This window comes from Dipodomys merriami, unplaced genomic scaffold, assembly GCF_024711535.1.
Source record: "Dipodomys merriami isolate MVZ:Mamm:240054 unplaced genomic scaffold, mDipMer1.0.p SCAF_82, whole genome shotgun sequence".
NCBI lineage: Eukaryota > Metazoa > Chordata > Mammalia > Rodentia > Heteromyidae > Dipodomys > Dipodomys merriami.
In genome coordinates this window covers 5,930,001-6,037,344 of record NW_027206424.1, presented here as the reverse complement: position 1 = coordinate 6,037,344, position 107,344 = coordinate 5,930,001, and the positions used below count along the sequence as shown (strand labels likewise).

At 58.5% G+C, this 107,344-nt stretch overlaps 8 protein-coding genes across 18 annotated transcripts in view; 6 read left to right on the top strand and 2 right to left on the bottom strand.

Moving 5' to 3' along the window:
- The window catches only part of Echs1 (enoyl-CoA hydratase, short chain 1), an 8,803-nt gene extending 1,266 nt beyond the window's left edge, over positions 1–7,537 (top strand). Inside the window, exons 2-8 of the mRNA XM_070011419.1 lie at positions 416–613; positions 1,239–1,366; positions 1,744–1,843; positions 3,181–3,285; positions 3,661–3,780; positions 5,183–5,250; positions 7,108–7,537. Of these exons, the coding sequence (XP_069867520.1) occupies positions 416–613; positions 1,239–1,366; positions 1,744–1,843; positions 3,181–3,285; positions 3,661–3,780; positions 5,183–5,250; positions 7,108–7,173 (785 nt within the window). The 3' untranslated portion in view covers positions 7,174–7,537. The remainder of the gene's footprint in view (positions 1–415; positions 614–1,238; positions 1,367–1,743; positions 1,844–3,180; positions 3,286–3,660; positions 3,781–5,182; positions 5,251–7,107) is intronic.
- A 2,374-nt stretch (positions 7,538–9,911) lies between these two features.
- Positions 9,912–14,352, top strand: Fuom (fucose mutarotase). Of its 4 annotated transcripts, none has more exons than XM_070011423.1 (6): positions 9,912–10,029; positions 11,391–11,459; positions 11,618–11,688; positions 13,214–13,312; positions 13,812–13,885; positions 14,174–14,352. In XM_070011423.1, exons 1-6 carry the CDS (start codon positions 9,945–9,947, stop codon positions 14,232–14,234), a joined length of 459 nt encoding a protein of 152 aa, XP_069867524.1. In that variant the 5' UTR covers positions 9,912–9,944; the 3' UTR covers positions 14,235–14,352. The 4 variants fall into 4 exon arrangements, with proteins under 4 accessions (XP_069867524.1, XP_069867522.1, XP_069867523.1 ...); XM_070011421.1 differs by having other exon boundaries at positions 14,063–14,352; XM_070011422.1 differs by having other exon boundaries at positions 9,914–10,029; positions 14,110–14,352.
- A 3,730-nt stretch (positions 14,353–18,082) lies between these two features.
- Positions 18,083–22,760, bottom strand: Prap1 (proline rich acidic protein 1). The gene is made up of 5 exons (XM_070011474.1): positions 22,667–22,760; positions 22,005–22,071; positions 20,715–20,764; positions 18,463–18,566; positions 18,083–18,368 (listed from the first exon to the last, which is right to left on the bottom strand). The coding sequence occupies exons 1-5, from the start codon at positions 22,669–22,671 to the stop codon at positions 18,259–18,261; spliced, it is 336 nt and encodes a 111-aa protein (XP_069867575.1). The 5' UTR covers positions 22,672–22,760; the 3' UTR covers positions 18,083–18,258.
- A 5,858-nt stretch (positions 22,761–28,618) lies between these two features.
- Caly (calcyon neuron specific vesicular protein) lies at positions 28,619–40,260 on the top strand. Of its 4 annotated transcripts, none has more exons than XM_070011473.1 (6): positions 28,619–29,018; positions 36,576–36,732; positions 37,574–37,687; positions 38,841–38,954; positions 39,569–39,909; positions 40,083–40,260. In XM_070011473.1, the coding sequence occupies exons 2-5, from the start codon at positions 36,598–36,600 to the stop codon at positions 39,890–39,892; spliced, it is 687 nt and encodes a 228-aa protein (XP_069867574.1). In that variant the 5' UTR covers positions 28,619–29,018; positions 36,576–36,597; the 3' UTR covers positions 39,893–39,909; positions 40,083–40,260. The 4 variants fall into 4 exon arrangements, with proteins under 4 accessions (XP_069867574.1, XP_069867571.1, XP_069867570.1 ...); XM_070011469.1 differs by lacking the exon at positions 28,619–29,018 and adding an exon at positions 29,907–30,341 and having other exon boundaries at positions 40,120–40,260; XM_070011471.1 differs by lacking the exon at positions 28,619–29,018 and adding an exon at positions 30,237–30,341.
- Positions 40,261–45,124: 4,864 nt separating this feature from the next.
- On the bottom strand, positions 45,125–51,819 carry Znf511 (zinc finger protein 511). Of its 2 annotated transcripts, XM_070011383.1 has the most exons (6): positions 51,667–51,819; positions 51,322–51,395; positions 50,951–51,152; positions 50,754–50,878; positions 47,929–48,051; positions 45,125–47,288 (listed from the first exon to the last, which is right to left on the bottom strand). In XM_070011383.1, exons 1-6 carry the CDS (start codon positions 51,817–51,819, stop codon positions 47,210–47,212), a joined length of 756 nt encoding a protein of 251 aa, XP_069867484.1. In that variant the 3' UTR covers positions 45,125–47,209. The 2 variants fall into 2 exon arrangements, with proteins under 2 accessions (XP_069867484.1, XP_069867485.1); XM_070011384.1 differs by lacking the exons at positions 45,125–47,288; positions 47,929–48,051 and adding an exon at positions 48,663–49,122.
- Positions 51,820–77,851, top strand: Tubgcp2 (tubulin gamma complex component 2). Of its 4 annotated transcripts, none has more exons than XM_070011381.1 (18): positions 51,820–51,921; positions 56,128–56,285; positions 57,197–57,325; positions 59,069–59,248; positions 62,339–62,498; positions 63,101–63,308; positions 63,523–63,722; positions 64,381–64,570; positions 67,233–67,378; positions 68,310–68,490; positions 71,724–71,904; positions 73,173–73,345; positions 73,464–73,592; positions 74,187–74,307; positions 74,725–74,868; positions 75,718–75,825; positions 76,782–76,945; positions 77,564–77,851. In XM_070011381.1, exons 2-18 carry the CDS (start codon positions 56,136–56,138, stop codon positions 77,706–77,708), a joined length of 2,709 nt encoding a protein of 902 aa, XP_069867482.1. In that variant the 5' UTR covers positions 51,820–51,921; positions 56,128–56,135; the 3' UTR covers positions 77,709–77,851. The 4 variants fall into 4 exon arrangements, with proteins under 4 accessions (XP_069867482.1, XP_069867483.1, XP_069867481.1 ...); XM_070011382.1 differs by lacking the exon at positions 51,820–51,921 and adding an exon at positions 53,558–53,579; XM_070011380.1 differs by lacking the exon at positions 51,820–51,921 and having other exon boundaries at positions 55,969–56,285; positions 75,730–75,825.
- A 2,004-nt stretch (positions 77,852–79,855) lies between these two features.
- Adam8 (ADAM metallopeptidase domain 8) lies at positions 79,856–91,601 on the top strand. The gene is made up of 24 exons (XM_070011354.1): positions 79,856–79,941; positions 80,831–80,934; positions 81,937–82,013; positions 82,142–82,220; positions 82,295–82,371; positions 82,855–83,047; positions 83,280–83,342; positions 83,421–83,489; positions 83,652–83,818; positions 83,992–84,073; positions 84,209–84,357; positions 84,434–84,611; positions 84,857–84,946; positions 85,031–85,220; positions 85,301–85,382; positions 85,622–85,787; positions 86,205–86,282; positions 86,569–86,653; positions 87,514–87,613; positions 88,198–88,360; positions 88,794–88,859; positions 89,069–89,119; positions 90,325–90,399; positions 90,757–91,601. Exons 1-24 carry the CDS (start codon positions 79,896–79,898, stop codon positions 90,808–90,810), a joined length of 2,484 nt encoding a protein of 827 aa, XP_069867455.1. The 5' UTR covers positions 79,856–79,895; the 3' UTR covers positions 90,811–91,601.
- Positions 91,602–92,092: 491 nt separating this feature from the next.
- Positions 92,093–100,802, top strand: LOC138819871 (sperm flagellar protein 1-like). Its single transcript, XM_070011475.1, has 7 exons — positions 92,093–92,143; positions 94,842–94,984; positions 95,672–95,822; positions 96,931–96,997; positions 97,282–97,387; positions 97,684–97,783; positions 100,277–100,802. The coding sequence occupies exons 1-7, from the start codon at positions 92,138–92,140 to the stop codon at positions 100,409–100,411; spliced, it is 708 nt and encodes a 235-aa protein (XP_069867576.1). The 5' UTR covers positions 92,093–92,137; the 3' UTR covers positions 100,412–100,802.
- The last annotated feature ends 6,542 nt before the right edge of the window (positions 100,803–107,344 follow it).

The following is a 107,344-nucleotide window of genomic DNA, read 5'->3' as shown; positions in this document are numbered from 1 at the left end:
CCCCCAGACACACACAGGTACTCTGCCAGTGAACCACACACACACACACGGGTACTCACGCTGCCAGTCACCCAACACCCCCCACACACTCGCTGTGCCAGGCTCTCCAAGTCTACAGGGTCAGCTGGATGCCACTCTAGGTTTTAGCTGGCATCTCATATGACCTGTTTGTTACCTCTGTTCTCCCACCACACTACCACCCAGCATAGTCAGGGTGATGTTCATGACCTCACATGACCTCTCGCCATGTTCTGGGACAAGCTGGCCTATGGCACAGAGAGAGAGGGTGGTGGTTTTAACATGCAGATGTGAAAGCAGTGAGTGAGGTAGGAGATACAGGACAAAGCCACAGGGTTAAGGTAGCACCCTGGGCCTCTGACGCCTGTGTGATATCATTTTTGCCTTTTTGTCCTAGGGGCCAACTTTGAGTACATCGTTACAGAGAAAAGGGGTAGGAATAGCAGTGTGGGACTCATCCGGCTGAACCGCCCCAAGGCGCTCAACGCCCTCTGCAATGGCCTGATCGAGGAGCTCAACCAGGCCCTGGAGGCCTTTGAGGAGGACCCAGAGGTGGGCGCCATTGTGCTCACTGGCAGTGATAAGGCATTTGCTGGTACGCTGGATGCCGGGGTGCGGGTGTGGGAGACAAGCCCATGGGCCATGGGGAGTAGTGAGAGGTGCCTCTGGCCAGGCCCTGACGGCCCGCACTTGTAACCCTAGCTACCCAGGAGGCTGAGATCGAGGATCATGACTCCAAGAGCCGACTTGAGCAGGAAAAGTCCCTAAGACTGTTATCGCCATTTATTCACAGAGAAAGCCTGACGTGGTTGCTCAAGTGGTAGATTGATGGCCTTGAGCTAAAGGCGCTTAGGGACAGCAACCAGGCTCAGAGTTCAAGGCTAGGACTCATTTTAAAAATGGTAGTGTGTGGCTGAGGACTTATTCTCATGTAAAGTGAGCTTCTTGGAAGAACAGCTGAATGCTCGTTTGTTCCAAAGCAACTCAGGTGCTTACTGGTAGCTTACATGACTGACAAGTCCTGCTTCTCTGTCCACCTGACATCTGTCACCTGCCTGTGCTTGGCCCCTTTACATGACCTCATTCAAGCAGCCATCTTACAGTGTTGCCTGCTTCCCCCTAAGCCCTATACACGATCCACTTGAGAGCTGCCTGTAGATTTGGGTCTGTAGGACTGCTGGACTCTGCTCTCTGGTAGCTGGAACCTCCTCTGCCTTTAGCTGGAGCTGATATCAAGGAAATGCAGAATCAGACATTCCAGGACTGTTACTCCAGCAAGTTCCTGAGCCACTGGGACCACCTCACCCGCGTGAAGAAGCCAGTCATTGCTGCTGTCAATGGTTTTGCTGTGAGTGTCCCCTTCAGGGTCTCCTGTGGGTTGTGGAAGGTATTACACTATGATAAAGTGGGCCCACAGAGCCCTTCCTGTCCCAGTGGCTGCTTTGAAGTCATCACAGCAGAGCTCGGTATTTGCCTTAGAATATTTATTTATCTGTTGTGGGGCTTGAACTCTGGGCCTGGGCGCTGTCCCCCAGCTCTTCAGCTCAAGGTGAGTGCTCTACCACTTGAGCCACAGTGCCACTTCGGTTTTCTGGTGGTTCACTTTATTCTTCTAGATTCATCTTTATTGTACCCAGTTTCATTTTAATGGAAAAGTTTGTAAGAATAATGCTTCTGCCTGGGCTCCTATGTAAAACCTACCTGCTGCCAACCTTTGTTCTGCAGCTTGGTGGGGGCTGTGAGCTTGCAATGATGTGTGACATCATCTACGCTGGTGAAAAAGCCCAGTTTGGACAACCAGAAATCCTGCTGGGAACCATCCCAGGTGAGAGCGTGGCTGCTCCAGTGCACACCCCTCGGGTCCTTTGGGGCCATGGCTTGCATCCAGCCCGAGGCCCAGATGGGTGGTTCGGGCACTGACCACAGTGCTCCCTCTGCAGACACACACGAGGAAGAGAAGGCTCAGGACCGCACTGGAATGCCAGGCGGTGTCCAGCTCCCATGATCCCATGGACCCCGTGTCTGATGTGTCACACCGCAGGGGTGCTGGCTTATAGCCACACCGGTTTTCTCCTATCCATGGTTCCAGCAGAGCCCTGTCAGGCAGAAATGGGAGAGTTATATGGGACTCTAGCCTGTCCACCCCTACATCACTGGCCACAGTGGGTCACACAGCCTCACTGAGCTTGGCACAGCAGGGAGTCAAGGAAAGTCCTGGGAAAGAACAATGCTGTCTACAGCTGGGCTCTTCCTTGCTGGGCCTGGCAGGCCGGTAGCCCAGTTCCTTGGTGGGGAGCCGTGCTCAGAGGACCTCTGCTGCCGCACATCACATGCAGAAAGCTTGGCACACAGGTTCAGAACCTGCCCCAGAGAGAGCAGGAATGCCTGGGACTGGAACGCTGTGGGGGGAGAGAGGCATCTGCAGGCCCCACTGAGACGAGGACCTTAGTCCTAAAGTACCTTCTTGCTGGCTGCCTTGGTTCTGCTCGCCTGCCAACTGGGCATGTCTTAGCTTTATCTTTGGTTCCTGTGAGCTTGCCAACAGCACATTCTCTCTCTCTTTTACTCTCTCCCTCTCCCTTTCCCTCCTCCTTCTCCCTCTTACTCTCTCCCTTTCTCTCTTTCCCTCTCCCTCTCACCCTCTTTCTCCCCCTTTTTCTCTCTCTTTCTCCCTCCTTTTTTTTCTCTCTCTCTAGGGAGAGATCTACCTCTTTACTGACATGTAAACTCAGAGCTTTGTGCTTAGTAGACAGGCACTCTACCACTTGGATTATCTGTCTAGCCCATTTGGGTTTGGTTTTTGAGGCCCTGCTTTTTGCCTGGGCCATCCTGGACTGCTCTCCTCCCTAGGCTTCCCACGACAGGCATGCACCACTACACCCAGCTTCCTCTGTGGCGAGCAGATCTTACAAACTTTTTGCCTCGCTTTCAGTTGCTTGGAAACTTTGCCTGGGCTGGCCTCAAACTGTAATCCTGATCTTGGCCTCCCCCAGGTTTCACAGGTATGAGTCCCTATGCCTGGCTACCGTTTCTTCTCTTTCTTCAGGGCTTTGCGCGTGCTGAATAAGTGCATGCTCTGTGACTAAGTTACTTCCCATCCCTGGTTTTCTTCTCAGCCTCCCTTGACACAGGGTAGCTGTGACCACAGCCTTCTTCCCGCAGGTGCTGGAGGCACCCAGAGACTCACCCGTGCAGTTGGAAAGTCCCTGGCAATGGAGATGGTCCTTACTGGTGATCGGGTCTCAGCCCAGGATGCAAAGCAAGCAGGTGGCACATCTGCCCGTGGGAGTCAGGTGGAGCCTCGGGGACTGCATCAGCTGCCCCTGGCGGCCTTGGCTCTGTGCTCACAAACACAGTACTAAGACAGAATAACTGCAAGTGTCCCGGTTAGAGAGCAATAAGGCCCTACCCCTCCCCACACCCCAGCGTGGGCAGTGGGGGTCACTGGGACCTTCACACGCCTCAGTGACCTCAGCCCTCGTTCTCCCACCTCTGGCCTTGGTGTATCAGAGGCAGCGGCTGTGGAGAAGCAGCCCCCACCCCCGCCCAGATGTCCTTGTCCTTGTTTAGCGCTCAGAGTTCGGGCCGTTGGAGAAATGGAGCTGGCACTACGCTGCATGTTACTCTCATTTTCTGTTTTAGGTTTGGTAAGCAAGGTTTTTCCTGTTGAAACACTAGTTGAAGAGGCCATCCAGTGTGCAGAAAAAATTGCCAGCAATTCCAAAATTATAACAGCCATGGCCAAAGAATCTGTGAATGCAGGTAGGGGAAAAGCGGGGAGGGTCCCCAGTCAGAGTCTGTCTGTCTGTACTGAAGACAGTCGTGAGGCCTTGAATGTCTGCACCTTGGCCTGTCTGGGGCATAAATGGGAGTATTCTCAAGATTGTGATTTCTGCCTTCGAGTTCCAGGTCTTAGTCAAATGTCGAATATCCTTTTGTACTAGGGCCCCAAACTGGGCCAGGCCTGCCGGGGGACGGCAGTGTAGTGGAGGGGGCGCCACCCCGAAAGCCACGCTGTTCTCTAGTTTGTGGCAAAGCAGGTCTCCCAGGACCTGGATTGTAGTTTCTCTTCTTACCAGGCTGTGATGTATGTAGAGAGTCTGCAGTGTGGGGCCCCAAGTGGCACAGCTCACAAGAAGCATTTACAGGCGCCATCTGCTGTCTCTAAGGGTGAAGCTTGTTTGATCTCTCTCAGAGCTGCTGAGCCTCGCTGTAATGGTTTATTCAGCATTTAGCATCCCACTGTGATGCTGCTCTGTGTTGCCTGTAGAGGAAGCGAGACCCAGGCTGGGCTGCAGGCCGCACAGCCCTGTGACCCTGTCCCCCTCAAGAGGGATGCCAGCCCGGTGGCCGCTAGCCTTGGTGGATGCTCTGACCTGTGGGCACCAGCCATGTGATATCCACAGGGAAACACCCCTGCATGACCCAGGCTCCGGCGGGCTCACGTCTTAGGTGTTGGGAAAGCACTGCCATGTGCCCTCCAATAGAGAAAGGCCTAGGATAAGGCCCGAGGAGATGACACTTGGTTCAGTCTGGCCATTCTCTTCTGGTTTTTATCCTGTTCTATTTTCTGTGCTTTTGTTTTCATCAGCCAGCTATTTTTTTTTTTTTTTTTTTTTTTGGTTGGGCCTGGGGCTTAAACTCTGGGCCTGGGCACTGTCCCTCAGCTCTTCAGCTCAAGGCGAGTGCTCTACTGCTTGAGCCGCAACGCCACTTCTGGTTTTCTAGTGGTTTATTGGAGATAAGAGTCTCACAGACTTTCCTGCCCAGGCTGGCTTTGAACTGCGATCCTCAGATCTCAGCCTGCTGAGTAGCTAGGATGACAGGCAGGAGCCACCGGCGTCCGGCCAGCTCCTATTCTTATAACTGGGCAGATTTTGCCATTTTGCCTTTATCAAGCTCTGGGCATTTCTCCCCCTGTGAATACCCTGAGCCACTGCCAGCATCATTTTGGAAGACTGGGAAAGTATTTTGTTCATGTGGCCTTCTCTGATGAGGCCACGCGTTTGAAAGTGAAGAGAAGTGTCCAGCAAGGGGGCCTTTGCAGAGGAAGCCAGACCTCGGCATGCCACCAGGGGTCGGGGGCAGCAAGAAGGTCCACCACTGTGATCTCTGCTTCTGAGAGTCTGAATCCCAGTTTGTGAGTGTAAGGTTTCTCTTTCAGCTTTTGAAATGACACTAACAGAGGGAAACAAATTGGAGAAGAAACTCTTCTATTCAACCTTCGCTACTGTGAGTGAACAAGATTCTGCTTGAAATTCGAGTATTCCAGTTCTGGGAGAATAGAAAGCTTTTCGGGTCATTTTGTATTGCAAAAATACCCTGTGCTGGGCTGGGAAGGTGGTTCAGTGGTAGAGTGCTTGCCTTGCATGCATGAGGCCCTGGGTTCGATTCCTCAGCACCACATAAGCAAAAAGAAAAAAGCCGGAAGTGGTGCTGTGGCTCAAGTGGTAGAGTGCTAACCTTGAGCTGAAGAGCTGAGGGACAGCGCCCAGGCCCAGAGTTCAGGCCCCACGACTGGACCAAAACCAAAACAAAAAACAGAACAAAAATGCCCTGTGCTTGTACTCTTAAGCCAGCTGCTCCTTTCTTTAAAGTGCAGTTCATAGCTGGGTACAGTGGTGGGCTTACAGTCCTTGTACTTGAGGGCTGAGGGGAGAGGATTGCTTGAGCTCAGGAGTTGAGGATCAGTGAGCAACTTGAGACACTCTCGAAAACAAGAAGACATATTCATTTTACCTGTATTTTCCCTGAATCACTCCATTTATTCAGAATGTGGTTCAAATGTATAGCATAATGCTGTAATTTGGTAATATGGTGGTTCTTTTTTTTTTTTTTTTCAGTCTTGGGGTTTGAACTCCGACTGGGCACTGTCCCTGAGCTTCTTTTGCTCAAGGCTAGCACTTTACCACTTGACCGCTTGAGCCACAGCACTATTTCCAGCTTTTTCTGTTAATGTGGTACTGAGGAATCAAACCCAGGGCTTCATGCATGCTAGGCAAGCGCTCTACCACTGAGCCATATTCCCAGCCCCCTCATTTCTTTCTTTCTTTTGGGCAAGCCTAGGGATGGAACTCAAGGCCTGCGTGCTAGGCAGGCATTCCACCACTTGAGCACACCGACCCCTCCATTTTTTATTTTTGAGGAAGAGTCGCTCTTTATGCATGGGCTGGCCGGGCTCCAATCTTCTATTTGTGCCTCTCTCAGCTGTGCTCCCCAGGAAACCACACCCAGCCTCTGTGCTTCCCCGTAGCTAAGATAGTAACAGGCACATACCACCACACCCACCACTGATTGAAGAGGAGTCTCACCAACTTGGTGTGTGTGTGTCAGTACTGGGCTTGAACTCAGAACCTGGGGACTATCCTTAAGCTTTTTTGTTCAAGGGCTAGAACTGTACTTTTTTGGGGGGAGGGGGGCGTTGGTCGTGGGGCTTGAACTCTGGGCTTGGGCGCTGTCCCTCTAGCTCAAAGCTAGTGCTCTACCACTTGAGCCATAGCGCCACCTCCAGCTTTTTCTATATATATGGTGCTGAGGAATCAACCCAGGGCTTCATGCATGCCAAGCAAGCACTCTACCACTGAGCCACCTTCCCAGCCCCACACTACCATTTGAGTCAAAACTCCCCTTTCTCATTTTATGCTTTCAAGTAGTATTTTCTATGATTCTTGCCAGTAACTTAAAGGAACTTGTCTCCTAGTTGGCTGTTATAATTAACTTCTTTTATTATTAGAAAATCATACTGCCCAGGTGTGTTAAAAAGAAGCTTAAACACAGTTTTGGGCTCTTGGGTGTGCTCACAGTGCAGTTTGTGCTTAAGCCACAGAAGGGGCATGTGCAGAGCAGAGTTCTAACTCTGCCTCTTGACTCGGAGTCTCTACTGGTGCTGGTGTGTGTGGTTACTGAGGGACCGTCACCCCCATCTTTAGCCCTAGCCTGCGTGCGGATTCCTGTCCTGGGCGGTGGGCAGGCCCCTGCACAGTCGTCTCCCCAGGGCCGGGGCAGCAGCAAGAGCAGCCCTCGGGCAGGTGGTGGGGCTCTACAGAAAGATGTGAATGTCACCTCTGCTCTTCTTCCTTCTTCTGCCAGGATGACCGGCGGGAAGGCATGGCTGCCTTTGTGGAGAAGAGGAAGGCCAACTTCAGAGACCACTGAGAGCCAGAAAGTGCAGCCTGCCTGTTTAGAAGCAAACAAATCATCCCCCTAAAGGGCAGTGTGGCCACTGTAGCCTCCCAGCCAGGGGGCGGGGCCGTGGCCTCTGCTCAAGCCCTTGTGTAGCCAGCTGCGTTGATGCCGAAGGGAAGGTTGATCATGTTGGGTCTGATCAGAGTACTTTCTTGCAAATCAAATCCGCTGAGGAGCCTTGGAGGTGTTTTCACAAGGGACCGGTGTTTGCAGCCATGGTCTCTGGGCACTGAGTCGGGCGGGAAGCAGCTGCATCTGTGCATTGACTGTTCAGGGGAGGGGCTCTGCCAGCTGATTTTGAACAGGATTGTCTGATTAAAGTGACTGCTTCAGAGCTGTTAGGCCCTCTTGAATCCTCTAGGAGGAGGCTGAAATCTGAGGACCGAAGGTTTGAAGCCATCCCCAGTTAACCAGCAAAAAGCCAGAAGTAGAAGCATGGCTCAAGTGGTAGCGTGCCAGCTGTAAGTGAGAAAGCTGATCAAGAGCATGAGGCCTTGAGTTCCACCCAGTGCTGATGCGCACAAATGATGTTCTCATTATAAATGATCCTGACGTAGCCTCCTCATACCGTGTTCCCACAGCAGCCGGCAGCTGTGAGGTGGCTCTCTGCCATGCCCAGTGCACGCGTGCTCCCCACGTCCCGTCCCAGGCCCACTTCTGCAGTGGTCCTTTCTATTCTGCCATGTGCTTGTCTGGTCTCTGGTTGGTTTTGGTAGTACTACAATTTGAAATTGGTCACCCAGCCATTTACTAGGCAAGTGCTTTACCAGGTGAGCCACGCCCCCAACCCTGTAGACTGTGAGTAGTCTTAATCGTGTTTCACCATCTTAACCAGGTCTAGGAGCCTCTGCCATGCAACAGCACTTCCTGTCAGTGCCAGGCCAGGGAGGGCTTCAAGGTCCACGGGGGATTGCTTCCCCCTGAGACAAGAATACGTAATCACTAGTCTAGGCTAGAACCAAACCTGAGATACCCTGGAGCCCTCAGTGCTCAAGTCACCTGTGGCTCCCAAGGCACAGAGAAGCCCCAGCGAGGAAGTGCCCAGTTAGGATCATGCACAGTGATTCGGTGCTCGCTGCCATTTGTTGCTTGAGTTTGGGAGACCAAACAAGTGGCAGGAGAGATACCCTGAGGTTCTTAGGGTGGATTCAGATGGCAGGAGCTTAGTCCTGGCCCTAGGTTGCTGTGTAGTAGGAGTAGGTCTGAGGAACACTAATGCTATTCAAACTCAGTTCTGCAGCAAGTGTCAGGAGCATCCACGCAGGTCCTGGAGCCTGGGCTAACCCTAGGATAAGGTAAAGGGTGCTGTGAGTCCAGACCTCCCAAGCCACACGGCAGCCATGGACTCACTGAAAACCGCCACTACCTGCACCCCATCAGTATGTGCCCTCCTTAAAGTGACTGCTGCGCTGACATCAAGCCGGAGAGAGGCAACATACAACAGAACTTAGGGTTTGTGACAAAGCCACAGAGACTAGTGTGGTCTCCCACTGCAAAGGCTCAGACAAAGCAAAGAACACGTGATCTGACCTGGGAGCCGCTCAGGACCAGTCTCCCCGGGTGAAGCCTACACACACCCACCTGTGACTGTCAGATGGCATTTACAGGCATTTACACACCCACTCGGTGTGTGCAGTCTGCATTATCTTTTGGCTTTGGGCCGGCACGGGCCAAGAGCATGCAGACCCCGGCCTGGCAGACCTGAGCTGAGGAGGGAATGGCCACCCACTGAGAGCTGGCCTTTGCCAAGCTCTGATGGCCGCTTGTGTTCAGCTGCAGCGCAGCTCTCTTGCTGTGGCACTTGCCTGCCAGGGGTCAGCTCTGCGTCTGCCAGGCTTGCCTGTCTTCTCTGGAAGTCAGCACGGGCAGGAGGATCTGCTGAGTTCTCAGTTCCCCCTCACACAGGCCGAGGACCTTGTGCACACGCTTCTTTACAGCACTTGGCAGGGCAGGATGGGGCCCCTCAGGCAGGTGCAGCCTCAGCTGAATATACAGGGCGAGCACAGGACAAGGAAACTACTGACCAGAGTCGAGTAAGCGAGCAGAGGAGGTTTCCAAAGATCCTGGTGCCCAGCGGAGCAAACAATTTGAAGAACCCGTTAGTAACTTTGTGTGTGCACTGGGCGTCTGCCTCTGTCATTTGATTTTGAGTGGGTTTTGAGACACCTACTGGATGCTAGCTGTCCTGTCAGCCATCGCTGACCACAGGAAAGGGCTCCACAGCAGACCTCCCTGAGGGCATCGCAGACAGCCTCTGCCAGCCTCCTGCCTGCCCGCCCACGTCTAAACCTGGGCTTGTCCCTGCCCCCGCTTCAGATGTGTGGGGAGGCTACCAGGAGGGGAGGAAGACCCCATCCTGCATTGAGCTAATTGGCCACTGGCTCCACTTGGGTTTGGGCTTCTATTTACTTTGGAAGCTGAAGCCCTCCTTGTCTTAGTTCAGTACTAAATGAGGAAGCTGAGGCAGGAGCCCTTCCTGTGCAGCCCCCAGCCATCCTCCAGGCCTGCTGCCCTGTCTGGGACGGGGTGGGGGGAGGGGCCGTGGGCCTCCCAGGGCCGTGTCTGGGTGGGGGAGGAGGGGGGGCAAGTGCACGGACACCTTCACAGGTGTGGCCTGCCCACGCCAATGGTAGACTTCCACGGGGCTCCGACAATTACCTGTCAGCCCTTGGCCCCGCCCTCTCAGGGGGCCGTCCCCCAGCCCCGCCCCAGTCCTTCAGAGCCTAGTGGAGCCGGCAGCCATGGTGGCACTCAAGGGCATCCCCGGGGCGCTGTCCCCGGAGCTCCTGTTTGCACTGGCACGGATGGGGCATGGGGATGAGATTGGTGAGTGCAGGGGTGGGAAGAGGACCCTGGGGCAGAAGCACAGTCCAAAATGGTGCTCTTGTTCAAAACGGAAGAGGAGGCGGGTCCAACCTAGCTAGCCGCCCGCCCTTGGAGCAGGAAGCCTGTAATTATGGCCAGCCCAGGCCCTGGTCCACCGCATTCTGTGTTTGCCCACCAGCCACAAGGTGGCTGTTGATGTAGGCTGAGGCTTTGTCCTGGCAAATTCTGCCCCTCCACCTAGGTGTCCTGGGACAATGGCTGGCACAGAAAGCTGGGCCTATGGCTAGGTGCCCTCTCAGCTCCAGACTGTAAGGTCGTCTGGGAAGGCACGCAGATTCCTCTCTCCTCTCATTTGTCTGCCCAGTACCTGTGCCACCTAGGTAACTGGCATACCTGGAGATCACATCCCGGGCAGCCCCCCTCCATCTTCCCCACACACACACACACACCAGGGGAGGGTCACAGGCCCCAAGGTCACATCCGCCTCCAGTGTGGCCACACCCTCCCTCACCTGTCCCCCTCCCCCTCCCCTTCCCTACTTAAACCCAGGCCGGCCCTCAGCCCACCCCTTAGGCCACGTGGTCTTACCTTTCCTGGCCAGGGCAAGCCACGGGTAAAATAAACGCCTCTTCCTGCCTGAACAGCACGTGGTGTTCTCTTTACCGGCTACCTATTAAATACCTAACACAGACCACCTCTTGGTGTTAGGTTTTTAAAAAGAGGTAGCTGTGTAAGAACCACATCATGCATGTGGTATTCAGGTAAGGGGTTGTTTATTCATCGTTCCGGCTGGCACCAGGCCATGTTGGCCCGCCACGTGGCTGGGAAAAGACCTGGGAAAGAGCTGGGAAAGAGAGCATCGGGGCCTGGGCTAGGCCTTATCTAGGATAGGGGGGGAGAAAGGTGTGGCCACATCGAATCCAGATGTGACCTCAGCGGATGCAGTTGTGACCTCTTCCAGGTGTGCCAGTTGCCTAGGTAACACAGGTACTGGGCGGAGACTTTGCTGCGAGGAGGGTGGAGTCTGCTCGCCATCCAGGAGCGACCTTACACTTAGAATGCGCCTAAAGGGCCCCGCAGCCAGTGGCTGACTGCAACTAAGAGGGGTGCTGGTTTCCCCCTTTGGGGGCCACTGGCCCTGGGGCAGGCTGGGCTACAGGAGACTCGGTGAGACTGTTCACTGTTCCTGTCCCAGGCAAGGGGTTCACCCTCCTTCCCTGTCTTTCCTACCCGCTGGCTCTGAAAGGGGACCACAGCCCACGCACACCGACAGCCCACCCCTACTGCCAGGTGTGTGGCCACCTGGGGGGCGGGCTGCAGAGAAGGTGTGCCACTGACCGGGCCTGGCCCTCTGTCTTCAGTTCTTGCAGATGTTAACTTCCCCACCTCCTCCATCTGTCAGTGTGGGCCTGTGGAGATCCGAGCAGACGGTGAGCAAGGCTGGGCTCAGGTTGGCACTGGCCTTTTTCCTATGACTTCTTCTCTGTCCTCATCCCCAACAGCTCTTTGGCCTCTCACTGAGTCCTAAGACTCAGAAGAGTGGCAGGCTGTGGGGAGGCAGAGGTCTGACCCCAGCTTTGATCTCTAGGCCTGGGCATCCCGGTCCTCCTGGAAGCTGTGCTGAAGCTGCTGCCTCTGGACACCTATGTGGAAAGCCCGGTGAGGTTCTGGAACCTGCACCCCACAGACAGGTTCTGCAGAACCCCACAGGCAGGGCTCTAGAACCTCACAGGCAGGCTCCCCAGAACCCCACAGGCAGGGCCCCAGAACCCCACAAGCAGGGCTCTAGAACCCCACAAGCAGGGCTCTAGAACCTCACAGGCAGGCTCCCTAGAACCCCACAGGCAGGGCCCCAGAACCCCACAAGCAGGGCTCTAGACCCCCACAAGCAGGGCTCCAGAACCTCACAGGCAGGCTCTAGAACCTCACAGGCAAGCTCCCCAGAACCACACAAGCAGGGCTCTAGAACCCCACAGGCAGGCTCTAGAACCTCACAGGCAAGCTCCCCAGAACCACACAAGCAGGGCTCTAGAACCCCACAGGCAGGCTCTAGAACCTCACAGGCAGGGCTCTAGAACCTCACAGGCAGGACCCCAGAGCCTCACAGGCAGGACTCTAGAACCTCACAGGCAGGCTCCCCAGAACCCCACAGGCAGGACCCCAGGACCTCACAGGCAGGCTCTAGAATCTCACAGGCAGGCTCCAGAACCCCACAGGCAGGGCTCCCCAGAACCCCACAGGCAGGCCTCCCCAGAACCCCACAAGCAGGGCTCCAGAACCTCACAGGCAGGCTCCCCAGAACCCCACAGGCAGGGCCCCAGAACCCCACAAGCAGGGCTCCAGAACTTCACAGGCAGGCTCTAGAACCTCACAGGCAAGCTCCCCCAGAACCACACAAGCAGGGCTCTAGAACCCCACAGGCAGGCTCCCCAGAACCCCACAAGCAGGGCTCTAGAACCTCACAGGCAGGCCCCAGAGCCTCACAGGCAGGCTCCCCAGAACCCCACAGGCAGGGCCCCAGAACCTCACAGGCAGGCTCCCCAGAACCCCACAGGCAGGGCCCCAGAACCCCACAAGCAGGGCTCCAGAACCTCACAGGCAGGCTCTAGAACCTCACAGGCAGGCTCTAGAACCTCACAGGCAAGCTCCCCAGAACCACACAAACAGGGCTCTAGAACCCCACAGGCAGGCTCTAGAACCTCACAGGCAGGCTCCCCAGAACCCCACAAGCAGGGCTCTAGAACCCCACAAGCAGGGCTCCAGAACCTCACAGGCAGGCTCTAGAACCTCACAGGCAAGCTCCCCAGAACCACACAAGCAGGGCTCTAGAACCCCACAGGCAGGCTCTAGAACCTCACAGGCAGGGCTCTAGAACCTCACAGGCAGGGTTCTAGAACCTCACAGGCAGGACCCCAGAGCCTCACAGGCAGGACTCTAGAACCTCACAGGCAGGCTCCCCAGAACCCCACAGGCAGGGCTCCCCAGAACCCCACAAGCAGGGCTCCAGAACCTCACAGGCAGGCTCCCCAGAACCCCACAGGCAGGCTCCAGAACCTCACAGGCAGGGCAGGGCCTCTGACCACTTGCTTGGGGGGAGGGTGCACATGACCCCATAGGGGCCCCTCCCTGCCTCAGGAGAGCTCTGGAGCTATCCAGCGCTGATGTGCTGACCCCTGTCTCCTAGGTTGCTGTCATGGAACTTGTGCCAAGCGACAAGCAGAGGGGCCTGAAGACTCCAGTGTGGGAAGATTATGAGCTCCTCCTGCTCAGGGCTGGATGCACTGTGAGCTTGCAGGCTGGAATGCTGGGGGGGGGGGGGGGAGGGCGGGGCAGGAAGCTTCTGTCTCCAGAAGGCTCAGAAAGAGTAAAACAAGGGAGAGGAGCCCCGGGACTGCCAGGTATCTGCTCACAGGCAGAAGTGGGCCTGGGCCACCTCCTATTCCCCAGGGCTGCCCACCTCCTCCAGGATCCTGGGTTGAACCAGGGGGCCTTGCTTCCCTCCCTCTGGCCCCAGGGTAGTTTGGAGGGACTGGGGGGTGAGAGGTAGTTGAGTGACCCCTGGCAGGAGATGCCAGGCCCAGGAGACACCTTTCAACCACAGGACCCTGAACAGGGACATGATAGATGCCCGCGCACTCACCAGGTCTGAGTCACAGGTTGGCGACTTTGAGAGCCCTGTACCCAAGAGTGAGGCCTAGAGGGCCCCTCCTCCCCCACCTGCCGGGGACTCAGCCTGTCCAGCCTGTCCAGGGTCCTCCCAACTGTGTGGTTTTATCTTCCAGAAAGCCTTGATGGCAATAGAGAGGTTTGAGTTTTATGAACGAGCAAAGAAGGCTTTTGCGGTTGTTGCAACTGGGTGAGTTGGCTGTGTGCCGCTGGCTTGGGTACTCCACTCTGGAAGCCCCCCTCTGTCCCCCATTCCACTCTGCTTAGAGGAGACTTGGGGTCCTATGAAAAGCAGGAAGGACTTGGACTTGGACTGTGGGGTCCTTGTGTCCCTGAGTGGCTGGTGTCTGGATCTCTGTCCCCAAAGGGCAGGGCCAGGGTCTCAGCACGCTGGCCAGCACAGTCCTCCTGCAGGGAGACGGCCTTCTACGGAAACATCATCCTCAAGAAGGGGACGCTGACCCCCACCCCGATGTAGGCCTGGCGGTGGCCACTGTGCACCCAGAAGTGACAACACCCGACCGGTGACTTCCCCGTGATTCACCAGGCCGTGGACCCCACCCAGGGCCGCAGGAACTGGCAAGCCTTGGACGCCCCTCACCGCCCAGACAGATTCTCTCCATGTGAAAAAATGATGTTAAAATGAGTCACTTCCAACCTTCTCTCACCCAGGCCTGTTTTATGCTCCCCAAATCCTGATGAATCCCTAGGGATTCATTCCCTCATGGGAAGTGAAGCATGGGTCTGTGGTGTGCTGGATCTTGGAAACGGATGAGGACCTGGGAGCTGGTCAGAGGGTTGGAGCTCAGCAAAGACCTGGGAAGTGGGCAGGAGGCTGTGGCTGGGAAGGACCTGGGTGCTGGGCAGAGGGCTGGGGCTGGGGTCAGGTGGGGTGCACTGGATACTGGCGGCTTGAGTGTGGGGAGAGCTCGTGTTGGCCGGGGTTGCTCCTCATCCTCAAGCAGGAGAGCAGGTACGGGCCCGGCACGATGCTTGGGGAGGAAGGGTTGCTGGAATTTGCAGATGACATTGGGTGCCAGTCCCCCTGCTGTAGGACCACAGGCCTGAGTGTGCCTTCCCCTCTGGTTTTTTGTTTGTGTGTATGTGGATATGTGTGTGTCAGTCCCAGAGCTTGAACTCAGGGCCTAAGCACTGTCCCTGAGGTTTTTGTTTCTCAGTTTTGTTTTTTCCCTTAAAGCTAGCGTTCTCCCACTTATACTACCGCTCCACATCGGGCTTTTTTGTGGTTAACTGGAGAAATGAGTCTCATCGATTTTCCTGCCTGGTCTGGCAGGAACCAAGATCCTCAGAGCTCAGGCTCGTGTGTAACTAGGATTACATGCACGAGCCACCAGTGCCCGGTGTCCCCGTGTGTGGCAGATTGAGTGCCCACTGCAGATGCATAAATGGCCACGACTATCCAGGGGTGAGGTCAGATGCTTCTTGTTTGAAGCCTCTGTCGTCCTGTGACATAAAGGGTGTGAGGTCAGCCTGGTGCTTGGCTCCAGGCAGAAGATCAGCGAGCTTCAAGGGTGGCTTGCAGGTGGGTGGCCGAGGAGGGTCAGGAATGGCATTGCCACACCGGAAGGTGCTTGGAGTGGGTCTTGAGGCCCTGTCCAGAGGCAAAGGCCTTTCCAGGCTCCTGTCCCTCTCCCTGTCTTCAACCATGGAAGAAAATGGAAGAGAGATGGAGCTGGTACTTTGGAAGGCTTTTAGTCTTCTAGGAGGCAGGGAGGGGAGGGCATGTGAGTAAAAAATTTTTAAAAAGCTGGGAGTTTGGGTGGCCAAGGGCTTGCTCGGAGCGGGGCGGGGGGGGGGGGGACGAGGGGGGTAGTGGGGGGAGAGGGAGAAACACAGGCTACCAAGCCATACGCCAGCATCACAAGGAAGCCATGACAGATTTGCTGCGGGGCCTGCGGGGCCTGGCAAGGCGTTGTGGCATGTGGTCCTTCCTGTCTGCTCCTCCTCACGGCAGGACGGCTTCCCCTGCTCGCTCTGCAGTGGTGACCCTGGCCTCCCCCTGCCCGTGACCCCGGCCTCCCCCTGCCCACGGCCCCAGCCTCCCCCTGCCCACGACCCCGGCCTCCCCCTGCCCACGACCCCGGCCTCCCCCGCTCGCTCTGCAGCGGTGACCCTGGCCTCCCCCGCTTGCTCTGCAGCGGTGACCCCGGCCTCCCCCTGCCCACGACCCCGGCCTCCCCCTGCCCACGACCCCGGCCTCCCCCTGCCCACGACCCCGGCCTCCCCCGCTCGCTCTGCAGCGGTGACCCCGGCCTCCCCCGCTTGCTCTGCAGCGGTGACCCTGGCCTCCCCCTGCCCACGACCCCGGCCTCCCCCTGCCCACGACCCCAGCCTCCCCCTGCCCACGACCCCGGCCTCCCCCTGCCCACGGCCCCAGCCTCTCCCGCTCGCTCTGCAGCGGTGACCCTGGCCTCCCCCTGCCCACGACCCCGGCCTCTCCCGCTCGCTCTGCATTCGTGACCCACTGGCCCATGGCCAGCTTCTGACCCAACAACCACCGTTGCCACACTTGGCCTTTGGACAGCTTTGTTGAGTTTGGCACATCGTCAGGTGTGCACATGGTACACACAGTGTGCACCTGTGAGCTCGCCCTGCAGGAGCAGGGGTCTGCCGTCTAACACCGGCTTCCTTGGCACAGCTAGGATTTTAGGTGAACTGAGTCAAGCAGCACTTGGCTTTCGGACAGTTGCTATGGGATTTGTACATGTTGTGTGTGCCAGTAATGTCATTTCTGAGTGGCAGCCTTCACAGACCAGTCTGTCTGGACGTGTGCTCCTGTTGCTTTGGGGCCATGCCTAGGAAAAGGGCTAGGCCATATGGTAGTCTCCATGGGCTTAGTTGGCCCAGGGTGGTGGTATACGCTTGTAGTCACAACAGTAGGGAGGTAGAGGCAGGGAGACTGCAAGTTCAGGACTAGCGTCGGCTGCATAGCAAGACCCTGACTCAAAAGAGAAAAGAGAAGGGAGGCAAAAGGAATAAAGGAAAAGGAAAGAAAAAAAGACCTTTAGACTGTTCAGCTTTGCTAATGCATATTCCCACCAGCGGGGGGGGGGGGAGGGGGCCTGGCCTGGCTCCTCTCCCCTAACACCGGTGCAGTCTTCATCCCAGCCTGTCTGTCTGTCTGTCTGACCGACCCCATCTGGCTCTGAGCTCAAGGCGCTGGCTCCTGACCACAGCTGTGTGAATCACTCTAGTAAGTGCTCCTTGGCTGTCCCTGACCCGGTATGGGTGACTTGGAGGGAGGGTGACGTTAACGTTGATGTAGACTTGGATTGGGAAATGCCTAGATTAGTACATCACGCCTCTGGGTGTGTTTCTAAGGGAGTTTCTGGAGGGTTAAGGGAAGAAAACTTGCCCTGGGGAGGAGCTGGCCATCCCACGGGCTGGGGTCCAGGTGGGTGAAGTGAAGGAAAGAAGAAAGCCCGCACCCCCCATTCCTTTCCCTGCTTCCAGCCGTCAGGCCGGAGGTTACTGACCACCGCCTCCCTGCCAGGATGGACAAAGGCCTCGGAAACGGAGCCACGTTGTTCCTGTGGGAGAATCTGTCACGGTGTCAAAGTCCGGTTAACACTGGGAGACGGAGCCTCGGTGCCCAGGGACTGGGCTGCCTGAGGCCTGGCAGGATGCCTATCTATGCCCTGCCTGGGCTGGGGCAGGGGTATGTTGCCTCGCCTGCCCACACACGCTAGCAGGACAGCAGGTGCGGTGTACCACATGACCGTGAGCGTGACCTCACGGGGGCACCGGCCCCTAGTTTATGTGGCTTGAAGCCAGGGTGTGCAGGAGTCTTCACAACTGCCGCTTGAGTGGGGGGCGAGGGGTGTGCTGGAGAATGCAGGGCACGTGCCATCACAGGGACAAACCGGGCAGCCACGGCCGGCTGGCACAGCAGAATGGGGAGCTGATGGCCTCTGCTGGGTGCTCGCTCTGCCGTGGCTCTGTCCCGAAGGCCGGGCCACAGCCCTCGCTGCCCCTGTCGGAGCACAGTCCAGGCACCCGTCCAGGCACCCGTGTGCACGTGACTCCCGTGGCCTGGCTTGTGCTAGGTGACCCTGAGCAGGCGGCCTTGCATCTCAGAGAGCGAGGAGCCCTGAAAACGGCCAGATGTCCCCGCTGGACGTGTGTGCCTGTCCACTTGACCCCCACGGCCACAGTCCCCATCCCTTCTAGCCCCTTCCATGAGAGGTGGCTGCCGTTCTTGCTGAGGCTGGTCCCACGCTGACTGCCCAACCCAGCCCCACAGGCTGCCGTGAGCCCGGGGGTCAGTGGAGCCCGGGTGCCCTTCGGGGGCGAAAGCAGCCCTCCTCCCGGCAGAGCCGGCTGGGCCTGAGCCACTGGTCTAGTAGATGGTCACGGGCTGCGCATCTGTTTGCAGGTGTTTATTTTTCTGGCCGGGAAGGATCATCGATCAACCCCGTGGCCTCGGCCGTGGGCAGGGACAGGAGGGTGGTTAGTGCCTTTGGAGCTCCCCGCCACCAGGGTGGCAGGTGTGGCCTAGGTCCTCCAGACAACACTGTCCTATGACTGGGACTCGTCCCCTCCCTAGACGTCCGACAGGGGGTGGTACAGGCTGTCAAGATCAGGCTCGGGACCTCGCTGGGGGCGGCGAAGAGGGCCCAGAGTGTCCCTGATCTCCACCCAGGCCTTGGCATCTGCAGACAGGTAAATGCAGGTATGGCCTCAGTTTCCTCCCAGCCCCTTCCCTCCCCCCTTCCCCCTGGTCCCTCTGGGGTGGCCTCAACCCACCCAGGCCTGGCAGCGGCTCCTCTGCCAGCGTCCCGATGGGCTCAGGGTGCAGTCTCCCCAGCGGGTCATCCTCGTGAGTCTCCATGGCTTGGGCGCCCCAGGCCCTGCAACACAGCTGGTCAGGTCCATGTGCAGGTGGGGAGTGGACTAGGCAGCCCCAGGGGGTGCCCCCTGTCCCAGGAAGTCAGTCCAGCCTGCCAGCCAACACCTGCCCCGTCCCAGACAGGCCTTCCCGGAGCTCTGCCCCTGGGGCGCGAGACCGGCTGGGGCTTGAACTCTGGGCCTGGTGCTGCTCCTCAGCTCTTCCGCTCAAGGCGAGCGCTCTGCCACTTGAACCACAGCGCCACTTCTGGTTTTCTGGTGATTTCTTGGAGCTAGTCTCAGGGACTTTCCTGCCTGGGCTGGCTTTGAACTGTGATCCTCAGCTCTCAGTCTCCTGAGTAACTAGGATGACCGGTGTGAGCCACCGGTGCCGGCTTCACAGCAGGATTCTTAAGGACAAGAACCTGTGCTGTGGGGCTGGGAAGGTGGCTCAGGGGTAGAGCGCTTGCCTTGCATGCATGAGGCCCTGGGTTCGATTCCTCAGCACCACATAAGCAGAAAAAGCCGGGAGTGGTGCTGTGGCTCAAGTGGTAGAGCACTAGCCTTGAGCTGAAGAGCTGAGGGACAGTGCCCAGGCCCAGAGTTCAGGCCCACAACTGACAAAAAACAAAAAAACAAAACAAAAAAACAAAACAAAAGAAAAGAACCTGTGCTGTGCCCAGATGGCCCACCAGCGGCTGCCAAGGAGATGGAGTGGGGGGCGGGGCCGGGACCCAGGTGACTGCTCCTGGGCTGGAGGGGGAGGGGATAGGGGAGGGGCCGGGACCCAGGTGACTGCTCCTGGGCTGGAGGGGGAGGGGAGGGGCAGGGACCCAGGTGACTGCTCCTGGGCTGGAGGGGGAGGGGATAGGGGAGGGGCCGGGACCCAGGTGACTGCTCCTGGGCTGGAGGGGGAGGGGAGGGGCAGGGACCCAGGTGACTGCTCCTGGGCTGGAGGGGGAGGGGATAGGGGAGGGGCCGGGACCCAGGTGACTGCTCCTGGGCTGGAGGGGGAGGGGATAGGGGAGGGGCCGGGACCCAGGTGACTGCTCCTGGGCTGGAGGGGGAGGGGATAGGGGAGGGGCCGGGACCCAGGTGACTGCTCCTGGGCTGGAGGGGGAGGAGATAGGGGAGGGGCCGGGACCCAGGTGACTCTGCTCCTGGGCTGGAGGGGGAGGGGATAGGGGAGGGGCCGGGACCCAGGTGACTGCTCCTGGGCTGGAGGGGGAGGGGATAGGGGAGGGGCCGGGACCCAGGTGACTGCTCCTGGGCTGGAGGGGGAGGGGGAGGGGCCGGGACCCAGGTGACTCTGCTCCTGGGCTGGAGGGGGAGGGGATAGGGGAGGGGCCGGGACCCAGGTGACTCTGCTCCTGGGCTGGAGGGGGAGGGGATAGGGGAGGGGCCGGGACCCAGGTGACTGCTCCTGGGCTGGAGGGGGAGGGGATAGGGGAGGGGCCGGGACCCAGGTGACTGCTCCTGGGCTGGAGGGGGAGGGGGAGGGGCCGGGACCCAGGTGACTGCTCCTGGGCTGGAGGGGGAGGGGGAGGGGCCGGGACCCAGGTGACTGCTCCTGGGCTGGAGGGGGAGGGGGAGGGGCCGGGACCCAGGTGACTCTGCTCCTGGGCTGGAGGGGGAGGGGATAGGGGAGGGGCCGGGACCCAGGTGACTGCTCCTGGGCTGGAGGGGGAGGGGATAGGGGAGGGGCCGGGACCCAGGTGACTGCTCCTGGGCTGGAGGGGGAGGGGGAGGGGCCGGGACCCAGGTGACTGCTCCTGGGCTGGAGGGGGAGGGGGAGGGGCCGGGACCCAGGTGACTCTGCTCCTGGGCTGGAGGGGGAGGGGATAGGGGAGGGGCCGGGACCCAGGTGACTGCTCCTGGGCTGGAGGGGGAGGAGATAGGGGAGGGGCCGGGACCCAGGTGACTCTGCTCCTGGGCTGGAGGGGGAGGGGATAGGGGAGGGGCCGGGACCCAGGTGACTGCTCCTGGGCTGGAGGGGGAGGGGGAGGGGCCGGGACCCAGGTGACTCTGCTCCTGGGCTGGTCTCAGGCATCCAGGGTCCAAGCATCAGCACCCCCCCCCAAACTCCTAGGCGGGGCTGCTCTCCCACACCCAGGGCCCGCTGCAGATACCTGACGCTTTGGAGGAGGAGCAGAAAGGTCTGAGGCACTTACTTCTGCGTGTCTGGCTGGGCTGCCCCGAGGGTGCCTCTGGTCTTGGAGTCCTGGACGGTGAGGCACAGGTGTGAGTCCACCCGCAGGAGCATGGGTTAGAGGTCACCCAGGGAGGGACAGCTCCCAAGCTCACCCCGGGCTAAGGGTCGGGCTTTGGCTCCACCTGTGCACATCCGGGAGGGTAAGGAGCACCTTGCGCAGCATGGTGTGTGGGGCGAAGCCCGGAGGCTGCACGGGGGAGGCCGCCCAGCTCCCCGGCACAGCCCTGAGCTCTGCACCCTACTGAGCCCTGAGCACTAGTCTGGCTGCCCTGGGCGGAGCCCGCACCCTGGGGAACAAAGCAGACAGGGTGAAAGCAAAGGGAACACTGGGGAAGGACAGCTCGGGAGGCCCGTGGAGGCCGCGGAGGCCATGGGGGCCGTGGAGGACTGTGGAGGGCCGTGGACGGCCGTGGAGGGCCGTGGACGGCCGTGGAGGCCGTGGAGGGCCGTGGACGGCTGTGGAGGGCCGTGGACGGCCGTGGAGGCCGTGGAGGGCCGTGGACGGCTGTGGAGGGCCGTGGAGGCCGTGGAGGGCCGTGGAGGCCGTGGAGGGCCATGGACGGCTGCGGAGGGCCGTGGACGGCCGTGGAGGCCGTGGACGGCTGTGGAGGGCTGTGGAGGGCCGTGGAGGGCCGTGGACGGCCGTGGAGGCCGTGGACGGCTGTGGAGGGCTGTGGAGGGCCGTGGAGGCTATGGAGGGCCGTGGACGGCTGTGGAGGCCTGTGGGGGGCCGTGGACGGCTGTGGAGGGCCGTGGACGGCTGTGGAGGGCCGTGGACGGCTGTGGAGGGCCGTGGACGGCCGTGGAGGCCTGTGGGGGGCCGTGGACGGCTGTGGACGGCTGTGGAGGGCCGTGGGGGCTGTGGAGGGCCGTGGAGGCCTGTGGAGGCCTGTGGAGGCCTGTGGGGGGCCGTGGAGGCCGTGGAGGGATGGCTGACCTCTGTGTCCTCACCCCTCCCAGGCTTACCCTGAGGAGCTGACTGTGACAGGCCCTTCCCCGTCCAGCACAGCCTCTCAGCACAGGGCAGCGGAGGCCCAGCACACAGCCTCTGCTCCCCGGGGCCCCTGGAGGCCACGTCCCCTCCCTGGGGCCACCTGGGTGTCACGGAGGCCACATCCCCTCCCTGCCTGTCAGACCCAGTGAAGGGCATCTGCTTCTCATCCTGCAGTCTCACTTATATCTGTGCCCCAGCAAGCTGACCCCAGGGGGCGGCGGCCTTCCCCGCACCCCCAGGGAGAGGCCAGCGTACCTGGGGTGGTGGGCCTGCAGCAGCTTCCCACAACAGCATGGCCGCCAGACCGGTGACCAGGAGGAGTCTACAGGATTGGGGCGGGCATGAGGGAGTGAGCCGCTTCCCTGCCCACCTTCCCATCACCCCTACCCCGGGGAGGACCTGGGTGGACACGGCGGTGCCGTCCCACAGAGGGGAGGGCCCAAGGGGACCCGTCACCCCCACCCACAGGACGGCCCCCCTCAGGTAGGGGTCAGAGGGGGGTGGGGTGCCCCGGGGGCCTGGGACGGAGCCCTGGAGGGAGTGGTTGGGCTGTCGGGTCCCCAGAGGCGAGTTCCTGTGCTGGGCAAGGCCTGAAGGACCCCCTTTGGGGACCGTCCCCTGCTGTCTGAGGTGCCTCCCTGCGGGCCTCCAGCCCCCCCAGCCTCCGGGCTCCCACCCCTCCTCTTTCTGGCCTCGCCCCGTCCCAGGGCTCCCTCCGTGATGGTCCGCTGGGTCAGAGGCTCGAGGGGGTGGGCTCGCGGCTGTGCAGGGCTGCTCTTGCATTTGGGGGGTGGGATGCACAGAAGATGGTCTACCGAAGAGGCGCCTCCCCCTGCCCTGCTCCAGACCCTCCCCTGGGTGGGAACGGGAGCCGTCTCAGACCCACAGCCAGGGGACCCTGACCGTGGGGGTGTCACCTCATGGCTGGGCAGCGGGGCCTCCACGCAGGGCTGCGCGTCCCGGAGCACAGGATCCGGCTTCGGCCTCCCACGCAGGCTGCTGAAGTTTTATCACCCCCACATGGGTGTGTCTGGCCGAGGGCAGGGCCAGCAGTCGCCAACCTGGCACCCAGCCCAGGCCCCGAGCTGCCTCCCAGGTTCCAGCCTGGCCACCCCCGCCTGTCCAGTCTGCCAGTCCTGCCACCCTCCCCCTCCCCTTCCCTCTCCCCCCCTCATCCCTTGCTGTCCCCCCTCCCCTTCTCCCTCTCCCCTCCCCAACCCTCCTTCTGTCCCCTTCCATCTGCCAATCGTGCCTAGAAGTGAGAGACATCCTGGGAAAGAACAGCCGCACCCGCTCCCCACAGTTCCTCTGGGACAGGCCCAGAGCCCTGACCAGCGGAGAGGCGGGTTGGCAGGCAGAGCCATGGCAGAACTGTGGGCAGGGACAGACCAGAGAATCACCAACCCACCGAGAAGACATTCCACTGAGTGTCGGCAGAACTGTGGGCAGAGAATCACCAACCCACCGTGAAGACATTCCACTGAGTGTCGGCAGAACTGTGGGCAGGGACAGACCAGAGAATAACCAACCCACCGTGAAGACATTCCACTGAATGTCAGCAGACTGCCCTAGGGGCAGAGATGAGCCCAGTGGGAAATGCAGAATGCGCATCCCTGGGCATTTCCAGCTCATACTCTTCACTCACTACTATTGACAACCCCATTAAAACATTTATTTTCAACCCCAAATTACAAGCCTTGCAAAGAAACAACGTGACCAATATGAAGGAAGAATAAACCAGATACTAGAGACTATTTCTTAGTGGGTCCAGTTAGCAATATTAAAGGAAACCATGTTTAAAGAATTACTGTAGGGGCTGGGAAGGTGGCTCATGTCTGTAATCCTAGCTACCCAGGAGGCTGAGATCTGAGGACCCTGGTTCAAAGCCAGCCCAGGTAGAACTCTTATCTCCAATTAATCACTAGAAAACAGGAAGTGGTGCTGTGGCTCAAGTGGTAGAGCACTCGTCTTCAGCTGAAGAGTTCATGGACATTGCCCAGGTCCAGAGTTCAAGCCCCACGACCGACCAAAAAAAAAAAATACTGTAAAGAGAAAGCTGGGTGCTTGTGGCTTATTGCCAGTCCTCCAGCTATGCAGGAGGCTGAGACCTAGAGGACTGTGGTTCAAAGCCAGTCACAACAGAAAAGTTCTAGAAACTATCTCCAACTAACCCGCAAAAAGGGAGAATGGAAGCATGGCTCAAGTGTTTCATGGAAAATCACTGACAGCAGGCACCTTCCCCCTGACAGCCACATCTTAGAGCTGTCCATCCTGATCCTTACAGTGCCAGCCGGGAGCAGGACCAGTGGGGACAGAGCCCCCGAGTTCAAACCCCTACAGGTGAGGGGGTAAAGAAAGAGGGCAAGTATGCTGAAATAGCGTTCTGTGCATGTGTGGACACAGAGCCAGGAGAGCTGAGAGGGCTGGGAGGGGGTGAGAGAAAATGAGGGGGGGAGGTGTGGGGGGGAGGTGCAGGGGGGAGGTGTGGGGGGAGGTACAGGGGGGAGGTGCAGGGGGGGTGGAGGGGGGAGGTGTGGGGGGGTGCAGGGGGGAGGTGTGGGGGGGTGCAGGGGGAGAGGTGTGGGGGGGAGGTGTGGGGGGGAGGTACAGGGGGGAGGTGCAGGGGGGTGGAGGGGGAGGTGCAGGGGGGAGGTGTGGGGGGAGGAGTGGGGGGGAGGTACAGGGGGGAGGTGCAGGGGGGTGGAGGGGGAGGTGCAGGGGGGAGGTGTGGGGGGAGGAGTGGGGGGGAGGTACAGGGGGGAGGTGCAGGGGGGTGGAGGGGGAGGTGCAGGGGGGAGGTGTGGGGGGAGGAGTGGGGAGGAGGTACAGGGGGGAGGTGCAGGGGGGGTGGAGGGGGGAGGTACAGGGGGGAGGTGCAGGGGGGTGGAGGGGGGAGGTGCAGGGGGGAGGTGTGGGGGGAGGAGTGGGGGGGAGGTGCAGGGGGGGAGGTGCAGGGGGGTGGAGGGGGAGGTGCAGGGGGGAGGTGTGGGGAGGAGGTACAGGGGGGAGGTGCAGGGGGGGGTGGAGGGGGGAGGTGTGGGGGGGTGCAGGGGGGAGGTGTGGGGGGGTGCAGGGGGAGAGGTGTGGGGGGAGGTGTGGGGGGGAGGTACAGGGGGGAGGTGCAGGGGGGTGGAGGGGGGAGGTGCAGGGGGGAGGTGTGGGGGGAGGAGTGGGGGGGAGGTACAGGGGGGAGGTGCAGGGGGGTGGAGGGGGAGGTGCAGGGGGGAGGTGTGGGGGGGAGGTGTGGGGGGGTGCAGGGGGGAGGTGCAGGGGGGGTGCAGAGGGGGAGGTGCAGGGGGGGAGGTGGAGGGGGGGGTGGAGGGGGAGGTGCAGGGGGGAGGTGTGGGGGGGAGGAGTGGGGGGGAGGTACAGGGGGGAGGTGCAGGGGGGGTGGAGGGGGGAGGTGCAGGGGGGGTGGAGGGGGGAGGTGTGGGGGGGTGCAGGGGGGAGGTGCAGGGGGGGTGCAGAGGGGGAGGTGCAGGGGGGGAGGTGGAGGGGGGGGTGGAGGGGGAAGGTGCGGGGGGGGTGGAGGTGCAGGGGGGGTGCAGAGGGGGGGTGCAGGGGGGGAGGTGGAGGGGGGGGTGGAGGGGGAAGGTGCGGGGGGGTGGAGGTGCAGGGGGGGTGCAGAGGGGGGGTGCAGGGGGGGAGGTGGAGGGGGTGGTAGTGGAGGGGGGTGGTGGAGGGGGAAGGTGCAGGGGGGGATGGAGGGGGGAGGTGCAGGCAGGGAGGTGCAGGGGGGTGCAGGGGTGGTGGTGGAGGGGGAAGGTGCAGGGGGGGTTACGGGGGGTAGAGGGGGGGAGGTGGAGGGGGGGGAGATGCAGGGGGGGAGGTGCAGGGGGGGAGGTGCAGGGGGGGTGCAGGGGCACACTGTATTTTTTGTTGTTTTTATTGTTGTTTTTGTTGGTCATGAGGCTTGAACTCTGGACCTGGGCGCTGTCCCTCAGCTCTTCAGCTCAAGGCTGGCGCTTTACCACAGGAGCCATAGCGCCACTTCTGGTTTTCTGGTGGAGTACTGGAGATAAGAGTCTCATGGACTTTCCTGCCTGGGCTGGCTTTGAACTCGATCCTCAGATCTCAGCCTCCTGAGTAGCTAGGATTACAGGTGTGAGCCACCAGCACCTGGCTTGCACACTGAATTCTTGTAATGGAAATATCACAATGAAACTCCCTTGCTCAATTAACATATACTAATAAAACATCTTTATTTTTGGTCATGGGGCTTGAATTCGGGGCCTGGGTGCTGTCCCTGAGGTTTTTTTGTTCAAGGCTAGAGCTCTACCACTTTGAGCCACAGCACCACATCCAGTTTTTAGGTGGTCCATGGCTTTTCTGGCCCAAGCTGACTTTGAACACTGATCATCAGATCTCAGCCTCCTAAGTAACTGGGATTATAGGCATCAGCCACCAGCACCCAGCTTTAAAAACAAAAAAAAAGAAGAAGAAAGAAACCATGGGGCTGGGAAGGTGGCTCAGTGGTAGAGCGCTTGCCTTGCATGCCTGAGGCCTGGGTTTGATTCCTCAGCACCACATAAGCAGAAAAAAGCTGGAAGTGGCGCTGTGGCTCAAGTGGTAGAGTACTAGCCTTGAGCTGAAGAGCTGAGGGACAGCGCCCAGGCCCAGAGTTCAGGCCCCAGGACTGGCAAAAGAAAAAAAAAAAAAAAAAAAAACCCAACAATCTTACTTTAAAAAAAAAAAGAGGCAGCCAGGTGTGGAGGTGGGGGGGAGGTGTGGAGGTGTGGGGGTGTGGAGGTGTGGGGAGGTGTGGAGGTGTGGAGGTGAGGGGAGGTGTGGAGGTGTGGAGGTGGGGAGGTGTGGAGGTGTGGGGGTGTGGGGGTGTGGAGGTGTGGAGGTGTGGAGGTGAGGGGAGGTGTGGATGTGTGGAGGTGGGGGGGAGGTGTGGAGGTGTGGAGGTGTGGAGGTGTGGAGGTGTGGAGGTGTGGAGGTGAGGGGAGGTGTGGATGTGTGGAGGTGGGGGAGGTGTGGAGGTGTGGAGGTGTGGAGGTGTGGAGGTGTGGAGGTGTGGAGGTGAGGGGAGGTGTGGATGTGTGGAGGTGTGGAGGTGTGGAGGTCTGGAGGTCTGGAGGTCTGGAGGTGTGGAGGAGGTGTGAAGAAGCAGGGCCATGCTGTCCTAGGGTCCTCTGCTTCCTGTTTTTGGCAGTGGTGGGGCTTGAACTCAAGGCCTGGGTGCTGCCCCTGAGCTCTTTTCGCTCAAGGCCAGTGCTGTGCCACGTTGAGCCACAGCACCACTTCCTCTCTGCGTTCCCTTCTTGCTGAGCAGAAATCTGCTTCAATCTGCTTCAATCTGCCTACACAGCCCGCTCCCGGCCGCCTTCCTGAGCCTCCACACAGCCCGCTCCCGGCCGCCTTCCTGAGCCTCCACTCTGCCCGCTCCCGGCCGCCTTCCTGAGCCTCCACTCTGCCCCGTACACATGGGGAGGTTCTCTGCAGGAACCCTCCTCCACGGGAGCAGAGTGAGGCGCTCTGCTGGACACCTGTGGGGGGGTGACTGGGGACAGCAGAGTGAGGCGCTCTGCTGGACACCTGTGGGGGTGGTGACTGGGTCGGGGTGTCGCCACGTGCTGGGGCTCCTGTCCCTGTGCCAGTCTTCGGTGGGATGAGTGCGTTGTAAAACAAAAGTAGTCATGGGAAGAATGGAGAGCGGCAGCACAGGCACTGGGAGACTGCTTCAAAATTATGACGGATTTTGGTGGCACCAGATATCAGCTCTAGAGACAAATAAACTTTATATATATATATATATATATATATGTGTGTGTGTGTGTGTATATATATATATAATTTTTTTTGTGCCAGTTGTGGGGCCTGAACTCTGGGCCTGGTGCTGTCCCTGAGCTGCTTTTGCTCAAGGCTAGCGCTCTACCACTGAGCCACAGCACCACTTCTAGCATTTTGTGCTTATGTGGTGCTGAGGAATCGAACTCAGGGCCTCATGCATGCAAGGCAAGCGCTCTACCACTGAGCCACCTTCCCAGACCAACTTTATAATTTTTTAAGAATTAAAGGAAGATAGACTAAATAATTCGAATATACAATTTATTAAAAGAACCCAGCTGGTGGTACAGTCCCCAAGTTGAAGAGGATCACTCGTGCTAGCAGTTATAGCATACCTGGGGAAAATAGTTGAGACTCTGTCTCCTAAACAACAACAACAGGGCTGGGAAGGTGGCTCAGTGGTAGAGCGCTGGCCTTGAGCTGAAGAGCTGAGGGACAGCGCCCAGGCCCGGAGTTCAGGCCCCACGACCGGACCCAAAAAATAAAATAAAATAAACAGAAAGAAATGTACTCATTACCTTGCCCATGTAATTGTAACCCCTCCGTATGGTATTCTCACAATAAAAAACTTATTAATTAAAAAATAAAAATAAAATAAAAAAAGAAATGTGCCAATTGCTTTATTATGTAACCCTCTGTACATTAGCTTAACAATAAAATTAAATGTAAATTAAAAAATTAACAAACTAAGAGTTAGGATACTGGGTTCAATCCTCAGCAGAAAGAAACATCTAGGAATCTATAGGAAATCCAAGGCAAACTTATTTGCTGATTTATTTTTCTGTTGTTTTGTTGAGACAGAGTCTGGCTTCCAGGATGGCCTGGAAGTCCCAATCCTGCCTCAGCGTCCTGAGTGCTGGAGTTACAGGAGTGTGCTAACACACCCAGCAAGCATCGCGGTTACAGGAGTGTGCTAACACTCCCAGCAAGCATCGCGGTTACAGGAGTGTGCTAACACACCCAACAAGCATCATGGATACAGGAGTGTGCTAACACACCCAGCAAGCATCGCGGTTACAGGAGTGTGCTAACACACCCAGCAAGCATCATGGTTACAGGAGTGTGCTACCACACCCAGCAAGCATCACCGTTACAGGAGTGTGCTACCACACCCAGCAAGCATCGCGGTTACAGGAGTGTGCTAACACACCCAGCAAGCATCACCGTTACAGGAGTGTGCTACCACACCCAGCAAGCATCGCGGTTACAGGAGTGTGCTAACACACCCAGCAAGCATCGCGGTTACAGGAGTGTGCTAACACACCCAGCAAGCATCACCGTTACAGGAGTGTGCTAACACACCCAGCAAGCATCGCGGTTACAGGAGTGTGCTACCACACCCAGCAAGCATCATGGTTACAGGAGTGTGCTAACACACCCAGCAAGCATCGCGGTTACAGGAGTGTGCTAACACACCCAGCAAGCATCGCGGTTACTGCAGGAGGTGTGGACTCGTGAGAGGGGCGTGTGACACAGGTGTGTAGCTGTGTGTGGCATGTGTGCGTGTGATGTGTGAGCTATGTGTGTCTGTGTGCACGTGTGATATGTGAGCTATGTGTGTGGCATGTGTGCGCATGTGATGTGAGCCATGGTGTGGTGTGTGTGCACGTGAGCTATGTGTGTGGCATGTGTGTGCATGTGATGTGAACTATGGGTGTGTTTCTGTGTGCACCTGTGATGTGAGCCGTGTGTGGTATATGTGTGATGTGAGCCGTGTGTGTGGTATGTGTGTGTGATGTGTCAGCCATGTGTGTCTGTGTGTGATGTGTCAGCCATGTGTGTCTGTGTGTGATGTCAGCCGTGTGTGTGTGTGTGATGTCAGGCATGTGTGTCTGTGTGATGTCAGCCATGTGTGTCTGTGTGTGATGTCAGCCATGTGTGTCTGTGTGTGATGTGTCAGCCATGTGTGTCTGTGTGATGTGTCAGCCATGTGTGTCTGTGTGTGTGTCAGCCATGTGTATCTGTGTGTGATGTCAGCCATGTGTGTGTGTGTGATGTCAGCCATGTGTGTATCTGTGTGTGATGTGTCAGCCATGTGTGTCTGTGTGTGATGTGTCAGCCATGTGTCTGTGTGTGTGTGTGTGATGTGTCAGCCATGTGTGTGTGTGTGATGTGTCAGCCATGTGTGTGTGTGTTGTGTGTGTGTGATGTGTCAGCCATGTGTGTCTGTGTGTGATGTATCAGCCATGTGTCTGTGTGTCTGTGTGTGATGTGTCAGCCATGTGTGTCTGTGTGTGATGTGTCAGCCATGTGTGTCTGTGTGTGATGTCAGTCATCTGTGTCTGTGTGATGTCAGCCATGTGTGTCTGTGTGTGATGTCAGTCATCTGTGTCTGTGTGATGTCAGCCATGTGTGTCTGTGTGTCTGTGTGTCTGTGTGTGATGTCAGCCATGTGTTTCTGTGTGTCTGTGTGTGATGTGTCAGCCATGTGTGTCTGTGTGTCTGTGATGTGTCAGTCATGTGTGTCTGTGTGTGATGTGTCAGCCATGTGTGTCTGTGTATCTGTCGGGTCTGTGTGATGTGTCAGCCATGTGTGTCTGTGTGTCTGTGTGATGTCAGCCATGTGTGTGTGTGTGATGTGTCAGCCATGTGTGTCTGTGTGTCTGTCGGGTCTGTAGGCCGCAGAGCCGCACGGTCCCTCCTCTTCCTCCCCCTGCCTCTCCTCCTCCGTCTCCATGGCGACCGCAGCCTCGGTCTGGCTCCAGCCCCGCGCCCCGCCCCGCCCCGAAGCATCTGGAACCCTGTCCTCCGCATCCCGTCCTCCGCGTCGGCCCGTGTCCCGCGGCAGCTGCGCACCCCGTGAGCCACCCACGTTTGTCCCGACGGGTTGGGGCGAGGGGACCGGGCTGTGCGGGGTGCGGGTGCGGGGCTGCCAGGGCTCCGCGTGCGGGGGGGGGGGGGGCGGCCCGAGCCTCCCCGCGTGGGCCTCCGCCCCAGGCCTCCGGCGCGTCCAGCCCTCGCGGACCGGGGCCCGGGCCCCCGTGGGCTCCACGCCCGGGAGGGCGGAGGGGGCGCGGGGATGGCCGGGCCGGGCCGCGGGCCAGGGCGCGTGGCCGCGCGGGGTCGCCCCTCCCCCGGCCGGTCGCCCGGAAGCCAGGCTCCCGCCCACCGCATCCCGGGACCGGGCGGGGGCGCGGCGGGGGCTGCGGGGCGCGGGAGCTGCGGGGGGCTGCGGGGCGGGGGCTGCGGGGGGCTGCGGGGTGCGGGGCGGGGGCTGCGGGGGGCTGCGGGGCGGGGGCTGCGGGGGGCTGCGGGGCGGGGGCTGCGGGGTGCGGGGCGGGGGCTGCGGGGCGGGGGCTGCGGGGTGCGGGGCGGGGGCTGCTGGGCGGGGGGCGGGGGCTGCGGGGTGCGGGGCGGGGGCTGCGGGGTGCGGGGCGGGGGCTGCGGGGGGCGGCGGGGCGCGGCGGGGGGCGGGGCAGGGGCTGCGGGGGGGGGCGGCGGGGCGCTGCGGGACAAGGGCATGTGGGGCGGGGCGCGGCGGGGCAGGGCGTGCGGGCGTGTGGGGCGCGGCGGGGCAGGGCGTGCGGGCGTGTGGGGCGGGGCGGGGCTGGGCGGGGCGTGCGGGCGTGCGGGGCGGGGCGGGGCTGGGCGGGGCGTGCGGGCGTGCGGGGCGGGGCGTGCGGGGGCGGGGCTGGGCGGGGCGTGCGGGCGTGCGGGGCGGGGCGTGCGGGGCCGGGGCGGGGCTGGGCGGGGCGTGCGGGCATCTCGAGAGCTGGGCCGCGAGCCCGCCTTCCTGCTGCCCCGCGGGGTGGCGGGGCCTGGCCGGGCCCGGGGTGCGGGGATGTGACCCGGCGCCGAGCCCCTGCACCATGCTACCCGGGCCGAAACCCGGCGCCGAGGCGCCTCAGCTCGGCCCAGGCCCCGCTTCGCGGCCCTTCTCTGTTGCCATGGGAGCCCTGCACTCGGCGCTCTGCCTCTGTTGCCATGGGAACCCTGCACTCGGCGCTCTGCCTCTGTTGCCATGGGAGCCCTGCACTCGGCGCTCTGCCTCTGTTGCCATGGGAGCCCTGCACTCGGCGCTCTGTCTCTGTTGCCATGGGAACCCTGCACTCGGCGCTCTGCCTCTGTTGCCATGGGAACCATTCGGCGCTCTGCCTCTGTTGCCATGGGAACCATTTGGCGCTCTGCCTCTGTTGCCATGGGAGCCCCCTTGCCACCAGGGGGAACCCGGAGATCTTTTCGGAGCGTGAGCCGGGCGGAGTCCTCGCGGCCGAGCGCACGGCCCGGGGGCCGGGGCTGGGTTCCCCCAGCCCACGTCCGGGACGGGCCCGCACGCCTGTCCCTGATGGCTGCGTTGCCGCCCTTCCCGGCCCCTTCCCGGCCTCCCGGGCGCGCCTCCCTCCCCTTAGCCGGCTGTATTGTTTTCTGTGGCTTCCAGTCCGTGCGAACCCGCCACACACACTGATGCTGTGTGCGCGTCCCCTGCCTGCGTCCAGGGCTGGGACCAGGCCGGGACCAGCCTCCCAAGTGCAGTGGCCAGAGGCCAGAGGCCGGGTCACCCGGGTCACGGGGTCACCCCTCCAGGCCCTGTCTGGGATGGGAGGGAGATTGAGGAACTACCTCCTCCTCCCCCTCCTCCTCCCCCTCCTCCCCCTCCTCCTCCTCCTCCTCCTCCCCCTCCTCCCCCTCCTCCCCCTCCTCCTCCACCCCCTCCTCCCCCTCCCCCTCCTCCTCCCCCTCCTCCCCCTCCTCCTCCTCCACCCCCTCCTCCCCCTCCTCCTCCTCCTCCCCCTCCTCCCCCTCCTCCTCCTCCACCCCCTCCTCCCCCTCCTCCTCCTCCTCCCCCTCCTCCCCCTCCTCCCCCTCCTCCTCCACCCCCTCCTCCCCCTCCCCCTCCTCCTCCCCCTCCTCCCCCTCCTCCTCCTCCACCCCCTCCTCCCCCTCCCCCTCCTCCTCCCCCTCCTCCCCCTCCTCCTCCACCCCCTCCTCCTCCTCCACCCCCTCCTCCTCCCCCTCCTCCCCCTCCTCCTCCCCCTCCTCCTCCCCCTCCTCCCCCTCCTCCCCCTCCTCCTCCCCCTCCTCCCCCCTCCTCCTCCCCCTCCTCCTCCTCCCCCTCCTCCCCCTCCTCCTCCCCCTCCTCCCCCTCCTCCTCCCCCTCCTCCCCCTCCTCCTCCTCCTCCTCCCCATCCTCCTACCCCTCCTCCCCCTCCTCTCCCCCTCCTCCTCCTCCTCCTCCTCCTCCTCCTCCTCCTCCTCCTCTCCTTTTCAGTCCTGGGGCTTGAACTCAGGATCTGGTCACTGTTCCTGAACTTCGTTTGCTCAAGGCCAGCACTTTTTCTTGTATGTGGTACTGAGAAGCCAAACCCAGGGCTTCATGCTTGCTAGGCAAGCACTCTGCCACTGAGCCACCTTCCCAGCCCAAGCTGGCTCTTCTTACAAGGACACAGGCATTGGATTAGGGCCCATCCCAATCCAATAGGACCTCACTGTAACTTGACTGCATCTGCACAGATGGTATTTCAGTAGGTTTTTCTTGCAGGAACTAGGGGTTACAACTGGTAGAACTTCTAGTTCCAACTAGGATGCCATTCAACCCACAGCAACTTTTTGCCACTTGTGCATTACTGTGTGCACGCGCGCACACCAGTCCTGAGGCTTGAACTCAGGGCCTGGGCCCTGTCCCTGTCCCTGTGCTTTTTTACTCAAGGCTAGGACTCTCACTTGAGCCACACTCTACTTTTTTTTTTTTGCTGGTTATTTGGAGATAAGAGTCTTACAGACTTTCCTGCCTGGGCTGGCTTTGAACCGTGATCCTCAGAGCTCAGCTTCTTGAGTAGTTAGAATTATATGTGTGAGCCATAGGTGCCTGGCTCAGAGGTGGTTTTTATTTACACACATTGAAGACTGTGTTTGGGTAAGCACAGTTCTTCATTTCAGTGTTGTCATTTAATCAGTATTTCCTCTTATCAGTAATATTTCATTGTCTTGCTCCACCTGCGGTCAGAAAGATATTCTGAGTTGCTGTGCTGTCTTGATTTTCCATGTTTATGCCCCTGGCGCAGGTTCCACAGTGTGTGTGGCGGGAGGCGGTGCCAGCCTGGGGTGGACACTGGCTCACTATCCGTCCATCTTCCAGCTTGCGGTGATATCTGTCTTGGGAAGTGGAGGGCATGAGCCGGCGCCTTCTCTGCCGAGTCTCAGCACCATCTTCCATTGCTGCTACAGGCAGACAGACAACAGAACAGGGCAGGTGGATCTCTTCTCTGTTCCTGTCCCTCTACTCCACATAAAAGTTCAGTGCTTGTGAAGTTTATTTAGAAAAAAAAAAGTTGGAAGCCAGATGCTATAACCCTAGTTACTCAGGAGGCTGAGATCTGAGGACTTAGGTTCAAAACTGTAACCACTCTGTATATCACCTTTAAATAGCAGTAAAGAAATATTTGATTAAGTAAAAAAGTTTAAAATATGGTAAGAAAAAAGAAATCAAATATTATATACATATATGTCCAACATATAGGAATACCACTGCTTTCTGAGAATCTTTTTCTCAGTGGCCTCACCGGTCTTGCTTTCTGTCCTTATAATGTATCTGTAGGAGTCTTTGTATTTCCTACATAAGAGCAGACTCATCCGCTTAATCTTTGTTTTTTTTGGGTCCAGTCGTGTGGCCTGAACTCTGGGCCTGGGCGCCGTCCCTCAGCTCTTCAGCTCAAGGCTATTGCTCTACCACTTGAGCCACACACCACTTCCGGCCTTTTTTTTTGTTTATGTGGTGCTGAGGAATCGAACCCAGGGCCTCAGGCATGCAAGGCAAGCACTCTACCACTGAGCCACCTTCCCAGCCCCGGCATTGCTTAATCTTGTCCCAGCCTCAGCTCTCTGCCCAGCTACACTGGAGAGACTGTTTTCTAGAACTGTTCAAGGACATTTGCATCTCCTTCCTGGTCTCAAAGTCAAAAGACCCAGAACAGTAAGTGTGACTACTGTGTCTCTGTGGCCAGCTTCAGATCAAGGAACTGTTTTGCTCTTAACATGCAAATAGGTTCTTAAGCCAGTAAAGTATCATTGTCTCTTGTCATATACCTTTCCATGTCTATTGAGATTGATCAGGTGATTTCTTTATTCTGTCAATGGTAAAATATTGATTGCTTTTCAAGTGTTAAACCACATTGTGTGTTCAGAACATACCAAACCTCCCATTCTATCCTTTTTATGTTTGCTGGACTTTCATCTGGGCCCAGATGGACCCTTGGCTTCCTCTCCCCTGTGTCCTGGGCTGTGGGGTGGTGAGGTGTGGGGAGCAGGTGACGGTTCTCTCATTCTTTCTCTGAGTTTCCTATCATGTTTACAGCATTTCCTCCTTCAGAGTGAGGTTGCCTGTCTTTGAAGTTCTTTGTGAGAGGGTTTTAATGACAAATTCAATTTCTTTTTCTTTTTTATTGTGCCAGTCCTGGGGCCTGAACTCAGAGCCTGGGTGCTGTCTCTAAGCTTCTTTTATATATTTTAATAAGTTTTTTTTTGTTTTTTTTTGGGTCCGGTCGTGGGGCCTTGAACTCTGGGCCTGGGCGCTGTCCCTGAGCTCTTCAGCTCAAGGCTAGCGCTCTACCACTTGAGCCACAGCGCCACTTCCGGCTTTTTCTTTTTGCTTACGTGGTGCTGAGGAATCGAACCCAGGGCCTTGAGCATGCAAGGCAAGCGCTCTACCACTGAGCCACCTTCCCAGCCCCAATAAGTTTTTTTTGTAAAATAATAAGTTTTTTTGTAAAAGTACTGTACAGAGGGGTTACAATCACATGAGCAAGGGAATGAGTACTTTCTTATCAAGCATTGTTGCCTCCTCCTTTGTTTTCTCCTACCCTCCCTTCCCTCCCACCTCCACAACTACATTCTCCCTCCTCGCTCTCTCTCTGAGTTTCTGTTGCTCAAGCTAGGGCTCCACCACTTGAGCCACGGCTCCACTTCTGGCTTTCTTTTGGTAGTTTATTGGCAATAAGAGTCTCCCAGTCTTTCCTGACCGGGCTGGCTTTGAACCTTGATCCTCAGATCTCAGCCTCTCGAGTAGCTAGGATGACAGGTGTGACCACCAGTGCCTGGCAAAAGTTCAATTTCTTAACTGACCCAGGGTCTTTCTTTTGGTTGAATGTTCTTTATTTTCTACTTTATCCGTCCGTCAGCTTGGAGACCATTTTCACCTTTTCTCTCAGAGGTGATCCTTGAGGTGAAAGCAAGCCTTGCCTTACCATGGTGGGCCCTGCGCCGCCTTCCTCCAGGCACACGGGGGCGCCATCCTGAAAGCTCTCCCTAGGGGCCGTCAGCTTTAGGGGCCTGGTCCTTCTTGCCCGGTGAGGGTTTGGGTTGACCTGGACGCCCCGTCCAAGTAGTTCTCATTCCCTTTCTGCTCCTCTGGCTGCATTTGAATATCAAAAGAGAACAAGTGGCATCCTGTTGACGTTAATTAGCCTAGGGCAGTTGTAGTAGCATTTTCACACAGGCGTACAGTGCATCCCGATCAGCCTCCTCCTCTGCCATGCTCCAGTTTGCCTCTTAAAACACTTCCACCAAGTTTCATGGTTCTGCTTGCTTGTGTGTGTGTGTGTTTCTGTTTTCACAGATGTAAATGTACTTATCTTTATTCACCTCTTCATTAGCCACCCCCCTCCTGTGGACCCACCCCACAAGGAGCCTGTTTTACTTTCCCGTTCGAATGGCATTTTGGTGTGGGTAGGTCCCACATTGCATGTGGCATGGGATATGCTTACACTAAGAAAGTAAGTGCTAATTAGCTAACTGAAATTCAAGTTTATCTGGGCTTCTGGTATTTTCTTTGCTGAATCTGGCAGCCCAACACACCTGACTGCTACCTGACTCCTGTTAGTGGAATGGCTCTCCTCTGCGCGTCTAACAACAAGCACTCCTGCACTGCTGAGGGGCCCTGAGCGTCAGGAAAGGACCAGAAACCTTTGACTGCCATCCACAGCCCTCCCTGGCGCTGGTGTGAGGAGCATCAGAACCAGCCTGGGGTCCTCACTCCGAGTCTGCTTGTGTGGTTGTCCATAGCATTGCCTGTGAGCGGTGATTCTGTCTCTGTCTCAGGACCAGGACAAGTTGGCGAAGCATGGTGAAGCTGGGCTGTAGCTTCTCGGGAAAACCAGGCAAAGACCCTGGAGACCAGGGTGGGGCTGCCATGGACAGTGTTCCTCTCATCAGTCCGCTGGACGTCAGCCAGCTTCAGCCACCATTTGCTGACCAGGTGAGTGGCTCAGGTGTGCCCAGGGGACCCTCTTCAGCTTGCTGGAGAACGAAGGGTTGTGAGTGAGATTTGTGTACCTGTGGCCCTGGCCACCTTGGCCAGGGCCAAGCTGTGTAGAAACTCCAGCTGACCCAAGTCGAGGCCGACCTCCTTGGTCAGGAGTCTCCCATCCAAAACTCCTTCCACCGTCCGAAACAGCACACAGTCACAGGAGGCCTCAGCCCAGGAAGCAGTCGGGTATGGCTAGCAGGCCCTGTTCACACACTTCCTCTGCTGGGCAGAGCTCTGGTGAGATGGAGTTCCTGGGATGACCAGCAGAGGGCAGGCCTACAGCAGAAACTGATGAGAGGCGTGAACTGCACTCGAGGCCGGCGCAGGCCAGGCTTCCAGGAGCTCTGGGCGTGAGCCGTGCCACTGTCGGGGAGCGACTCCCACGCATGGCCAGCTGCCAGCTGGGGGCAGAAGTCTGGTGGGCTTCAGGTGCTTTTACTACAACCGTGGACACTGGGCAGCTCTAGCCTTTTCCTCCGGGGAGCAGACACAGAACACCCATGCCCGTGCGTCCGGCAGACAGGACAGACTCCTGGAGAAGTCAGGTTGTGAGCTGCTGACAGGGAAGCTGGCGGTGGGAGAGCCACGGCCTCCCCGGTGCCGTGGCCCCCGCCACGCTTGCAAACCGCCTCCTCTTAGCTGCAGCTGTAGCCACAGGAGCTCTGTGATGACCCCACAGATTGTCTCATCAATGGGGCTGCCGTGCATGGCCCCAAGCTCCCCCCTCCCAGCTCAGGGCTCTCCTGGGTTTTGCCTGATGCCTGGCAAGGCCTGGTCAACCTTTCCTCAGGCGGTCATCAAGACACAGACAGAATACCAGCTGTCCTCTCCGGACCAGTCAAAGAAGTTCACAGACTTGGAGGGTCAGAAGCTGGCCTGCAGCCACTCAGAGGAGGGACGCAAGGTAACCACACTCATCTCTGTAAGGAGTCAGGGCAGGGCTGGGAATGTGGCTCAGTGGTAGAGTGCTTGCCTAGCATGCATGAAGTCCTGGGTTCAATTCCTCAGAACCACATACACAGAAAAAGCCGTATGTTTTTTTTTTGAGGAAGTTTTTCTTTTTTTGGGGGGCGGGGAAGCAAAGCTCAGGAACAGTGCCCGGGTTCTGAGTTCAAGCCCCAGGACTGTCAAAAAAAAAAAAAAGTCAGGCCAAGGGCACAGGTGGCAAGGTAGCACATGCTGGGGAGCGTGCACCCAGGCCCGTTGTCTGGAGACCCGTGGGTCTCAGGGAGAACCGCTGGATGGCACCATTCCGCCGGCCTCACCTGTCTGTGAGGGCTCAGCCGGAGCCCTCCTGGGAAGCCTGTGTCTCTGGCAGGGTACCTTCAGCAACTTGGAGGCTTTCTATGTAGCATGGCTTTTCCTGAAGAAATGGCAAATGTCTTCTTCTAATCTTTTAGCATTACTAATGATGGCTTCAGAACTTACTTTGAGCTGGGTACCCGTGGCTCACATCTGTAATCCTAACTACTTAGGAGGCTGAGATCTGAGGGTTGTGGTTCAAAGACAGCCTGGACAGAAAAGTCTGTGAGACTTATCTCCACTAAACGACCAGAAACCAGAAGTGGAGCTGTGTCTCAAAGTGGTAGACATCGTCTGGGCCCTGAGTTCAAGCCCCACGCGGAACACACACACACACACACACACACACACACACACACACACACACACACACACACACACACACACACACACACACACACACACACACACACACACGAGACAGAGAACACACCCTTCTTTTGTTGCACTAAGTCTGCCATTTCCTTGATGGAGAGCGCCCCTCTAGCCTCACCACACCTCCCGTGAGTCCCTCCAGGGAACATCCAGCACTCCCCAACCAGCCTAGCTGCCCGCTTCCGCGGGCACCGTGTGGGCAGGAAAGCCTCACGAAAATACCCTTCCATTAGCAGCCGGGGCAAACACCAGCCGCGGTGTACTGGCTCCCAGGGCTCCGAGGAGGCGCCTAGCCGGTGCCTAGCCTTCATCCTGAGAGGCCCGAGGCCGCGGGGAGCTGGGCTAGGGTGGACTCGCCTCGTCTCCTTTCTCCCCTCTAGCTGCCGACCGCGAGAATGATCGCCTTTGCCATGGCTCTCATGGGCTGTGTGCTGATCATGTATAAGGCCGTCTGGTACGACCAGTTCACCTGCCCAGATGGCTTCCTGCTTCGGGTAAGGCCCCGCAGGGCGCAGGCCGGGCAGGACCGCCGGGTGGTCCCGCTGCCACCCGGGGCGGCACCCCCCAGCAGTGGGTCTGGGCCAGCGCAGGGGAGTGGTGCTTCTCTCCACCTGGGAGGTCCTGTCGGTGACCCGGTTGCTGTGACCCTCCTCCCAGTCCTGTCTCTTCCCAGGTTTTGAGGAAAGCTTGGTTTATCAGGAAGTTTTACTGTAGTTAACAAGGTGGAGGCAGGAGGCTCAGGCCCTGTCCGCAGGGGCCTCTGGCAGCCTCCTGGGAATGGCCTCCTCTGGCTGGGCGGCTTTCTTCACCCTCCCTTTCCTTTGGATTTGTTGAAGGGTTTTGATGTAGTGTGGACAGTGACCTTTTCTGCATGTTAAGCGAATACTTTGCTCCATTTTTTGTATCGGAGCTTTATTAATGATGGTTTGAATTTAATGTGTTTTTGCTGAAGTCAGAGCCCACAGTGGTGCTGGCGACGGCTGCTCACCCTGGGCTCACCCAGCTGGCAGCGGGGCGGCTCCTCCCCATCCCCCTCCCCCGCACCATGCTGTCTGCTCAACACGGTACCTCCACCGCCAGCCCCACCCCCGACCCGTCCTTCCTGCAGCACAAAATCTGCACCCCCCTGACGCTGGAGATGTACTACACGGAGATGGACCCTGAACGCCACCGCAGCATCCTGGCCGCCATCGGGGCCTACCCGCTGAGCCGCAAGCATGCGGCCGAGATGCCCTGGGCAGAGAGCTACCGCTCCGGCAAGGAGGAGCGTAAGGGCTCTGCCCTGGTGGGGGTACCAGGAGCGCCGGGGGCACTGGGGCCGGTGAAGGCAGCCGTGGTCGCCAGGACGGAGCCGCCCGGAAAGCCCTCGGCCGAGGCAGAGGAGGAGGCCCCCAGGGCGGTGAGCAGCGTGCCGGCCCCTGCCACCCAGTGACAGCCCAGCCAAGGCAGGTAGGTTGGCTCACTGGACAGCTCTGCGGGTCTCTCTGTGAGCTCTGCTCCCTGGGACCCCTGCCCACTGTCCTGGGCTGGCCACCCCAGCATGGGGTACTCGGGCTCGGGGGGGCGCGGGCCCTGCCGCCTAGCTCTCCTGCCCACCAGGGAAGTGGGATCTTAACCACCAGGCGCTGCCCCGTGGATCACCCAGGCCCGTCTTCACAGAGTGCCCTGCCCGCGCCCGCGCCCGCGCCTCGCCACCCAGCGCTGTCCCCCCTCGTGTTGTCCCTGCTTCTGGCCCTGGTGAAGCCCCGTCCCCAGGGGCCTCTGGCTCCGTTGCTTTTCTGTAAGTAAAATTCAAGTCTACCCAAGTCCTCCTTACTCTTGCCCGCCGCCGGCCGCCCGCGGCCCTTTCTCCTGAGCCCTGTGGCATTGTCAGAACGCTTCCAGGCCCAGACCTGAGGGCTGGAGAGAGGCCCTTGCTCCCTGCAGGCCCAGCCTGTCACCACAGGGCCTCTGTGCGAGTCCCTGGTTTTGAGGGCCACAATGGAACAACCACTGGGGGTCCTCTCTGGTGGTTTTCCAACCCCTTGCTTCGTCCCTCCCCCTGGTCCCGGTGCTGGTCCCAGGCCTTCCTGTTGGACAGAAGTGTCCCACTCCTTGGCTCGTGTCCTCACGAGTCGCTTGAAGACATGAATGACTTAGGATCGAGTGGATGTTGCCCTGAGGAGGGACATGGGGACTTGCAGGGCCGTGGCCTCCCCTCCTCCTGCCCCCGGGCCCTGCTGGTGGGTCCTGCCTCCCATCATCCCCCAGCTTCCCCTTCAGACCCAGACACGAGGTGGACCCGCAGGAGCCAGGCCCCTCCCAGGTTCTTGGCTCCCACTCCATGACCGCGGTAGCCCGCCACTGGCTTTGCCGGACTCCGGCTCTGTCCCCATCTGGGTGGTCTGTCCCCAGGCTTCCCCCCACCCCTGCCTGAGCACTCCAGCACCTGCTCCCTAACTACTGCCATCTTGTGTCCGGGCACCCTGCCTGGTGGGAGACAAGCTCAGACCGGTACCGCAGTGGGCCCTCAAGAGCCAGGACAGCCTGGGCTGTAAGCAGCGTCAGGCAGGAGGGCCGGCCTCCCTGCGTGGAACAGAGGACTCGGGGCCTCAAAGGCTGTGAGGCCCACACCGGAGGCTCCAGGCCCGGGGGAGCCCTCCATCTCAGTGTGGATGAGAGCCAGCGCCAGCTCCACGGCGTCCGCGGCGTCCTGGCCAGCAGGGGCCTCTGCCGGGAGATCGGAGCGCTGGGCTGCCTGTGGCAGCCAGGCACACAGAAAGGACACCTTGTCCGTGTGTGGGCGCATGGACAGAACACACAAGTCTCCAAGGGTCACAGTGAGGCTCCCCCCACACAGGCCTGCCCTGCTGCCCAGTCTCTCTTCTATGATGGAGAAGTTCCCATCTTCCTGAGTGTGTTTGCTCAGCCTTAGACCCTGACACCAGCAGCTGGAGCCAGCCCGCTAGCCTTCCACCTTCCCGGCGGCCCCTCCTGTGCAGCCCGGGGGCCAGGGCAGAGGAGCCGGGGCCTGTCAGCAGCCCCTGCGGCTGGACCCCCTCCACCTCTGGACTTCAGTCCTGTGTGACCCCTCGTTTGACCTCCAGGTGTCGTCTGCAAGCATGACTTGTGACAAGGGAGTGTGGTAGGCTGACTCAAGAACCTGGCCTTTCTTTCAGAGATTTTTTTTTTTTTGTTTTTTGGGTTGGTCCTGGGGCCTGAACTCTGGGCCTGCGCGCTGTCCCTCAGCTCTTCAGCTCAAGGCTAGTGCTCTACCATTTGAGCCACAGCGCCACTTCCGGCTTTTTCTGCTTATGTGGTGCTGAGGAATTGAACCCAGGGCCTCGTGCATGCAAGGCAAGCGCTCTACCACTGAGCCACCTTCCCAGCCCTCTTTCAGAGATTCTGTGACACAGCTTTCTCTTCCGTCGTCTCGGAAACTTTGAGACGGTGTTGGCCCAGCATGCTGGAATGGGCCCTCCTTGAAGCCCACCACCTACCCAGCAAGGCCAGGTTGCTGTGGGTCCGTGAGGCCAGGCAGTGTCCACCAGCACTTGGGCTCAGATGGACAGTCACTAGCCAGCTGTGCTGTGGGGAATAAGCGTCCTGGGGCCTGCTCTCTGAGCTGCTGCTTGAAGGAGCCCAGCCTGGGATGCTCTTGTGAGTGGTGTGACTCACCCAGGTCGGGGCTGGGACCCTCATGCCACAGAGCTGAGCCTGTGAAGGGCTGCACCCCACAGTCTGAGGCCTCGGAACCCCAGTAACCAGGCCTCCCCTAGGAGGCTGGCCCAGCCCACACTCCACCCCGTCCACAGGCTCCTCTGGGCCAGTGCAGACCCGTGCCTGGACCTTTCTGGAAGATACAGGACAGCCTTCTGGCCCACCCCAACTGTCCATGGTAACGTTAGCTGACTCACAGGGGTCCCGGGAAATCCTGCAGGGCGATACGAGGCCTCCCTGCTGGAGAGCCAGGCGGGAAAGGGGTCTTCACAGTTCAGTGCCAGCGTCGCCCACAGGACCTTCCTCTGCACCTCACTGAAGGCTGCTCCAAAGGCCCCAGGGCCCACGGTCACATGGGTGGTGTGGACCTGATGGCCAGCCTTGGCTCTGCAGGTACCTAGTGACCTACAGCCTGGTAAGATGTCTATCTCCCCGAATCCCAGGGTCCACAAGCCCCTGCTCTGAATGAGCAGCAACAGGAGGGCAGGGCTTGTCGGGAGCTTGTGGAGCAGCTGCTGCGGGCAGACCTGGTGGTTACTGTCCCCACAGCCCCGTGGTGCTCACAGCGGCCTCAGCTCAGTTTGCCTATGTCTGACCCTGCCTGCGAACTCACCAGGACAAGTTACCAGTGCAGTGCCCACACTGCCAACCGGCCAGATGTCGACCTGCAGAGTTCTCTCCCGGGGACCCTGGGGGAGGGTGGGGGTTCCAACTCAGGACCCACCAAGGTGGGAGGCGGCCTCTGTAAGCACAGCAGGCCTGGCTCCTCTTATCTCTCATCACACGAAATTCTCCCTATTTAACCACAAATGTCCAACCCCCGGAGAGCTGATGAAGTGCAGTCTTCCATGGTGGCTACAGAACACATCTTCCTTGGCTCTCTCTCACCTTTCTTTGGCATGTGAGACTCCTGGAGTTTGGGGCTGGCTCTGGCCCACCAAGGCCTGTGTGTGTGCATTTGCACATGTGCACACGTGTACATGTGGGCTTCCTGTGCCTGCAGGGATGAGGTTAGGCTGCCACCAGTCCTAAGATCTGAATTCCTGACAACTTACGCAACCAGATGGAAGGCAGGTATGAAAACCGAGCTGAGCAGTTTAGACCATAGAGCAGGAGGCCACCATTTAACAGCTTCCACAAAACAGAAACCAGCCAATCAAAAATAGCTTAACCAAAGCCATAAGGCCCTCTCCTGACCACGCCTGCCACGCTGCCTCTTTTGCTATTTCAGTTGCCCACTGGCTCTTATACCAGCAGCCTAACAAATGCTTTTTTCTCCTGTCCTCTTGGTAAAGTCTTTCACGAGCCCTATATCAAATATCCATAATACCTCTTAACACTAATTCTAGCTTCTCTGGCCTTTAAAAAACTCCAGAAATGAGATTCAAAAGTCAAGTGTTAGCTGGGTGCCAATGGCTTCTGCCTGTGACCCCAGCTACTCAGGAGGCTGAGATCTGAGGGTCACAACTTGAAACCAGATCAAGCAGGAAGTCTGTGAGACACATACCTCCAATTAACCACCATAAAGCCACAGTGTAGCTGTGGCTCAAGGGCTGTGGAGCACTACCCGTGCGTGAAAAGAGCACAGCTGAGTTCAAGCCCATGACCTGCACACACACGGCAAGTGCCAGCTCTGAATTCCAGATCCCAGTAGAAAGCAACGAGATAGGCCCCTGGCTGTATGTGATGTCCATCAACCACTCTTGGTGGCTTTGTTTTGGTTCCTGTAGTGGTTGGGAGAACCCCATGGGCTGGTGACCCCCATCCTCCCCACTCCTCCCCCCAGCCAGGCCCAGCATGTCTGCGGGGATACCAGCGTCTACCAGGACCCTGAGGGAGGTCTGCTGCTCCCTGCATATGAGGACAGACTGCTCTCTGTCTTCCTCTATAGCTCAACACTGGGACAGCCTGAAAGACTCAAGAAAAAAAGTCACAACGATGTTAGGCAGGGGTTGGGGATTTAGCTCAGTGAGGAGCACTTACCTGGCAAGTGCAAGGCCCTGAGCTCTATCCTCAGCTCTGGGGAAAAAGAGTTAGGCCCTTTGCTTACTCAGAAACGTGTTAAGCATTCACAATTCTATGACAGGAAACAGTTTGGATAATCTGCAGGCCAGCAAGGCCACGCACCTGGAAGCATGGGAGCCTGAGCAGGTAGAAGAGGTGTGGTGGTAGCGGTCAGGGTCTTCTGAGAGCCTCCTGGGGAGGGCTGGCCTAGCAGATGCTGTCCTAGAGCCCCCTTCAGCGTGCCCGCCCGCCAGGGCTGGAACAGGACCCGACCCGCTGGAGGGAGGAGCCGTCTCGCGGGGGCGCTGCACTCTTGTGCATGAAAGCCCGGCAGCTCTGGCCCTGCCAGGGAGGCCCAGGCTGCTTCAACAGGCCATCCTGAAACAAGAATCTGGTTGAAACTCTGGAAATGAGTTCAACAGCCCAAATAAAGATGTCAATCAAAAGCCTTGCTAGCCAAATGCCAGGCTGTATATAATCCTATCTACTCAGGAGGCTGAGATTTGACAATCAAAGGTTTAAAAGCCAGCCTGGGCATGAAAGTCCATGAGACTCCATCTCCCATTAACCACCAAAGAGCTGGAAATGGAGCTGTGGCTTAAGTGGTGAGTGCTAGCCTTGAGCAAAAAAGCACAGAGTTAGTACCCAGGCCCTCAGTTAAATCCCTAGGGGTGTGTGTGTGTGTGTGTGTGTGCGTGCACACACACACACACACACACACACACACACACACAGGCAAACAGCTAATAAAACAGGACAAGTTGAAAACAGGTTGGCATCAGGGGCTGAAGACAAAGCAGAGTATGAAGATCAAACAATCCAAGACATGGAAAAAACACTAAGCTAAGAATGGAATTTATAAGAACTCTTGGACTTTGTCAAAAGATCAAACTTATGAATCATGAGTCAAAAGATCAAACTTATGAATCATCAGTGTAGACAAGGAAGAGGAGACACAAACTAAAGGTCCTGAAAAACTATTAAAATAATAACAGAACTTTCTCCACCTTCAGAGAGAGGATCATGCAGGTGGAGGTTGACAGAACACCAAACAGGCAAAGGCAGCAGAAAAAACAACCCTCAGACACAGTACAGTTAAAACACTCAGTACAAAGATCAAAGATCCTGAGAGGAGGAGGCAAGTTACATACAGCAAGGTGCATGTTGGGACAACAAGGAAGTCATGGAAGGACACAATCCAAATTTTGAACCAAGATTGGTGTACCCAGTGAAGCTGTCCTTCCTAATTGAGGGAGATATAAAATCCTTCCACAGTCAGCTAAAGGTAAAGCTAGGTGCTGATGGCTCACACCTGTAATCCTGGCTACTCAGGAGGCTGAGGTCTGAGGAACACGGTTCAAAGCCAGCCCGGGCAGGAAAGCCTGTGAGACTCATCTCCAATTAAGCACCAAAGAAGCAGGAAGTGGGGAGCTGTGGCTTAAGTATGAAAGTGCTAATTTTGAGAGAGAGAAAAGCTCAGGTACAGTGCCCAGGTCCCGGCAGCCTACCCCAAAAATTGTGCCAGTTAATTGCAGATGTGAATTTCTGCCAACAAATCCCGGCAGTAGGTTGTTGGGCAGGAAGGAATGCCGAGGTAGCTCCCTGTGTGGTCACAGAATTCTCCTCCCAGAAGCTCCTTCCCCAGCTCCCACTGACAAAAGGCCACAGAGCACCCTCAGTGGAGTCTAGAAAAGGGTCTCTCGTAGGTCCTCATTTCTGCCACGACTGAAGGGAGCTGTCTAGGCTTTCTGGGTGGGAAGCTAGGCCTGGACTCCGGGACGGGAGGTCCCCAGGGATGATACCCACTCTGCATGTCTGGTGGGATGCGCTGCAGGGACGCGGGCTAGAGCGATTTCTCATGCTGACAGCTAGCCTCAGAACTGCACTACATGGAGAGAGAAGGTGGACCTGCCAGGACCAGGCCTTCCGAGGGGACATGGAGACAGCCCCACTTCTGCATGTTGGCTCACCAGGCCTGCCCAGCACGTCAGTGCACATTTCCCACGCAGACCGAGTCACGGGGTCTCTCCACACTTGGTGCTGACAAGTTCACTTTTCACACTTGAGAACTTGGTTTTCAGAGCTTGACGCACACTGGCTGTGCTTGGAATCTGAGGCTGTATTTTAGATTACCTGAAGGCTTTTTTGTTTTTTTGGTAAGTCCTGGCGCCTAAACTCTGGGCCTGGGCGCTGTCCCTCAGCTCTTCAGCTCAAGGTGAGCGCTCTACCACTTGAACCACAGCGCCACTTCCAGCTTTTTCTGCTTATGTGGTGCTGAGGAATCGAACCCAGGGCCTCACGCATGCAAGGCAAGCGCTCTACCACTGAGCCCCCTTCCCAGCCCTATCTGAAGGCTCTGAGTGCGGCTTTGCCTCTGTACTAGAAGCGAAGGGTGAACCCCAGCTGCCCACGGCCAGACTCAAAGCCCAGAAAGAGTAAGTTATGAGGTAAGGTCTCCTGCGGACCCCGAGGCCCTGCCTTTACTCAGGCTGAGCTGCTTTCTCCTAGACATGCTATCTTTCTCTCCATCTAGCCCAGCTTCCAGACTCGCAGCTCTGCATTCACATCACACCACCACAGCGAAGGCTTCTGTGGGCTTCTGCTGCCGTCCTCCTCTCAGTGGGCTGCCTTCCACACACTTCTGGCTCTGTGGTCGGCGGGACGTGCTGGCCGGTAAGACTGTGAGGAACATGAAGGTGTCTCTCCTGGTGCCGGTGGGCCAGGACTCAGTCAAAGCAACTACACTGGGCCAGCTGCACTCCTCTACTGGACACCAGGACTTTATAACTCTCTCTGAAGGAGAGCCTCTCAAGCGAGGTGGGCCATCCCCCAACCTATTCCTTACAGTGCGTCCCAGTCTTTTCTGGAGCCGGCAGGTCCCTCCCTGCTGCTTAGAGTCCCAGATGCTGCTTCACAGACAAGGGTGGCAAAGGGCGCCAGGGAGCCATACTGGAAGCCAGAGGAAGATCCCAGTGGATGCAGATTCCTGCACAAGGCCCCGTCTCCCTACTGTCTGCTCAGACACTGGTCCTCTCCTCTTATGGATTTAGGGGTGTTCATTTTTTTTCTTGGAGCTTTTGAACCCTCGAGATGCACCCTGGCCAAAACAGATGGTAGAGGGCACTCTGGAACAAAGAACACATTTTATGGTTTTTTCTTGGACAAAGCAACCAACCCACAACAGCCCCTTGTCATGTTTCCTTTGTGTCTCAGAATGCTATCCATTTCTTTTCCCTTTGTGAAACACAGAAGTGGGGTCTGCTTATGGGGCAGTTCCCACCTCGGACCTCCTTCCCAGGGGCCCCATGCGCACGACTCGCTTTCTAGGGGGAGCTCGGCCGAAGCCTGACTTCCATCCTCTGAAACTTCATCACCGTCACCCAGGCCACGCACGCGTGCATGTAGCAGCCCGAGACTTCCACCAGGGACCCACACACCCATCTTCCTGCCAATCTGCGTTCTTTGGCAACTTTTCCTGCTTGTTAACATTTTTCCCAAAGTTACACTTGAGAACAACTTTAACTCCACCCTAGGACACTGTGGCCAGGTAGAGACTGAAGTGGGCACAGAAGGCCCTTCCCACCCTGCAGGCATGGCCCCAGAGTGAAGCCTGCGTCGTAGGCCTCAGGTCCAAAGCACAGGTAAAAGGAACCCCAGGACCAGCTGTCAACTCCAGGGAGGCCGGTGTTCAAGCCAGTGCTTAACTCCCTCGTGAAGAACGTGGACATGAGTTAGAGCACAGACTGAGGAGACATCCACACTGACCTCTGACTGTAGGTTCTTCTACAGGGGCCCAGTGCAGTGGGTTCGGAGCTGAGTTCCATGGTGTCATCTGAACAGACTTCCATAGGGTCCCCAGGGTGGGGGCCTTCGGCTGACAGGCCTGGGCTGTGAGGGCAGAGGAGTGAGCATCAGCTCCACATAATTTCTGTAGTCCCAGATTCCTTCAGAGAAGTTTTTTTGTTGGTCATGGGGCTTGAACTCTAGGCCAGGGCACTGTCCCTCAGCTCTTTGGCTCAAGGTGAGTGCTCTACCACTTGAGCCACTGCACCACTTCCGGCCTTTTCTGCTTACGTGGTGCTGAGAAATTGAACTCAGGGCCTCAGGCATGCAAGGCAAGCACTCTACCACTGAGTCATCTTCCCAGTTCATAAAATGGTTTGATTCCTCAGCACTACATAAGCTGGAAATGGTGCTGTAGCTCAAGTGGTAGAGTGCTAGCCTTGAGCTGAAGAGCTGAGGGACAGCGACCAGGCCCAGAGTTCAGGCTCCAGGAACGAGCAAAAAAAAAAAAAAAAAAAAAAAGAATATTACCATTTTTTGGCCCAAGCTGGCTATTAACTCTGATCTCCCAGAAGCTAGGATCGCAAGCGTGAGCCACAGTGCTCAGCTCTGAAAACGATGTTTCTGAGGTGCCATGTGAAAACGCCTATAGGAGGTGTCAAAGTATCTTTTTAGGAAGATACTAAAACTAACTGCAGCTATAAATCAGCCTCCTCCATAATAGCAGTGTTTGATCCAGCATATGAACAAGAAAAGAATCATCTAATACTCAGCTTCTTTTTCTTTTCTTTTTGTGCTGGTCCTGGGGCTTGAACTCAGGGCTGGGCACTATCCCTGAGCTTCTTTTGCTCAAGGCTAGCACTCTTATCACTTGAGCCACAGTGCCATTTCTGCCTTTTTCTGTGTACTTTTTCTGCGTGGTACTGGGGAATTGAACTCAGGGCTTTATGCATGTAGGGCAAGCACTCTACCACTAAGCCACATTTCCAGCCAATTATTTTTTTGACTAGGGTTTGAACTCAGGGTCTCATGCTTACTTGGCTAATGTTCTACAAATTGGGCCATGCCTCCTACAGAGCCATTTGCTGGTTATTTTGGAGATAGGTACATACCACCAAATGCAGACATTTCTGTTGAGATTTAGTCTCAAGAATATTATGGATGGAACAGAACACACTGTGTGAAAGGAAATGTACTCATTACCTGACTCATATAATTGTAATCCCTTGATATACCACCTTTATAATAACAATATTTCTTAAATCAAATATTTCATTAAAAAAGAATATTATGGATGGACATTGTGATGAAGGATGGCTTGAACCACCATCCTCCAGATCTCAGCCTTAGCTCAGCCTGCAGATCTCAGCCTGCAGATCTCAGCCTTAGCTCAGCCTTAGTTCAGCCTCTAGTGCCCAGCTAGCAATGGAATTTTGAGACAGTTATGAAGGTTTAAATGAAGGAATCATTTTCAAAGGAGGCAACGACTGTTAGGGATAGGAACCAGTGGGAGGAGTATGGGCAAACAGGGAAGATGAAAGGGTGAGTTTGGTTCGTTTGCATGTATGATAATAGAAATATAATTAAGGCTTCCTTCTCTTGTATAGTTAATTTATCCTAACTTAATTTTAAAAAGAGGCAAAGAAATTCCTGGAGTTCTCTCTCCATGGTGCACCCTTAGCAGTTATGTCAGTGGAAGGCTTTGTTTTGTTCCCTGCTACTGAGAGGCTGAGATTTGGAGATGGAGGTCTCAGGCCACAGGGCAAAAAGCACATGAGATTCTACCTTGCAGAGAAAGCTTGGCTTGGTGGGCATATGTGTCATCCAAGCTACAAGAGTAGCTCCCTGGGCTGGGAAGGTGGCTCAGTGGTAGAGCGCTTGCCTTGCATGCATGAGGCCCTGGGTTCGATTCCTCATCACCACATAAGCAAAAAGAAAAAAGCCAGAAGTGGCGCTGTGGCTCAAGTGGTAGAGCGCTAGCCTTGAGCTGAAGAGCTGAGGGACAGCGCCCAGGCCCAGAGTTCAGGCCCCATGACCGGACCCTCCTCCCTCCCCCCAAAAAAAGAGTAGTTCAGGGAGAAAGTGAGCCCTGCTTCAAAAACAGTCAGTACAAAAGAGGGCTGGAGGCATGGCTCAGCAGCAAAGTGCCTTCCTGACAAGGGCAAGGCCCTAAGTTCAAACCCAGTGCTGCCTAAAAACATCAACCAACAGTAGGCAAACAGGAAAGATGAAAAGCCAGAGTCTTCTGGGAGAAGAGAAAGGGGGAACTCAGCGTGGGACAAATCCCCCGTGATAGCTTTAGAAAGCTGAGTCCTAAGCCGGGCGCTGGTGGCTCACGCCTGTAATCCTAGCTACTCAGGAGGCTGAGATCTGAGGATCGCGGTTCAAAGCCAGCCCGGGCAGGAGAGACCGTGAGACTCCTATCTCAATTAAACCACCAGAAAACCGGAAGTGGCACTGTAGCTCAAGTGGTAGAGGGCTGGCCTTGAGCTGAAGAGCTGAGGGACAGCGCCCAGGCCCAGAGTTCAAGCCCCACGACCGACAAAAAAAAAAAAAAAAAAAAGAAAAAAGAAAGCTGAGTCAGCCACTGTGACCAGCTGGGGGCACAGGGGAAAATAGGGCCACCCTCCTTGGCCCCCTTTTTTTCCCTCCTATGTTGTCCGTTCTGAGGAAAAGAACACACACACTGTGTGTATAGCTTCTGTGGGTACTAAACCCCTATTCCCAGTGACTTGGTACCCTGCACCAGCACCTGTCAGCACAACAATGCCATATTACCAGGTCACTACGGCCGGGCCCTTACCTACCTGCTGCTTTTCTTGGGCTTGTCAAATCGGAAGTCCGCAGGGTACAGGTGGAGCCTCACCATGTGGTCCTTCCGGTCTTGGCTGGTCTTGAACTTCTCCGGGCAGCCTTCGACCAAGCACTGGTACTAGAGAAGACAGGCGTGCGTCACGGCCCCCGGCCCCCGCGCCCGGAGCCGGGCGGCGCGGCCCTCACGCACCATGGCCCGCCTCTGCGCCAGGATCTGGAAGAGCGGGTCGTGCCACTCCAGCAGGTGCGCCTCCAGCAGGTGCGCCGAGGGGAGGGCGCGGCGGCAGCGCGAGCAGACGTTGCGGTGCAGCATCTGGTAGTGGTGCTGGTAGTCCTCCAGGGCCGCGAACACGCGGCCGCAGCCCGCCGCCTGGCAGGTGAACTCGGGCACCCTAGGAGAGAAGGCGCTCCGGCAGGGGCGGCCCGGCCCCCGGAGGTTTTCGGCGCCGCCCGGGCTGTGGGCCGCGAGCGCAGGCCTCCGCCCCGGCCTCCCGACGGCCGGCCTCAGAATCCGCCCTCCGCGGAGTCAGAAGGAAAGGGCTCCGGGGCCTGGCCGCTCACCTGGACTTCTCAGGCGGCGCTGCCACCTGTGTGAGTACGTCCTGCAGGTAGAGGTGTCGCTGCACGTCCCCGTCCTGCAGAGAGAGGGCACCGGGTGGGCCGCCCGGGCAGGCCCCGCCCCCGGGCAGGCCCCGCCCCGGCGCCAGTGGCCACACAGGGCCTGGCCCCGCCCCCCTGCACAGGCCCCGCCCCCAGGAGCAGACCCCCCCCCCCCCCCGCCTCCCGCCGCTAGCCGCTAGCGGCCGCCCGGCCCCGCCTCCGGACGCAGGCCCCGCCTCCCGCCGCTAGCGGCCGCCCGGCGCAGGCCCCGCCCCGCCCGCCTGCGCAGGCTCCTCCCGCACACACCTCGAAGAATTCGTGGTCCCGCGGGAAGCGCACCGGGCGCGCCGCGAAGCGGAAGGGCGCCTTCCCGGCTGCCGGGTCCCTCTCCACGGGCAGCGGTTCGGAAGCTCCCGGCGCCCCGGCCAGGCGGGCGCTCAGCGCCGGGGGCAGCAGCATCGCCCTGAGCGCCGGCGCCGCAGCCGGCCTGCGTCGGCCACCGTCGGGGGCGGGGCCGGACGTGACGCACACTTCCTGTGGCGGCGGGGCGTGCCGCCGGCGGTAAGTCGGGAATGGCTGGGGGCCGGGCCCGTCTCCCGGCCGCCCGGAGGCCCCGCGCCCCGCCGGCTCTCGAGGCGGGGTCGGAGGCGCTGCCCGGCCTCCCAGGGCCGCGTCGAGGGCGGCGGGGCGGACGCCCGTGGGCGGGGCGGGGCGGGGCGGGGCCGGGCCTGCGTCCGGAGGCGGGGCGGGGCGGGGCGGGGCGGGGCCGGGCCTGCGTCCGGAGGCGGGGCGGGGCGGGGCGGGGCGGGGCCTGCGTCCGGAGGCGGGGCGGGGCGGGGCGGGGCGGGGCGGGGCCGGGCCTGCGTCCGGAGGCGGGGCGGGGCGGGGCGGGGCGGGGCGGGGCCGGGCCTGCGTCCGGAGGCGGGGCGGGGCGGGGCGGGGCGGGGCGGGGCGGGCCTGCGTCCGGAGGCGGGGCGGGGCGGGGCGGGGCGGGGCCGGGCCTGCGTCCGGAGGCGGGGCGGGGCGGGGCGGGGCCGGGCCTGCGTCCGGAGGCGGGGCGGGGCGGGGCGGGGCGGTGCGGGGCGGGCCGGGCCGGGCCGGGCCTGCCTGAGGCGCCGCGGGAAGGAGAAGCGCGGGAAGGAGAAGCGCTCGCTGCGAGCAGAAGCAGCCCAAGCCAGCGCCCGGCCGCGCCCGGCGGGGAGAAGGGAGGAAAGCCCGCCTGCCCCGGTGTAGGGGAGTGAGGGTTTCCGCCGGGTCCGCGGGGCGCCCGCCCGCGGCTCCCCCCCCCCCGCCCCCCGCCCGCGGCTCCCCCCCCCCCGCCCCCCGCCCGCGGCTCCCCCTCCCGCCCCCCGCCCGCGGCTCCCCCCCCGTCGCCCGCCCGCGGCTCCCCCCCCGCCCCCCCGCCCGCGGCTCCCCCCCCCGCCCCCCGCCCGCGGCTCCCCCCCCCGTCGCCCGCCCGCGGCTCCCCCCCCGCCCCCCGCCCGCGGCTCCCCCCCCCCCGTCGCCCGCCCGCGGCTCCCCCCCCCGCCGCCCGCCCGCGGCTCCCCCCCGCCCCCCGCCCGCGGCTCCCCCCCCGCCCCCCGCCCGCGGCTCCCCCCCGCCGCCCGCCCGCGGCTCCCCCCCCGCCGCCCGCCCGCGGCTCCCCCCCCCGCCGCCCGCCCGCGGCTCCCCCCCCGCCGCCCGCCCGCGGCTCCCCCCCCCCGCCCGCCCGCGGCTCCCCCCCCGCCCCCCGCCCGCGGCTCCCCCCCCGCCCGCCCGCGGCTCCCCCCCCCCGCCCGCCCGCGGCTCCCCCCCCCGCCCCCCGCCCGCGGCTCCCCCCCGTCGCCCGCCCGCGGCTCCCCCCCTCGCCCGCCCGCGGCTCCCCCCCCCGCCGCCCGCCCGCGGCTCCCCCCCCCCCCGCCGCCCGCGGCTCCCCCCCCCCCGCCGCCCGCGGCTCTCCCCCCCCCCGCCCCCCGCCCGCGGCTCCCCCCCCCCCCCGCCGCCCGCCCGCGGCTCCCCCCCCCGCCGCCCGCCCGCGGCTCCCCCCCCTCGCCCGCCCGCGGCTCCCCCCCCCCAGCCGCCCGCCCGCGGTTCTCCCCCTGCGGCTCCCCCCCCCCCCGTGACACCAGTGTGCCCCTTTGCAGAGCACCCCTTCCCACGGAACGGTGGCCGTGGGTCACAGCAGCGCCAGTTGGACCCCGGGAACAGGGCGGGCGCGCTGTGTGGCCCCGCAGCACGCTGTGAGATGGGGTTTAGCTCTGTTTAATCTCCCCTCGGGTGACCACCCACATCCCAGAGCTAGCAGGCCCAGGCAGCCCACTGGAGTCTTCCTCCCACTCCACCTGGCTCTGCTCTTGGGACCGTTTATGATGCTGGGCATTTGAGCCCCAGCTCAGGCTTTCATTCTTGGAGAAACCTGCCTTGACCAAGGTCCAAAAATCTGTTTCCATTACACAAGCTTAGAGTGTAGCTTTCTTCTCAAGACAGAGTTCTAAGTTAATATTAACACACACACTTTTTTTTTTTTTTTTGCCAGTCCTGGGGCTTGAACTCAGGGCCTGGGCGCTGCCCTACGCTGCTTTTGCTCAAGGCTAGTGCTGTATCACCTGAACCACGGTGCCCCTTCTGGCTTTTTCTCTTTATGGGTACTGAGGAGTCAAACCCAGGGCTTCATGCATGCTAGGCGAGCACTCTACCACTAAGCCACGTTCCCAGCCCAATGTATTTGGTATATCTGTAACTTAGCTTACTGGGAGTATTTGTGCAGTCTCCTGTTCTTGGCAGTGTTTGCCACCTTGTCTCTGCTGAAGGTGTTATCACAGTGGTTCTTAACCTCTTCTGAGACTTTGAGAATTTGTTGTAAGACCAGCTGCTCGGAGCATTCACATAGATAAATGCCTGACCTTTTGGGATTCCCAAATTAAGAACCTTTGCATATAGCTTCTTCAGGCTCATTTTGAAATCTAAAGCACATACTCCAATATGTTTGTTTCAGTGCCCTTTATTAGCACTCCTGATGCTAATGGCTAACTGCGCGGTTAGCAGTGAGAGAGTGGGAGTCTGCAGCAGGCTGCCGCCCATCAAGGCAGTGGTATAGCAGTCTGCTGTCCACCAGGATGCTGGCATATAAATCCCCAGGCTAACTCCTGTCTTCTGGGACATTAGTTTCCATATGTTTTTGATCCAGTGGTAAGACCCTGATGCAGGGAGTTGCAGAGCAGACTAAGCTATAATGAAGCTACCTAGTTCCAGTTGCAGAAATCTTACCCAAAGCACTTTGTACATAGGTTCTTTTTTGGGGGGGGGGTCCGGTCGTGGGGCCTGGGCCTGGGCGCTGTCCCTCTGCTCTTCAGCTCAAGGCTAGCGCTCTATCATTTGAGCCATGGCGCCACTTCCAGCTTTTTTCTTTTTGCTTATATGGTGCTGAGGAATTGAACCCAGGGCCTCATGCATGCAAAGCAAGCGCTCTACCACTGAGCCACCTTCCCAGCCCCAATATTCTAGGTTCTTTAATGCAAAAAGCACACAGTTGGAGGTGTGAATGGAACTTCCCCTGAGCAACTTGGCATTTAAGGTTTAGGCTTTGCTCACAAGTGGGAACTGGTTTATATCTGTGAAGGGCAGTAACCTTGGCCAGTGCACACCTCATGGAGGTGTTGTACACTCAAAAGGGCAGGGTTATTTTGCCAGCTGGGGCCAGGAAGTCTTGTCTGTCAGCCCAGAGGAACCACAGTGCTGCCCTCTGGTGGCACTGGGCCGTGGGGTTGGAGTCGCCCAGGAAGGAAGAGCTGGTTTATGGGCCCATGTGACAACCTGGGCCAGGCTGGTGCAGCTTCCTGAGTGGTGGAGTGGACTGGAGGCAGGAGCCATTACTGTGGGTACCGGAGGGGCAGGACATGTGAACACAGTGAGAGTCCCAAGGGAGACAGAGTAGGCAGAGCAGGTGGCTCTGTGAAGGTAGCCTGGGCCAGGTCATGGATTTGTCAGGGCCTGAAATGGGTCACATTTGTCTACTGAAAGAATTTTTTGGCAGCTTACACATCTAAATTCTAGCTACCCAGAAGGCTGAGAGGCTCACAGTTTGAAATTAGCCAGGGCAGAACAGTCTGTGGGACTCCATCACTAGTTGACTAGCAAAAAACACCTGGCACTGTGGAGGCCGAGATCTGAGGATCGTGGTTTGAAGCCAGCCCAGGCAGGAAACTCCGAGAGACTCCAATAAACTACTCAAAAAAAAGCTGGAAATGGTCCTGTGGCTCAAGTGGTAGAGCGCTTTCCTTGAACAAAAAGTTCTGGGACAGTGCCCAGGCCCAGAGTTCAAGCTCCAGAACCAGCACAACAAAAACAAAAAAGCAGCTGGCAGTGTGACTGAAGTAATAGAGCACCAGCTATGTGGGAGAAAATGGAGCAAGAACTTGATGCCTGAGTTTAAGCCCCGGTGCTGGCACAGCACAACAACAACAAAAATTTTTGTAGATTTTTAGACTTTTTTTTTTTTTTTTAATTAAGAACAGCTTTCTTGGGCTGGGAAGGTGGCTCAGTGGTAGAGTGCTTGCCTTGCATGCATGAGGCCCTGGGTTCGATTCCTTAGTACTACATAAGCAGAAAAAGCTGGAAGTAGTGCTGTGGCTCACGTGGTAGAGCGCTAGCCTTGAGCTGAAGAGCTGAGGGACAGCGCCCAGGCTCAGGGTTCAGGCCCCACAACCGATAAAAAAACAAAACAAAACAAAACAAAAAAACAACTTTCTTTAGGAGGTGAGGAAATAATGCCATGTTGGTGTCTCACAGTTAAAGCCATGAGTGAATTTCGGATCCACCATGATGTCAACGAGCTGCTCAGCTTGCTGCGCATCCATGGAGGAGATGGGGCCGAGGTCTACATCGACCTGCTGCAGAAGAACCGGACCCCATATGTCACAACCACTGTTTCTGCTCACAGTGCCAAGGTGGGTACCATCCTTGGATCAGGGACTGGGGGGGCCCATGTTGGTGGCCCGTCAACAGTGCTGGTGATGGAACCAGTAGCATTGCTGGATTCTCCTGGCTCTGAGAGGCAGCTCCAGCCACTCAGCCCTTTGTACCTGTTGGTCACTGCAGGCCTGGGAAGGCCTGGCTTTGAGCCTTGACTTTATGCTTTCCCTCTGTTTAAATATGAAAAAAATGGACTTTTTCAGATCTTTAGAAAAAGATAGCTGTGAGTTTGAAATCCACCCTGAAAATAAACATTTTCAATCTATTTAAATGGCATGATGATGGCTTCAGGATAGCTAGAAAAGATGACTGAGCAGAGTGAAATTCAGAGCACACCCTCACTTAGTTTATCATCAGAGCTTTTTTTGGTGGGGGGGTGTCAGTCGTGGGGCCTAAACTTTGGTCCTGGGCGCTGTCCCTCAGCTCTTCAGCTCAAGGTTAGCTCCCTACCACTTGAGTCACAACGCCACTTCCAGCTTTCTCTGCTTATATGGTGCAGGAATTGAACCCGGGGCCTCATGCATGTGAAGCAAGCGCTCTACCATTGAGCCACCTTCCTAGCCCCTCATCAGGGCTATTATAAGTCCCTGAGTGGAACATCGCCCTGATCTGGAACATACAGAAACTACCAGAAGGATTAGGATTCAGGGTGTAAAGAATTAGAGTTGTAAGTGTTAGTATCTACTTCTGGGCCTACAAAGCATAAAATGAGAGAAACTAGAGGAAATATGGTGGATTTGAAGGAGCATGTATTAGTTTCTAGAAGTTTGTATTTTAGCTCCATCATATAGTTGTAATTTTGGGTCTTCTGTTTAATTTTCTTGAACTTTTTTCCTAAGTGCTTGCTAGTTATTGTCATTAAGTCATTTGTGTTTGTCCTTTTGAGGTTAAAATTGCAGAATTTTCTCGAACTCCTGAGGACTTTCTCAAGAAATACGATGAGCTGAAGTCTAAAAATACAAGGAATCTGGACCCGCTTGTGTACCTCTTGTCAAAGCTCACGGAAGACAAGGAAGTAAGCCTCCCGCACCAGGCTTGGCACTGCGCCCTCTGCAGTCCCAGGGGGTTCTCCTCTTGGAGCCCTGGGGATTGCCTCACACACTGCACACACTCACTACCTGCACGCCCCTCAGGTGTTTTACCACCAGCCACACTCCTATCCCATATGTATGTGTTTGTATGTTTTTTCTTTTTTATTTATTTAGTTTTTAATTTTATTATAAAGGGGATATACAGAAGGGTTACAGTTACATAAGTCAGGTGCCAAATACGTTTCTTTTTGAGCAAGGTCACCTCTTCCTTGCTCTCCACCAGTTTTTCCTTCACATCCCCACCCACAAGTTGTATAGCTTATGTATACATATATATATATATATATATATATGTTTGTGTGTATATATATATGCACATATATATATACAGATATATATATATATATACATACACATATACAGACATGTATGTATATATAAGCTATAAAGATATATATGCATACATTTATACAGACATATCTATGTATGTATGTTTTTTGGGTCCGGTCGTGGGGCCTGAACTCTGGGCCTGGGCACTGTCCCTCAGCTCTTCAGCTCAAGGCTAGCGCTCTACCACTTGAGCCACAGCGCCACTTCCGGCTTTTTTTCTTTTTGCTTATGTGGTGCTGAGGAATCGAACCCAGGGCCTCATGCATGCAAGGCAAGCGCTCTACCACTGAGCCACCTTCCCAGCCCATTTTTTTTTCCTATGTATGTATGTATATATACATATATACATATATATAAAAGTCAGGGTCTTGTGTTTTTGTCCAGGCTGTCTTGACTAAGATGGCCCTGTTCTATGCTCTCATAGTTTGATAACAGGCATGTACCACCATGCCTTGCTTTAGGGTCTGCCCAGTCTGATTTTAAACTGTAATCCTCTTGATCTCTAACTCCAAAGTAGATGGGAATACAGGTATATGCCATCATACTTGGCCACATAAACTGTTTTAGGGAACACTTTATATCTAAACCACAACAGTTAATAAGAATGAGCAGGGGATGGGAAGGTGGCTCAGTGGTAGAAAGCTTGCCTTGCATGCCTGAGGCCCTGGGTTCAATTCCTCAGCACCACATAAGCAAAAAGAAAAAAGGCGGAAGTGGCGCTGTGGCTCAAGTGGTAGAGCGCTAGCCTTGAGCTGAAGAGCTGAGGGACAGCACCCAGGCCCAGAGTTCAGGCCCCACGACCGGACCCCCCCCCCCCCCAAAAAAAAAAAAAGAATGAGCAGTAGTGACTAGTGGTTCAGATCAGGTATAACCAGGAGAAACAAAAAATTCAAGTAGTACCTGGGGAGGGGCGCTTTTGCTTTTTACCTGATTCCCTAGTCCCCTCCCCCTCCCCACCTCCAAGGTGTCAATAACTTGCTGAGATTGAGCATGACATGTTAAATCACCCATCGTGGATGGAGGGGTGTGTCTGGGGCACGTAGGCCACCAGTGCCAGGATAGGTGAGGGAAGTCTTTCAGCCAGGAACCACAGGTAGAGTAGGGGAAGGTTTCTCTACCGGGGGCAGAGTTAGGACTGACTCAGGATGTGAAGTGTCCTTTCCTTGGTGCTTTGGAGGCATGGTGGGTGCATGTGAGCTTCTGGAGACTGGACCACAGCTGAAGGCCAGGGGGAGCCTTCTACCTCCACAAGTGAGTGTGTAGGTTAAGTGTAGGCTAAGGTAGACCAGTATGCAAACACTGACCTAGTTTTAATGTGTAGTTCTGCATGTTTTCAGACACTGCAGTATTTGCAACAGAATGCAAAAGAAAGAGCTGAGCTTGCAGCTTCTGCTGTGGTCAGCAGTGCCACCAGCAGCTTCAGTGTCCCTGCCTTAGCTTCCAAGATGTCCACGCAGGAGCTGGAGGAGCTGAGGAAGCAGCTTGGCAGCGTGGCCACTGCGTCCTCGCTGCAGCAGGTACCGTGTCTGACCCAGCGCGTAGGTGAGGCGTCGAGAGCAGTGCTGAGCACCAACCGCGTGGGCTTCTCTGTTGCTTATTAAGAATGAATGTTAGCTGGGTGCCGGTGGCTCGCGCCTGTATCCAAGCTGAGATCTGAGGATCACGGTTCAAAGCCAGCTGGGCAGTAAAGTCTGTGAGACTCTTACCTCTAGTTAACTGCCAAAAAGCCGGAAGTGGAGTTGTGGCTCAAGCGGTAGAGAGCCAGCCATGAGCAAAAACCTGAGCTGGGGCTCAAGGCCTTGAGTTTAAGTTCCAATGCTAGCAAGAAAAAAGCAGAGACTCTGCCTTTAGAAGGGCTGAGGCAGGGTCATGCCTTTCAGTCAGAAATCGTGAATCAGAAGAAAAAATAATTCCGCTATGAGGTCCACTTGTGAACACATGAATCGGAGCCAGCATGAGTCATGACTCTTTTCCTGGAATTTGTGACAGTGACATATTAGTACTTTCTAGATTGTTACTGTGTTTTCTCTAGCTTATATTCCCCTACTGTTCTTCCTGTGTTTATTGGCTTTCTTGTATCCTATCTTGATCGTTTGATAAATCTCGGCATCTTTATTATATAGTTGTTATATGCCCACGTTTGTAATCCTGAGAGCCCTGCCATCTACCCCTGCCCTGCCCACTACCCCTCTGCCGGGTCCCGCTGCCCCTCTGCCCCGTCCCGCTGCCCCTCTGCCCCGTCCCGCTGCCCCCGTGCCCCGTCCCGCTGCCCCCCTGCCCCGTCCCGCTGCCCCCTTGCCCCGTCCCGCTGCCCCTCTGCCCCGTCCCGCTGCCCCTCTGCCCCGTCCCGCTGCCCCTCTGCCCTGTCCTGCTGCCCCTCTGCCGGGTCCCACTGCCCCCCTGCCCCGTCCCGCTGCCCCTCTGCCGGGTCCCTACTGCCCCTCTGCCCCATCCCGCTGTCCCCCTGCCCCATCCCGCTGCCCCGTCCTGCTGCCCCTCTGCTGGGTCCCACTGCCCCCCTGCCCCGTCCCGCTGTTCCCCTGCCCCGTCCCGCTGCCCCTCTTCCCCGTCCCGCTGCCCCCCTGCCCCGTCCCGCTGCCCCTCTGCCCTGTCCTGCTGCCCCCCTGCCCCATCCCGCTGCCCCCCTGCCCCGTCCCACTGCCCCCCTGCCCCGTCCCGCTGTCCCTCTGCCCCGTCCCGCTGTCCCTCTGCCCCGTCCCGCTGTCCCTCTGGCCCGTCCCTCTGTCCCTCTGCCCCGTCCCGCTGCCCCTCTGGCCTGTCCCTCTGTCCCTCTGCCCCGTCCTGCTGTCCCTCTGCCAGGTCCCTGCTGCCCCTCTGCCCCGTCCTGCTGTCCCCCTGCCCCGTCCCGCTGCCCCCTGCCCCGTCCCGCTGCCCCCCTGCCCCGTCCCGCTGCCCCCTGCCCCGTCCCGCTGCCCCCCTGCCCCGTCCCGCTGCCCCCCTGCCCCGTCCCGCTGCCCCTCTGCCCCGTCCCGCTGTCCCTCTGCCCCGTCCTGCTGCCCCCTGCCCCGTCCCGCTGCCCCCCTGCCCCGTCCCGCTGCCCCCTGCCCCGTCCCGCTGCCCCCCTGCCCCGTCCCGCTGTCCCTCTGCCCCGTCCTGCTGCCCCCCTGCCCCGTCCCGCTGTCCCTCTGCCCCGTCCCGCTGCCCTTCTGCCCCGTCCCGCTGTCCCTCTGCCCCTTCCCGCTGTTCCTCTGCCCCGTCCCGCTGTCCCTCTGCCGGGTCCCGCTGCCCCCCTGCCCCGTCCCGCTGCCCCTCTGCCCTGTCCCGCTGCCCCTCTGCCGGGTCCCGCTGCCCCCCTGCCCCGTCCCGCTGCCCCCCTGCCCTGTCCCGCTGCCCCTCTGCCGGGTCTCGCTGCCTCCCTGCCCCGTCCTACCGCCCCTCTGCAGGGTCCCGCTGCCCCCTGCCCCATCCCGCTGCCCCTCTGCCCCGTCCCGCTGCCCCCCTGCCCCGTCCCACCGGCCCCCTGCCCCGTCCCGCTGTCCCTCTGCCCCGTCCCGCCGCCCCTCTGCCCCGTCCCGCTGTCCCTCTGCCCCGTCCCGCCGCCCCTCTGCCCCGTCCCGCTGTCCCTCTGCCCCGTCCCGCTGCCCCTCTGCCCCTCTGCTGGGTCCCCACTCAGCCTGTGTAGGCAGCACAAGGGCTTCAGCAGGGACACTGCTGAGCTTGTTGGGCATGTCCCCGGTACCTAAATCTCTGCCCATGGCTCACGTTGCTCTTACACTATGCTCTCTGTAAAAGAGGAGGACACACTTCCTGTTTGGTGCAGTCAGCCTGTACTTGCTCCTCTAACTGACCTCCCAAGGCAATACTTTTAAATATTGACTGACCTAATCAGCCCTTGGTGGCCAGTCCCTGGGAGGGTGGTGCTCCTGTGTGCCAGAGCAGGCCTTTGTGGAACAGGGCCTTCTCCGCATGGTGAGCTGCAGTTTCCAGTGCCAAGTAGTATGAGACGCAGTCACTGTCAAAGCATGCAGTCAGGTTCTTCCTAAGTGGTGTCCTAACCTGAAACACCAGCCCTGTGGCAAGGCACAGCCTCTCCCACTGCTCCTCCACGTCCCTTGCTGGACCAAAACCCCAAGGAAGGCAGATCTGTCCCTCTCTCTTGTTCCCCAGCCCCTGGTGGTAGTGTAGGCATGTAAAGTACACCTCACTTTTGAACATGATAAAACTTCATCTGTGTTAAATGATTGATGTGTGTGTGTGTGTGTGTGTGTGTGTGTGCGCACGCGCATGCTTTTGCACACTCAGGGCCCTATGCTGACATTCTTCCAACTTGAACCACACTTCTACTTCCAGTATTTTGCTGGGTAATTGGAAATAGTGTCTCATGGACTTTTCTTCTGGATTTGCTTTGAATCATGATCCTCAGATCTCAAAACTCCTGAATAGCTATAATTATAAGAACCCAGCAAATGATTGACTTTTTATGTGCCAAAGTTGTATTGATACTTTTATGCTAAAGATACATTAATGTATTTATGTGTTTGTTTTATTTGCACTGAAATCTCTGTGTTTCTGTCCTCTCTCTCTCTCTTTCTCTCTCTCTCTCTTTCTATATATATATACATATGTATATTTCATATGCTCACTAGTCTCTGGAGCTTACAAGAAAGATACTTCGAGACAAACAGAACAAAAAAAACTCAGGCCAGCACCTCCCTGTCTTCCCAGTATGGGTGTACGAGAGACCTACACTAGTTGGAGATTTCCTGGTTGGCTCAGGTTTAAGCTCAGACATGGTTTTGCCTGTAGGTATGTGATGCATTTCTTTCTCGCGTATGTCACGTTTGCCAGTGTGGTGGCGCCTTGACAGTGAGGGCTGTGGGCAGGCAGCAGGCCTCACCTGCCACTCAGGAGCACCCCAGTGGCCTGCTTCCTCGGGTACCACCTCTGCAAGTTTCCAGAGCCTCTCAGACAAAACATTCAACACACAGCCTGTGGGGGACAATTATATTTGAGTTATAACATTCTAATATTATGGTATTATTTTGGCTCCATTTGAGAGATCTCAGACCATAGTCCTCGGTGTCTCGTTGAGGGACTACACCTGGTGTGAGGCTGACAGGAAGCAGATTGCAGAGAAGGGTCTGGGACTAGGGATGATTTTCAAAGGTACTCCTCCCCCACTGAGCCTTTCTCTAACTGTGCCTCACTTCCTAAAGTTTCCAGAACCTTCCAAAATAGTGCCCCCACTGGTTTGTCAAGCGTTCAACACCTAGCCTGTGAGAGACATTTCATTTTTAAACCACAGAAGGCTGCAGCTTCCTTCCATCCATACCTGTAGGAGGGCTGTCAGACCAGGGTGGTTAGAGGTGTGAGGAGCCTGCCAGTCTAGTGGTGCCTGTGCCCTACAGGCGCACTGCCCTTGGCCTCCCAGGAGTCAGCCGTGGTGGAAGACCTGCTCTATGTGCTTATGGGTGTGGACGGCAGATACGTCACTGCCCAGCCTCTGGCAGGGAGGCAGAGCCGCACCTTCCTAGTGGACCCCAACCTGGACCTGTCTATCCGGGAGCTGGTGCACAGAATCCTTCCTGCGGCTGCCAGCTACTCAACTGTGACCAGGTGGGCCCCACTCAACCTACCGTATGTCCAGCTCCAGAGTTTGTTCAGTGGCTCTGTGACTCAGTCTCCTAACACAGAGTTGCCAACCATGTCTTGAGCCCCTTGGGTTGTAAACAGTGGAGCAAGTCATTTGCTTCCTGGGAAGAATGGGATTTGGAGTGACTGTGCTTCTGCACCCGGAGCGCTAGCTGTTTCTAGTGTGTCATTCTTGCAGGTTCATTGAGGAGAAGTCTTCCTTTGAGTATGGGCAGGTGAACCATGCTCTAGCAGCCGCCATGAGAACCCTCGTGAAGGAGTACCTGATCCTGGTCACACAGCTGGAGCAGCTGCACAGGCAGGGCCTCCTGTCGCTGCAGAAGCTCTGGTTCTATATCCAGCCAGCCATGCGCACTGTGGACATCCTGGCCTCTCTGGGTACGCATCAACTTGGTAGGCGGGTGTAGTTGGAAAAGCTCTTGGCCCAAGTGCATAGGGGCCACCCAGACTGGACACTGATATCTTACTCTAATGCCAGGATCATAAGACAGAGCTACTTTTTTAGTGATCTGCAGGGGAAAGGGTCTTTTTTTCTTTTTCTTTTTTTTTGTCGGTCATGGGGCTTGAACTCTGGGCCTGGGCACTGTCCCTCACCTCTTCAGCTCAAGGCGAGTGCTCTACCACTTGAGCTACAGTGCCACTTCCGGTTTTCTGGTGGTTTATTGGAGATAGGAGTCTCACAGTCTCTCCTGCCCGGGCTGGCTTTGAACCACGATCCTCAGATCTCAGCCTCCTGAGTAGCTAGGATTACAGGCGTGAGCCACCAGCGCCCGGCTTGTTGTTTGTTTTTTGAGAGGCAAGATCTTGATATGTAACCTCAAACTCAAAATCCTCTTGCTTCAACTTCCTGGGTGCCAGGAGGACCAGTGTGGTCACCATGCCAGCCTGGAGGCTTATCTTAGTAAGGCTTAATTACCAGCAACTGTTGTATAGCTGAGCACGCCGCTTCTGTCCAGTGAGGAGGTCAGGCGAGCCGAGAGGCACTACTGGAGGAGCTGTGGATGTCCTGACAGTAAGCTTCCCTTCCTCCCTGCAGCCTCCTCCGTGGATAAAGGTGAGTGTGTTGGCGGGTCAACACTGAGCCTTCTCCATGACAGGAGCTTCAACTATACCGGGGACAGCCAGGCACAGGAGCTCTGCTTGTACCTGACCAAAGCAGCCAGCGTACCCTACTTTGAGGTCCTGGAGAAGTGGATATACAGGGGTATCATCCATGACCCATACAGGTAGGCCCCTGTGGGTTCTTGCCACCTATTCTTTCTGGAGGATTCTGGCCTCTGACACGGAACACATCAAGCAGATGTCTCACATAGCCCTCAGCTGTGAGCCAGAGAAGGGAGAATCAGTTGCTTGGCTGTCTTTCAGAGACTTTGTATTTTTGGAGAAGGGCATAAGGACTCGTTGGAGAGGATACCCTCAGCCCCCTCCGTGTGGGACACCCTTCCTGATAGGTGGGCGCCCCTCGACAGAATGTGCCTTGGCACTTAAAACTAAAGGACTCGCTTACAAGGACTACTCCACTGAGACATGCCTGTTGAAATCACTTTGGAAGTGTGGTATGCAGTGTGACTTCTCAACCCACTGCCACAGGCTGCACCTGTGGTTCTTTACCGAGGGCCAAAGAGTGACAGAATCTAGTATGGTGAGCCTAGCAAGGAACTTGTTAACTGGTTGCACAAAACAATTATTTTTTCTTTTCAGTACTGGGGTTTGAACTTGGGCCTTGTGCTTGTTGGACACTGCTCGGTCACTTGAGCCATACCCTTTTTGCTTTTATTAGGTAGGGTCCCGTGGGTTTTGTATTGGGCCATAATGCTCTTACCTGTGCCTAGCCTGGAGAACAGGTTTGTGCCTAGCTTGTGCTAACTTTTTGCCTGCTCTGGCCCTGAACTGTGATCTTACCAATTCTCCCCCTCACCTTCTAAGTAAGATGATGTGTGCCACCAGTCCTAGTTTTTTTTTTTTAATTCTTTCATTTTATGCCTGGCTGGCCTCAAAACTGTAATCCTGGACTGGAGAGGTGGCTTAGTGGTAGAATGCCTGCCTAGCACACATGAAGCCCTGGGTTCAATTCCTCAGTACCACATAAACAGAAGAAGCTGGAAGTGGGGCTGTGGCTCAAGTGGTAGAGCGCTAGCCTTGAACACAGAGAGGCTCCGGGACAGTGCCCAGGCCCCAACTTCAAGCCCCAGGACTGGCAAAAAAAAACAAAAACAAAAAAACACTGCAATCCTGGGCTGGGAATATGGCTTAGTGGTAGAGTGCTTGCCTAGCATGCATGAAGTCCTGGGTTCCGTTCCTCAATTCCACATACACAGAAAAAGCCAGAAGTGGCGCTGTGGTTCAGGTGGTAGAGTGCTAACATTTAGCAAAAAAGCAGCCCAGGGACAGTGCCCAGGCCCTGAGTTCAAGCCCCAGGACTGGCAAAAAACAAAACAACGAATCCTTGCAATCCTCTTGATTGACCTTTTTTTTTTTTTGGGTCCAGCCGTGGGCCTGAACTCTGGGCCTGGGCGCTGTCCCTCAGCTCTTCAGCTCAAGGCTAGCTCTCTACCACTTGAGCCACAACGCCACTTCTGGCTTTTTTTTTTTTCTGCTTATGTGGTGCTGAGGAATTGAACCCAGGGTCTCATGCATGCAAGGCAAGCACTCTACCACTGAGCCACCTTCCCAGCCCTTGATTGACTTTTTAAATTTTTTTTAATGCTGGTCTTGGGGCTTGAGCTCAGGGCCTGGGGGCTACTGTCCCTGAGCTTCTTTGCTCAAGGCTAGTGCTCTACTCTTTGAGCTGTAGATCCTTGGCTTTTTGATGCTTAATTGGAGATTAGAGCTTCATGGACTTTCCTTTCTGGCTTTGAACCATGATCCTCAGATCTCAGCCTCCTCAGTAGCTAGGATTACAGGTGTGAGCCATTAATACCCAGCTGCTCTGATTGCCTTTTAAGTAGAGATTACAAGCAGGAGCCACTGCACCTGACCAATTTAAACTCCATAGAACAGTGTCTGGTCCTGTTGGTGACAGCCTGTGTTGCAAGGGCTGTGCCATCAGCACATTAGACACTCACTCCAAAGTGAGGTTAGATTTATTATTATTATTATTATTGCTGGTCGTGGAGCTTGAACTCTGGGCCTGGGCACTGTTCTGAGCTCTTCAGCCCAAGGCTAGCACTTTACCACTTGAACCATAGCACCCACTTCCAGCTTTTTCTGTGTATGTGGTGCTGAGGAATCAAACCCAGGGCCTCATGCATGCGTGGCAAGCGCTCTACCACTGAGCCACCCTCCCAGCCCCTTATTTTTTGTTTTTTTATTTTTTGGTCAGTTGTAGGGTTTGAACTCTGGGTACTGTCTCTCAGCTCTTCAGCTCAAGGCTAGTGCTCTACCACTTGAGCCACAGCACCACTTCTGGTTTTCTGGTGGTTTATTGGAGATAAGAGTCTCACGGAGGACTGGGAAGGTGGCTCAGCAGTGCTGGCCTTGCATGCATGAGGCCCTGGGTTTGATTCCTCAGCACCATAAGCAGAAAAAGCCAGAAGTGGCACTGTTGCTCTAGTGGTAGAGCGCTAGCCTTGAGCTGAAGAGCTGAAAGATAGCGCCCAGGTCCAGAGTTCAAGCCCCACAACTGACAAAAAAAAAAAGTCTCATAGACTTTCCTGCCTGGGCTGACTTTGAACTGTGATCCTCGGATCTCAGCCTTCTGAGTAGGTAGGATTACAGAGATGAGACATTGGTGCCCAGCAAGTTAGATTTTAACTCACAGTTGAGAACTAACAACAGTGAGTCATGCCTGCCTTAGTGAAGCGCTTCTGGAAGCATGCAGCCAGCTAGCCACCTCCTGGCAGCTGTGCTTGTCCCCTGGTGACCTGAGATGCCCTCCATGACTTCCAGTGAGTTCATGGTCGAGGAGCATGAGCTGCGGAAGGAGAAGATCCAGGAGGACTACAATGACAAGTACTGGGACCAGCGGTACACCGTGGTGCCTCAGCAGATACCCTCCTTCCTGCAGAAGGTGGCGGGCAAGATCCTCAGCACAGGTGAGCGCAGCTGGAGAACTCGTGTCCTAGCTCCTGTGGCCTGGGAAGACTTAGCCAGTGTACTGACCACAGCTTGGAGAACTTGTGCCCTTTTAGCTCCTGTGGCCTGAGAAGACTTAGCCAGTGTACTGACCACAGCTTGGAGAGGTCATGTCCTTCTAACCCTGTGGCCTGGGGGCTGGGAAGGTGGCTCAGTGGTAGAGCGCTTGCCTTACATGCATGAGGCCCTAGGTTCGATTCCCCAGCACCACATAAGCAAAAAGAAAAAAGCTGGAAATGGTGCTGTGGCTCAAGTGGTAGAACGCTAGCCTTGAGCTGAAGAGCTGAGAGACAGCGTCCAGGCCCAGAGTTCAGGCCCCATGACTGGACCCCCCCCCCCCCAAAATGAAACTAACCCTGTGGCCTGGGAAGACTTAGCCACCGTACTGACCACTTGTAGTTCCCATGCTCAGTGGAACCTGGCCTCTTTCTGTCCCTTGACTGGAAGGTTCTGTCTTTGGTTTCTAACTTCTAAAACTGTATCACCGGAGGAAAAACTACCAAGAACCCATGCCTGCTGGGTCAGTTGCCCTGTTAGTCATGCCACACAGGTTAGGATTGATTTAGATACTGGGTGAGTCCCTCAGGGCCTTGCTCTGTTAATTATGAGAGCTGAGCTAGAGTAGAAAGAGTAGAAGATGGTTTAGCAACCTGGTTGTCATAAGACCCTTTTGAAATTATTCCTGGGCACTAGACTGGGAAAATAAAGACATGAAGAGCCACTATAGGTCCCCAGAGTTACTGGCCAGTCCCTTTGGGGACTATGCCTTTGCCTGGACCAAGCAAGTACAGGGCTGTGTCATGGCCAGTGCACTGCTCAGGGTTTGGCAGGGCCTGTGAGACACCAGCCTGAGGTTCAAAGTGACAGTTTGTATCTGCCATCCTCTTTTAGGAAAATACCTAAATGTGGTCAGAGAGTGTGGCCGTGATGTTACCTGCCCGGTAGCCAAAGAGATCATCTACACACTCCAAGAGCGAGTGTACGTTGAGCAGATCGAGAAGGCATTCAATTATGCCAGCAAGGTGCTGCTGGACTTCCTGATGGAGGAGAAGGAGCTAGTGGCACACTTGAGGTAGTTCTTTACTTGGTTACCGTGGGTACCGCTTACCTTCTATGCATGAATAGAATCTGTGATCATGGGGATGAGATTGGAGTGTTTCTCTTAGCAATCCTGTTTTTATTTTGTGAGAGTGGGCAAGCTGCCAGATTGTCTAGCTCATGGTACCATGTGTCCACTGAAGGGTGTGAGATGGACTGTGTGTTCTAGGGACTAGCCATACCTTCTCTGCCACAGCCCAAGTGGTAGTACCGTGTCCACCCCTCAGAGAGCTGCAGAGAACTACCCAAGCCCTCTCTTTTGTGGTGGTTGTGTGGAAGCCTGTGCACAGCCAGTATGCACAGTACCCTCTACCTGTGCAGTGTGCTCAGTTCCTCTCCCTGTGTGATGTGCTCAGTTCCTCTCCCTGTGTGATGTGCTCAGTTCCTCTCCCTGTGTGATGTGCTCAGTTCCTCTCCCTGTGTGATGTGCTCAGTTCCTCTCCCTGTGTGATGTGCTCAGTGCCTCTCCCTGTGCTGTGTGCTCAGTTCCTCTCCCTGTGCTGTGTGCTCAGTTCCTCTCCCTGTGCTGTGTGCTCAGTTCCTCTCCCTGTGTGATGTGCTCAGTTCCTCTCCCTGTGTGATGTGCTCAGTTCCTCTCCCTGTGTGATGTGCTCAGTGCCTCTCCCTGTGTGATGTGCTCAGTGCCTCTCCCTGTGCTGTGTGCTCAGTTCCTCTCCCTGTGTGATGTGCTCAGTTCCTCTCCCTGTGTGATGTGCTCAGTTCCTCTCCCTGTGTGATGTGCTCAGTGCCTCTCCCTGTGCTGTGTGCTCAGTGCCTCTCCCTGTGTGATGTGCTCAGTTCCTCTCCCTGTGCTGTGTGCTCAGTTCCTCTCCCTGTGCTGTGTGCTCAGTTCCTCTCCCTGTGCTGTGTGCTCAGTTCCTCTCCCTGTGTGATGTGCTCAGTTCCTCTCCCTGTGCTGTGTGCTCAGTTCCTCTCCCTGTGCTGTGTGCTCAGTGCCTCTCCCTGTGTGATGTGCTCAGTTCCTCTCCCTGTGTGATGTGCTCAGTTCCTCTCCCTGTGCTGTGTGCTCAGTTCCTCTCCCTGTGCTGTGTGCTCAGTTCCTCTCCCTGTGCTGTGTGCTCAGTGCCTCTCCCTGTGTGATGTGCTCAGTTCCTCTCCCTGTGTGATGTGCTCAGTGCCTCTCCCTGTGCTGTGTGCTCAGTGCCTCTCCCTGTGTGATGTGCTCAGTTCCTCTCCCTGTGTGATGTGCTCAGTTCCTCTCCCTGTGTGATGTGCTCAGTTCCTCTCCCTGTGTGGTGAGCTCAGTTCCTCTCCCTGTGTGATGTGCTCAGTTCCTCTCCCTGTGCTGTGTGCTCAGTTCCTCTCCCTGTGTGATGTGCTCAGTTCCTCTCCCTGTGTGATGTGCTCAGTTCCTCTCCCTGTGTGATGTGCTCAGTTCCTCTCCCTGTGCTGTGTGCTCAGTTCCTCTCCCTGTGCTGTGTGCTCAGTTCCTCTCCCTGTGCTGTGTGCTCATTTCCTCTCCCTGTGTGATGTGCTCAGTGCCTCTCCCTGTGCTGTGTGCTCAGTGCCTCTCCCTGTGCTGTGTGCTCAGTGCCTCTCCCTGTGCTGTGTGCTCAGTGCCTCTCCCTGTGTGATGTGCTCAGTTCCTCTCCCTGTGCTGTGTGCTCAGTTCCTCTCCCTGTGCTGTGTGCTCAGTGCCTCTCCCTGTGTGATGTGCTCAGTTCCTCTCCCTGTGTGATGTGCTCAGTTCCTCTCCCTGTGTGATGTGCTCAGTGCCTCTCCCTGTGTGATGTGCTCAGTTCCTCTCCCTGTGTGATGTGCTCAGTGCCTCTCCCTGTGCTGTGTGCTCAGTGCCTCTCCCTGTGCTGTGTGCTCAGTTCCTCTCCCTGTGTGATGTGCTCAGTTCCTCTCCCTGTGTGATGTGCTCAGTGCCTCTCCCTGTGTGATGTGCTCAGTGCCTCTCCCTGTGTGATGTGCTCAGTTCCTCTCCCTGTGCTGTGTGCTCAGTTCCTCTCCCTGTGCTGTGTGCTCAGTTCCTCTCCCTGTGCTGTGTGCTCAGTTCCTCTCCCTGTGTGATGTGCTCAGTGCCTCTCCCTGTGTGATGTGCTCAGTTCCTCTCCCTGTGTGATGTGCTCAGTTCCTCTCCCTGTGTGATGTGCTCAGTTCCTCTCCCTGTGTGATGTGCTCAGTGCCTCTCCCTGTGCTGTGTGCTCAGTTCCTCTCCCTGTGCTGTGTGCTCAGTTCCTCTCCCTGTGTGATGTGCTCAGTGCCTCTCCCTGTGCTGTGTGCTCAGTGCCTCTCCCTGTGTGATGTGCTCAGTTCCTCTCCCTGTGCTGTGTGCTCAGTTCCTCTCCCTGTGTGATGTGCTCAGTTCCTCTCCCTGTGCTGTGTGCTCAGTGCCTCTCCCTGTGTGATGTGCTCAGTTCCTCTCCCTGTGTGATGTGCTCAGTTCCTCTCCCTGTGTGATGTGCTCAGTTCCTCTCCCTGTGCTGTGTGCTCAGTTCCTCTCCCTGTGTGATGTGCTCAGTTCCTCTCCCTGTGTGATGTGCTCAGTTCCTCTCCCTGTGCTGTGTGCTCAGTTCCTCTCCCTGTGTGATGTGCTCAGTGCCTCTCCCTGTGCTGTGTGCTCAGTGCCTCTCCCTGTGCTGTGTGCTCAGTGCCTCTCCCTGTGCTGTGTGCTCAGTTCCTCTCCCTGTGTGATGTGCTCAGTGCCTCTCCCTGTGTGATGTGCTCAGTTCCTCTCCCTGTGCTGTGTGCTCAGTTCCTCTCCCTGTGTGATGTGCTCAGTGCCTCTCCCTGTGCTGTGTGCTCAGTGCCTCTCCCTGTGCTGTGTGCTCAGTGCCTCTCCCTGTGCTGTGTGCTCAGTTCCTCTCCCTGTGTGATGTGCTCAGTGCCTCTCCCTGTGTGATGTGCTCAGTTCCTCTCCCTGTGCTGTGTGCTCAGTTCCTCTCCCTGTGTGATGTGCTCAGTTCCTCTCCCTGTGCTGTGTGCTCAGTTCCTCTCCCTGTGTGATGTGCTCAGTTCCTCTCCCTGTGTGATGTGCTCAGTTCCTCTCCCTGTGTGATGTGCTCAGTGCCTCTCCCTGTGCTGTGTGCTCAGTTCCTCTCCCTGTGCTGTGTGCTCAGTTCCTCTCCCTGTGCTGTGTGCTCAGTGCCTCTCCCTGTGTGATGTGCTCAGTTCCTCTCCCTGTGCTGTGTGCTCAGTTCCTCTCCCTGTGCTGTGTGCTCAGTGCCTCTCCCTGTGCAGGTCCATCAAGCGCTACTTCCTGATGGACCAGGGCGACTTCTTTGTGCACTTCATGGACCTCACTGAGGAAGAGCTCAGGAAGCCAGTGGAGGACATCACACCCACACGTCTGGAGGCACTGCTGGAGTTGGCCCTGCGGATGAGCACTGCCAACACTGATCCCTTCAAAGATGACCTCAAAGTGAGTGCTGTTTCTAATCACAGCACCCCACTTCTGAGACACTGGATGTAAGCACACAGTAGGGCCCAGCTCAACCCAGCACTGACCAAAAGGCCAAGGACTTGTGCTGTGTGTTCTTCCTCATTCCAGAACCTTCTGGATGCTTCAGCATCTCCTGAGGGTTGGATACGTCAGGTCTCCTGAAGGCTGCTGGCCTGGGGTCCCCGTGTCAGGTCAGGCTGGCCTTGCAGAATGCATGTGGACATGCCCCTGCTCCCGTCCTTGCCAGGGCTTGGGGAGCAGAGTGGGTTCTTTGGCACCTGGTGGACATTGGTCCGTCTTTATTGGAGACTAGTCATGGGTCTGTCTCCTGCTAGTTGATGTTACTGAGAACTCTGACTTCTTTTTTTTGTTAATTAACTTTCGTTAGTTATATAGGGGGATTTCACTGTGTTTATAACATATTCCAGTCTCCCCTCTCCCCTTTCCCTTCCTAAAACAAGCTCAACAGTTCTCATGGTTCGATTTCATCCTCTTCCTGTATCCAGAACTCCAGCTTCTAGTCTATCCTGGCCACCTGTATGCAGTGCTTACTCTAGAAGAATGATTTCAATCCTAACAGACTTGGTTTATCTGATTCTTCTTGAGGCTCAACAGGAGGCATTTAAAAGGCAGCAGTGTTTTTCTCTTCCACTTTAATGGGAGGTGTTGGGGATTGAACACTGGTCTTACACATGCTGGGCAAATGCTCTACTACTGAGCCACCACACTCACAGCCTAACTTTTGAATTCCCACTTAGCTGACTTTGTTGTTGTTATTGTTGGTCATGGGGCTTGAACTCTGGGCCTGGGTGCAGTCCCTTAGCTCTTCAGCTCAAGGCAAGCTCTCTACCAACTTGAGCCATAGTGCCACTTCCGGTTTTCTACTGGCTTATTGGAGATAAGAGTCTCACAGACTTTCTTGCCCAGGCTGGCTTTGAACCCTAATGCTCAGATCTCAGCCTCCTGAGTAGCTAGGATGACAAGTGTGAGCCACCGGCACTTGTTGGTATTTGAATTTTTAAGCTGGCCTCTAATACTTAAGAGTCAGGGTGTAGCTTAGTGGTAGGACACTTAGTAAGTATGCACAGGACTCTGGTTCCATTCCCAGACCCTTAAAAGAAATTCATACCATCTCAGTATTCAGGAACTTTGTTACTTTTCCAACCCATGATGCAGGGGTACGTATAGGTCAGGAATGACTAGTTTTTTCCTCTAAGAATTGGACACTTTGATTTTTCTCCCCCAAGATTGACTTGATGCCTCATGACCTCATCACTCAGCTGCTGCGAGTTCTGGCCATCGAGACCAAGCAGGAGAAGGCCATGACCCACGCCGACCCCACCGAGCTCACTCTGAGCGGCCTGGAGGCCTTCTCCTTCGACTACATGGTCAAGTGGCCCCTGTCACTGATCATTAACAGGTAGCCCTGGGCTGCCCGGAGCCGGGTCTGTGGGACAGCGGCACCTGCATGGTGTGTGGAGGCGTTGTCGCCAGGGCACCCTGTAACTCCCTTCCCCGGTGTCTGACACACCGTGCAGGAAGGCACTCACGCGCTACCAGATGCTCTTCCGGCACATGTTCTACTGTAAGCACGTGGAGAGGCAGCTGTGCAGTGTCTGGATCAGCAACAAGACCGCCAAGCAGCACACACTGCACTCGGCCAAGTGGTACGTTGTGCACGCTTTCCCGTCCCTCCGAGGGTGGTTTCATGCTTAGATCTTTGGAAAGCTGATGCGAGAGTCACACTAGCTTGTGTGCTAGTGTGATGTGTCTGCTTCATGACTTGGGAACATAGCTTGGTACCACGGTTGACCCTGCAGGCGTGGCCCACCCTTAGACCTGGGTCAGTCTGCAGGTCAAAGCCCCTTTCAGGGGCAAAAGCCTCTGCTCCCTCTTCTAAGCATGCAGCGGTGTGTGGGGGCGCCTCAGCTAGAGGTCCTTTGTACATTGGTCTTGGATTAGATGGGATTTGAAGAAAAGGTTGATGGAAAACTTAGTCGACAATTTGATAAGCACAGAATGTGAAGTCTGATGTGGGGTGGCTGCTGGCGTTGTCCCCTTGCCTCCAGGGTGGCTGGTCTGTGCTCCACATGCACTGACTTTGCCGGACCTGTGAGCGTTGGGCTGGCCAGCATGCTTCCCTGCGGTCCTGAGGCAGTCAGCACTGGCGCGCATCAGAGCTGCTGTCTGCTGCAGGAGACCTCCCTGCCAGAGGAGCCACCGTCCGCACATCACCTCCCTGTAACTCTCTGTGTACTCAGGTTTGCCAGCGCTTTCACTCTGCGGCAGCGCATGCTCAACTTTGTTCAGAATATTCAGTACTACATGATGTTTGAAGTGATGGAACCAACCTGGCACATCCTTGAGAAAAACCTGAAATCCGTGAGTTTGTGCTTCCATGCAGGGTAGTATTTGAAAGGCTCTTTGCCAGCCAGGGTGGACTTCACAGCAGTCTCCAGAGCCACACTGTGTCCAGGTGTCAGAGACCGCAGGAGCACGTCTGTAGTCCGCGCCTGCCCTCCTCAGTCAAGGAGGAGGCTGAGAAGATGGCACACAGCCTCAAGTTCATTCAGAGAGCCACTACAAATAGTTGCTTCTTTGTATCATGGTGGATGTGAGAGTTGTTGAGAGAGGGAGAGAGAGACAGTAGGTACATTTGAACCGTGAACTCCTGTGGAATTGAAAGCTCCCCACGGCAGACCTGAAGGCCATGTGCACCTGGTGTCTTCAGCGAACCATTCTGAGAGAACAGTCCTGGGTTACTCTTAACAGTGCTGAGTTTCAGCCCTTTCTCCCCAGGCCTCCAACATTGACGATGTCCTTGGCCACCACACAAGCTTCCTGGACAATTGCTTGAAGGACTGTATGTTGACCAACCCTGAGCTGCTGAAGGTCTTCTCCAAGCTCATGTCTGTGTGCGTTATGTTCACCAACTGCATGCAGGTAAGAGTGGGGCCAGGTGTGGGCAGGTGCAGGGCAGTGCAGCGTGGGGGGGGGGGCACATGGGCAGGCGGGGCAGGGGCAGGCATCTAGACAGAGCCCTGTCAGCATCCCCGCTGCGCTCAGAGCTCCCGGGTCTTCATGGTGAGTGTGTTCTTTCTTGAGGCCCTTTGCTGGGCATGGGCAGAGCTGCCTGCTGCCTCACTCTTCCCACTTCACCCCAGTACTGGCCTCTGTCCTGAGCATCTTCTAAGCCTTTGCTTTTTTTTTTTCTCCCCAGAATTTTAATACCCATTTCTGTTAAGTATCTCTCGGATGCTTGTTGCAATTAGTTACCTTAAAACATTGTGCTGAAAATGAGTGTTGGATGGTAAAGGGGCAGCCAGGGCCATGGGGCTGGGAGGTGCTAGGGGTGGAGTAGGGCACTCTGCAGGTAGCACTTGGGAAAGTGACAGGACGAGGCAGATGGGAGATGTAGGTGGTAGCAGGTTACGGAGGGAAGGGCAGGCCTCTGGACTCCACCCCTCAGGCTCTAGAAGCCATGTTGAGTGCATCCTGGACTCCATCCAGGATTCTATCCCTCAGATATCTAACTTGAGTCCATTCTAGGGGCCCAGAAGCCAGGTTGAGTTTCCAAATAGGGAAACAGCATGGGAAAACCTAGGAAAGTCAATGAAAACACTCTGAAAAGTGGACTAGGGAGTTTGTGAGGGTAGCTAAGGTCCTCTTACCTGAAATCTCCCAGAGATGCTCTCCTGCCTGTGTCTGTCGGGTGCAACTCCAAATGCCTGGTGTTTGTGCAGAGCTGTGAAAGTAACTAACAGAAGCCTTTGTTCATGACCTCACTGCCAGAAATTTACACAGAGCATGAAACTGGACAGCGAGCTGGGCACCATGCTGGGGCCACCAGGGGAGGCTGAGCGGGCAGAGGAACGTCCCCAGAAGGACCCTGTTCGGAAGGTGTGTGGCCTCAGAGTTTGTCCGCTAAGACCGTTTCTCCTAGTCATCCGTGGCACGGCGTCAGCATTAGCACCACTGAGGAGACCAAACCCCTCCCCACCTGGTCCTGCAGGCCCCCCTCCCCCCCGATGGGACACAGACTCCTGAGTTGGGTTCCGTACCGGCCAGAGCAGTGCGTTGTCTGCCTCTCCAGCCCTCTGGGTTCCAGGGTGTCGTACAGCCAACTCTAAGACAAGGGCTGTAGGGGATAGACCCGGGCGTCCTGGAGTTGGCAAGGTGGGCCACCAGCACGGACACGGATTAAAGCAGGGCTTAAGCTGGGTGCGGGTGGCTCCCGCCTGTAATCCTAGCTACTCAGGAGGCTGTGATCTGAGGCTCATAGCCTGGGCAGGGAAGTTTGTGAGACTCTTATCTCACAAACAGTCACAAAAACAAAAAAAAAAACCAAAAACTGAAAGTGGACTGTTAGCCTTGAGCAAAAACTCCCTGAAGAGTGGCACCCAGGCTGAGTTCAAACCCGGGGACTGGCACGAAGCATACACACACACAGTTAAGCAAGCCCCTTCCTGTGTGTCTGAGGCACAGAATGGTAGTGTGGGCCAAAGCCAGGGGAAGTAGGTGGCGGATTCATCCCTCTTTCTGAGAAGTGGTCGGAAGGCAGCATTAGCAAGATAATCTGATGTAAAGAGGGGACCCACAGTACTGCCCTGTTGGGGCTTCCGTCCTGCGCCTGGAGAATCTTCAGATACGGTGGGTGACAGTTGCCTAAAGCACCTCGACATGTCTTGTAGAAGTCTTAGGAGCCATCTTTTATCTCACAAAACTGTCCTGGAACTCATATCCCGGATTCAAAACCAAGGGAAGGAGGAAGACGTGCTGTGCAGCTGTGGGCTCGGGAGAGGCTGAAGCCTGGCTCCTGGCCGCTGGCCGCTCACCCTGCTGGGCTTCGTTTCTAGCACCTGGCTGAGCCCGTGGACACCCCTCAGCTGGCTTCCGGCTTTGAGGCCACCATCAACAACTTTGACAAGAATTTTTCCACTCACCTTCTTGACCTGCTGGCCCGCCTGAGCGTCTACAGCACCAGTGACTGGGAGCACGGCATGGCCAGCGTCATCTCCAGGTGAGTGCTGCCCTCCACCCGCAAGGCTGGCTCCATCTCCTCACCCAGCCCTCCTTCTCTGTAGGCGATGGTGGCTGAGCGCAGAGGAAGGACGCAGGGCTGTAGGCGATGGTCGGCTGAGCGCAGAGGAAGGACACCGGGCTGTGGGTTTCTTTGATGGGTTGGGAGGAGGAGAGGGGACCCAGATTCTGCCAGGAAGGAATGCTGCCCTTGGGAAAGGATCTGTTTATATCTTGGGATCACCTGGGGTACCCTTAGGCCCCCATATCAGTCAGTATTGGGGTGACAGGAGTCTTGGCATCTAGAAGCTGGGAGAAAGGGCTATATCTGTATTGGCAACTGTGCCCTCCTGGAGACAATTCTGCATTCAAGCTTTTAGGTTTCATTGGTTTTCAAGTCACCGTCTCCATATTGTGTGGAGCCAAGGGGCCACCTGAGCTGAGACAGGAGGAAATGGAGGAGGCCATGGGTCAACCTCTGTCATTGGTGCTCACCGGTTTGGGCGACACAGGACAGCTGCGTGGCAGCCCATGGCAGGCGGTCTCCTGTGGGTTGCATCCTGTGGCTACGCCCTGCTCTCTCCAGGAGAGCCTCAGCTTCACTTTCCCAAACCCACAGGCTGGACTTCAACGACTTCTATGCAGAGCGGCTAGGGCGCCTGGAGCGCCTGTCTGCAGAGAGGAGCCAGAAGGCCGGTCCCCCGGCGCCCCTCCTGCGCGGGACCTCGGCTCCGGCGCCCAGGGTGGCCGTCCCTGCTCAGTAGCGGTGACAGCACCGACAGCACGTGGGAGAATTACTTGGGGCCAGCTGGTGCCATGGTGCATGTGGCCCAAGAATTTGTACTGAAATGCTCCTGGAATACATGAGCTGCGTGTTACTACTGCTTAAATATAGTTTGAGTTCCCATGTTGGCTCAGCGTATTTATTTTCTCAAGGTGTTGTTTTGTTTTAAACGCTTCTAGACCATAGTGAAGGCTCCCTAAGTGTGTCTGTCTCTTTAAAAAGAAAAATCCACCTTCTGTGTGTGTGGTTTCCTCTTGACCAGATGTGGTTGTGTGGGGGAGATGGGCCTGAGGCCTCGGGCGGGACTCACGCACGTCCTTGGTGCTGTGCTTGCTGCAGACACTAGGAGGCAGCAGTGTGCTTTGCTGTGTGTTGCTCCACGCTCCGGGAAGGACAGCTTTTCTGGGAGTCTGACTCCGGTCTTACCAGATACCGTCTCCCTTGGCTCCCCGTGTCCATCAGCATCCCCCGGCTGTCCTCAGTGAGCCCTCCAGGACATCCTGTTCTGGTCATGCTGCTGGCTGAGCTGCCTCTTCTGGCTGAATTTCAAGCTCATTTCTAAAGGGCTTCAGCAGTGGGGAAGGCTCATGAGGAGGAAGCGGGCACAGATGAGACGCAGGGTGACAGCTTGGCCAAAGTGCCTAGCAGAGGGTAGAGCGGGGCCCTCCCGGGGTACTGTGTCCATCTCCTATCAGTGCCACAGAGTAAGGGCCAGACTAGGCACAGGATCTTGCTGGCTTGCAGCTAACAGCCCCCAAACGATGTTCCCTGGCTTCTAAACCCACATCAGCTAGGCCGAGGGTCTGTCCTGGGGGCGGGGGGGTGGCCCTCGTCATGACCCGGGGTCTGGTGGAATGCCATCCTTCGAGTGTGAAATCCTGTGCATTTGGCTTCACCTACATCAGATTGGCTAACTTGGGAGCAGTAATGCATGTTTTGTTTTCCTTGAATGCCATTTGTAATATGTTGCCTTAAACTCTCCTGATGCCACACTTACAAGGGCACAAAAGAAAAGTTTTTAAAGTCCTCTGTGGGCTAGAGTCTCCTCACCCAGCAGCCCTGCCTGCTGCTCTCTCCAACTGGGCACCCAGGGGCTGACGCCCCGTCAGCGGGCACCTCTGCGAGATGCCCCACACCTGGGCTGCCAGGGGTGCATTTCTGACTTGGCATTGATGTCAGGCAGCAGTGTGACAGAACCTCAGTCCAGTCCCCATTGTGAAGTCCAAGACCAGCCTTGCCCAGGAGAGAGGCCAAACTGCCAAACCCTGCCCAGAAGACAGGGGCTTCCCTTCCCCCTGTGGTTGATTGTGAAGCTGTGGGGTCAGCCCACACCTGCGCCCAGGAAGCTGGGCCACAGTGGAGGACATGGCCGCAGGGCAGATGGGCTTGGCCACTGCCACAAGAGTCCTGGGTCGTCGGGAGGAAGGGGCCCGCCTGGAGAAGCTGGGAGCCAGGATGCAGTGGGCGTGCTGCAAGCTTCCATCTAGGGCAGCCCCCCAGGACATGAGCAGAAACCAGGGCCAGACAGGAAGTCTGGCCTGAAGGGCTCCTGCATGGGGCTGGGACTGGCCCCGCAGGAGCCCCCCAGACAGCCTGCCTGTGGGCCACCGCCTGGGCTGGGGGCCTGCCGGTCTCCCACTTCCCCAGGCCCTGCCTATGGGGTTGGATTGGGCACCGTGGGGCGGGGAGGTGTGGTCTCCTGGCTCCGTACTCACTTCACCATTCTTGGCCCAGGAAGTGAAGTGAGAGGGTCTCCGCCTCTGAAACCTGGCAGAGTCATTTCCCCTCCACAACCCCCCCTGCCTGACACGCCCCGCAGAACCCGAGGGGCGGGGCTTCCCCACGGGGCAGGGAAATGCAGAACTGAAGCCAGTGGCCCCATTTGATCCATTCCCTTCCCCAGCCCCATCAGTTTGGCCCACAGCTATGGGAAGCCAGAGAAACGAACAGCTTAGCAAAGGGACACTGGGAAGTACAGGAAGGTGTGGAGCTGCCCCAGGCTGCACGGCGGACAGCCTGGGAGCCAAGGGCTGGGTCACGCAGCCCAGGTGTTAGTGCCCTGCCCCGACACCCAGCGATTGGCTGGCTGCGACCTCGGGGCGGGGCATGCTGAAAGAAACGGGGCCGGGGCCAGGCGCGGGTCAGGAATCCTGAGCCGGATCCCACCATGCGCCGTGTGGAGCTCTGGCTGGTCTGTGTCCTTTGGCCACAGGGTGAGTGGAGCACGGCTGATTTCAGGGAGACTCCCCCAGGGCATGGGGATGGCCCTGGTGGGCAGGTTGCCTGGCCCTTGAAGCTGGTCTGGAGCAATGGGTACATTAGGTGGCCACTAAACGGAGAGCCCAGGATGCTGCGGAAGCCAGAGGTAAAGAGGGAGGGGTGAGAGAAGTCTGGCTCCTGATCAGCCACCCTTGGACCTCGCAGGGTGAGGGCTTCTGACTGGTCTCCTGAGGCTAAGGAGCCTCAGCTCAGGGGCTCGGGAGTGGGGTTTGTGGCCTTTTCTAGCCAAGCAGGGATGGGAGCTGTCTCCCACCGGATGGGGCCTGCTGGGTGGCTGGTGTGGAAGCCCCTTGCTAAGAGGTGTCCTGCCTGTGCCAGGGCCGCTTTTCCTGTTGCCTCTCATAACCACAGGGTGAGAAGGTGGTTGAGGACACATGCTCTGTCTTGTTGTTTAAGAGGGGCAAAGTTGCCTGGGGTAGGGGGTCTCCAGGGCTGCCTCTGACCCCTGAGACTCCCAGTCTGTTGGTCTGGTACCAGGGAGATTGTAGTTCTTGGGAGGGAAGCTGGGGAGGATTGCCATCTTGTTCCTCAATCAGATGTGCTCTGAAGCTAGAGGAGATGGTAGACCTGCCCGGGGTCTGCACCCTTCCTGGGTAGGCCCAGGCGGGCTCCCCGAGGGCTGAGGGGAAGGGCCCTAGGCACTGTGGAGTGTAGCAGGCTCAGTCTGCCTCCTGGAGGGAGTCACAGCCCTCACCTGAGCCCTGGGGTCAGACCTGCTGGCTCCAGCCCCCCCCCACTGATGCCCCAGAGGAGGGGTGGGCCCAGGTGAGATGCCCCCGCTGAGCCCCCGCTGAGCCTCCTGACGCACCCCCCCTCTCGCAGCAATCGCCCTGGGGTCTCCTTTGCCACATGTGGAGCAGTATGAGGTAGTATGGCCTCAGCGCCTACCTGGGCCCCGAGCCCGCCGAGCCCTCCCGTCCCCCGCGGTAAGTCTTTGCTGTCACTGGCAGGCTGGCCTCTCAGCCTGTTTCTGTAGAGGGGTGGAGTGGACATCCTGGACTGTCCTGCAGAACTCAGGGCTGCAAGTCCTCTTAAGCTGGTCTGCACTGCTGGCCTGACCCTGATGGCTCCTTCCTCTGGCCCCAGCCTACCGCAGAGCCTGGGGCATCCAGATTGGGCCCTGGGACGCCCTCCTTCAGGGGCTCTGCCAGCCCAACCTGGAGGAGCTGTTAGCGCCAAGAAAGGGGCCGGGCAACCACTTCTGCTGGCCCAGGACACACCCCAGTTTCACTTGGCGGGGTGATTCATCAGATTCCTCTTGCGTAGAGGGATGGCTCACCGCAGGCCTCAGCGTGTGTCATGACACACTGCCTGGGGCTCCGCCTGGGCCATGACACACTGCCTGGGGCTCCGCCTGGGTCAGGACACTGCCCAGGTCCTCCGGCTGGACTGGAATTCCCCGGGGCTGAGGGGAGGCTGCTGGTCCTGGCTGAGGAAGGGGAGGCTGCTGGCCCTGGCTGAGGGGAGGCTGCTGGTCCTGGCTGAGGAAGGGGAGGCTGCTGGTCCTGGCTGAGGGGAGGCTGCTGGTCCTGGCTGAGGAAGGGGAGGCTGCTGGTCCTGGCTGAGGAAGGGGAGGCTGCTGGTCCTGGCCTTAGCTTGGCACCCAGGGAACCTGTCTGCTCTCCTAGGCTCTAACCCCACTCGTTGGGGCACGGAGCAGGCCTCTACCTCCAGGGCTCTGCTGGAACGTGGGCCTGGACCCATTCCCTCTGCTTCCTCTGAAAAGGTGTCGTCACATCCTTGTAGACAGAAACTGGGACCTGGAAGGCCAAGAAGCCCTGGGTCCCCCACCCCAGCCCCCAAGAGACAGGCTCTTTCTACCTGTCCAGAACAGCCCAGCCCAATTCCAGCAGCTTCTGGCCTCCCCTGGGAGAGGGCCCCTGGGGCTTTCCCGTCCTGGAGAACACTCACTCTGAACCCCCATCCAGGGCCTGTACCCAGAGAGTGTGCGCTATGTTCTTGGGGCTGGAGGCCGTACCTTTACCCTGAACTTGCAGAAGAACCGGTGAGCTGGGTCTGTCCCTCAGGCTGAGTGGGTGGTACAAGGTCTTCATCCTGTCTGTTGGGCACCCGGTCTCCCCACACAGGAGACCAGGGGAGACAAGGCCATGGGCTCTAATCGCTCTCTTGTAGGGCTCTGCTGGGCTCAGGCTACACCGAGACCTTCTTGGCTGCCAATGGGTCTGAGGTGACAGAGCAGCTCCCGGAGCAGGTACAGAGCCGGGCCCTCTGGGGGCGGGCGGGTGATGGTGCAGCAGACTGGTGACCCCTCTCCCTCCTCCCCAGGACCACTGCCTGTACCAGGGCCACGTGGAGGGCCACCGGGACTCCGCTGCCAGCCTCAGCACCTGCTCCGGCCTCAGGTGAATGCTGCAGACGTGGGCGGGATGTGAGGGGGGACTTGAGGACACGCCTTTGCCATGCCCCGTGGGGTCACAGAGGTCCGAGGACGCTGGGGAGGCAGCCCTGGCGCCCGAGCACCCCGTGCACCCTTGACCCTGTGGGAGGAAGCGCCGGGCACCAGATGGGCTGGCGAGGATGTGCTGTCAGTACCCACTGTTAGCCAGGCACCTGTGGCTCACGCCTGTCACCCTTGCTGCTCAGGAGGCTGAGATATTAGAGTTGGGGTTCAAAGCCAGCCCAGGCAGGAAAGTCTATGGGACTCATCTCCAGTTAACCACCCAAGAAAGAGCTGCAAGTGGAGCTGTAGCACAGGTGATAGAATGTTAGCCTTGAGCCACAAACAGGGACAGCACCCAGGCCCTGGGTTCAAGTCTGAGGACCGGCACCAAAACAAAACAAAGCAAAAGACCTCAAAACATCCCTCACCTGGATCTCATCCTCAGGGGTTTCTTCAAGGTGAGCTCAGCCGTCCACCTGATTGAGCCTCTGGACGGGAACACTGCGGAGGGGCCGCACGCAGTGTACCAGGCCAAGCACCTGAAGCAGCGGGCTGGGGCCAGCTGTGGGGTCAGTGAAACCAGCCTGGACAACCTCCTGGGGACGCGGGTTTCGGCAGCCTCCAGGCCTCGCTTCAGGGTGAGCACCTCCCTCCCCGCCTGGCCATGCTGCCACCTGCCCCGCGCGTGGGCTCGGCCTTGCTGTTTGCCGTAGTTGCCCACGAGCCGGGGAGCCTGGGCGTAGCTTAGCCTCACAGCTCAGAGACGCCTCTGCGCACAGAGCTGTGCAGTCAGAGCCTTGCCACACGGAGCTGAGGCTGGGCTCTGGGTCAGGTGCGGACCGCGGCGTTGATGACTCGTTTCTTCCCCAGAGCCAGCTGCTGTCCCCGGAGACCCACTATGTGGAGATGTATGTGGTCACAGACAGCGTGGAGGTAGGGCCCCGGGGCGGGCCGGGCCGGGTGGCTGGGACAGAGGGGCTGGGCTCCAGCCTGAGTGTCCTGTGTTTCTAGCTCCAGCAGTTTAGGAGCAGGGAAGCCGTGCGCAGCCGGGTGCTGGAGGTGGTCAACCATGTGGACAAGGTCGGCAGCGCCGCCCCGGGGCCCATCAGACCCCGTGGAGGGGGAGGGGAGCCGAGCCCCGCTCTACCCGGCCCTTACTTCCTCTGCCCTCGGCAGAGCCTGGACCAGGCCGAGTGTTCGTTCGTGCCTTAGTCTGACTCCAGGGCTCCCCGTCTTCTGCAGCTCTATCAGGAACTGAATTTCCGTGTAGTCCTGGTGGGCCTGGAGATCTGGAGCAGGGACAAGATCTACATTAGCCCTCATGCCAACGTCACACTGGATAACTTCCTGTCCTGGCGGGAACGGACCCTGCTGGGCCGGCATCACCACGATAACGCGCAGCTCATCACGTGAGTGGACGGCTGGCCGTGCCCACCCCAGCAAGGCGCCGGGAGCCTGGCCGCTCGGCCTCCAGGGCAGGCTGCCCGGGAGAGCCGAGGGGAGGGCGGCACCCAGCAGCCCGCTGAGGGGGAGGGCGGCGCCCAGCAGCCCGCTGAGGGCCGCGTGTCCTGCTTGTTCCTAGGGGAAGGGACTTCGTCGGGACCACCGTGGGGCTGGCCCGCGTGTCAGCCGTGTGCTCCCGGGACTCGGGGGCTGTGAACCAGGTGAAGAGAACCCCTTGCTGGCTTTGTCAGCGGGCTGCCATCCGGGAACCGGGCTTCGGCCTCTCCTGGGCTGTGGGGGGACGCCCTGGGTGCCAGGGGCAGCTGGCAGAGGCTTTACGAGCGCTGTCACCACAGGACCACAGCCACAGCCCCCTTGGCGTGGCGTCCACCATGGCCCACGAGCTGGGTCACAACCTGGGCATGAACCACGACGAGAACATCCCAGGCTGCTACTGCCCGGCGTCGAGGGAGGACGGAGGCTGCGTCATGGCGGGCAGCCTGAGGTGTCAGCGGGCAGAGCCGTGGGGAGGGGTGGGCGCGGGCCGGGGCCCTCCCTGACCGCATCGCTCCTGCCCTCAGCTCCAAGTTCCCCAAGATGTTCAGCCACTGCAGCCGGACTGACGTGCAGGAGCTGGTGGAGATGCCATACACCATCTGCCTGGCCAACGCCCCAGACCTGGACACGCTGGTGGGCGGCCCGGTGTGTGGAAACCTGTTCGTGGAGCACGGGGAGCAGTGTGACTGCGGCAGCCCCGAGGTATGCCCTGCGCCCGCCGCCGCCCCGTGCGGGCGCCCGCGCCCCTGTCCTGGGGGAGGGCGTCTCCTGGGCCCAGAGTCCTGTGCGCCACCGCGCAGCGGCCTTCGGGGTCACAGGTCACCCTTCTCCTTTGATCCCAACAATGCTAAGGCAGGCGGAGGTCTGCGGCCCCGCCAGTGGCCGGCGGGCCTGGACTCCTAGCCGCGTCCAGCCCCGGCGCAGCGGCTTAGCCATTGTCCCCCCAGGACTGTCAGAACCCCTGCTGCAATGCCACTACCTGCCAGCTGGCCGCGGGGGCCGAGTGTGCCTATGGCGCCTGCTGCCACAGTTGTAAGGTGAGTAGGACCCCCAGGGCCCCCAGGGCCAGGGACGCCGGCCTCACCTGGGCCTGTCCCGCGTGAGCCTCTCTGGGGTTGCAGGTGAAGCCAGCCGGCGAGCCCTGCCGCGTGCAGAGGGATGAGTGTGACCTGGAGGAGTTCTGTGACGGCCGGCAGCCAACGTGCCCCAAGGATGCCTTCCGCGAGAACGGCACGCCGTGTCCCGGGGGCTACTGCTTCAACGGCAGCTGCCCCACCTTGGACCGGCGGTGCCAGGAGCTGTGGGGGCCAGGTGAGGACGCAGGAAGGCCGGACGTGGGGCCGCCTGCGGGCAGCTGTGGCCTCGGCCAGACCAACCTGTCCCAACCCCAGGTGCCCAGGCTGCAGCGGACGTCTGCTTTACCCACAGCATTCCTCTGGGCTGCCAGGGCCCGATCCTCCCTGGCAGAGGCAGGTGAGTATCGAGGCTCCACTGCGACCTGGACCCACTGGACGGGCTGGCCTGCAGGGTCATCCCAGGAGCGTCAGGGTCAGGCTGCGTGAGGAAGGCGGCTCCCTGGGGCTTCTCCCTGCCTTCCAGACTCCAGCTTGAGCTGGGGGTCCTCCTGGGAAAGGGGAGGGATGGGCTCTGGGCCCCGGCACCGCGCCGCAGTGGCGGCATGCCTGGGACCATGGCCGTCCCTCTGTCCACAGGATCAACAGCTGTGGAACTCTGTACTGTGTGGGCGGGCTGAGGCCCCCCGAGCGAGGGTCCTGTGTCTTCCCCTCGCCCGGGGGCCCCTGCCGAGCTCTCGTCATGGACAGCAGCCTCACCCGCTATGAGCCTGTGCCCGAGGGCACCAAATGTGGAGAGGGGAAGGTGCGTGAGCCCCACCCCAGGGCCGTGGGTCCTGGGCCCGGCCAGTCCGAGGCCCTCCTCAGACCACTGTCAAGCTTGGGCTGCGGCTGGTGCGGGCCGGTGGGCGGGGCCGTGCCTGTTCCCAGCTGGTGTCTGCATGTTCTTTCTGGGGGACTTGAACTCACAGCCTCACATTATCAGACAGGCGCTTTGCCGCTGAGCCGTCCCCCTCCTTGTCCCCCAGTCAGTTGCTTGGAGACCACTGTCACCCCCAAAGCCTGTCCTGAGCCTCCAGGCTCAGCGAGCAGCCAAGGCCGTCCCTGAGGGTCGACGCAGGGTGCCCTGGGCAAGGCACCCATGCACCTGGGGTTAGGCTTTGGGTTTTGAGGACAACGTACCTAGTGGTGCTCAGCCCTGACCAGAGACTGTCTCCCCCAGGTCTGCTGGAAGGGGGTCTGCCAGGACCTCAGCGTCTATGGAGAGCAGAACTGCTCTGCCCAGTGTCACAACCACGGGGTACGTGTGGTCCGAGGAGCAGTGTACGCTCGCCCGTGGTGCCTGCGCTCGGCTGTGGCACGGGCAGCGGCGCAGCGGTGCGGGAGTGGAGGCTCAGCCCAGCGTGGATGTCCGGAGGGTCTTGGACCCAAGGACGAGGCCTTGGCTGCCTGATGATGTGGTCACTGGGCGAGCCCCTCCGCCTCGGGGAGGCCGGGTGGGCAGGGGCAAGGGGCTGTTCCAGGGCTGCGTGCCGGACGGCCCGCTGCCTGTGAGCTGCCCACTCTGAGGCCCAGCGTCCTTCCAGGTGTGCAACCACAAGAGAGAGTGTCACTGCCAGCTCGGCTGGGCGCCACCCTACTGTGCAGGCCGACTGACAGACGCACAGACAGGTGGGACCCAGGCACAGGAGGGGGTGGGCCCTGGGCACAGGAGGGGGGCCCTGGGCAATGGAGGGGGTGGGCCCTGGGCAATGGAGGGGGTGGGCCCTGAGCACAGGAGGGGGTGGGTTCTGGGCACAGGAGGGGGTGGGCCCTGAGCACAGGAGGGTGTGGGTTCTGGGCACAGGAGGGGGTGGGCCCTGAGCACAGGAGGGGGTGGGTTCTGGGCACAGGAGGGGGTGGGCCCTGAGCACAGGAGGGGGTGGGCCCTGGGCACAGGAGGGGGTGGGTTCTGGGCACAGGAGGGGGTGGGCCCTGAGCACAGGAGGGGGTGGGCCCTGAGCACAGGAGGGGGTGGGCCCTGAGCACAGGAGGGGGTGGGCCCTGGGCACAGGAGGGGGTGGGCCCTGGGCACAGGAGGGGGGGTGGGCCCTGGGCACAGGAGGGGGTGGGTTCTGGGCACAGGAGGGGGTGGGCCCTGAGCACAGGAGGGGGTGAGTTCTGGGCACAGGAGGGGGTGGGTTCTGGGCACAGGAGGGGGTGGGTTCTGAGCACAGGAGGGGGGGTGGGTTCTGGGCACAGGAGGGGGTGGGCCCTGAGCACAGGAGGGGGGGTGGGTTCTGGGCACAGGAGGAAAGGAGGGCTGGCAGCCCCGAGCACTGACCTGAAGGTGGCCAGGGCAGAGCCCGCGCCTCACCTCCGAGAGAGGATGGCCCCACGGCTTCCCCAAGCCACATCTTCCCATGTGGCTGGAGAGCTGGGAGGGCTGGGGCCAGGCGTGGGCTCAGAACATGGCTGAGAGGGCAGAAAGGCCGTCCTTTCCCAGGCCCTCCACCCCTGGCCTGGCTGACGTGAGGCTGTGTGTCTCCTAGGCCCTGGGAGCCCTCCGCTCCGGGGGCTGGTGGCCCTGGTGCTGCTGGCCGCCGTGGTCGCCCTGGCAGGTGTCATCATCCACCACAAGGTCCGGAGGAGGTGAGGACATGCTTGTTGTGATATGTCTGCCCGCAGACGCGCATTTCCTGTGTTGGTGTAACTTCTGCAACTGTTAGGAAATGGCTTCCTCTGTTGTTTGAGAACGAAAAAGAAAAATCACTGTGTCTTGCAGAAGGGCCAGGCCCAGGCAGACCCCAGGGTTCCCCAGGCCTAGGGCCTGGGCTGGATGGTGAGGTTTCTGGGATCCACTGGGCTCGGGAGTCTACTTGAGGGAAGGGTGATAGGCTGTAGTAAATCCAGAAGTGAGCTTGGACTCCTTTCAGCCCCAACCAGGCCCATGTGTGCTCGGCTAGGCTCCAGTGTGCTCTTGGCCTGCTGGGCCTGCCTATCCGTGACCATTCCTTGCAGCCTGTATGAGGTCTGCAGATCAGAAACCCTAGCTAGGCTCCACAGGGGCCGAGTTTAGGAGCCCCAAAGCCTGTCCAGGAACATGGCGAGGTAATTGTCTTCTTTTCGTGGTGGTGGTGTTACTGGCGTTTGAACTGAGGGCCTCATATTTGCTAGGCAGGCGTTCTACCATGTGAATCATCCCTCCAGCCTGACAATGGCTTTTTTCCTTCCAGGGGTGTTGTACCTGAGGCCACGGGACTCCCCAACCCTCTGTTCTATGGAAGAAGCAGAGGCATGCCAGCCAAGGAACGTGTTCGAGGGCCCCCAGGGCTGGCTTCCACCTGCGGCAGGCAGCCCCCCAAGCCCACACTGGTCCCCAAGAGGCCCCCACCTGCGGTGAGCACGAACTGCAGTAATGGGACCTGCGGGTCCCTCACCCTCCTGCCCAGAGTGTGGTGCCTGGGGTTGGTGAAGCCCTGTCACAGCCGGTGCACAGGCCGACACCCCTGGAGAAGCAGCCTGGGTGCCAGGGGTTGCCTTCCGAGGACTGCACTGGGAGTCTGTCTTTGACCTCAGAGCTCTGAGATCTTTGACCTGGCAGGTCTGGGGGTTTTCAGCCTTGGGTTCTGAGAAGGACCCTTGCTGCTCCTGATGGTTGGGATGGGGACAGATGGCACATGGGGAGCTCAGGCATGGTCCCCCCCACGGGGACTTTGCTTCCCTCCTCTCTGAGAGGCGTGGAACCTGGGTCCTGGTGTGGAGAGGCTTTCTGGGTGGGGTGCGTGCAGCCCTGCTTCTAGATCCAAACCCACAGCCCTGTCCCCTGCAGCCTCCCGCCGCCATGTCCAGTCCAGCCGCCGCAGTCCCTGTCTATCCCCAGCAGACACCGGACCAGGTGAGCCCTGGTGGGGGGGCTAAGCGTTCTGGAGGTATGCAAACATTTTGGGAAATGGGGGCCAGTTGGCCAGAATCTGCAGACCCAGGCCAGCAAAGCGGCTGCTTTACAGGGAGGGCAAGACATGAGCAGAACCTAACAGATTTGGCAAGCTTCAGCCGTGGGCAGGCTGGTCTGTGGGTTCAAACTCCCCACTTCCTCCCTACCAGCTCCAGCTGCCGCCACCTGCCAAGCCCCTCCCAAAGCTGAAGCCCACGCAGGTAAGATGACACCCTCCAACTCTCAGCCCAGGGACCAATATAAGCCAGCCACCCTGATACTTCCCTTGTGAAGTGGCTTTGGAAATTGAAAGTTCTTTAAAAAATGTGACTCATCCGAGCCATGCAAATCAAGCTGGGGTTGAATTCCCCTCCAGCAGGGCTCCCTGCCCCTGGGCTAACCCTAGCACCATGCTGCCATCCTCAATGCAAGACATTGGGTTGGAGTGGATGGAGGCTTTCCCAGATGTGTTCCTGGGGAGGAAGGGGCAGCCCTGGGGCCGGGGGGGCCTTGGGCCATACAGAGATGACCCGTGGTGACACATGATGATGTGGTGTTGTCTGGCTGCTCCCAGTGAGCTTTGTTGTGAATGAAGGAACAATACCAGGAGGCATGTGCTGCTTTCTAGGCTTTTCCTCTCTTCGAACTTTGACATAACAGTAGTAATATCCTCAGTGAATTTGCCCCACAATTGTTACTGTAGTGTTTGCACAATAGTGATTTTCTTTCTTTCTTTTCTTTTTTTTGCCAGTCCTGGGGCTTGAACTCAGGATCTAGGCGTGGTCCCTGAGCTTCTTTTGCTCAAAGCTAGCCCTCTACCACTTGAGACACTGCACCACCTCTGGCTTTTTCTGCTTATGTGGTACTGAGGGCTTGAACCCAGGGCTTCACACATGCTAGGCAAGCACTCTACCACAGAGCCACATTCTCAGCCCCTGATTTCCTTTCTTTCTTTCTTTTTTTGTTGGTTGTGGGGCCTGAACTCTGGGCCTGGGCGCTGTCCCTCAGCTCTTCAGCTCAAAGCTAACACTCTACCACTTGAGCCACAGCGCCACTTCCAGCTTTTTCTATTTATGTGGTGTTGAGGAATCAAACCCAGGGCTTCATGTATGCAAGGCAAGCACTCTACCACGGAGCCACCTTCCCAGCCCAAGCCCCTGATTTTCTATTGTTTAAAAGTTTTTATTTTGAACTAATTCTAGACTTACATAGTTGCAAAAATCATCCTAGGAGGGGTCCTGAAGGCAGAACAGAGGAAAGTGGGGAGAGAGAGACCAGGCAAGGAGGAAGGCTGGGCAGAGCCGGTGGCCAGACTGCCAGAGGGAAATGCTCAGCAGAGCGTTCAGAGGCCCACCAGCACCCCTGGAGGGGACAGCCTGGCCCACTGAGGCGGCCAACCCCATCAGCTGCATCTGCCTCCTCCTAGGCCAAGCTAGCTCCTGTGCCTCCAGTGCCACCAGTCAAACCCAAGGTTGGAGGGCCCACTCCCGGAGTGCCTCAGGTGAGCCTCCAGGGCAGGTCCACAGCTGGGGGGGCGTGGCAGAGAGCTGCCCCGCCCCACCTGGGGGGAGCTCGCCCGTGGGAGAGGGGATATTCTTTACATTGATGATTACCTGAAAAGGAAATGGGAAGCTGTCACTTAAATGTCTGCTCGAAATGTGTAAGGAAACTTTTCGGCAATTGCCGCCGTTGCAGCACCCTCTGTACAGTTGTAGCTGTTATTACTGAGCCCCTGCGGGTGCCACGGTGTGTTGTTGGACAAGCTAAGAAACCAAGTTTTAAGGAGTGCAAACAGGGTGTTCAGTTGTGCCTTCTGGGGCACGTGGTTTTTTAACTACCCATTCTCTTTTCCTCCTAGGAGGCGGCCCATGGCCCAAAGGTGGCGCTGCAGCCTCCTGTGCAGAGGAGGTGACCCTGAGTGCGCCTGCTGGCCCGCGCAGGTTTGAAGCCAGGGCTCCCGCCGACGGCTCTTCCAGTCAGCCTCTTTGCTCAGGACTGAGGCTGGACCTCAGCAGCATCTGCTCTTGGCATGAATCGCTGGAGAGGCTCCTGCTGTCCTGGGGGCCGGGCCTGCCCAGGACACCAGGCTCTCCCTCCCAGGGCCTCCGCCGCCTGCCGGGCTCCCCGGACGCAGGGTGTCGGCCACAGAGCAGCTCTGCCCGGTTCCTGGGACGCAGTCCGCACCCACGTGGGGCCTGACCTACACCCACGCGGGGCCTGACCTACACCCACGTGGGGCCTGATCTACACCCACGGGGGGCTCCATCACCCACGCAGGGCTCCATCACCCACGCGGGGCCTGATCTACACCCACGCGGGGCCTGATCTACACCCACGTGGGGCCTGATCTTACACCCACGTGGGGCCTGATCTACACCCACGCGGGGCCTGACCTACACCCACGTGGGGCCTGATCTACACCCACGCGGGGCCTGACCTACACCCACGTGGGGCCTGATCTACACCCACGCGGGGCTCCATCACCCACGCGGGGCTCCATCACCCACGCGGGGCCTGATCTACACCCACGCGGGGCTCCATCACCCACGCGGGGCTCCATCACCCCCGCGGGGCTCCATCCACGCCCACGGGGGCCGGGACGCGGGAAGAGCCGTCTTTCCCGGGCAAGGCTGAGGACCCCGCGTGCGGCCGTGCGGAGCGGCTGTCGGGGACAGAAAGCTATTCCCTAATAAAGAGTCTGCATCTGGCCAGGAGCGTGTCGGCCAGGTCCTGTGGGCCGGGAGGGTCGCGGAGCCCCACGCCGCCGCGGGGGCTTCACCAGCAGACGCCGGAGCGCGGCTCCGCTCACCGCCCCGGGCCCGCCCCTTCCGCGCTCAGCCAGCGCTCGCCCCGCCCCGGGCCCGCCCCTTCCGCGCTCAGCCAGCGCTCGCCCCGCCCCGGGCCCGCCCCTTCCGCGCTCAGCCAGCGCTCGCCCCGCCCCCGGGCCCGCCCCTTCCGCGCTCAGCCAGCGCTCGCCCCGCCCCTTCCGCGCTCAGCCAGCGCTGGGCCCGCCCCTTACGCGCTCAGCCAGCGCTCGCCCCGCCCCTTCCGCGCTCAGCCAGCGCTGCCCGCCCCTTCCGGTCCCGTCTCCAAGCAACAGCCCCGCGCCTCCGCCATGCCTGGAGCTGCGGGTCTGAGCCCCGCCGCCCTCCCGCCCGGCAGCCTCCACAGCCTCTGCGCGTGGCTCGATGGTCTCCCGCTCAGCCGCCCCAAGCGACACCTGGCCAGGGACTTCAGCGATGGCGGTGCGGGCGCGGGGGCGAGGGTGGAGCTGGAGGGGTGGCGCTGCGGGTGGAGGGTGGAGGCCGTCCCCAGTCCTGTCCCCAGACCTGTCCCCAGACCTGTCCCCAGACCTGTCCCCAGACCTGTCCCCAGTCCTGTCCCCAGACCTGTCCCCAGTGCTGTCCCCAGTCCTGTCCCCAGACCTGTCCCCAGTCCTGTCCCCAGACCTGTCCCCAGTCCTGTCCTTAGTCCTGTCCCCAGTCCTGTCCCCAGACCTGTCCCCAGACCTGTCCCCAGACCTGTCCCCAGACCTGTCCCCAGTCCTGTCCCCAGACCTGTCCCCAGTGCTGTTCCCAGTCCTGTCCCCAGACCTGTCCCCAGACCTGTCCCCAGACCTGTCCCCAGTCCTGTCCCCAGACCTGTCCCCAGTGCTGTCCCCAGTCCTGTCCCCAGACCTGTCCCCAGTCCTGTCCCCAGTCCTGTCCCCAGTCCTGTCCTTAGTCCTGTCCCCAGACCTGTCCCCAGACCTGTCCCCAGTCCTGTCCCCAGACCTGTCCCCAGTCCTGTCCTTAGTCCTGTCCCCAGACCTGTCCCCAGACCTGTCCCCAGACCTGTCCTTAGTCCTGTCCCCAGACCTGTCCCCAGTCCTGTCCTTAGTCCTGTCCCCAGACCTGTCCCCAGTCCTGTCCCCAGACCTGTCCCCAGTCCTGTCCCCAGACCTGTCCTTAGTCCTGTCCCCAGACCTGTCTTTAGTCCTGTCCCAGACCTGTCCCCCGTCCTGTCCCCAGACCTGTCCCCAGTCCTGTCCCCAGTCCTGTCCTTAGTCCTGTCCCCAGACCTGTCTTTAGTCCTGTCCCAGACCTGTCCCCAGTCCTGTCCCCAGACCTGTCCCCAGTCCTGTCCCCAGACCTGTCCCCAGTCCTGTCCCCAGACCTGTCCTTAGTCCTGTCCCCAGACCTGTCTTTAGTCCTGTCCCAGACCTGTCCCCAGTCCTGTCCCCAGACCTGTCCCCAGTCCTGTCCCCAGACCTGTCCCCAGTGCTGTCCCCAGACCTGTCCCCAGACCTGTCCCCAGACCTGTCCCCAGTCCTGTCCCCAGACCTGTCCCCAGACCTGTCCCCAGTCCTGTCCCCAGTGCTGTCCCCAGTCCTGTCCTTAGTCCTGTCCCCAGACCTGTCCCCAGACCTGTCCCCAGTCCTGTCCCCAGACCTGTCCCCAGACCTGTCCTTAGTCCTGTCCCCAGACCTGTCCCCAGTCCTGTCCCCAGACCTGTCCCCAGTCCTGTCCCCAGACCTGTCCCCAGACCTGTCCTTAGTCCTGTCCCCAGACCTGTCCCCAGTCCTGTCCCCAATCCTGTCCCCAGTCCTGTCCCCAGACCTGCCCCCAGACCTGTCCCCAGTGCTGTCCCCAGACCTGTCCCCAGTGCTGTCCCAAGACCTGTCCCCAGTGCTGTCCCCAGTCCTGTCCCCAGTGCTGTCCCCAGTCCTGTCCTTAGTCCTGTCCCCAGACCTGTCCCCAGACCTGTCCCCAGTCCTGTCCCCAGACCTGTCCCCAGTCCTGTCCCCAGTGCTGTCCCCAGTCCTGTCCCCAGACCTGTCTCCAGACCTGTCCCCAGTCCTGTCCCCAGACCTGTCCCCAGTGCTGTCCCCAGACCTGTCCCCAGTGCTGTCCCCAGTCCTGTCCCCAGACCTGTCCCCAGTCCTGTCCCCAGTGCTGTCCCCAGACCTGTCCCCAGACCTGTCTCCAGACCTGTCCCCAGACCTGTCTCCAGACCTGTCCCCAGTCCTGTCCCCAGACCTGTCCCCAGTGCTGTCCCCAGACCTGTCCCCAGTCCTGTCCCCAGTGCTGTCCCCAGTGCTGTCCCCAGTCCTGTCCCAAGACCTGTCCCCAGACCTGTCCCCAGTCCTGTCCCCAGTCCTGTCCCCAGTCCTGTCCCCAGTCCTGTCCCCAGTCCTGTCCTTAGTCCTGTCCCCAGTCCTGTCCCCAGTCCTGTCCCCAGTCCTGTCCTTAGTCCTGTCCCCAGACCTGTCCCCAGACCTGTCTCCAGACCTGTCCCCAGTCCTGTCCCCAGTCCTGTCCCCAGTCCTGTCCCCAGACCTGTCCCCAGTCCTGTCCTTAGTCCTGTCCCCAGACCTGTCCCCAGACCTGTCCCCAGTCCTGTCCCCAGTCCTGTCCCCAGTCCTGTCCCCAGTGCTGTCCCCAGACCTGTCCCCAGACCTGTTCCAGTCCTGTTCCCAGACCTGTCCCCAGTGCTGTCCCCAGTCCTGTCCCCAGTGCTGTCCCCAGACCTGTCCCCAGACCTGCCCCCAGACCTGTCTCCAGACCTGTCTCCAGTCCTGTCCCCAGTCCTGTCCTTAGTCCTGTCCCCAGTCCTGTCCCCAGTCCTGTCCCCAGTCCTGTCCCCAGTCCTGTCCCCCAGGTGAGGCTGGAGGCTGCCTCCCAGCCCTGCTTGTGCTCCCTGGAGAAGAGTGGACGGAAGGCCAGTCCCCTCTTCCTGAGGAAGAAGGGATGGCCCCTTGTGTCCAGCTCTCACTTCATTCCCCCCTGCCCCTCCTGGGCTTGCGTCCTGGGTTTGCACTTTCACCCACACATGCCTTGATCTTCCCGGTGGGTTGTCAGGAGCCCTGCCCCCTCGTGGGCTCCTGGGGGCCCGGGCCCCTGGTTTGTGCTCAGGGCCTTGGAGGGGTCTGGCTCGGCAGTCCGCTCACCCTGCCCCCTGCAGTTAGGCAGCCCGCTCACCCTGCCCCCTGCAGTGCTGGTGGCTGAGATTGTGAAGTACTTCTACCCCCGGCTTGTGGACCTGCACAGCTACGTCCCCGCCTGCGGCACGGATCAGAAGCTGAGCAACTGGAGCCTTCTCAACAGGCAAGGGCTGAGCGAAGCCGGTTCTCTGAGGCTGGCCTGGCCCACGGCTCTTTCACATGCCTCTGGGGCAAGTTTCCAGCTGTGTGGGTGCTGACCCCGCTCACAGAGCCTTGCTCTCAGTCATGCCCTGCGGGCATCAGCAGAGAGTAAGCCGTCTCCGTCCCACCTCTGCTGGCTCTCCAGTAGACAGATCCTGCCTTCGTGTAGGCCACAGCTTGGTGATAGTGAAGGGCCGGGGTAGAGGGAGGTTTCGGCGAGGTGACCCCGATCAGGGGTGGGGGACACCTGGGAGGGAGCGAGGAGCCACAGATCCCGGCCTCCAGTCCACACCAAGACCTGGGTGGGTATAGAGGTACTGGAGGCCTTGTAGAACGTGCACTTCAGAGGGTGGGCATGAAGGGCCCATCGGATGTGCGGGCAGCCGTCCGGACCAAGGGAGGAGAGGGCATGGCTACCGTGAAGTGTCAGCCCTGTGGACCGCTCAGAACAAAGGCAGGGAGGTGAAGGCCAGTAGGGACAGCCCCAGGCCCAGTCAGCTTCTCCCTCCAAGGGAAGCAGGCGCTCCGCTGCGGCCCGAGCCTGTGGCCCGTACCTGACGGCCAGCCCCCTCCCTCCAAGGGAAGCAGGCGCTCCGCTGCGGCCCGAGCCTGTGGCCCGTACCTGACGGCCAGCCCCCTCCCTTTGCAGGAAGGTCTTTCACAAGCTGCACTTGACTCTCTCGGAGGCGGACATTCACAAGGTGGTGGCCAACACACCTGGAGCCATTGAGCCTATTCTGTGTGCACTGAGGGTGAAGGTGGAGGCTGGCACCGTTCACGTCGGCTCTCCGGGAATAGCTGTACGTGAGTGTGAGTCAGCGTGTGTGTGAGCCGGTGTGCGTGCTCGAGCCACTACACACATGTAAATCTGCATGTGTATGTGTGAATGCATGCGTGTCGGCATGTGTGCAGATCTTCATGTGCATGATCAGTGTGTGTGCATGTGTATGTGAATCAGTATACATGTGTGAGTCAGTAGACATATGTGAGGCAGTGTGTGAATCTGCACGTGTCACTGTACATGTATGTCAGTGTACTGTGGATTTGCATACATGTGTGTCCACATATGTGTGTGAATCTGTATACATGTGAACATGTGTGAATCAGTGTATTGCATCATTGTATGGGACTACATGTATAAATCAGTGCATGTGTGAATCAGTGTACATGTCATTGTGTAAATTGGTACAGTGTGAGTCAATACATGTGTCTATACTGGTGAATCAGTGTATGATTGTGAGTCCATGTATGTGTATGAATCTACACGTATGAGAATCTGAATCTGGGTGTGATTCAATATATATGTGTGAACCTGCATGTGTGAGTCCATGTATGTGTCCATGTGTGTGTGAATCTGCATGTGTGCGAATCAGTGTACTTGTGTACTTATGTACATGTGTGAATCTACATGTGTGAATCCATACGTCAGTATACATGAGTGTGAATCAGCGCACATGTGCATGCGTCAGTGTATGTGTGAGTCCGTGTATGAGTCTGCATACATATGAGTCAGTATGTATGTGTGAGTCCATGTACATGTGTATGAGTCTGTGCCTGTGTGAATCAGTACGTGTGTGTGAACTGTGCAAACTGGCAAATACCGCTAAGAAATGAGTGCTGGTGAGCTCTCGTTCCTTCTCCAGATTGCAGCTTGCAGCCGAGACCACTCACGCCAGGACAGCTTGCTCTAGGCTGGCGTCCTTGGCTGTCCTGCAGGCCAGGGCCTGCCCAGTGCCTTGCCCTGCCCCTCGCCCCTGCCCACCCTGGCTGACCTGCCTTGGGTAGTGGAGACACTCAGGTTGCAGCCCCTTCTGACCAGCCCAGCTGCCCCCTTTCCCCTTTCAGCTTGCTGACTGCCTCCCACTCCAGTGGAGGCTGGGAAGCACACCCTACCTTTAACCTCCGCAGGATCCGGGACCTTCCAGTGTGGATGCCGGTCAGCCGTGCTCAGCCTGTGCCTCACACCCCCACGTGGGTAAGACCTAAGCCCCCATGCGGGGAGTTTGGTCCTTCAGACGCCCAGGCCGGGCACAGACCAGACCCAGCTGGGCGTGGGCCAGGCGGGGACCGGCCGACCCGGTCCCCCGACACCCAGACAGTGTCCCCCTGCCCCGGGAACCCCGGGGCCATGCGTGGGGCTCCTGTGTTTCCAGTGGGGCCCCGACTCCAGAGCAGGACAGCCCGCCTGCCCTGTGCTGTCACCGCGGGTGCCTCTCAGCGCGGGCCCAGGCCGGCTGACGGCCCCTCTTGGTCACACAGGCCTGCAGAGTCCTGTAGCAGTGTCCAGTGTGCAGACCCCCCAGAGCCAGAGCCAGGGCCAGAGCCAGAGGGTTCTGGACAGGACCCGCTGCTGTGCTGGCGGGGGGTGAGCCCTCCTCCCCACCCCTGCCCGCCTCCCCCCACGCCCCTGTCTCCCTCTCCTCCCCACCCCTGCCCGCCTCCCCCCACGCCCCCGGCCTCCCTCTCCTCTCCATCTCTGCCCGCCTCCCCCCACGCCCCTGCCTCCCTCTCCTCCCCACCCCTGCCCTGCCTCTCCTCCCCATGCCCCTGCCCTGCCTCTCCCCCACACACCCCTGCCCTGCCTTTCCTCCCCACGCCCCCACCCTGCCTTTCCCTCCCAAGACCTCTATCCTAAACTAAATGCTGGTGTTTGCCTCTCAGCTGGGATCCAGCAGTCGGGCCCTGGGAACACCTGGCCAGGGTCCAGCAGCAGCTGGAGGACAAAGAGCAGGCACTGTCCATTCTTCAGGAGACCGTCAAGGTATGGCTGCAGACGATGAGGCCGTCCTGAGCCTGAGCAGCCCCAGCTGCAGCCTGGGGAAGGAGAGCCTTACTGCACTCTGTCCGTCTGCAGAGCCGTCTGACCCGGGCGGGGTTGGTGGTAGGGGCGCAGGGCGGTCCTGACAGGGAGACCCAGAAGCAGGAAAGAAAAGGACAGAGCCCGCTCCGTCCCACCACCCGTTTGGCTGGCGGACGCCAGGCTGGGACCTGCGGTGCAGGGGAGGCAGACAGCAGGGTGGGCCTGGGCCCAGGTCGGGACAGAGGTGCTCTGCTGGGCAAGCCCCTGGGGGGGATGGGGCGGGTGCACACGGGGAGCTCTGCCCGCCTCTCAGGCCTCCTCCAGCTCCCCTCCACGGAGGCCCAGGGCCCAGGACTCGCTGCCAGCCTCACGGTCCTGCACGCCTGCTGCTCCGATGGGCACACGTTCTGTGGGGTCGGTCTGGGCTGGTAGGGACACAGGGGCTCTGTGGTGTAATCCTGGGTCTCTAGGGACACACTGGGCTGTGTTACACCGGGTTGTTTTCACCTGGTTCTGTTTTCACCTGGGACTTGTGTTTATGCATGCAGAAAGCCCATCACGACTCTTTCCCCATCCACACACCTTGCAGAACAGGATCCAAGAGAGCAGGACCAGTTTGTAGGCTGTACAAACGGGCCTCGAGTTCTCAGGGGCTGGAGGAGACGGCAGACATCACAGTTCCTGAATCTCGATGAGCTGTCTTTCTGAGAACTCAGGAAAGTGGGATCATTTGCTGAGCTGTGTAGAGGAAGTGGCGAGGAGGAGCAGAGCGCTGCGGTGTGGGCCGCTCACACTCTTCTTGTCCCTACTGTGACTCTGGCTCATACGCTGACAGAGTGAATCAGAACTCTCATCTGAGACTCAGGGGGAAACAGCTCGGCTTGCCACGCAAGGGCAGCAACTGAGTGTCACTTGCATAATCACTGTCCCGGGGGTGGAGGCGACGGAGGAGCGCCAGGAGGAGCTGTGGTGGGCAGCAGGGTGGGCGTCGTGGCTGGCCACGTGAGGGTGCCCCCAGCCCAGGCGGGGTCAGCATCCTGACGCTGACTGCCCTGCCCTTCCAGTCTGTCCCAGTGTCTCTGGAAGGTGTCAGCTTGGGGGCTGTGGGGACCAGCCACGGGGCAGGCTCACGGATGCCCCCACACCCAGGTCTGCTGCCAGCCACGGGGCAGGGTCACGGATGACCCCACACCCAGGTCTGCTGCCAGCCACGGGGCAGGCTCACGGATGCCCCCACACCCAGGTCTGCTGCCAGCCACGGGGCAGGGTCACGGATGACCCCACACCCAGGTCTGCTGCCAGCCACGGGGCAGGGTCATGGATGCCCCCACACCCAGGTCTGCTGCCAGCCACGGGGCAGGGTCACGGATGACCCCACACCCAGGTCTGCTGCCAGCCACGGGGCAGGGTCACGGATGCCCCCAGGTCTGCTGCCAGCCACGGGGCAGGGTCACGGATGCCCCCAGGTCTGCTGCCAGCCACGGGGCAGGGTCACGGATGACCCCACACCCAGGTCTGCTGCCAGCCACGGGGCAGGGTCACGGATGCCCCCACACCCAGGTCTGCTGCCAGCCACGGGGCAGGGTCACGGATGCCCCCAGGTCTGCTGCCAGCCACGGGGCAGGGTCACGGATGCCCCCACACCCAGGTCTGCTGCCAGCCACGGGGCAGGGTCACGGATGCCCCCAGGTCTGCTGCCAGCCACGGGGCAGGGTCACGGATGCCCCCACACCCAGGTCTGCTGCCAGCCACGGGGCAGGGTCACGGATGACCCCAGGTCTGCTGCCAGACTGATCCCAACCCCGCCCTGGCTTGGGCACACTGCTAATCACCTCACCCCCTAACCCAGGCACGCTGCTGATGATCACCCCCCCATCTCAGCACGTTGCTGATCTCACACACACACACACACACACACACACACACACACACACACACACACACACCCTGCCCTGACCTGGGCACGCTGCTGGCCTTGGCATGGCACAGCTTTTTGGCAGACAGTCTCTCCTAATCCAGCTCTTTGACACTTGCTAGCCTGGGGAACGTGGGAGGTTGTGCTCCCGGGAGGGCTGGGGGTGAGGTCTTCTTAAGCTGACCCCCCTGTGGCTGCTGCAGCCCAGGCTGGGCCCCGGGGCAGGCTCTTCCTGCAGCGCTGGGACCCCCTGATGTGAGTGCACTGGTCAGCCTGGATGCACTGGGGACCCAAGCACCCACTAGGCCCTGGGTGCGGCTCACGCAGTGGGCTCCTCCTGCCCCGGCCGCGTGCGGCTCTCGCGGCTGACACGGGAGCAGGTCCTGCAGGGGTCCCCGGCTCATTCCCCTTCAGCGCCTTTGGGCCTGCCTCCAGCAGGCTGGCCGCGGCCCTGGAGGCCCGAGCTGCCTTGGGGTCTGGCTCTGGCAGACAGACACTTCAGGCAGACTCTGTGTGTCCAACCTGTGTGGATTTTGAAGCTTTTGCAGATGAAGGTGGTGAAGCTGGAGTACCTGGTACAACTGAAGGACCTCCGGATTGGAGAGCTGATGAGACCAGGGCCCGAGGAGCACCAGGACCGGGCGACGGCCCGTCCCAAGTCAGCCAGACCCTGACCTGGAGCCCCTGGAGCCCTTGCTGCTCAGACGTCTGTGTGCCGGGACGAGTGCGGAAGCCCCTGCGCTCTGGTCACAGACCCGGGGCCGGGCGGGTCTGGTCTCCTCAGCCCCCGTGTCTCATCATTGCTGCGTTTGAGAACTCATGGCACCCTGTGTGTGTGGTGTCTGCAGATGCACTCCAGGATGGGAGAAGCTTGTGACCAGACACACTGCGGCCTGCAGGAAATTGTGCTCTCTGTGGCTGGGTCTTCCAGGCCCAAGGGAGGGTGTGAGGCAGAGGAGACGGAAAGCAGATGCCCCCTCCCCGTCCTCCACGGTGGGCTCAGGGCTCCGGGGACAGGTGGAGCCGGGCCTGGGCCCCGGAGGTCTCTGCATCTTGGGCCTCACATCCCAGCTGAGACCTGTCTGCTGCCCTCTCACCTCCTGAGATGGCACCGAGCTTAGAGAGCTCAGGGCAGGGCTGCATCCTGCTGGCCTGCGCCCTCAGTGGGGACAGACAGACAGGCTTGTCACACTTGCTCTTCCCTGGGGACAGCCCTCCCCGTGGGAAGCCTCCCAGGCGGGTCTGCCAGCCCCGTCACTGCAGAGCATCAGCCCTGAGGTGGCGTCCTGGTGGCCGTCGGTGGCTCTGGTCGCATATGGTCAGCTGGCTGGGGCAGCGCTGGAGCAGGGTGTCTGCAGGAGAAGCAGCCCTGGCCAGGGGGGCTGGGGAGGGGACACCCTGGCCGCCCATGCACCCGCCCCGGGGGCTCTGGGTGTCGTATGTCAGAAGAGGGGAATCTGCTGAGTCGCCACAGGTGCCTTGAGAGGCACAGACGGAGGCAAAGGCCTGGAGGAGACCCCAGCTCGGAGCCTAACGCACAGGCACTGCCGGCCCAGATCCAGTTCCAGCTGCCCGCCGGCGTTAGGTCTGACCACAGGCAGAGGCTGTGGCGTGGCACTGCCTGTGCGTGTGGCTGAGACACGGACACTGCGTGCTCTGGTGTTCACAGGCGTGAACTCAGGCCGGCGGCCTGGGTGGAAGCTTCGGCTGGGGCGGTGAAACAGAACCCCGGGTGAAGACAGGCAGCGGCTCAGAGCGCGAGGCTCCGGGAGGGACCCGCTCCCTGGGTGCCCTGTGGTGGACGAGCCGGCCGGAGGGCTCATCCACCCAGGCTGGGCTGAGAGCCCGTCCCAGTGGCTGGCCATGACCCGAGGAAGTGCCTGGAGCGGTGGGCTGGGAGAAGCAGGGCCCAGGGCTCGGGGCCAGCCCAGCTCCCAGGACGGGAGCTCAACCCTGGTCTCCTGCCCTCAGCCCCAGGGCCCCTCCGCTGGCAGACAGCCTTTCCCCGGAGCGGCGTCTGGGCCCTGCGGGAGGGCAGGCCGCTCACCCCGCTGGTTCCTGCCCTAAAGCTGTGGGAAGAGCGCTGCTGCAGCGCCGCCTGCTGGGCCTGCAGGGTGCTGCAAGGCTGGGCTTTTGGGACACGCTCTCTTCAGGGCCGGGTGTGGTTTCAGGCAGAGCACCTCCCCCCCCCCGCCCGTGCCGCTGTTGGGGGGCGGACACCCGTGCAGCGCCTGGTGCTTCTGCAGAGCCCCTCCCAGCCTCCCAGCAGGAGACCCTCACCCTGGGTATTAGCAGGGCACCTGGGGATATTGACTCCCTCGGGGCAAGAGCCACACCCAGGGCCGGCCGCTGGGCAGAGGCTGCGGCACGTGTGCGTGCGTGCACGCGTGTGTGTGCGCTTGCCTGTGCTCTGGTCTCCGCGTGGCTTGTGAAGGGTCCTTCCAGCCAGTTCCGAGAGTCCAGTGAGGCGGAAGGAAGCCCCGGAGCTGTGACCCTCAGGAGCCACCAGGCGCTGCCTCCCACTCAGCGGAAATGCCTCCCGTGCGTTAGGACACATTTAGGAGCAGGCTGGGGCAGAGCAGGAGGAGCCAGGTCCGAGGGGCCACGGGGCAGAGTGGGGCTTAGGTGAGGCCGGATCTGGTTGGGAAAGACCTCACCCTGCCTCTTCCCGCCCAAACGCCCAGGTGTCTGCTAGAAAATGGCTATTCCGGCTCCATGAGGCAAGGAGCGTGGGACGTGGCAAAAACAAATTACACTCAGCAAGAAGGGATTTGCAGCAACAGAAGAACACTTCATCCTGCCTGGAGGTGCAAGCCGTGGGGAAATGCAGTCTCAACTCAGAAAACCCAGTTCCCTCCTTCCTCGTTGTGTTTACGGGGAAATCTGAGCTTCTGTGGGCGGGACAGAAGGCAGGCACAGAAGGGAGCAGGGTGTTTGGGAGAGATCAGGAGACTGCTAGATGTCTGTCCTAATGGTGTCCATAAGCCTGTAACTAAGAAAGAGGTCCCTGGATGGGTAGTCAAATTACAGTACCAGGAAGGCAGGGTGAGACAGAATGCTCAGCCTTTTGTGGTTTCATGTAATCAAGCTCCTCAGGCTCTGCAGCCATCCCACCGTGTTGAGACTCAAGTGCCCTCAAAAACACCCATAATCCCAGCTACGCACAAGTCAGAAGAATCACGATTTGAGCCCAGTCCTGGCAAAAAGTTATATCTACCTCAATCAAAAGCTGCACTTGAGCCAGGCACCGGTGGCTCACGCCTGTCACCCTAGCTACTCAGGAGGCTGAAGTCTGAGGATCTCGGTTCAAAGCCAGCCCAGTCAGGAAAGTCAGCAAGACTTATCTCTGATTAATCACCAGAAAACCAGAAGTGGTGCTGTGGCTCAAAGTGGTGAGCACTAGCCATGAGCAAAAAACCTCAAAGTAGCACCCAGGCCCTGAGTTCACACCTCACAACTGACAAAAAATAAAAAGGCTGTGTTTGAGGGCTTGTGCGTATGGCCCAGTGATTTGGGAAGCCATGGGACACGGGAGGACCAAAATCCAAGCAAATTCACAAGACCTAATCTGCAAAGGCAGCAGGGGAGGCCAAGGTGTGGTTCAAGTGGTAAAGTGCCTGCCTGGCAAGTGGGAGGCCCCTCGTACCAGCCAACAAAACAGAAGGAGGACCCAGCGCATTTATAATTGCGGAGCATTGCTTAGCTGGACCAGCCATCTTGCTGGAAGCCCAGCTTTCTGGTTTTCTCAGTGGTATCAGCATGTAGACATACCCAGTTTCTAAACACAGCTGTAAACAAGGGTGGGGAGAGACACGGACCCCTCACGTACCCTAGTCTTGGTCCTTCCTTAACACCTAGGAAGCCTGTCCACCCACTGTCCGGCAGCAGGAAGGCCATGGGATCAGCTGTTGTCAGTAAAAGGCAGAGGTGACGTGCACCCATCTAAGCCATATGGCCTTTGTGCGGTGTCCCTTCTCTGGCAACCATGACACCACAGGTGGAAGGGACAGAGTTACAAAGTGGAAACAGCCTGGGTCCCAGAGCCCCTGTGTGCAATGGTGCCTGGAGACCATCCCATGCCTGGGGGCGTTTTTGTTGTTGTTCGGTTGTGGGGCCTGAACTCTGGGTCTGGGCGCTGTCCCTGCGCTCTTCAGCTCAAGGCTAGCTCAAGACGCTTGAGCCACAGCACCACTTCGGGCTTTTACTGCTTATGTGGTGCTGAGAAATTGAACCTAGGGCCTCGTGCATGCAAGGCAAGCGCTCTACCCCTGAGCCACCTTCCCAGTCCTGCTATGGCCTTTTTATGGTTAAGAAATAAGATTTTGCCAGCCCCCCAGTGGCTCATTCCTGTAATCCTGGTTACTCAGGATCTTAGCTACCCTGAGATCTGAGGATCGAAGGTCAAAGCCAGCCTGGACAAGGGAGTCGATGAGATTCCAATTAGCTACCAAAAAGCTGGAAGTAGAATTGCAGTTCAGATGGTAGAGCACTGACCTTGAGCATGAAGGCTCAGGGACAGCGCCCAGACCCTGAGTTCAAGCCCCAGGACCTGCATTAAAAAAGGTTTACTCTATATTGAAAATGACCTCTCCAACTTATGGGTGAGAATGGGAGGGAAAAATGGAGAGAGCAAAAGAAGGGTTGACATTGCCCAAAAGAAACGTGCTCCTTACTGACATGAAATGCTAACCCTCTGTAAACCACTTTTTTTCTTTTTAAAACAGTAATAGGGCTTGAACTCAGTACCTGGGCACTGTCCCTGGCCATTCTCACTCTGCCGCTTTAAGCCACTTCTGGTTTTCTATGGTTAACTGGAGATGAGAGTCTCATGGACTTTTCCTGCCCAGGCTGGCTTTGAACCTCGATCTTTGTATTGCAGCCTGTGAGCCCTAGCACCTGTCTTATATATCACCATTATAATAACAGTATAAAACATTTAATAAGATTTAGGTTGAGGGCTAGTGGCTCATGCCTGTAGTTACAGGTACTTCAGAATGAGACCTGCAGGCCCATAGTCAAAGCAGAAGTCTATGAGATTCCCTCTCCAAACAAATCAGTAAAATGCCAAGCTGGAGGCATGGCTCAAGTGGTACAGCATCAGCCACGAGCAAGAAAGCCTAGCAAGAGTGTGAGGTCCTATATTTAAGCAGCACCAGAGTGTGCGTGCGTGTGTGCACATGCATACAAGCATGAGCCCTCATGCCAAAAGAGGAGGAGGAGACAAATAGAAAAACAGAAGGCACAGTGGCTCAAGCCTGTAGTCCTAGCTACTTGGGAGGTAGAGATCCCTGGTTAGTGAGGCTCTGTGCATGTTAACCGAGGTGCAGTGGAGTATGGCTGTCATCCCGCAGAGAACCTCAGCTCAGGCCAACCCAGGCATAAAGTACGACCCGACTTCAAAAACAGCCAACGTGACGAGGGGCTGAAGGCCTGAGTGGCCCTGCACCTGCCTGGCAAGCACGAGGCCCTGGGCCCAGGCCCGGCGTAGGCAGAAGGAGAGGAAAGGGTCTTCTGTTAATTATGGGTAATTATGAATTATGTTGGTGTCACGTTCTGCTTTCTGTGCCTGTTTCTTCCAATGACAGTTGCAGATCAGGCTTGTACTTCCTGATACCATCCCAGTCTCTGTGTGTGTGTGTGTGTGTGTGCCACTGTTGGACTGCCTTGGGAAATCCAGCCTGTCTGTATGGCAAAGATTTTCCAAGTGGTGTTGGAATCTGGGGAAATGAATTTTCCTTCAGAGAATTCGTCCTTACTTTCTCAAAGCAAGAGGGTCTTGAGATGTTTCTAACAGCAGCTGAGACAAAGTGTGAGTCTAGTGTGGGGAAGTCTGGCCTGTCTTGGTAGGGGTTACGTGACGGAGCTGATGGCTAAAGGCAGAACAAGCTCAGTCAGCGGAAGTAGCAATCCCATGCATTTTTCAATCTTAAATCTACTTATTTTTGTCAGTTGTGGGGCTTGAACTCAGGGCTGGGGTTCTGTCTCTGAGCTCTTTGCTCAAGGCTGGTGCCACTTCTGGTTTTCTAGTGATTAACTAGAGATGAGAGTCTCATGGACTTTTCTGCCTTGGCTGGTTTTGAACTGCAACCTTCAGATCTCAGCTTTTTTTTTTTTTTTTTTTTTTTTTTTTGTTGGTGGTGGGTCTTGAACTCTGGGCTTGGGCACTGTCCCTCAGCTCTTCAGCTTAAAGCAAGCGCTCTACTGCTTGAGCCACAGCACCACTTCTGGTTTTCTAGTTTATTGGAGATAAGAGTCTCAAGGACTTTCCTGCCTGGGCTGGCTTTGAACTATGATCCTCGGATCTCAGCCTCCTGAGTAGCTAGGATTACAGGCGTGAGCCACTGGTGCCCAGCTCTTAGCCTCTTGGGTAAGATTACAGGCATGAGTCACCAGTACCTACAGACCTATGTGTGTGTGTGTGTGTGGGGATGTCCTGGGGCTTAAACTCAGGACCTCATGCTTTCTCTTGGCTTTTTTGACTCAAAGCTGGTGCTCTACCACTTGAACCACACCTCCACTTTGGTTTTTTAGTGGTTAACTGGGGCAGGCCTGTGTGTGTGTGTGTGTGTGTGTGAGCGTGGCGGGCGGGAGATGGCAGGCCTGTGTGTGTGTGTGTGAGAGAGAGAGCGTGGCAGGCGGGAGACGGCAGGCCTGTGTGTGTGTGTGTGTGTGTGTGTGTGTGTGTGTGTGTGTGTGTGTGTGTGTGTTGTCGTGGCAGGAGACGGCAGGCCTGTGTGTGTGTGTGTGTGTGTGTGTGAGTGTGGTGGGCAGGAGACAGCAGGCCTGTGTGTGTGTGTGTGTGTGTGTGTGTGTGTGTGTGAGCGTGGTGGGCAGGAGACAGCAGGCCTGTGTGTGTGTGTGTGTGTGTGTGTGTGTGTGTGTGTGAGCGTGGTGGGCAGGAGACAGCAGGCCTGTGTGTGTGTGTGTGTGTGTGTGTTGGTGTGGCAGGAGACAGCAGGCCTGTGTGTGTGTGTGTGTGTGTGTGTGTTGGTGTGGCAGGAGACAGCAGGCCTGTGTGTGTGTGTGTGTGTGAGTGTGTGTGTGAGCGTGGCGGGGGGAGACGGCAGGCCTGTGTGTGCCTGTGTGTGTGTGTGTGTGTGTGTGTGTGTGTGTGTGTGTGTGTGTGAGCGTGGCGGGCAGGAGGCCGCAGGCCTCTGGGAGGCTCTTGGGTCTGGTTGAGGTGTGGGACAGGAACAGGAACACAGGTGCGGGAGCTGGTCAGCAGCCTGAGGAGCTGTCAGTGCAGACAGGAGGCAGCCAGGGCCCAGTTGTCCCACGGGCTGTCGTCAGCAGGAGTTGGGTCCGGGCAGTAGCTGTTCTCAGCTGGGAAGCAGGGAGGGGTGTGCCCTAATCTCTGGGTATATCATGTTGCCTGACTTAAATACTCTGTAACAGTTTCAACAGTGTTTACAGGGAAAACATCCTAGCAAGCACGAAAGCTGCAACAATGCAAACTGATGAGACCTACCTAGAAGACAAAACACTCACTTAACAAAACTGCTAGGGTCAAGCTGCGAGGCCAGGGTCTGTGGAGACACAGACGGACGGAAGGGGACTTGAAGGTGATCGATCCCAGGCTTCCCGTGACAGTGGACAGGGCCTGTAGG

What these genes read in the sequence shown, in the direction of transcription:
- Fuom (XM_070011421.1), top strand. Translation starts at nt 9,945, where the DNA reads ATGGTGGCACTCAAGGGCATCCCCGGGGCGCTGTCCCCGGAGCTCCTG. An exon ending in TGTGGAGATCCGAGCAGACG is followed by an intron (nt 11,460 to 11,617) that starts GTGAGCAAGGCT and finishes TTTGATCTCTAG; the next exon opens with GCCTGGGCATCCCGGTCCTC. An exon ending in ACACCTATGTGGAAAGCCCG is followed by an intron (nt 11,689 to 13,213) that starts GTGAGGTTCTGG and finishes CCTGTCTCCTAG; the next exon opens with GTTGCTGTCATGGAACTTGT.
- Prap1 (XM_070011474.1), bottom strand. An exon ending in CTGCAGGCCCACCACCCCAG is followed by an intron (nt 20,765 to 22,004) that starts GTACGCTGGCCT and finishes CTCACCGTCCAG; the next exon opens with GACTCCAAGACCAGAGGCAC. An exon ending in GCCCAGCCAGACACGCAGAA is followed by an intron (nt 18,567 to 20,714) that starts GTAAGTGCCTCA and finishes GCTGTGTTGCAG; the next exon opens with GGCCTGGGGCGCCCAAGCCA.
- Caly (XM_070011469.1), top strand. Translation starts at nt 30,061, where the DNA reads ATGTGTCAGCCATGTGTGTCTGTGTGTCTGTGTGATGTCAGCCATGTG. An exon ending in CCGCGGCAGCTGCGCACCCC is followed by an intron (nt 30,342 to 36,575) that starts GTGAGCCACCCA and finishes TCTCTGTCTCAG; the next exon opens with GACCAGGACAAGTTGGCGAA. An exon ending in CAGATGGCTTCCTGCTTCGG is followed by an intron (nt 38,955 to 39,568) that starts GTAAGGCCCCGC and finishes TCCTTCCTGCAG; the next exon opens with CACAAAATCTGCACCCCCCT.
- Znf511 (XM_070011383.1), bottom strand. Translation starts at nt 51,819, where the DNA reads ATGCTGCTGCCCCCGGCGCTGAGCGCCCGCCTGGCCGGGGCGCCGGGA. An exon ending in GGGACCACGAATTCTTCGAG is followed by an intron (nt 51,396 to 51,666) that starts GTGTGTGCGGGA and finishes CTCTCTCTGCAG; the next exon opens with GACGGGGACGTGCAGCGACA. An exon ending in GCGCCGCCTGAGAAGTCCAG is followed by an intron (nt 51,153 to 51,321) that starts GTGAGCGGCCAG and finishes CTTCTCTCCTAG; the next exon opens with GGTGCCCGAGTTCACCTGCC.
- Tubgcp2 (XM_070011379.1), top strand. Translation starts at nt 56,106, where the DNA reads ATGCCATGTTGGTGTCTCACAGTTAAAGCCATGAGTGAATTTCGGATC. An exon ending in AGCTACTCAACTGTGACCAG is followed by an intron (nt 63,309 to 63,522) that starts GTGGGCCCCACT and finishes TCATTCTTGCAG; the next exon opens with GTTCATTGAGGAGAAGTCTT. An exon ending in ACACTGCACTCGGCCAAGTG is followed by an intron (nt 73,593 to 74,186) that starts GTACGTTGTGCA and finishes CTGTGTACTCAG; the next exon opens with GTTTGCCAGCGCTTTCACTC.
- Adam8 (XM_070011354.1), top strand. Translation starts at nt 79,896, where the DNA reads ATGCGCCGTGTGGAGCTCTGGCTGGTCTGTGTCCTTTGGCCACAGG. An exon ending in TGGTCAACCATGTGGACAAG is followed by an intron (nt 83,490 to 83,651) that starts GTCGGCAGCGCC and finishes CGTCTTCTGCAG; the next exon opens with CTCTATCAGGAACTGAATTT. An exon ending in CCCAGTGTCACAACCACGGG is followed by an intron (nt 86,283 to 86,568) that starts GTACGTGTGGTC and finishes GCGTCCTTCCAG; the next exon opens with GTGTGCAACCACAAGAGAGA.
- LOC138819871 (XM_070011475.1), top strand. An exon ending in TCGGCTCTCCGGGAATAGCT is followed by an intron (nt 95,823 to 96,930) that starts GTACGTGAGTGT and finishes TAACCTCCGCAG; the next exon opens with GATCCGGGACCTTCCAGTGT. An exon ending in TGCCTCACACCCCCACGTGG is followed by an intron (nt 96,998 to 97,281) that starts GTAAGACCTAAG and finishes TTGGTCACACAG; the next exon opens with GCCTGCAGAGTCCTGTAGCA.